General features: G+C 46.2%; 1 protein-coding gene across 1 annotated transcript; it reads right to left on the bottom strand.

Annotated features, from left to right (window-relative positions):
• Window positions 1-17850: 17850 nt before the first annotated feature.
• On the bottom strand, window positions 17851-91507 carry AKR1B1 (aldo-keto reductase family 1 member B). The gene is made up of 10 exons (XM_082256648.1): window positions 91350-91507; window positions 57425-57592; window positions 56373-56489; window positions 46392-46469; window positions 46094-46216; window positions 45446-45552; window positions 42394-42475; window positions 29961-30044; window positions 29772-29854; window positions 17851-18005 (listed from the first exon to the last, which is right to left on the bottom strand). Exons 1-10 carry the CDS (start codon window positions 91419-91421, stop codon window positions 17963-17965), a joined length of 957 nt encoding a protein of 318 aa, XP_082112774.1. The 5' UTR covers window positions 91422-91507; the 3' UTR covers window positions 17851-17962.
• Window positions 91508-122099: the final 30592 nt, after the last annotated feature.

Raw genomic sequence — 122099 nt, 5'->3', positions numbered from 1 at the left:
TGGCATAGATACTGACTGAAAATGGGGCATGTGTAGAGTTGCCACCATAGCTGCAGTGGGGACATGGACGTGTGTGTATGTGTGTATATGTATGTATGTATATATGTATATGTGTATATATATATATATATATATATATATATATATATATATATATGCACATTATATAGTAGTATCTCACAAAAGTGAGTACGCCTCACATTTTTGTAAATATTATCTTTTCATGTGACAATACTGAAGAAATTACACTTTGCTACAATGTATAGTGAGAGTACAGCTTGTATTACAGTGTAAATTTGCTATTCCCTCAAAATAACTCCACACAGCCGTTATTGTCTAAACCGCTGGCAACAAAAGTGAGTACACCCCTAAGTGAAAATGTCCTAACTGGGTCAAAAGTGTCAATTTTTGTGGCCACCTCCTATTTTTCAGCACTGCCTTAACCCTTTTGGGTATGGAGTTCACCAGAGCTTCACAGGTTCCTACTGGAGTCCTCTTCCATGACGACATCACATGGCTGATGGATGTTGAGAGACCTTGCACTCCTCCACCTTCTGTTTGAGGATGCCCCACAGATGCTGAATAGGGTTTAGGTCTGGAGACATGCTTGGCCAGTCCATCACCTTTACCCTCAGCTTCTTTAGCATGGCAGTGGTCGTCTTGGAGGTGTTTTTGGTGTCATCATCATGTTGAAATACTGCCCTGTGGCCCAGTCTCTGAAGGGAGGGGATCATGCTCTGCTTCAGTATGTCACAGTACATGTTGGCATTCATGGTTCCCTCAATTAATTGTAGCTCCCCCGGGCCAGCAGCACTCATACAGGCCCAGACCATGACACTCCCACCACCATGCTTGGGGGGGGGGGGGGGGGGGGCGGTCGCGCAGTGCTGTTTTTTTTTTATTTGGTGTGATGTTTTCTCCATACCAGAAGCAAAGAAATTGTTTTGATTGGTCAAAAGACATGTCGCAATCATCTCAAAGTCAGATCCCTTTCATTGAACTCGTATGGAAATCGAATATGAAGTTGCAGAGCAAAATCAGATCAGAAGTTTCAGACTTCTGTGTCGGAGCAGTGTGAACCTGGCCTAATATATATTATTGTCAAAATGGGTGGTGCGCTTTATCAATAAATGTGAATGCATTAACTGTGCATGAAACTGAATGTGCAAATCAATATACAAACATATATGGCACATATAATGAAATCAAAGTCCCAAAGTTTTCTTGTTGAAAATCCAAATGAATATTCAGTGACTGATGTAAACAGATGGTTCTATCTCTGAAGATAACCAATCGGTGGAAACGCGTTAGACAGGAGGCGTGCCGTCACGACGTCGCTCGGGATCCCAGCTGCAGCCGGACCCGGGCTCATTAGAATTCCTCATCGCTCCTCTACATTTATTCGCTGTGTCTAATCCGCATACTTGTAAGTGTATTTTTCTTTTGATAAAAAGTTTTTAAAAGGTAATGCACTATAGCGGTCATTCTCTTACATGCAATTGTTGGATGATACCATCTTCCTGCTGAGTCCTCCCTACGGTTGCTGGGACATTCTGAGAGACAGCCATTGCGGTCCAGGAGGTTGTGGCAAAGTGCTTTTTCCATACCGATCTGGTAAGGGGCCAAGCAGGCTTATAAGCATGCACTGTGGTGAGCACGGATCGTTTTTTTGGGCTTGAGCACAGACATCATATGTTTATATTTGTATAGAGGAGCACTTATTCTATCCGTCCGGTAAGGAGGAATTCACACAGGTGGAGGGAATCACTGTTGCCTTTGATTTGTCACCATCTGTTTACATCAGTCACTGAATATTCATTTGGATTTTCAACAAGAAAACTTTGGGACTTTGATTTCATTATATGTGCCATATATGTTTGTATATTGATTTGCACATTGTTTCATGCACAGTTAATGCATTCACATTTATTGATAAAGCGCACCACCCATTTTGACATTTCACATTTTTCTGGGAGCAGCTTATCACAGACCTAGCGCACTTTCTTTTTTCACATATTATATTATACTGATCTTACTAGGTTATTTATTTTCTATACCTTTTTTTATTTTACCCTTCAATGAGTTGTTTTCCTGCTGTGTGAATTGACTATTTGTATTGGTAACTCAAGTTTCTCCACCCCAAACCCACGTATCAATGTCTTTATGGACCTTGCTTTGTGCACTGGTGCACAGTCATGTTGGAACAGGAAGGGGACATCCCCAAACTGTTCCCACAAAGTTGGGAGCATGAAATTGTCCAAAGTGTCTTAACATGCTGACGCCTTAAGAGTTCCCTTCATTGGAACTAGAGGCCAAGCCCAAACCCTGAAAAACAACTCCACACTATAACTCCCCCCCCCCCCCCCCCCTCCCAATGATCTGGACCAGGGCACAAAGCAAGGTCCATAAAGACATGGATGAGCAAATTTAAAGTGGAGGAACTTGACTGGCCTGCACAGAGTTCTGACCTCAACCCGATCGAACACCTTTGGGATGAATTAGAGTGGAGACTGCGAGCCAGGCTGTCATGTCTTGCATCAGTGTCTGACCTCACAAATGCACTTCTGGAGGAATGGTTAAACATTCCCATAGACACACTCCTAAACCTTGTAGACAGCCTTCCTAGAAGAGTTGACGCTGTTAAAGCTGCAAAGGGTGGGCCAACTCTATATTGAACCCAAGGACTTGGATTTTACTTTTGGTAATATAGTGTATGTGGCAATACATGGTCCTTAGAAGAAGTGGCTTAGACACTAAGCACAGCAATATCAGATGTGGATTGGGGCAAATGCATGTTTAAGGAAATCTCTACTGTAGGAAATTTGGAGACTGCCTTGTTGACCTCTCTTCTAAACCATACGATTTTTTAATAATTTTGTACAAAACTCAAGATCTTAGTCTTAACCATGGGGTTATGGCAGCTTCCTTCAGGTGATTGGAAGCTAGAGGAAAAAAAAAATACTTTTGGGTATATTTACTATCCACAAATTTTGCTTCATCTTGGCGCACTCTTAGTTGGCACCTGTTTTTCTAAGGTTGTTGCTGGAGCCAGCTCCCTAGAATACCTGGTTGTGATTTTGGACAAGACCCTGTCCAGGATCTTCCAGCCCCAGGACAAACTTCTTTCACTCCATTCACACGCCCAGGCCTCTTAGGCCCAGGGTTAGCCCTAGTTTCGTGCTTGTAGAAGGTTTACTCCTGGGCCTTTCAGTCCCAGTGTTGGCCCTTGATTTGTACTTTTATAAAAGTCAATCCCAGGCCTTTCAGTCTTCAGGTTGGTTGGCCCTCGATTCGTGCTTGCATAGGGGTCTTGGCCCTGATGAGTCTCCTTCGAAGCACAATCATGCACCCAGTTTCACAGCATTGCCAACTAACATTCTGGTAGTGTGACACAAACTGACTTGGTCTTTGGACTATCTCGTTCCTCTGACATTGAAGGACAGACTCTTCATAGTATGGTGGATTTCCAGTTCATTATCCTGCCCAGTCACTAGCTAAAACAGCTTGACTGTTGGGTGCCTGTCCTTTTTAGAATAGGAGCTTTAAGGGATTTGATCATTCCTATCCTCGTGAAGACTAGGAAGTCCAATTGATTGCACCTGGAAAGCTTATTTATCATCCTAGGAAGTACCTTGTGGGATGCATCCTGTCCTTTTCCAGACTGGTCTAGACCAGTATCTGGCTTCAAGTACCATCAAGGGCAAACCTCGACCCTGGATGTTCTGCTTCAAAGACCGTTGAGTTAGTTAAGCACTTTAGCTCCAGGTCTTTTCTGGCACTTTTTGTTTACATGTAACAATCAGTATTTTTTGCAAGAAAATTGGATAGAACCCTCAAACATATTAATTGGTGGGTTTCAAATTTTTTTTATGTCGCATGGTATTTGCGCAGTGGTTTTTCAAGCGCAATTTATTTATTTTAAATACACTTTATTTTAATGCAAAAAAGCACAATACATAACCCAATTTTTTGTAAAATATAAAAGATGTTACGCCGAGTAAATAGTTACCAAACATGTCACGCATTAACCACTTTAGCCCCAGAAGGTTTTGCCTCCTTAATGACAGGCCATTTATTGCAATATGGCACTGCATTAATTTACCTAACAATTGCACGGTTGTGCGACGCTGTACCCAAATAAAATTGATTTTCTTTTTTCTCCACAAATAGAGCTTTCTTTTACTGGTATTTGATCACCTCTGCGGTTTTTATTTTTTGCGCTATAAACAAAAAGAGTGACCATTTAAAAAAAAAAAAAAAAAACCTTTATTTTTTACTTTCTGCTATACTACACGTCCAATAATTAAATGTGAAAAAAAAAATCAGATTTCCTAATCCATTTAGGCCAATATATATTCTGCTACATATTTTTGGTAAAAATCCCAAAAGGTGTATATTGATTGGTTTGCACAACAGTTATGGCATTTGTATTTTTTTTTTTACTAGTAATGGCAATCAGCTATTTTTAGCAGGGCTGTTGCATTGTGGTGGACAAATCAGACAGCTGACACTCTTTTGGGGACCAGTTGCAGTTACTGTACTAATTACACTGGCAGGGTAGGGGGTTAACATCAGGGGCGCTCAAAGGGTTAAATGTGTCCCTAGGGCGTGCTGGCTAACTGTGGGGGGGGGGGGTTGCTCTGACTGGGAGAAGACCGAGATCCATATTCCTGCTTGGCAGGAACACACTATCTTCTCCACTGTCAGAACTGCTATTTGCCTTGTTTACATAGGCAGACCACTGTTCTGCCTCTCTGGGGAATGAATGCCGGTGGCTGGCGGACATTGGGTCTGCCTGACCCACTGATTTGCTCTCCCTCTGTCCAATCGGCGCGCCCTTAGTGGCTATTGCACAAAAGGATGTACAGGACGTAATTTTGCGCATTAGAGCAGACCTGCCGCAGCAAATGTACATTAGGCAGTAACCAAGTGGTTAAAATTGCACATGCCCACACTACAGTGACAGGCAATGTAAATTTTACTATCCATAGGTAAATTATTTACAGGTTACCACTCTAAATTTATAGAGGAGGTCTGGTGCTGGAATTACTGCCCATGATTTGATGTTTGTGGTGATACCTCACTTGTGTGGGACAATCTCTGTCTGCGTGCGTTTGCCTTTGCGTGCAAGCATGGGGGCACTTTAAAAATGGTTACTTACTGTAAATTCTCCTTCTCTGATGTTCATTGACAGACACAGCTCCTGATCATTTTGACCATTGGGTTATACAGCCCCCTACAGGAGTAGGACACTAGACAGAAAAAGAGCTTGACTATGCCTTTGGGCAGTCCCAGAAGGTATACCCCCTCCCCCCCCCCCTCTATGCTATAGGTACTCAGTTTTGTTACAAGCAGTCTCAGAAGTAATCCAACTCCATATAGGGGTGGGTGCTATGTTCGTCAATGAACATCAGAGCAATGGATTTTACAGTAAGTCAAAAATCCCATTTTCGCTTTTGTTCATTGAGCTCCTGATCTTCATATCCATTAGGACGTCCCAATGCAGTGTCAAACATGAGTGGTGGGAACAGCAAGAAAAAATTCCCAAGGCTAAACTGTAGCCAACCAGCTAAATGGAGCTAAACAAAAATAACTGCAGCCCACCTGAAAAAAACACTACACCCCCTAAAGAGCAGCCTGCAAAACCTTCTGGCCAAAAGAGGCATCCGCAGATGTCAACACATCCACTTTATAAAATTTTGTGAAAGTGTGCACCGACAACCAAGTAACCACCTTGCACACCTGCGTCACTGACTCCTGATTACCGAAGGGGCCAAGAAGCACTAAGCGCCCGTGTAGAGTGCGCCTTCACAGGGAAAGGAGAAACCTGTCCCTTAAACGAATAGGCCTGAGTCACCATCTGTCTAATCAATCTAGAAATGGACGCAGATGAAGCAGATAGTCCGTTTCGAAAAAGGGGAGGGGAGGGGGGGGGGGTGGTGTCCATCTTTACCAGGTCTGCGTACCAAGACCGAAAAGGCCGGTCTGGGGCCACCAGAATCCCCGGCACCTGTTCTACCCCAGATGTCCCCCCCCCCCCCCCAGAATCGTGTGAGGATGCCCCTTCATGTAGAAAAGGATTTGTCTGCCGAACCGGACCGGCTAATCTTGGGTTTACCCGACCAAGCCTTCCTGTTTCCTCTTGAGGCTCTGACCGGTTTGCCGTTTGCAGCACAAAAAAAAACGCTTGTGAGCCGTGAAAGAGGGTCCCCTCTTACTGCGAGGTGCCTTGCCTTTGAGGATTGGGGTAGCAGAGAACTCTTGCCCCCATTAGGCCCTTGATTAACTCATCCAAGGAGTCCCCAAACAGGCGTTCACTCAAAAATCAGTGCTTCCACCTTAGCGCGTCCTGCACTGCAACCGAGGAGGACATATCCTCCTGACCATCTGACTGCGAGGACCTTTAAATCGCGATTGTGGTCCGCACTGATATACTGCGCTGTATAAAGGCTGTCAGGAGCAAAAGTGTGCCAGAGGAATACCCAAAGGAACAAAAGCTATTACTTTATCACCTCTGAGAAGTAGCAGCTCTGTAGTGTAATCTCCAGCATGAAAACGTCTGACAGGAAGTGACATATCACCACTAGAGGCCGTACACTGCCTGTTTAGCCTCAGGCTACAATAAAATGGTGCCAGTAGTAAGTATAGGAAGCTTAGGGAAAATGGCCGCTGCCCTTACACAGAGAGAGCCTATGCCCACACTTAAAATGGTCCTACTCCTTAACTAGGCAGCAAGACACTGATTTGAGAGCACAGTGTGTCTGGTGTTGTCGGGAGGGACAGCCCCTATAGGCGTGTCGAGTGAAAAGTTTTCACTGCCTAGTCTACTCCTGTAGCTGGCGTATAACCCAATAGTGAAGAAGCATTGAGAGCTGCGTCTGTCAAAGGACGATGGAGAAAACGGAATTTTTGTAAAATCTTACCTGTAAAATTCCTTTCTCTGAGTCCTCCGACAGTCGCCGCCCACTTCATATTCATCACCAATGGGGGTTATGTCCTTTATTCCGTAGGAGTAGCTAGGCAATAGAATATGTTAGTACAAAGACTTTTAACATATCCCACCCCCAGGGGGTGGTCCCCTCAGTACATAACCCTCCACTTCCTGTATCCAACTCAGTTTCAGTGGAATAGCAGTAGAGAGTACATCAAAACCCCAAAAGAGGGGCGGGGGCGGCGACTGTCGGAGGACTCAGAGAAAGGAATTTTACAGGTAAGATTTTACAAAAATTCCGTTTTCTCTTACGTCCTCCGACAGTCGCCGCCCACTTCATATTCATCACCAATGGGGATGTCCCAAAGCAGTGTAAACATGAGGGGTGGGAAGAACACAGCCGCGCCCAAGGCAATGCCGTCTCCCCATCAGAGAAAGGAACCTTACCAAAGGAAGGAAACCAGTTGGGCATAAGAACAAAACACTCGCTCAACAGGAGCAAGAAAACCCAGGGAAAAAACAAAAATCCCAAAAAGCCAAAGAACCTGTAACAAGGGCTCTAGGAAACTGCCGCACTAAGAACCTTGCGGCCAAAGGAAGCATCAGCCGATGCCTGAACATCTACTCTGTAGAATATTGTGAAAGTGTGTACGGTCGACCAAGTCGCCGCCTCACACACCTGGACCACAGAGGCCCCATGATGACAGGCCCAAGACGTACTCAGAGATCTGGTAGAGTGCGCCTTCACAGGTACAGGGGGAACTTTCCCCCTCAAAGCATAGGCCTGATCAATGGTCCGTCTGATCCATTTGGCGATTGTAGAAGCCGACGCCGCCATGCCCTTCCGAGGACCTCCCGGAAGGACAAACAAGGCATCCGACTTGCGAGAAGACTCAGTCGATGTGAAAGAGACTCTAATCGCCCGGACAACATCCAAGGAGTGAAGCAACACCTCCGTCGGATGCTTCGGCTTCGCGCAAAGCGAAGGTTTGACAATGTCCACATTGAGATGAAAGTCCGAAACCCTTTTTGGAAGAAAAGAAGGGTTAGGTCGCAAGACCACCTTGTCCAAATGCACAACCAGACACGGAGACTTGTAGGACAAGGCTGCCAGCCCCGACACTCGACGAGTCGAGGTGATAGCCACCAAAAAGGCGACCTTCTTGGATAACAAAGACAGCGAGATCTCCCTGAACCTTTCAAAAGGAGCACGCTGCAATACTGATAGAACTAGATTCAAGTCCCAAGGGGTAAGAGGGTCCCTCCTAGGAGGGATCAGATGACGTACCCCCCGCACAAAAGTGCTAACCAAAGAATCAGATGCCACAGGCCGTCGAAAAAGAACGGCCAAAGCAGACACCTGACCCTTGATCGTGGCCAGCGCCAGACGCTGGTCAACACCCGTCTGAAGGAAGGGCAACACCCTAGACACCGAATAAGTGTCAGGAGAGAAACCCCTGGATACGCACCAGGCAAAATACGCCTTCCAAGTACGGTAATAAACCTTCCCCGAGGAAGACTTCCTCGCATTTATTAAGGTGTGAATGAACTCAGGGGAAAGACCCCTGTTCTTCAGGACCTCGGTTTTAACAGCCAGGCCGTCAAGGCCAGCGACTGAAAAGCAGGATGGAAGATCGGTCCTAGCGACAGAAGATCTTCTCGAAGAGACAGACGCCACGGGGCGTCGATTGCCAGATTTACGAGGTCTGCGTCCCAGGACCGGCGAGGCCAGTCCGGTGCCACAAGAATCACCGTGGTCGGTTCCGCGAAGGAACCTGGACAGCAATTGAATCGGCGGGAACGCATACATCAGTTGGTACTGATGCCACGGGGCAACCAACGCGTCCGACGCGTCTGCCCGAGGATCGCACTCCTTGCCACGAACCGTGGTACTTTGTAGTTCAGACGAGACGCGAACAGGTCTACCTCCGGAAGACCCCACCTCGCGCACAACATCTGGAAGACAGCCGGGTGAAGGGACCATTCTCCCTGGTCCAGGGTTCGACGGCTCAGATAATCCGCCTGCCAAATTTTCACCCCCGGAATGTGACCTGCCGATATTGCCGGGACATGCGTCTCGGCCCAAGACAGAATCGCGGCCACTTCTCGAGCCGCCCGGGCACTCCTGGTGCCCCCTTGGTGATTGATGTAAGTCACCGCCGTGGCATTGTCCGTCTGCACCCGAACCGGGTAGCCGTGAAGATTGTCCGTCCAACGACGAAGACAGAGGAGTATCGCTCGCAGTTCCAGAACGTTGATCGGAAGGGAGGATTCCTCCGTCGACCAAACACCCTGGGTGGACAGAACGCCCAGAACACCACCCCAGCCTGACAGGCTGGCGTCCGTGGTGATCACCGTCCACGAAAGGGGACGAAAAGACTTGCCCCCCGATACTGAGGGGGATAGAAGCCACCACAGAAGATCCCTTCTGGTCTGAGAACTCAATGACATCTGGAGATCCAGAGACTGCGGACGCCCGTCCCACGTGGACAATATCTCCGCTTGGAGATCCCGCGTGTGAAACTGGGCGAAGGGAAATCGCCTCGAAAGCCGAGACCATCAATCCCAGACACCGCATGCACGTCCGAATGGACGAAGATGGAACGTCCCTGAGGGACCTGACTGCCTCCTGAAGAGCTGCGAGTTTTTCTTCCGGCAGGAAGACCTACGCCTGGACAGAGTCCAGAATCATACCCAGGTAAGAAATCCGAACCGATGGGCACAATGTCGACTTTGGAAAATTGATCGTCCAACCAAACTCCTGCAGAGTCTGCAACGTGACGGACAGATCCTTCACCAGACTCTGGCTGGTCGCAGACCGAACCAGAATATCGTCCAGATACCCCAGAACCGAAATGCCCTGGGCCCTCAACAAAGCCAGAACCGGTGCCAGCACTTTGGTGAACACCCTTGGAGCAGAGGCGAGACCAAAAGGCAACGCCACAAATCGGTAATGATCTTCCGCTATGGCGAATCGAAGGTACCTCTGGTGACCCTCGAAAATCGGGATGTGAAGATACGCATCTTGCAAGTCGATGGAAGCCATGAACTCCCCCGGAACCAGGGCAGCCACCACCGACCGCAGGGATTCCATGCGGAACTTGCGCACCCGCACAAGGCGGTTCAGCGCCTTCAAGTCCAGAATCGGACGCACCTTGCCCTCCTTCCTGGGCACGGTGAGCAGAGTGGAATAGAACCCCCGAAATCTGTCCCGATGAGACACCGGGACCACCACTCCCTGAGCCCTCAGGTCCTGCACTGCTAGATGCAGGTCCCGAAAACGCTCCGGGGATAACAGAAGACTTGAGGGAAAAAATCTGCTCTCCGGCCGAGAGAGAAACTCGATCTAGTGGCCAGATCGAACGATTTCCTGTGAAGTGGGTGAGGGCGCCCCTTCAGGCCGCACTGTTGTGGGCTGCAGAACCGGATTGGCTGGACTTTTGCTTACCTGCCCACGGCTTCTTGCGGGAGCCTTGACCCTTGGACGGCTTGTCCCAAAATGTGACCGAAAGGCACGAAAGGACCCCTGAGGGGGCCGAAAGAAATCATTCTGTTTTCCAGGAGCCGTCTTAGTCTAGTGGGATTGAGGTAAGAGCGTGCTCCTACCCCCCATGACCCCTTTAATTAGGGCATCCAGGGATTCGCCAAAAAGGCGAGAACCATCAAACGGCAGATTGGCCAAGGTCTTACGTGAAGATTGATCCACAGACCAACACTTCAACCAAACCAGGCGGCGAGATAACACCGCCACACTGTGTACACGTGCAGCCAACGGAACCATATCCAGGTCCGCATCACACAAATACATGACACCCTGGTGGATTTGATCCACCATATCCAAAGTCGCGTGGGGGGCAGAACCAGCCACCAGGACACGCCTAAGCACCTGCGTCCAGTTCACGACCGCCTGGGCCGCCATAAGTGAAGCAATAAAGCTTTCAACATAGAACCCATAATAGAATAGGTACGACGGGCAAAGGACTCCATCCTCTTGTCCGTGGCATCCCGGAACACCGGGGTGTCTGCAGCAGGAATCGCAGTGGACTTGTTCAAAACTGCTAACGCCTGGTCCACCGGAGGTGGGACACACCAACGCCCATCAGTAGCGGGCGTAAAAGGATAGCGCAGCTTAAACCTACGTGGTACAGCAAAAGGTTTGTATATTACGCCATCGTTCTTTCACAGCGCGCTGAAAATCATCAGTGCATGGAAACATCTGCGATGATATGCGCCTTTTCTGCGTCCCATAAGCCGCCAAGGCAGCAGGAGGACATGTTTCCTCCTCCAAACGCAGAGTTTGCTTGATAGAAGCAACCAATTCATCCATGAGCGCAAGCTCTTCAGACGAGCCAGGGGGAGAATTATCAACCCCCTCTACCTCAGCCTCCATTACTGACCCCATAAGGTCCCGGGAGGAACGAGACCCCGATAAGGAGATCTCTGCCCCAGCAGCCCCAGTACCATCACCCTCTTGAAACAGAGGAAATTGAAAACTCTGGGCCTTTTAGAGGATTGAGCACCTGAGTCGCAAGGCTAGCCACAATCGCAGCCAAATCCCCCCCCGGGGGGGGGGGGGGAAACCGCAGTCCCCTGGCTTCCCCCTAAATTGGCAGGAAACTAGTATTCCTGAAAATCCATGCCCTTGTAGCAGCAAAAATAAATGGGTGACCGCCCCTTTAAGAGAGCGCTGCGATCGTAGCCCACTCACACTAAGCATCCCACACAAGGGACCCCCACAGGGACAAGTATACCAAGGCAGGATACAGGGAATAAAAAGAAATGAACCTGGAGAGATCGGTGCTGCTGCTGCTGCCTGCGGTGCTCCTGAAGGAAAGGAAATGCTGGCATACAGGGCGCTCTATGAAAGCCTATGGAGGCTACAAGAAAATGGCCGCCATGCATGTAAAACATGCGGCCGGAGCGATCGCAGTCAAAATGGCGCCGTTTGGCGCCGAAACCGCCGCTCCCACACCCCATGAGGGAGAAGTAAAACACACCATCTGCCCAAAAAAGGAACATGGTAAACCGCCGCAGCGGCGCTGTAATGTGCCCCAAGCATGAGAAACTCAAGCCCCACAGCACACAGCCGTTCACACAAACAGAAAACTGACACAGAGTGCAGCCAGCCCCCCCTCCTGCAGCCCACAGCATGCAATGTGAGAGATAGGGAAAACGTAATAGTGTGAACACAGGGCAAGGTACACAGTCCCAGACTGACACCCCCCAGACAGACAGGTCCCCACATAAATGCACCTACCTCTCACATGGCGTGGGGGACCCGCACAGGCGAACAAACCGCTGCACATGAGGCAGGGAGAGTCGCATCCAGGACGCATCAGAAGGTGGGTTGAGAAACCGCACAGCGTCCAGTGAGGTAGCCACCTCACCTAGCATCCCTGCACGGGACAGGGATGGGTCGTTCAGATAACTCAGGAGCGATACCTGACTGAACGCTCGATGGCGGGCTGAGAAGCCACTGACCCACAGCCTGCTACCAGGGGGGTCAGCCCGAGACGCAGCCCGCATGATCCTCTTCATCAGAAGAACTAACGCTGGTAAAATAACAGCTAACAAGAAAGAGAGAAAAAACTCAAATAAAATCCAAAGAAAGGAAAGAGAGCTGAGACAAGGTGCCCCAGCACAGAAACTTCCAGCTACTCCTGACAGCTAGACAAATGAAACTGAGTTGGATACAGGAAGTGGAGGGTTATGTACTGAGGGGACCACCCCCTGGGGGTGGGATATGTTAAAAGTCTTTGTACTAACATATTCTATTGCCTAGCTACTCCTACGGAATAAAGGACATAACCCCCATTGGTGATGAATATGAAGTGGGCGGCGACTGTCGGAGGACGTAAGAGAAATCCCATTTTCTCTATTTGACGGACACAGTCTTCTTGTTCGCAATAGCAGTAGGGACGTCCCAAAGCAGTGCCATAAAACAGGGGTGGGAACGGCAGAAAAGAATTCCCCAAGGCTGAACCACAGCCAACATAGGACTCATCAGAACAACCAGATGAGACCCACATGAAAAAACATTAAACACCCTTAAGAGAGACTAAAAACACCCTTAAACGGCGGCCTTCAAAACTTTCCAAAGGAAGCATCTGCAGATGCCAGCACATCCACCTTATAAAACTTTGTGACAGTATGAACAGATGACCAGGTAGCCACCTTGCAAACCTGAACCACAGATGCCTGATGGCGAAAAGCCCAGGAAGCACTAAGTGCCCGAGTAGAGTGCGCCTTAACAGGGAAATGTGGAATCTGACCCTTAATTGAATAAGCCTGCACAACCATCTGTCTGATCCATCTGGAAATAGTCGCAGCAGACACAGATAGCACTTTCTTTGGTCTATCTGTGACTGAATCTGACTTTCGAAAAGACTCAGTAGTTGCCAAGTACACCCTGATTGCCCGAACCACATCCAAAGTATGCAATGCAAATTCTTTAGGATGTTTAGGCTTAGGACTGGAACTCCCATTCTGATTCCTATAGAGAGAACCACCGCAAAATGGGCGTGCCTGGTGTACCTAGATGGCCGCCGATCTCCTCAGCACATGAGGCTACTAGAAAATGACGGCCCTGCGCAGCCTGCAGAGCAGCCGGGGACCTCCCAGACTCCAAAACGGGATCAGTTGAAAGGTGGGTCCTGGAGGAACAGGCAGAGACCCCCCCCCCCCACGATTGTTCAACCGACGTCGCACCCCCCACATCCGGCCCGAAGTGTGGTCCCCCGGGAGTAGGCCCAATTGCCTCAGTGTGGGGAGAGGGGCAGGTAGAAGATGGGGTGCGTGACAGGACAGAGGGGAACCTGGGAATGTGAGGGTCTGACCTCCCCAGGGAGGGGCCCGCGTCCACCCCAAAATCCGCCAGGGGAAGAGGGGGGAACATCTACTCACCATACCGGAACAGGCGGGCGCCATCTCCTGACAGAACCCCTCTTGGGGTTGGGGGGCTGTCGGCCAAATAGGAACGCTGCGACTCGGGCCTAGACCTGGCCGTATGCGACTTGGCGAGACATTTAACTCGCAGGGCCAGTCCCCGTCCACTGGAACTATGTCGCGGCCGACCCAGTGCAGAGCTAAGGCCTGCGCGCGTGCACTGGTCAGCTGGGGTCCACACATCTAGCCCATCGCCCAGATCCGGCATAGTTGCTTGTAGATCTCGCAGGAAAAATATCCGGAGAAAAGGCTAACTAAAAAAAATTATCTAGAAAAAAACTTTGCCAGGACCAGAGATCCCAGCAAGGAACTAAGTTGTTACTCCTATCTAGGCAGATTAAAACCCCCTGGGACTGCCCATAGGCGTAGCCAGGACTTTTTTTTCTGCCTAGTGTCAATCCTGTAGGGGGCAGTAAAACCCTACTGATATGCATCAGAAACTGCGTCCATCAATGAACGATAGAGAAGCCTTTTCTTCTTTAAACATCCAATCTTGTTCTTCCCCAATTTTTTTTACCCTCCTTTCACCCGGCCACTGCATATAAACGGCCACATGTATGTTCCTGTACGTCCGAAGCCGTGCGACCCTGTGAAGGCTGTAATCACAGGACATAGCCAAGACTAGATCAGGATATGAGTGCTGTGATTGGTCCTCCTGATCACGTGATGGCTGTGTCCAATCGCAACCTTCACAATGTAAACAGAGACGCTTGTCTCTGTGACAGTTCTCCCCGCTGAGCTCAGTGCAGGGGGTGGAGTGGGGGACTCTGCAAGATCTGTGACAGTTCTGTGTCACAGGATAATTTTACACACAGAGCTGTCACAGATCCCCTACAAACAGTACACTAAGCACCACTGTCACCCCTGTTCACATAAAATATCTGTACCAGTGCACCAAACATCTACAATAGTGCACCATTGTGACATCAACATCTGTCAGTGGACGATCAACGTCTGTCAGTGTACCACCAATAAATAAATAAAACATTTAAAGCGCCCCCATGCTCGCATGTAAAGGCAAATGCACACGTTGGTCCCGTAGACATACGTAAACAGCAATAACACCACGCATGTGAGGTATCGCCGCGAACGTCAGAGAGCAATAATTCTAGCACCAGACCACCTGTGTAACTTTAAACTGGTAACCAATAAAGGCTTATAAAGCGTCGCCTATGGAGATTTTCAAATACCAAAGTGTGGCGTCATTTTACAAGTGTGCGTAATTTTTAAAGTGTGATATGTTTAGTATCTATTTACCCAGTGCAACGCCATATTTTACCGAAAATGTAGGTATTCTATTGTCTCTGTGTGCAATGAAACTTATTAAAATGTATTTATATATTAAAATAAATATCTTCACTTACATTTAAATAAGAGTAAAACAGCAAACAAACAATTGTGTCCCTATACATCACTTCCGGTTCCCAGGTGAGCGCCTTGTGTGTTACGTCACGAGTCACACCCCCTGATGAAGTCACGTGATTTGTGACGTAACACGTAGGGCGTTGACCTGGAAACCGGAAGTGACGTATCGGGACACGAACGGAGTGTCCCTTGGATCATTTGTTCGCTGTTTTACTCTTATTTGAATGTAAGTGAAGATATTTATATTAATAATAAAGTCTGGAATGTACTGCACCACAATGGTCCTTTCTTTTTACAATTCTGAGCCATAAGGACCACGTATCTATGGTATATTGAAAGTTGAATGGTTTCCTATTTTTATTAAATGTAGCACACACAGGAGAAGCCAGCCCACCTGCAATATCCATATTCTTTGTTAAGCATAGCTTGAAAGTATACACTGGAAGATTAGAAGCCAGCCTACTTACAATATCCATATGCTTTGCCAAATACAGCTGGAGGTGAGCAGTTAGTACACACTGAGGTGTTGTCACTGAAGAGCACCCTTGATCACTGAATTAAAGGTGGAGTATTTTAACACAACATTCAAGGGCTTCACTTTTTAAGGAAACATTGTGGAAAATTACCACTATAGTGTTTGGGCAATTAGCACTATTGTTTACACTGTATAGTTTCGAATAACCACAAAATGTATTTATTGTTGGGACACACAGCACCCATTTTTTTGCACTTTATTTGACATTTATTTACCCTGCTATTTGCACCAATTGTGAATTTTGCACTTTTTTCTTAACCGTCTAGTACCTATGCACTTTATTTCATTCCCTAATATTTTAAATTGATGGCACTTTTTTTTGGCACATATGCACTTTTGATAAGAGTGATATCTATATATTGTAGCACATATATTTTGGTTTTGAAATATTGAATTGGATTCATATGTTATTAATTTTGAAGAGTTTCAGTTCCATAGATTTTTATCTCTGTGCTTGTCTTTAACATTTTAAAGAGCTTGTTTACCTTTTAAACCCCAGGAGCGCATTACTAATTTACCCTTTTAATTCACTTTCTAGCAAAAATACAGATTTTTACTTGTAAACAAAAAGTGTCAGAAGAAGGCTTGGTCTTAAAGTGGATTATGGCTGAAGATGCTATTTGGATGTTGCGCTTATCTATATAGCCAGGCTGTGAAAAAGTCTCACGTGTGGTATCGCCATACTCGGGAGGAATAGCAGAATGTGTTTTGGGGTGTATTTGCAAGTATGGCAATGCCGTGTGTGAGAAAAAACTTGTTAATATTACATTTTTGTAAAAAATATTTCTTAATATTCCAAAAAATTGTGGGAAAAAAATTACAACTTCTTCAAAAAACTCGCCATGACTCTTCCTGGACTATCTACTTTCCAAAAAGGGGTAATTTGGGGGATTTGTACTGTCTTCACATGTTAGAGCCTCAATAAATGAGAATGGTCTTCAGTACATCAGGTGCGGTCAATTTTCAGGGATTGGTACCATAGCTTATAGACTCTAAGGCCCCTTTCACACAGGCGGATCTGAACGTTCCCCCAAGCATCCCTATGGGGCATCGGATGTCAGCGGAGACATGTCCGCTGACATCCAATCTGATCTGTCAAATCTGGACTGATGGAAACCCTATTTTCCATCCGTCCAGCGGATCGGATGAGAACGTACCAATGGTCCATTCCCATCCGATTTCCCCCATAGAGATGCATGGGGAACTGACAGCTGTGTCTCCGCACACAGCGCGGACACACAGCTGTCATCCTCCTGCTCAGCGGGGGATCGGCGGATCGATCCCCCGCTGAGAAAAACTGAGTCCGTCCAACGGACTCAGAAAGAGCCCTAACTTTCACCAAATAATATCACCTGATTTGGGTTATTTTTTACCAAAGAAATTCAGCAGTATAAATTTTGGACAAAATTTATGAAGAGGATTTACAATTTGCAAAATTGTATAACCAAAACAAAGAAAAATGCATTTTTTAAAAAAATTTCAGTCTTTTTTTATTTGTAGCGCAAAAAATAAAAACACCAGTGGTGAATAAATAACACCAAAGGAAAGCTCTATTTGTGTGAAAAAAATGATAAATGTAATTTTGGTATAGTGTTGCATGACCGCGTAATTGTAATTCAAGTTGGAAGAGTGATGAAAATTGGCCTGGGAAGGAAGAGGGTCAAAGTGCCCAGGATTGAGGTGGTTAAATAAGCCATCTGTTGCTCACAGAAGATGCTTCTTCCAGTTCAGTGTTGGCAATAGAAATCTAGATAAAACTGCCTGTTCTGCTCTGTACAAGAACATAAGAAGCTACAGACAGTCCAGTAAATGTGTTTTTTTTTTTTTTATTTAAAGAAAATGCAAAATGAAGCAATTTGAGAAGCCAAGTTTATTGTATCTATTTGGAAAAGCAAACCTAAATAACTGCTAAGTGTCACAGGAGTTGCTGGCAAGTGCTTTCCTTACAGGAGGAGTAAACTGGAGTTTGTTAAAGAAATGCTGTTAAGGCGGCCTGCCAACCTGCAATCATATATTCTTGAGTCAGGCACTTTTTTTTTTTTTGGAGAAATGAATCAGTCAGATGGTGCAGTCCCTTCCTTGGCTTCACTCCTTACTGCTGAACTATGCTTTCTACATAACAAAGACTAGACATCAACTAGAAAACGGAGGAACACAACCACGGATTTTACCAGAGACACATCCACTCAATACTCAGCAATGAAAGGGTAATCCTTATGTTTTCTGGCTCTGTAGGGCAAGAAAGAAGGCAAATGTATTTTAGGCAAGAAAGCAACAAATCTTTCAAAATGTATTCTAGGTCAGAGCACCGTGTAACATTAATGAAGGAATAAACCACTTTGTTAAGCTCCTGTTGCTAGGTAAAGAGTAAAAACTGAGTTAACGGAGTTTAAGAAAACCGAATATCAGGAAAAAACTGAATTTTTGTAAAATCTTACCTGTAAAATTCCTTTCTCTGAGTCCTCCGACAGTCGCCGCCTCTTCATATTCGTCACATATGGGGTATTAGACTTTGCTCCGAAGGAGTAGCTAGGCAACAGAATATGTTAACAATAAAGCTTTAACATATCCCACCCTCAAGGGGTGGTCCCCTCAGTCAATACCCTCCTACTTCCTGCAACCATATCTCAGTTTTAGTGGAATAGCAGTAGAGTACACAATCAAACCCCAAAAGAGGGGCGGGGGCGGCGACTGTCGGAGGACTCAGAGAAAGGAATTTTACAGGTAAGATTTTACAAAAATTCAGTTTTCTCTTACGTCCTCCGACAGTCGCCGCCTCTTCATATTCGTCACATATGGGGACGTCCCAAAGCAGTGCAAACATGAGGGGTGGGAAACGCATTCGCGCCGAAAGGCAACGCAGTCTCCGCATCAAAGAAGGAACCTTACCAAAGGAAGGAACCAGCTGGGCAACAGCAAAAAACAAGTGCTCAACAGGAGCAACAACCCAGGAAAAGACAAAAAACCAGGGGACACAAAACTTATCCCAACAGCCAGGAGTCCCCAACAAGGGACCCTAGGGAACAGCCGCACTAAGAACCTTGCGGCCAAAGGAAGCATCCGCCGATGCCTGAACATCTACTTTGTAGAATTTTGTGAAAGTGTGCACGGTCGACCAAGTCGCCGCCTTACACACCTGGGCTACAGAAGCCCCATGACGACAGGCCCAAGACGTACTCAGAGATCTAGTCGAGTGCGCCTTCACAGGCACAGGGGGAACCTTCCCCTGCAAGGCATAGGCCTGTTCAATGGTCTGCCTGATCCATTTGGCGATGGTAGAGGCCGAAGCCGCCATGCCCTTCCGAGGACCCTCTGGAAGAACAAACAAGGAGTCCGTCTTTCGAAAAGACTCAGTCGACTTAAGGTAAACCCTTATCGCCCGAACAACATCCAGAGAGTGCAATCTCACCTCCTTCGGATGTTTAGGCTTCGTGCACAACGAAGGCAAGACAATATCCTCATTAAGATGGAAGTCCGAAACTCGTTTCGGAAGAAAAGAAGGATTAGGTCGCAAGACCACCTTATCCAAATGAATAACCAGGTACGGAGACTTGCAGGACAAAGCCGCCAGCTCCGACACTCTGCGAGCCGAAGTGATCGCCACCAAAAAGGCGACCTTTTTGGACAACATAGACAACGAGATCTCCCTGATCTGTTCAAAAGGAGCACGTTGTAACACAGATAGAACGAGATTCAAGACCCAAGGGGGCAGAGGATCCCGCCTCGGGGGAACCAGATGCCGCACACCCTGAATAAAGGTGCCAACCAATGGGTTGGAAGCCACGGGACGTTGAAACAGAACGGCCAGAGCAGACACCTGACCCTTTATCGTAGCCAGCGCCAAACGCTGATCAACACCCGTTTGAAGGAAAGACAGCACACGGGACACCGAGTACGTGCGGGGTGAAAACCCCCTGGACTCACACCAGGCAAAATAGGCCTTCCAAGTACGGTAATAAACCTTCCCCGAGGAAGATTTCCTCGCATTGATTAAGGTATGGACGACCTCCGGAGAGAGACCCCTCTCCTTCAGGACCTCGGTCTCAACAGCCAGGCCGTCAAAGCCAGCGACTGTAAAGCAGGATGGTATATCGGTCCTTGAGACAGTAGATCGTCTCGAAGAGGCAGACGCCACGGGGCGTCGACCGCCAGATTCACGAGGTCTGCGTACCAGGACCGGCGAGGCCAGTCCGGTGCCACAAGAATCACCGTGCTGCGTTCCGAGTGTAACCTGCGAAGGAACCTGGACAGCAACTGAATCGGTGGAAACGCGTACATCAGCCTGTACTGATGCCACGGGGCCACTAACGCGTCCGACGCGTCTGCCCGAGGGTCGCGCGTCCTTGCCACGAACCTCTTCACCTTGTTGTTGAGGCGAGACGCGAACAGGTCCACATCTGGAAGACCCCACTTCGCGCACAACGTCTGGAAGACAGCCGGATGGAGAGACCATTCCCCCTGATCCAGGGTCTGGCGACTCAGATAGTCCGCCTGCCAGTTCTCCACTCCCGGAATGTGAACCGCCGTTATCGCAGGGACATGAGTCTCTGCCCAAGACAGAATGTCGGCCACTTCTCGAGCCGCTCGGGCACTCTTGGTGCCCCCTTGGTGGTTGATGTAGGCCACCGCCGTGGCATTGTCCGTCTGCACCCGAACCGGGCAACCCTGCAGCCGGTCCGTCCAGCGATGAAGACAGAGACTTATCGCACGCAATTCCAGAATGTTGATCGGAAGGGAAGACTCCCCCTCCGACCAAGTCCCCTGAGCGGACAGAACGCCCAGAACTCCACCCCAGCCCGACAGGCTGGCATCCGTGGTGATTACCGTCCACGAGATCGGACGAAACGACTTGCCCCCGGACACCAACGGGGACTGGAGCCACCACAGAAGGTTTTCCCTGGTGCGAAGACTCAACGAGATCTGAAGATCCAGAGATTGAGGTCGCCCGTCCCACCTGGACAGGATCTCCGCTTGGAGACCCCGCGTGTGAAACTGTGCGAAAGGAATCGCCTCGAAGGCCGAGACCATCAATCCCAGACATCTCATACACGTCCGCAGAGACGAGTTCGGAACGTCCCTGAGGGACCTGACTTCCTCCCGGAGAGTCCTGAGTTTGTCTTCCGGCAGGAAGACCTTCGCCTGCACCGAGTCCAGTATCATTCCCAGATAGGGGAGACGAACCGACGGACTCAGTGTCGACTTTGGAAAATTTATCGTCCAACCAAACTCCGGTAGAGTTTGCATCATGACAGACAGGTCCTCCTCCAGACCCTGGCTGGTCGCAGACCGAACCAGAATGTCGTCCAGATACCCCAGGACAGAAACGCCCTGGGCCCTCAATAATGCCAGAACCGGTGCAAGCACCTTGGTGAAGACCCGCGGAGCCGAGGCGAGACCAAAGGGCAACGCCACGAACTGGTAGTGATCCTCCGCAATGGCAAATCGAAGGTACCTCTGATGACCCTCGAATATGGGGATGTGAAGGTACGCATCCTTCAAATCGATGGAGGCCATGAATTCCCCCGGAGCCAGGGCAGCCACCACCGACCGCAGGGATTCCATGCGGAACTTGCGAACCCGCACAGAGCGGTTCAGAGCCTTCAAGTCCAGAATCGGACGAACTTTGCCCTCCTTTCTGGGCACGGTGAACAGATTGGAATAAAACCCCCGAAACCTGTCCCGATGAGGCACCGGAACCACCACTCCCTGAGCCCTCAGGTCCCGCACCGCCAGGTGCAGGTCCCGCAAGCGCTCTGGAGACAGTTGAAGATTTGAGGGAAAAAATCTGCTCTCCGGCCGAGAGAGAAACTCGATCTTGTAACCAGATCGAACGATTTCCAGAACCCATCTGTCCCGCACACGGGCCAACCAGGGCTGAAGAAAACCGAGCAAGCGTCCCCCCACCCCAAAACTGGGTGAGGGCGCCCCTTCAGGCCGAACTGTTATGGGCTGCAGGTCCGGATTGGCCGGACTTCTGTTTACCAGACCAGGGCTTCTTCTGAGAGCCTTGACCTTTGAACGGTTTGCCCTTGTAGTGCGGCCGAAAGGCACGAAAGGACCCCTGAGGGGGCCGAAAATTAGCATGCTTCTTCCCAGAAGCCCCCTTAGCCTTGGGGAAATGGGGCAAGAGAGTGCTCTTACCCCCCGTGATCCCCTTAATCAACACATCCAAGGACTCCCCAAAAAGGCGAGACCCATCATAAGGCAGATTGGCTAAGGTCTTACGTGAAGATTGGTCCACCGACCAACATTTCAACCAGACCAGGCGGCGAGACAACACCGCCACGCTGTGCACACGTGCAGCCAACGGAATCAGGTCCAGGTCCGCATCACACAGATACATGACACCCTGGTGGATCTGATCCACCATATCCAGGGTCGCCGGCGAGGCCGAGTCGGCCACTAGGACGCGCCTAAGCATCTGCGTCCAACTTGCGATCGCATGGGCCGCCATGAGAGAAGCAAACAGAGCCTTAAGCATAGAACCCGTAACAGAATAAGTATGACGGGCAAGAGACTCCAATCTCCTATCCGTGGCATCATGGAAAACAGGGGAACCCTCTGCAGGAATCGCAGTGGCTTTGTTCAAAACCGCAATTGCATGATCCACTGGTGGAGGCACACACCACCTTTCATCAGTGGCAGGCGAAAAAGGATAACGCAGCTTGAATTTACTCGGTACCGCAAAAGGCTTGCGCAGATCGCGCCATTGATCCTTAACAGCGCGCTGAAAATCAGCATTGCAGGGAAAAACCTGCGGCGTCCTGCGTTTCCTCTGCGTCCCATAAGCCGCCAAGGCAGCGGGGGGACACACTTCGTCCTGCAAACGCAGCGTTTGCTTAATGGAAGCAATCAACTCATCCATGATTGCAAGCTCTTCAGGCGAGCCAGGGGGAGAATTATCAACCCCCTCAACTTCAGCCTCCACCTCAGACCCCACTAGATCAAGAGAGGAGCGGGACCCCGATAAGGAGGCCCCTGCCAGAACAGCCCCATCACCTTCACCCTCAGAATCAGAGGAAAGAGCAACTCTGGGCCTTTTAGTAGATTGAGCAGCCACCAGCATTTGCACCTGAGCAGCAAGGCCAGCCACAATAGTGGCTAAATCCCCCCCCTGGGGGGGAAACAGCGGTCCCCTGGCTTTCCACCAATACTGTAGGAAATTTGCCCTCCTGAGAATCCATTGCCCCTGTAATGCCAGACAACCAAGGGTTAACTGCCCCTTTTAAGCAAGCGCGGCAAGCGCAGCCCACCGCACCACACTCAAGCACAATGAGACCCCCACAGGGAATATGCAAACTGAACACAGGCAATGGATAGCAAGAACAGAAGGATAAAACCTGAGGAGACCCTCGCCGCTGCTGCTGCCTCGATCGGTGTTCCAGGAAAGAGGAAGTGATGCTGCCAGGGCGCTTCTATGTAAGCCTATGGAGGCTACAAGAAAATGGCCGCCATGCATGTAAACCATGCGGCCGGAGCGGGTGTAGGCAAAATGGCGTCGTTTGGCGCCGAAACCGCCGCTCCACAGTGCATTAAAACACACATTACATTCCAATATCAGAATACATGTCAGATCGCCGCAGCGATCGCCGTATAGTGCCCAAACATGCCAAAAAAAACATGCCCCACAGCACACAGCTTCTCACACTGACCAGTCTGACACACACAGTGTCATACAGCTCCCCCCCCCCCCTTGCAGCCCACAGCATGCAGCTGAGAGATAGGGAGACAAGCAGTGTGAATAGAGGCAGGTTACACAGTCCCAGACTGACACCCCCCCAGACAGACAGGTCCCCACATAGATACACTTACCTCACATGGCGTGGGGGACCCGCACAGGCGAACAAGCCGCTGCACATGAGGCAGGGAGAGTCGCAATTCAAGACGCACAAAATGGGGGTTAAGAAACCGCACAGCGTCCAGTGAGGTAGCCACCTCACCAATCATCCCTGCACCGAACAGGGATGGGTCGTTCACTGTGCCAGGAGCGTTACCTGGCTGAACGCTCGATGGCAGACTGGGAAGCCACTGACCCACGACCTGCGACCAGGGGGATCAGCCCGAGACCCAGTCCGCATGATCCTCTTCGTCCGAAGAACTAACTAACGCTGACAAAATAACAGCTAAATAAAGGTAGAGAGAAAAACTCAAACAAAATATTAAAAAGAAGAAAGAGTCTGGGACAGAAAGTCCCAGCACAGAGAGAGCCAGCCACTCCTGACAAGCTAGACATTAAAACTGAGATATGGTTGCAGGAAGTAGGAGGGTATTGACTGAGGGGACCATCCCTTGAGGGTGGGATATGTTAAAGCTTTATTGTTAACATATTCTGTTGCCTAGCTACTCCTTCGGAGCAAAGTCTAATACCCCATATGTGACGAATATGAAGAGGCGGCGACTGTCGGAGGACGTAAGAGAAATGGGATTTTTGACTTACCGTAAAATCCATTTCTCTGATGTTCATTGACGGATACAGCTCATCTTCATGACTATATGGGTTATACTGCCCCCTACAGGAGTAGGACACTAGGCAGACAAAAAACGTAACTATGCCTATGGGGCAGTCCCAGGGGGTATACTCCCACTCTCTGCTATAGGTATTCAGTGTATATAGTTCTGTTACAAGCAGTGTCAGAAGAAAAAAATCACAACTCCATAGAGGGGCGGATGTTGGGTCCGTCAATGATCATCAGAGAAATGGATTTTACGGTAAGTCAAAAATCCCATTTTCTCTTTCGTTCATTGACAGACACAGCTCCTCATCTTTATGACTATATGGGATGTCCCAAAGCAGTGTCAAACATGAGGGGTGGGAACAGTAAGAAAAAACCTTCCCCAAGACTAAAAATAGCCAACCAGGTAACATGAAGCTCAACAATCAACAACTGGAGCTCACCTGAAAAAAATATAAAACACCCTCAAAGAGGTCAAGTCGTCTGAACAGTAGCCTGCAAAACCTTGCGGCCGAAGGAAGCACCTGCAGATGCCAACACATCCACCTTTATAAAACTTTTGCCTTGCAAACCTGCATCACTGACACCTGATGACGGAAGGACCCTAATGGAATAAGCCTGAACCACAGTCTGTCTGATCCATCTGGAAATGGTTGCAGCAAAAGCAGCCAGCCCTTTGCGAGGTCCATCCATGAGGACAAATAGTTAGTCTGACTTTCTAAAAGACTCCGTAGCTGCCAGGTACACTCCTATTGCCCTAACCACATCCAGGGAATGCAAAGCAATTTCCTTAGGATGCTTAGGCTTGGGTCACATGGAAGGCAACACAATGTCTTCATTCAAATGAAAATCAGAGACGACCTTCAGAAGGAACGACAGACATAGACGAAGATCCACCTTATCCTTGTCAACTAACAGGTAAGGTAAACCACAAGACAGCGCCGCCAGATACAACACCCTGCGGGCAGGAGTGTTAACCAGCAAAAAGGCCACCTTCTGGATTAACGTAAGCAAGGAAAACTCCCGAATATTTTCAAAGGTAGGCTTCTAGAGAACCGACAACACCAAATCGAGGTCCCACGACGGCAACGGAGACCGCACTGGAGGAACCAAGTGTCTAACTCCATTGATGTTGAAAGAGAACTGCCAAAGCCGAGACCCGGCCCTTGATGGTACTCAAGGCCAGGCGCTGCTCAACCCAAGATCCGTGTTACCGAAATGGAGCGAAGGAGAACCCTGAGGGATTCACACCACGCAATGTACGACTTCCATGTACAATAATAAATCTTAGAAGTAGATTTTCTAGCTTTTAACAGAGTAACAGAGTAAGGATCACTGATTCAGACAACCCTCTATCCTTCAGAACCTGCTTTCCACAGCCAAGCCGTCATTGGCCCTTGAGACAGCAGATCTTCCCTGAGAGGAAGTCTCCAAGGAGCATCGGCGACCAGCCATACCAGATCTGCATACCAAGACCAGTGAGGCCAGTGTGGAGCCACTAGGATGACCAGAATCCCTTCTGCCTTGATCCTGCGCAGGATCGAGGCAGATCCAGACACCTCTGGATGAAGTGACCATTCCCCCTGGTCCAACGCCTGTCGACTGAGGTAATCTGCCTGCCAATTTTCCACCCCTGTAATGTGTACAGCAGAGAGGGCTGGAACGATGCGTTCTGTCCACCTTAGAATGCCGGCTACTTCCCGAGCCGACGGGACACTTCTTTTGCCCCCTTGGTGATTGACATAGGCTACGGTCTTGGCATTGTCTGACTGAATCGTACCGGACACCCCTGGAGACGACTTGTCCAATGACCCAGACAAAGTCTGATCGCTCAGAGCTCCAGTATATTGATAGGTAGCTTGGACTCTTCTGGAGTCTAGACCCCCCTGAGCACACTCTGTGCCGTGGACGCCTCCCAACCCGGAAGGACTTGCGTTCATGGTGACGACTGTCAAGTACAGGGGAAAAAATAATTTTCCCTGACGAAGTTCCAGAGAATAAAGCCACCAAACCAGGGACTCCAACGTACTCCGGCTCAGCAGGATCAGATTGTCTAGAGACTGAGGATTTCTCCGGAATCTCCTTTTGCAGATGTAGGACATATATTGGAATATGAATGTAAGCATCTTTGAGATCGATAGAAGCCAGCACATCCTCTTGATGAAGGAAATCTACTACCGTCCGGATGGACTCCATCCGAAACTTCTGAATCAGCACAAAGTGGTTCAGAGCCTTGAGGTCCAAGATCAGGCGAACCTTGCCTTCCTTCCTGGCAACTGTAAACGGATTTAAATAAAACCTTTAAAACGTTCCAACTCTGGAACCGGCACAATGACTCCTTGTGCTAACAGGTCCTGCACTGCCCCATAGAGGCCCTGTAGCTGATCAAGTTGGAAGGAAAGAACTTTGCTGGAGGCAAGGACCGAAACTCGATCTTGTAACCAAACTGAATTAATGTGTGTACCCATTTGTCCTGAATGAGCAAGGTCCACGGGTCCGGAAAAGGGCGAAGACGTCCCCCCACCCCAGATGCAGGTAAGGGCGCCCCTTCAGGCTGGGAAAAGCTTGTCTGTGGAACCGGTAGTGCCCGCTTTCGACTTACCATTATTCCAGGGTGGAGCCTCCCGTGAAGTTACGGGTGGATCTCAAACTCTTTTCCTGCAATACAGATGGATGAAAGGGCCGCTTGTGAGCCGAGAAAAAAGGACAACATTTACGATGAGGTTCCTTGCCCCTAGCAACCAGCGGAAGTAATGTACTCTTACCTCCTGTAAGGCCCCTTAATGATCTCTTCCATAGAGGCGCCGAACAAACGGTCACCTACAAAAGGTACATTAGTCGGCCGACCAGTACTTCAACCAAATCATGCGGTGAAGAATCACCGCTGTCACAGATAACCTGCCGCTTAGGGGGCCGCATCCAAAGATGCATCACAAATGTACTGTAGCCCCTGGATCAACTGATCCGCCAGCTCAGGAGGGCATTGACCCCCTTCCAGATCCTGGCGTAAATTTTCCGCCCATTCCGTTAAAGTCTGGGATACCAAGGTGATAGCAAACACCGGCCTCAACCTTGAACCTGCCATGGTGAAAAAGTAACAGACTAGAGCCTAATCTCTCTTGTCCGAAGGATCCTTAAAGGATAGAGAATCCTCCACCGGGCAAAAGTGTGGCGTTATTTAGCCTGGAAACCTGAGAGTCCACCGATGGTGGAACCATTAGTTTCTTTAGGAAAAACTCCTCAAAGGGATATCTCCTAGCGAAACGCTTAGGTATTCCAACCATGCGTTTTGGGGAACCAAATCTAGTGACAATCTCGTCAAAATAGGCAGGAAAAGGGAACACCTTTGTCACCCTGGAAGATTTGCGGGTGCCAAACTGCACCAGCATTGCCGACTCAGCATAAGCTGAGTCCTTCAACTTTAAAGTTTCCTGCACTGACACAATCAAAGCCTCCACCAGCGCTTTTTCATGCGCGGCTGCAGGGGAAGAGGATTCATCCTCACTGTTAGAGCACTCTGAGGGGCATGGACACAGACCCAGTGGGCTGACTCGTCCGCGGCGGCCAAATCCACCTCAGATTCTGAGGAGGCAGAGGATACAGGTGAAAGCAGGGGATACTTTTTGGTAGGTCGCCTTTGCAGGGCCATATCAACCTTTGATACAAGTGATTGCAAGGCCACCCTCATGGCTGCCAGGGCAGATTGAGACCCAGAGGGTCCTGCGGCTTCAAGGAGTGGGTCAGGTGCTGATACACGCTCCAGAGGCTCCATGGTTTATCGGAGCCGCACTGTCCACAAAAAGAAAGTTTAAAAAAAAAAGAACCCACCTCCGCACACTACTTGGAGCACAAGAATTAGCGCACCCGCGGCACTGTATATAGCAGAGGAAGGATTGTACATCCACAAGAACTCACCACACCAGAGCTGGAGAGCGCCAAACCGCCTGCCACACTGCGATCAAAGAGGAAGAGCCGACACTGACGCTAGAGGCCCCTGCAGCACATTACCGCACCGGTCTACAAGCAAATGGTCGCCGCTATCTTCAATGGGAAACATGGGCACTGGACTAAACAAACATGGCTGCCGAAGCCAGAGAACACCATCCATGGCAAAATAGCGGCGCCATTAGGCGCTGCGCGGGACCCCATGGAAATAAGAATCCACCAGGAGGGAACCCCCCGCAGCACCAAAGGTACAGGCACCCCCAAAGGGGGGCCGTCAGCGACATACACCCCCCACCCTTCCGGCCCAGCACCAGTGAAGCCCCCCCCCCACCCAAAAAAAACACCCCTGCCCCTCAAAGGGGGGGGGGCAGGTGAGGGCAACCAACACAGGGAAACCCTGCTAGGGAGAGGGAGGAAACCACTGTGACTCTGATCGTGACTGCTGTCATGACCAGGGCTATGCGACCTTGCAAGGTATTTCACTCGCCAGCCAGCCCCCGTCCACTGGGGCTATGTCGTGGCCAACCTAGCGCAGAGCTAATAGTTGGGTCGCACTTGCAGGCCAGACTGGGAGGACCATAAGGATCTAGGATATCCAGTGCATTGCCCAGTCCGGCTGTTGATTGTAGTTCACACAGGAACAGGTTGATTGTAGTTCACACAGGAACAAAAAAAATAAAGAAAAAGGAAAAAAATTCCATTTAAAAACGAAAAAATGCCAGGACCGCAGATCCCAGCAAACAGCCAAGTCCTTTTATACTGACTAGGCAGAAAAAACCTATAGTCCTATAGCAGGAATGGATGGTATACCCCCTGAGACTGCCTCAGGGGCGTAGCCAAAATTTTTTCTCCCTAGTCCTACTCCTGAAGACAGAGCAGCATTAGCCCCAGGGTCTAGAAGACATGGAGCTGTGTCCGTCAGCGAACGAAAGAGAAATTCCATTTAAAAAGAAAAAATTGCCAGGACCAGAGATCCCAGCAAGGAACTAGGTCCTTACTCTTGACTAGGCAGAAAAAAAAATGAATACCTATAGCAGAGAGTGGGAGTATACCCCCTGGGACTACTCCATAGGTGTAGTCAAGTTTTTGTCCCAGTGTCCTACTCCTGTAAGGAGCAGTATAACCCCTATAGTCATGAAAATGAGGAGCTGTGTCCGTCAATGAACGAAAGAGAAACAGAAAAAAATCAACATTTAATCTAGTTAGATATTCATTATAAACAATTAAAATGCATTTTAAATATAGCTAGTGTAAGTACCGGAATGCTATCTGCTTCAGGAACTTCTGAGCTTAGGGTTATTTGCTGACAAAGGTGCATGCAAGCATAAGCGGGCAGGTATTTTTTTCTTAAATGCAATTCCCTTAAAGGGGTTGATGTCTCTTTACCAGCCTCTGCCTGAACTTCTCAGGGTGTATAAGAAAAGCCTTTATAATGCCAAGGTTGAAGACTCCTATGATATCTGTAGCCATGTGATTACCATATGTTGCAAGGATAAAATCAACTTTGCCTCATCCTTCTTCCAATCAATTTTTTTTGTTCACAATAAGATCCTTCATCAAAGTAAAAATGACAAGTAAAAGCAAAATGAATACTTACGTAGACAATGCACAGACCCTCCAGCCCCGATCAAAGCTCATGATCTCTTTCATTTCTTCCTTAGACAGTTCAAAATCAAACACCTGCAGATGACAGATAATATTATGAGGGTTAATAAAAACTGAAATTGCACAGGCAGCGGGACAGTTCCCTTACTACCCCAAAAATACAAACATTGAGTTTCCATACCTGAAAATTCTCCACAATGCGCTGAGGAGTTACAGATTTTGGGATAACAACCAAGTTCCTCTGAATTGGGAAGCGGAGCAGAACCTGAAATGTTAATCATATTAGCTAATATGTCTTCATAATCTTAAAAAGACAGATATCTTGTCATGCCTAGCATCAATCTTTAATTTTGGTATAAATCCCTGGTGCCCAACTTGCAGCCCTTAGTCACTTATTGTGCAGGTCCCAGGAGCCCTGAAGACAATAATCTGTTTTCCTTTGCCTAGGTGCTTATTTAAAAGCAGAGATGGAAAAATGATCTTTAGACTAGGCTCTAGTTAAATAATTGGATTTTTGTCTTAACGTAAAATCTTTTTCTCTGATGTTCATTGACGGGCACAGCTCCAGAATCTTCATGACCATTAAGTTATGCTGCCATCTACAGGAGTAGGACACTAGGCAGGAAAAAACTTTACCACGCCTATAGGGCAGTCCAAGGGGATATACTCCCATTCTCTGCTATAGGCCTCCAGTTGTGTTGCAAGCAGTGTCAGAAGGAAAAAACAGGCCAACTCAATAGAGGGGTGGGTGCTGTGTCCGTCAACGAACATCAGAGAAAAGGATTTTATGGTAAGACAAAAATCCAATATTCTCTTTCTTTCTTTGACGGACACAGCTCCAGAATCTTTCATGACCATTGGGACATCCCAAAGCAGAGGGGTGGGAAAAACACAGCAGAAAAAAAATTCCCAAAGGCTAAACCTAGCCAACCAGGTAACATGGAGCTCAACCAGGAACAACTGGAACACACCTGAAAAAACAATACACCCTCAAAGAGGACCAGGTCTTCTTAAACAGCGGCCTTCAAAACCTTGCGGCCAAAAGCAGCATCCGCAGATGCCAACACATCCACCTTATAAAACTTTGTGAAAGTGTGCAGCGACGACCAGGTAGCCGTCTGCAAACCTGCATCACTGATGCCTGATGACGGAAGGCCCAAGAGGCACTAAGCACTCGAGCAGAATGCGCCTTAACCGGGAAAGGAGGAACCAAACCCTTGATTGAATAGGCCTGCACCACCATCTGTCTGCTCTATCTGGAAATGGTCATGGCAGACCATTTCCGAGGTCCATCTGTAAGGACAAATAGTGAATCTGATTACCTAAATGACTCGGTTACCGCAAGGTACACCCTGATCGCCCAAACCACATCCAGAGAATGCAAGGCAATCTCTTTAGGATGTTTAGGCTTAGGATACAGTGAAGGCAACACAATGTTTTCATTCAGATGGAAACCAGAAACAACCTTAGGAAGGAACGACTGACAAGGCCGAAGCACCACTTTATATCTGTGAACCACCAGATAAGATGAACAACAAGATGCTGCCGCCAGCTGCGACACCTTGCGTGCAGAAGTAAGAGCCACCAAGAAGGCCACCTTCTGGGACAATGTAAGCAGAGGAATCTCCTGAATATTTTCAAAAGGCGGTTTCTTGAAAACCAGCACCAAATTGAATCCTGGCTACTTCCCGAACCGCCAGGACACTTCTTGTGCCCCCTTGGTGATTGACATAAGCCACGGCCGTGGCTTTGTTCGATTGAATCCTTACCGGACACACCTGAAGGCAATTTGTCCAATGAACCAGGCAAAGTCTGATCGCTGGAAGTTCCAGTATATTGATCGGTAGTTTGGACTCTTCTAGAGTCCAGACCTCCTGAGTATAATCCGTGCTGAGAATTCCTCCCTACCCGGAGAGGCTGGCATCCGTGGTGACCGCCGTCCATTACAGGGGAAGGAAGGATTTGCCCTGTTGACGCGCCGGAGAGCGAAGCCACCAGATCAGGGACCCTCTTGTACTGAAGCTACACAGAATCAGAGTGTCTAGAGACTGTGGATTCTTGTCCCACTTGGCAAGAATCTATCTTTGCAGCGATCTCATTTGGAACTGTGCAAACGGAACCGCCTCGAAGATAGACACCATCGGGCCTAGCACCCGCAAGCAAGTCCCGAGAGATTACCGACTGCTGGACAACTGGAGCTGAAATGTATTCTGCAGCTTTTGGGGCTTGTCCCTTGGGAGAAACACCCTGGCTAAGGCCAAGTCCAGAGTCAGACCCAGATAGTCCAACTTGGTGGACGGAACCAGAGCAGATTTCTGGAAATTCAACTTTTAAACAAACTCCTGCAGGGTCCGCACAGTAATTTCCAGGTTGTCCGTTAGAGCAGTCGGAGATTGCTCGCAGAAGAAGATCGTCCAGGTACCCCAGAACCACAATCCCCCACTGGTGCAAAAATGCTAACACTGGGGACAACACTTTTGTGAAGACCCGAGGCGAGACCAAGGGGTAATGCCACGAATTGATAATGCTCCTCGCCCACGGCAAAGCGGAGGAAGCGTTGATGACCGACATAATGGAATATGAAGGAAAGGGTCCTTGATATCGATAGAGGCCAGAAGATCCCCTTGATGTAGTGATGCCACTACTGTACGAATGGACTCCATTTGGAACTTTTGTATCCGCATAAAGTGGTTCAGAGCCTTGAGGTCCAGGATGTGACGTACCTTGCCTTCCTTCCTAGAGACTGTTAACAGGTTAGTATAAAAAACCTTGAAAACGTACCGATTTTGGAACGGTACAATAACCCCTTGTAGTAGCAAGTCTTGCACCGCCCTGAGGAAACTCCGCAGGCGGTCTGGCGACAAATGTAGGTTGGAAGAAAATAACCTCTCTGGAGGATAAACTCGATCTTGTAGCCAGACCAAATCAGCCTGTTTTTAATCAGGGAGGTCCCGGGTTCAGGAAAGAAGCAAAGATGTCCCCCCACCCCAGATACGGGTGAGGGCGCCCCTTCAAGCAGAAGAGGGCTTGTCTGCAAGTCTGGAAGGACCCGCTCTTGGAACCTCCGGAGGAGGTCCTGACAGACTTAGATTCCTTGTCTTGAGATCCTGAGGAACGAAAAGGCCGCTTATGAGTCGAGAAAAAAGGCCCACTTCTGCAACGAGACTCCTTGCCCCTGGCAGCTTTTTGAAAAAAAGTACTCTCCCCCCCGTAAGACCCTTAATAATATCATCCAGGGAAGATCCGAACAGGCGATCCCTCACAAAGGGGAGATCAGATAGGGCGTTCTTGGAAGTCTGGTCCGCAGACCAGCATTTCAGCCATATCATGCGCCGAAGGACCACTGCTGTCACGGAAAGCCTAGAGAGGCATCACAGACAAACCTCAACCCCTGGACCAACTGGTTCACCAGCTCCGCAAAGGCAAGGGGAAGCTGTTCCCCCCTCCAGATCCTGGCGCAAAATCCTCGCCCACTCCGTCAGAGTCTGGGACACCAAGGCTACGAATGAACACCGACCTAAGGACCGAACCATACACAGTAAACATGTGGCGGACCAAAGTCTCGGCTCTCCTGTCAGGGATCTTTAAAAGCCGGAGACTCCTACACCCGAGTTAGAGTGGATTTATTCAGCATAGAAACCTGAGAATCTACCACAAGTGGGACTTGTCCACTTTTTCAACATGGACTCTTCAAAGGGATAATATCTAGCGAAACGCTTAGGCACTGCCATATTGCGTTTAGGGCAACCCCACTGACTCGCAACAATTTTGTCAAAGTAGACAGGAAAAGGGAATGCCTTTTACCGCTTTTGAGGATTTGCGGGTACCAAAAGGGACTTGCAGCTGCATCCTCCATCTTTTCATGCGAGGCTGCAGTAGAAGAGGAATCATCCTCACCATCAGAGTACTCAGGGTGCGAGGATGCAGACCCAGCAGGGTGATTCGCGTCCGCGGTGGCCAGATCAGTCTCTGATGAGACGGGCAGGTGAAGGCAGGAAATGCTTTTTGCTAGTCCGTTTATGCAAAACCAAATCAACTTTGGACACTTAAGTACTCCAGGACTGCCATCAGAGCAGACAGAAATGACTGGGACCCAGAGGGCCCCGCAGCCTTTGAGAGGGGATCAGGTGCCGAAATGTGCTCCAGGGACTCCATGAGTTAACCAGGGGAACCACACAGGCAAAATGAGAAGCACTGCTATGTGACCCCCCACGGCCACGTCCTCGATATCTATGGAGGCTAGGAAGTCTCCCTGGTGCAGCAACGCCACCACCGTGCAAATGGATTCAATCCGAAACTTCTGTACCCGCATGAAGTGGTTCAGGGCCTTGAGATCCACGATGGGACGCACCTTGCTTTCCTTCCTGGGCACGGTGAAGCAGTTTGAATAAAAACCTTGCAAACGTTCCTGAAAAGGAACCGGTACAATCACCCTCTGCGACAGCAAATCGTGTACTGCCCCCCTCGCAAGTTCCTTAACTGGACTGGGGATAATCGAAGATTGGACGGGAAGAACCTGTCGTACGGGCGAGACCGGAATTTGATCTTATACCCAGATTGGATCAGTTTGTGAACCCATTTGTCCTGAATCAAGGAGGTCCAGGGTTCCAGAATCGGGAGAGGGTGCCCCTTTATGCAGACGAGGACTTGTCTGCAGGTCCAGATTGGCCGGTCTATGCTTTCCCCGACTATGGCTTCTTGGAACCCCCAGAAGATCTGTGATGATTTGCCGACCTAGAGGCACGAAAAACAGAATTTTTGTAAAATATTACCGTAAAATTCCTTTCTCGGAGTCCTCCGACAGTCGCCGCCCACTCACACAGTCTTCACCAATGGGTATTGACCTTTGCTCCGCAGGAGTAGCTAGGCACAAGACTTGTTAGTAACAAAAGCTTTAAGCATAGACACACCCCTAGGGGCTGTCCCACTAGTCAATACCTCCCTGCACCAGCATTCCCAACTCAGTTTGGTAGCATAGCAGTAAGAGTACACAAAAACCCCAAAAGAGGGGCGGGGGGCGGCGACTGTCGGAGAACTCAGAGAAAGGAATTTTACGGTAAGATTTTACAAAAATTCAGTTTTCTCTTACGTCCTCCGACAGTCGCCGCCCACTCACACAGTCTTCACCAATGGGATGTCCCAAAGCAGTGTAGACATGAGGGGTGGGAGACGCAGCCGCAGAAAAGCAACGCAGTACCCACAACAGAGAAAGGAACCTTACATACCGTAAGAGAACCAGCTGGGCAATAGGAAAAAGGCGCTCAACAGGAGCAACAACCCAGGAAAACAAGTAACCCAGGGGTAAAACACCCCAAACAGCCAAAGACCCAAAAACAAGGGTCCCTATGGCACTGCCGCACTGAGAACTTTACGGCCAAAGGAGGCATTGGCCGTTGCCTGAACTTCCACCTTATAGAACTTGGAGAAAGTGTGTACGGACGACCAAGTTGCCGCCTTACACACCTGGGCCACCAAAGCCTGAAGCCGGAAAGCCCAAGACGCACTCAAAGACCTGGTAGAGTGCGCTTTCACAGGGAAAGGCGGAACCCTTTCCTTCAAAGCATAAGCCTGGACAATGGTTTGTCTGATCCATTTGGCGATGGTCACAGCCGACGCCGCCATGCCCTTCCGAGGTCCCTCAGGAAGGACAAAGAGGGAATCCGACTTGCGAAAGGATTTAGTAGACGACAGGTAAACCCTGATCGCCCGAACAACATCCAAAGAATGTAAGGCAACCTCCTTAGGATGTTTTGGCTTCGCGCAGAGCGAAGGCAGGACAATGTCTTCATTAATGTGAAAATCCGAGATCACCTTCGGAAGAAAGGACGGGTTAGGTCGCAAGACCACCTTATCCTTGTGAAGAATCAAATAAGGAGAGCTACAGGACAAGGCCGCTAGCTCCGACACCCTGCGAGCCGAAGTGATCGCCACCAAAAAGACAACCTTCTTAGGCAGCAGAGGCAACGAGATCTCCCAGATCTTTTCAAAGGGAGCATGCTGTAAGACAGACAGAACTAAGTTCAAGTCCCACGGAGGCAAGGGCTCCCTCCGAGGAGGGGCCAAATGACGCACCCCTTGAACAAAGGTGCGAATCAAAGAATTTGACGCCACAGGGCGCTGAAACAGAACAGCCAGAGCAGAAATCTGGCCTTTTATCGTGGCCAGCGCCAGACGCTGATCCACACCAGTTTGGAGGAAAGCCAGCACTCTCGACACCGAGTATGAGCGAGGGGAGTACCCCCTGGACTCACACCAGGCAAAATACGCTTTCCAAGTACGATAATAAATCTTTCCCGAAGAGGCTTTTCTAGCCTTGATCAGAGTAGGAATGACCTCCGGGGAAAGACCCTTGTCCTTCAGGACCTGGCTTTCAACAGCCAGGCCGCTAAAGCCAGCGACTGTAAAGCAGGATGGAAGATCGGCCCTTGAGACAAGAGGTCTTCCTGCACCGGCAGTCGCCACGGAGGCCCGACTGCCAGCTGAACGAGGTCTGCGTACCAAGACCGGCGAGGCCAGTCTGGAGCCACCAGAATCACCGTGTGCGGTTCCGAGGCCAACCGGCGAAGGAACCTGGACAGGAGCTGAATCGGAGGAAAGGCATACATCAGGCGATACTGATGCCAGGGCGCCACCAACACGTCCGAGGCGTCCGCCCGAGGATCTCGCGTCCTTGCCACGAATCTTTCCACCTTGTTGTTCAGACGAGACGCGAACAGGTCCACATCCGGGAAACCCCACTTCGCGCACAACATCTGGAACACATCCAGGTGTAAGGACCATTCCCCCTGATCCAGGGTCTGGCGGCTCAGATAATCCGCCTGCCAGTTGTCCACCCCCGGAATGTGCACTGCCGACATCGCCGGAACGTGTGTCTCGGCCCAGGACAGAATTTCTGACACTTCCCGAGCTGCTCGGGCACTCTTGGTGCCCCCTTGGTGATTGATGTAGGCCACCGCGGTGGCATTGTCCGTCTGAACCCGAACCGGACGGCCCTGAAGCCATTCCGACCACTGTAGAAGACAAAGCTTTATTGCTCTCAATTCCAGAACGTTGATCGGAGGGGAGGATTCTTCCCTTGACCAAGTTCCCTGGGCGGACAAGTTGCCCAGGACCCCACCCCAGCCCCACAGACTGGCATCCGTGGTGACCACCGTCCAGAACAACGGACGAAAAGACTTGCCCCCCGACACCGCCGGGGACTGGAGCCACCACAGAAGACTCCTTCTGGTGCGGTGGCTCAGTGAGACCCGCAGATCCAGAGACTGAGGTCGCCCGTCCCACTTGGCAAGAATCTCCGCTTGGAGATCCCGCGTGTGAAACTGGGCAAAGGGGATCACCTCGAAAGACGAGACCATCAGACCCAGACACCTCATGCATGTCCTTAACAACGACGATCGGTTGTCCCTGAGGGACCTGACCTCGTCCCGAAGCGTCCCGAGCTTGTCCTCCGGAAGGAAGACCTTCGCCTGAACAGAGTCCAGAACCATCCCCAGATAGGGAAGGCGAACCGAAGGGCACAACGTCGACTTCGGAACGTTTATGGTCCACCCGAACTCCTGGAGCAACTGCACCGTAGTGGACAGATCGGCCAATAGGCTCTGGCTGGCACTCGATCTTAACAGGAGATCGTCCAGATACCCCAAGACCGCAATGCCCTGGGCTCTCAACAGAGCCAGAACAGGCGCCAGGACCTTGGTAAAAACCCGCGGAGCCGAAGCGAGACCGAAAGGTAACGCCACGAACTGATAGTGGTCTTCCGCGATGGCGAATCGAAGGTACCTCTGGTGACCCTCGAAAATGGGGATGTGTAGATACGCATCCTTTAAATCGATAGAGGCCAGAAATTCCCCCGGGCCCAGGGCAGCCACCACTGAGCGCAGGGATTCCATGCAAAACTTCCGAACACGCACAAAGCGGTTCAGAGCTTTTAAGTCCAGGATCGGACGCACCTTGCCCTCCTTCCTGGGCACAGTGAACAGATTGGAGTAAAACCCCCGAAACCTGTCCCGATGAGGCACCGGGACCACCACCCCCGTGGCCCGCAAGTCCCGCACCGCCAGGTGCAGATCTCGCAAACGCTCCGGGGGCAGGTGAAGATTTGAGGGTAAAAATCTGCCCGCCGGCCGAGAAAGGAATTCGATCTTGTAACCTGATCAAACGATTTCCTGAACCCACCTGTCCTGGATCAGCCAAGGTTGGAGGAAACCGCGCAAACGTCCCCCCACCCCAGAAACGGGTGAGGGCGTCCCTTCAGGTGGACGCAGAGTGGGTCGCAGAACCCACTTGGCCGGACTTCTGCTTACCTGCCCACGGCTTCTTCTGGGTGCCCTGGCCTTTGAAGGGCTTGCCCTTAGACTGTGACCGAAAGGCACGAAAGGACCCCTGAGAGGGCCTAAAGGAGGAGTTCCGCTTGCCACGAGAGGACTTGTTTTTCGGATTCTGGGGTAAGAGAGTGCTCTTACCCCCGGTAACTCCTTTCACCAGAGTATCCAAAGCCTCGCCGAAAAGGCGAGAACCCGCGTAGGGAAAATCCGCTATCGTCTTGCGAGAAGATTGGTCGGCCGACCAACTTTTCAGCCAGATCAGTCGACGGTTAAGCACCGTGACACTAGACAGGCGTGCAGCCAAAGGGGCCTCATTCAAGGCCGCATCTCAAAAGTACATGACCCCCTGATGGATCTGGTCCACCATAGCCAGCGTGGTCGGCGGAGCTGAATCAGCTACCAGGGTGCGCCTGAGCACCTTCGTCCAATCCGCCACCGCCTGGGCTGCCATAACTGAAGCAAAAATAGGCTTGAGCATAGAGCCAGCCACCATATATGCATGACGGGCAAGAGACTCCAACCTCCTGTCCGTAGGGTCCCGGAAAACCGGGGTATCCTCCGTAGGAACCAGGGTAGCCTTGTTTAAAACGGCTACAGCGTGATCCACTTGGGGCGCTACACAACAACGCTTGTCGGTGGAAGGCGCAAAGGGATAAAGCAGTTTAAACCTACTGGGCACTGTAAAGGGCTTCTTTAAAGTGCGCCATTGCTCATTGACCGTGTGATGAAATTCCGCGGGACAGGGGAAAACCTGCGCCGATTTGTGGGTTCTATGTGTCCCAAAAGAGGACACCCTAGCTGGAGGAGAAGGCTCATCCTCCAGATGCAGCGTGTCTTTGATAGAACCAATTAACTCATCCATGAGTGCAAGCTCTTCAGGCGAGCCAGGAGGAGAAGTATCAACCCCTTCCACCTCCGCCTCCCCCTCAGACCCCATAAGGTCCAGAGATGAGCGAGACCCCGAAAAGGGCACGCCAGCCACAGCAGCCACATCGCCCTCTGAATCAGAGGAAATGGATAACCTGGCCCTCTTAGCAGAACGTTCAGCCATCAGCACCTGCATCTGTGACACCAGGGGAGCCACTACAGTGGCCAGATCAGACCCCTCGGGGGGTGCAGCAGTCCCCTGGTCCCCCACCAGGGCCGGGGGGAACTTGCTATCCTGGGAATCCATGCCAAAAACGGTATGGGATAGAAAAGGTACTGACCCTTTAAACACCACGGCGAGCGCAGCCCACCGCACACTAACTGTATGCACCGACCCCCACAGGGATAGAAACACTGAGTTAGGAAGGATAGCACAGAGAAAAAACCTGGAGAGAGCACTGCAGACTGCTGCCACCGATCGCTGTCCGGAGGAAGAGGAAGTGATGCAAGAGAGGGTGAACTATATAACACGAGGCTCAGGGAAAATGGCCGCCGGGCGGGAGAGGATGGAGGCTACAGGAAAATGGCCGCCAATGCGATCCAGAACAATCTCGCATGTCACCCCCAAAATGGCGCCGACTGGCGCCAAAAGCATTCCGCACTGCGCTCTGCATAAGGCCCAGGAACAGGCCGCAACCACAGTACACAGGAAGAAAATGGTGGGCCGTGCGGCGCACCGGCCGCACATGTCTGCACCCACATCCCCACAGGGACACAGCGGAGCGAGAGGGATCCCCCAGCCGCACAAATAAAGGCATACAACCCCCGCAGGGATCACAGTAGGGAGCCCGCACACAACAGACATGGGAGGGGGGGGGACACACAGCCACAGACTGACACCCCCAAAACAGATGGTCCCCACACAGAAGGTTCTTACCGTACCGGATGGAGTGGGGAGCCGTCTCAAAAAACGACAAACCGCTGTCCTTCATGACAGGGAGTGCCGCAGCCGGGAAGCAGGAGAACGCAGCACATGACCGCAGAAAGCGTCCGGTGAGGTAGCCACCTCACAGGTAGCCACCTCACAGGCAGCATCCCTGCAGTCGTTCATGGCGCCAGGGCGAACCGTAGCTGAACGCTCGATGGCAGGCTGGGGATCCATCTGGCCCTCAGCCCTGGGATCCAGGGCGGCCAGTCCGATACCCAGCTCCGCATGATGCATCTTCATCCGAAGATCCTAACTAAGAGCTGACAAAATAACAGCTAGTAAAGTAAAGAGAAAAAACACTTGAAATAAAATCAAAAAAGGGTAGAAGGCTGAGACTGAAGCCCCAGCACAGGAAAGCCTGCTACTCCTAAGCTAGGCAAGATCAAACTGAGTTGGGAATGCTGGTGCAGGGAGGTATTGACTAGTGGGACAGCCCCTAGGGGTGTGTCTATGCTAAAAGCTTTTGTTACTAACAAGTCTTGTGCCTAGCTACTCCTGCGGAGCAAAGGTCAATACCCATTGGTGAAGACTGTGTGAGTGGGCGGCGACTGTCGGAGGACGTAAGAGAAAAGACGTTTATGAGCATTAAAGGAAGGCCCCCGCCTAGGACATGGCGCCTTGCCCTTAAGAGGATTAGGGAAGATGAGAGCTCTTACCCCCCCCCCCCCCCCCCCCCCGTGATACCTTTGATCAACTCGTCCAGAGAGGATGCAAACAGCCTCTCCCCTAAGAAGGGAATATCAGTCAAGGTCTTTTTAGAAGCCTGGTCCGCTTCCCAGCTTTTCAGCCACACCATGCGCCTAATATTAATCCCCACTGCCGATGCCCTGGCTACCAACGGGGCTGAATCCAGGGACGTATCACACATGAACACCAGGGCTTGAGCCAATTTGTCCAGTAGTTCAAAACACCGCAGTGGGGAGCCGTTCAGTTTCCAACTTACTTTTAAGTAACTTCACCCATTCCGTAGCAGTCTGTGCTACCAAAACATTCACAAAGGTAGTCTTTAATATGTGACCTGCTTCCACACGTAAATGGCGGGACAAGGATTCCACCAATCTATCCACGGGGTCCGCAAAAGTTGGAGACTCTTCCACCGGTACCAGAGTTGCTTTATTCAACCTGGACACTGGGGGATCCACTTTTGGTGGTACAGTCCACTTGGTGGACACTGCCTCCGCAAAGGGGTAACGGTGTGCAAAACGATTAGGCACCACTAATGTGTTTAATGCACCGCCATTGTTCATCCACAACAGCATGAAACAATTCTGGGCAAGGGAACACCTTGCCCGATTTACGGGATTTGCAGGAGCCAAAAGACACCTGCGTACCCGGCGCTGTGGGTTCATCAGCTAATTTTAAAGTTTCCCACATTGAAACTATCAGAGATTCCACCAAAGCGCGTTACCACGCAGCGGCTGATGAGGACAGGTCAGAATGCGACGACACCGACCCCTCAGGGTGGTCTGCGTCTGTGGCGGCCATGTCTATCTCAGAGTCTGAAGACCCTGCCGATGGAAGTGAGGGCGTTTGCGGCTGGCAGCACTAGCAATGACAAAATCTACCTTAGACATCAAATTTTGCAATCCAACCGTCGGCGCACTGTCGTGGCAAGGCCTAGCTCTGGACTATAACCTGTTCACACTCTCTGGCCAGGCTGGGAGACCTTAAGGATCTAGATTATCCAGTGCGTAACCTCAGCCGGCTGTTGCTTGTAGTTCCCCTGGATCTTGGTCCTCAGGAACTAACTAGTGAAAATAGAAAATCACAAACTAACAAACTTTCCTTATAATACCTAAGACCAAAGTTACAGCAGGAAGCTAGGTCCTAGTCCTTAAACTAGGCAGAAAAAAACTGTTTGATGATAGCAGGGTGTGTGGGGTTATGTCTGCAGGGACAGCCCCCATAGGTGTGTTTTTTTTCCTGCCTAGTGCCTATTCCTGTTAGGAAGAGCATAACCCTATAGTCTCTGACTAGATGGAGCTGCGTCTGTCCATGAACGATAGAGAAATTTAGTTTGGTTACAGTGTTGCATGACAATGACTGTAATTCAAAATGTGGCAGCGCTGAAAGCTGAAAATTTGCTTGGGCAGGAAGGGGGAAAAGGTGCTGGTATTGAATTGGTTAAAGGGGCTGTAGGAAGCAAAATTGTGTGGAAGCCCTGATTTGTAACGGTGTAAATTTGTAGAGCTGTGATGTTTGGCAGTCTCATATAATGTGTCTCCAGTGACTGGTCTCCGGAAGCATGTCCCCAACTATAGCAAGTCTTCAACAGCTGTAGCATTTTTGTAGTCTCTCACCATCACTTGTAGCATACCTGTAGTATTTCTTTACCTAGTATTGAACATTATATGTGACCCTTTGTTGTTGTCAAGAGCTGTACTTGAAGCCACCTATATGAACAAAGGTACCACCACTAATCAAAACATTCTTACCTGGGCAGATGTCTTGTTATGTTTAGCAGCAATCGCTTTGATTTTTGGTTCATCTAAAAGGGATGGATCTTCTGGCTTGGCCCTTTAAAAACAAGATATGGTTAATTTAGCAATCACTGTGCTTACTGAAAGAAAATGTAAAGCAGACAATTTTATGACTACAAACCTAAGATGTCAAATGTATAGCAACTGTAATCACAAAAAAAGTGATAGCAGCAGGGAAAGGTGTTGATCTACAGGAGGCTAAAGGCACACAGCCCAGAGCATAAAGGCTACTGTAGAGATATGTGACTGCACCATCAATCTGAACAGTATCTAATTCAAGATTTAGAAACTCAGGGAAGATGAAAGTAAGATGGAAGTATTGTTGCAATAAATTAAACTCATACAAGAATTACACTTTATGCATTACTTAGAATAAAGCTAAAGCTTAATCAGCTAAAATTCCACTTGGAATTAGACCATACCCCCCCCCCCCCTCCGCACACCTAAATAAAACCTGTTTTAATTACCTTATTTAAACCCAGTAATTCTATTACTAGGACCCAGTTCTTCCCTATGCAATGCAGACAGATCATAGCTGGTTGGAAGATCTGCACATAGCTTCTTGAAAACAGCAGACCATTCTCTAGGTAGTGCCCACATGTGATGCTGAGCCACAATCAGCAATACTAAATCTTCATTTTTTTTTTTTTTTTATTAAATAAAAGAGATGTTATACTTACCTGCTCTGTGCAGGGATATTGCAGAGTGGTGGCTTCCCTCCTCTATTTCTGTCCCCTGCCAGCTCTATCTTCTCCACCTTCTTGTGGCTGCCCCCTCAGAAAGGCTGTTTGCTGAGGGGCACCCCTATGAGGACGCTCCTGAGGTAGGCTGTGTTGCCCATAGACACCCACAGCATGGCTCTGCCACGCTCCCCCCCTCAAGGTTTGACTAAGCCTATAGCTCCTACTGCTCTGAGTTTCTTGTGAGACCACGAAGATAGGACCCTAATAAGTGGGGTGGGGGGCACAACAAGTGGTGGAACGTATTTACCTTAATGCAGGGAATGCATTAAAGTGATACTAAAGTCTCATTTTTTTTCTTTAAAAATAACAAACCTGTTATACGTACCTGCTCTGTGCAGCAGTTTTTCACAGAGCATCCCTGATCCTCCTCTTCTAGGGTCCCTCTCCAGCTCTCCTGGCCACTCCCTCCAATTGAATGCCCCCAGAGAAAGCAGCTTGCTATAGAGGCACCCAAACCAAGCCACATCTCTGTCCAAACAGACATGGAGCTACACTTTAGCCCTGCCCCCCTCTCTCTTCTCATTGGCTAACTGACTTTCATTGACAGCAGCGGGAGCCAGACAGCCAAGACAGCCATGGCACTTGTGCAACATTGCTGAATCTAGCTGGACCCCAGGTAAGTATTATGGGGGGCTTCTGCACACAGAACGTTTTTTATATTAATGCAAAGAATGCAATAAGTTAAAAAACCTTCTGACTTTACAACCACTTTAAGGTAAAAAAACATTTTAAAATTAGAACCACTTGAAATCCAATAAATGAAAAGGGTGGGCTGAAGAGAGTGAGGCTGAGGAGGAAAGAGCTAAATGATGCTAAAATGTTCTTTGGTCAGGAAAAGAGGAAGTCTCTGACTTGCTGCAGTGTACAGTGAAATCAGAGTAAGCAATTACAATACAGAAGAGGAGCCTGTACAGCTGTGAAAGACTGGAGATCACCTTTAAACATTACCTAAGGCTATGTCTGCTTTATGAACATTATTTTAGAGGAAAACAAGTCTACACTATTACACTATGAAAAGACAAACATTCCTTATGTAAAGCCAAGAAGCTGATGGCTAACTTTGACAATTCACCCAAACGGTGCAGTGAAATGGAAAATAAGGAGGGGGGGTATGCAAACACACTGAAGTAAAAGTATTGAGGGAAAAAATGTCAGCCCCAAACAGCCAACTAAGGGGCCCAGACCGTTAAAATACCCCCAAGTTGTGCTTGTAAAAGTGTTGCATACTACAGTAAAACCTTGGATTGAGAGTAACTTGGTTTGAGAGCGTTTTGCAAGACATGCAAAATTTTTTTAACTCATTTTGACTTGATAAACAGGCGATGTGTTGATATACAATATTGAGAGAAGAGAAGTGCTTCTAAGTGTAGAAATATGGTTACATTTAATGAAGGTTCAATATTTAGCAACTCACATGGTTGATGAAAAAAACAGGCACATCTAAGTATGCAGGCATCCGGGGTAAAGCTGTCCACATTAGACCATTATCCGCACCACCATAGACGCCATTCCTTCCATGCTGCACTCCATGCCTCACTTTCAGAACGCTCTACTGCAGGGTAGTCTTCTTGGTCATGATTGCAGATTGACAGTGGTGAGAAAAGGCAGTGCAGAGGACGGTCTATGTGGATAGCTTTACCCCAGATGCCTCCATACTTAGATGTTCCTGTTTTAATGATCAACCTTGTGAGTTACTAAATGTTGAACCTTCATTAAATGTAACCATATTGCTACACTTAGAGGCGCCTCTCTTTTCTTTTATACTCTGTAGCTCCTGCTGAATTTTGCTTCTAATCCCCGTGTGGAGGCTGCAATTTGTGAATGGACATTTTATGGTTACACAACCAATCACATTGCTATAATCTTTTTATATGGGCTATAAATGGAAGGACTTATGAAGAAATGGCGGTGGAACCAGTTTCCATTATTTCTTATAGGGAAATTCACTTTGATATAAGAGTTCTTTGGATTACAAGCAGGTTTGGGGAACGAATTATGCTTGCAATCCAATGTATAGTGATATTAAAAAACTGAATTTACTGAAGATGTTGGTACCCTACTGGGCTCTGATATACCAGACCCCACAGCACGGTAAGGATTGATGCTTGTGGCCCTGTTCAGCTCACACCCACGGCCTGATCCATGCATGGAAAAAGCAGTGAAAAATGACAGTTTATAAAATAACTATTAAATAGAATGGATGTATTTTACAATCTACAAAATGAAGAGAGAAAGCATACAACAATCACAAGAATCTGTCTTACCAGGGCCGGTCTGGGGATCCCAAGGGGCTGTAAGCGGTCACTGCGATGCCTTTGGAATGGCAGTAATCAACGAGCTTCTGCTGGGTTAGGTAAGGATGGCATTCAAACTATTGGAAGACAAAAACCGTGAGTTATCCATGTAGACAAACAAAAAAAGTACCGCTCTAATGCTCCTATCACTGATATCAGCCAACATGGCATGTAAAGAACAGGTGCAGAACATATAAAACAGCTTGTTAGGCTACAATATGTTACAGAAAAAATGCCAACCGATTGCATACAGGATGCCAACTCACTGTGACTGAAACTAAACCAGGTAATGTAAGATGGCTTTAGCTCTGCTCTCCACCCACAGGAGAGGTTCCTCAGACACATTTCACCCCCTAGTGGGCCTAATCACCTCAACGATTAAGCCCACTAGGGGTGAAATGTGTCTGAGAGACCTCTCCTGTGGGTGGAGAGCAGAGCTGAAGGCATCTTGAATTACCTGATTTAGTTTTGGTCATAGTGAGTCGGCATCCTGTGTGTGATCAGTTGGCATTTTTCTTTAGCATGATTTATCCATGTTTTGTTTTCACAGGAGAATTTTGCTTTTAGACAGCAAGACAACTCAAATTCTCAGAAAAACACATGAAAATCACTGAGTACCTGGTTGACCGCTGGTTTGTGTTTTAAGTTTGGCTTATTCAACAACCGCTCAATTTGTTCATGGTTGAAGTTAGAGATTCCAATGGCTTTCACCAGCCCAGCATCCACAAGCTCCTCCATTGCCTGAGGAGGGAGATAGGGAAAAGTTCAGAAAAGCAAGTAGTTCTCAGCTCTTTACTTATTTTAGGTAACACTTTTACTTTCAGCCCACTTTTGAAGAACCCAAAAGGACCATAAAGTATCCATTCATCCATAAGCTGAAAATTTACAATTTGATGAGATAGAAGCATACACCTACCTCCCATGTGTCCAAGAAGTCTGTGTCACTTTGTACCACTAGTCCTTGCTCATCAGTGGGAAATAATGCATCTCCAGCCTGCAAAAGGCATATAAAATACAGACTTTTGTCTTGAATAATGATCTATTTCACTTTAATAATGCAACCATATAAGTTTAGCCCCTTCCACAAATGCATTGTGCGGTCCATTTAACTGGTTCCCAACCGTGCTATGGCCAAAAGATGGCTACAGCGCGGCACTCCACTTCTGGGAGGATATCCTCCAACATGTGCGCCTCCTGTGCCCCCCTGGGATGCACACTGGGCACACTCTATGGCCACTGTGTCCTTTGGACACAGCTGATTACAGATGTCAGTAAAGGGCCAATCACAATGCCCCTTTTACATGTGCTCAGCTGTGTCTAATCATAGCTGGTCACATGTAAACAGACTTTCCGGTTATCGGCATTCCCTTCCTCACAAGCTGTCACTGTCTGAGGAAAAGAGAGCAGATAACCAGCAAATCTGATAGGGCACAGTGAGTACATCGTTTACACTGATAATCAGGGAAATGATCATCGGTGCAGCCTCAACAGTGCCTAGCAGTGTCATCTCATCAGTGACCTTCAGTGCAGCCTCAACAGCACACATAAGTGAAGAAGAAAAATTACTTATTTTGTAACAGAATCTAAGAAAAACTTTTTTTTTCCTTCAAAATTTTCTTTTTTCAAAGTATTTTTTTTTGTTTGTTTAGCAAAAAATAAGAAACCCAATGGTGATTAAATACCACCAAATGAAAGCTCTATCTCTCAAAAAAAATTGATAATAATTTCATATGGGTACAGCATTGCATGACCACGCAATTGTCATTAAAAATGTGACAGCACTGAAAAATGGCCTGGACAGGAAGGGGGTAAAAGTGCCGGGTATTGAAGCGGTTAACAGGGCATCTTTAAACAGATCCCCTGCTGAATTGGGCCAGAACAGGACAGATTTTTAACTTCTTTAAAAACCCGGGGGGGGGGGGGGCAGATAACAACAGTCACATCTTTTTACATTGGACTACCTCTGATATGTCATGTTTAGGTCTGAAAAAAAAAGAAGAGAAAAGACAGTGGACCCTATCCATTCTTTTTTCAGACCTGAAAAATCTTGAAGATAAGTAAATGGACAAATGTCACTTTAAATCCGCCTTCCTAACGACTAACAATTAGGTTCACCTGAAAGAGGCCTTTAACCCACTTTATGACAAAGAATAAAACAACTCGAATGCCCAAACGCAGTTTGGCAACTATACATATCATCGCAACTACCTAATCCAAGTGGCTTATACTGTGTTTTTTTCCAGAACAATTAGGGCTTTCATTTGATGGTAAATGGTAATGGATATTTCCTGATTTCTTTTTTTTATTATCAAAGGAAAAATGGCCAAAAAAATAAAATAAAAAAATGGATTTTTGTCCTACCATAAAATCCTTTCCTCTGATGTTCATCTGATGTTCATTGACAGACACCGCTTCATATATTCTTTGACCCTTGCGTTATGCTGCTCTCCATAAGAGTAGGACTAGGCGGAAAAAAGTTTGACTATGCCCCTAGGGCAGTCCTATGGGGTATACTTCCCACTTCCTGCTATAGGACTTCAGTTTGTAGAAAGCAGTGTCAGAAGAATATATAAACCAACTCAACAGAGGGGTGGTTGCTGTGTTCGTCAATGAACATCAGAGAAAAGGATTTTACGGTAAGTCAAAAATCCAGTCAAAAATCTCTTTCGTTCATTGACGGACACAGCTTCATATCTTCTTTGAACCTTGGGACGTCCCAAAGCAGTGTCAACATGAGGGGTGGTAAAACACAGCAGTGGATATATTCCCAAAAGAGGCTAAACATAGCCAACCAGTTAAACTAGGATCTCACAACTGGAGCTCACCAACCAGGAAAAAATACACCCTCAAGAGGCAGGAGCCTCTGCAGCGGTAGCCTGCAAAACGTTGCCACTGAACGCAGCATCCGCAGATTCGAGCATGTGGCCACCTTGCACACCTGAACCACCGACGCCTGATGATGGAAGTCCCAGGAGGCCCCTTACGAGATTCCTTCATAAGGACAAACAAGGAATCCGATTTCTGAATCGACTCAGTCGCCGCCAGGTACACCCTGATTGCCCGAACCACACCCAGGGAGTGTAAAGCAATTTCTTTAGGATGTTTTGGCTTAGGGCACAGAAAGGCAACACAATATCTTCATTCAAGTTGAACCCGAGACCACCTTAAGAAGGAACGACTGACAGGGACGGAGCACCACTTTGTCCCTGTGAACCTCAAGGTAAGGTGACCGACAGGACAACGCAGCCAGCTGCGACACCCTTCGTAATAGCCACCAGGAAGGCCACCATCTGTACTGTACAGAGTAAGCAGAGGAAGGTCACAAATATTTTCAAAAGGCGGTTTTTGAAGACCCAACAGTACCAGATTGAGGTCCCACGGACCTTACCGGAGAACCCCCTGGACGAAAGTGTGAACCAAAGAATTTGCAGCCAGCGGCCGTTGGAAAATAATTGCCAAGGCAGAAATCTGGTCCTCGATGGTGCCCAGAGCCAAACTGTTCTACACCCTGTTGTAAGAATTCCAGCAGATGGGACACCGAAAAGGAACGGGTAGAAACCCCCCGAGACTAACACCAAGAAATGTACGCCCTCCAAACTCAATAATAAATCTTCCTAAAAGTAGATTTTCTAGCTTTTAACAGTGTAGGAATCACCAAATCCGACAACCCTATATCCTTCAGTATCTGGCTTTCTATAGCCAGTGACCGTAAAGCAGGATGGAAGATCGGCCCTTGAGACAAAAGATCCTCTCTGAGAGGGAGTCCCCAAGGAGTATCGGCTACCAACCTTACGAGGCCTGCGCACCAAGACCGGCGAGGCCAGTCTGGAGCCACCAGAATGACTGGAATCTCTTCTGCCTTGATTTTGCGCAGAAGTCTTCGCAGAAGCCGTAGTGGAGGAAAAGCGTAAATTAAATGATACTGACCCCAGGGGAGCCACCAGAGCGTTGGCGGCGTTGGCCAAAGGATTCCGAGATCTTGCCACAAACCTCTGAACCTTCCGGTTGAGACGAGAGGCCAATAGGTCTACATCGGGAGTCCGCCCCTGGAGACACAGTTGTTGAAAACACTTCTGGGTGAAGAGACAATTCGCCCGGCTCCAACGCCTGTCGACCAAGGTAGTCCGCCTGCCAATTTTCCACCATATCATTCTGCCCACCTTAGAATGCCAGCTACTTCTCTGGCCGCTAGGGCACTATTGGTGCCCCCCTGATGATTGACATATGCCACAGCTGTGGCATTGTCCGACTGAATCCTTATAGGGCACCCCTGCAGATGATCTGTCCACAGGGACAGGCAAAGCCTGATAGCCCCAATCTCCAGGATATTGATCAGCAGACTGGACTCCTCCAGAGTCCAAACCTCTAGAGAATATGTGCCCAAAACAAATCCCCATCCAGACAGGCTGGTGTCCGTGGAAACCACTGCCCAGTACAGGGGGAGAAAGGACTTTTTCCCTGTCGAGGCGCCGGGGAAGAGAGCCACCAAATCAAAGATCCGCTCGCACCCCGGCTTAACAGGATTAGATTGTCCAGAAATTGAGGATTCTTGTCCCATTTGGCAAGAATCTCCTTTTGCAGAGGCCTGGTATGGAACTGAGCAAACATAATCGCCTCGAAGGTAGAGACCATCAAGCCCAGTACCTGCAAGCACGTCGTGAGAGACGATTGACGGTTGGACAACAGGAGCAGAATTGTAAGCTGCAACTTCAGCAGTTCCGCCTCCGGAAAAAATACCCTGGCTGAGGCTGAATCCAAAGTCAGGCCCAGGTAGTTGCTGGACAGAGTCAGAGCTAATTTCTGAAAATTCAGTTTATAGCCGAACTCTTGCAGAGTATACACAGTGATGTCCAGATCGTCTTTACGGAGACTCTGCTTGCAGAAGGAGATCGTACAGGTACCCTAGTACTGCGATCCCCCTCTGCCTGAGCAAGGCACACACCGGGAACAACACTTTTGTGAACACCTGAGAAGCTGAGGCGAGACCAAAGGGTAATGCCACAAATTGATAATGCTCCTCTCCCACAGCAAAGTGAAGAAAACGCTGGTGCCTGACATATATTGGGACATGAAGGTAAGCATCCTTGACATCGATGGAGGCCAGAAAGTCCCCTTGATGAAGGGATGCCACCACCGTGCGAATGGACTCCATACTAAATTTATGAACCCACGCAAAGCGATTCAGGGCCTTGAGGTCCAAGATTGGATGGACCTTGTCTTCCTTCCTGGGAACCAGTAAACTTCCGCGGGACGAAAGGGTCGTTTGTGAGCCGAGAAGAAAGGACCACTTTTACGACAAGGCTCTTTGCTCTTGGCAACCTGTGGAAGCAGAGTACTCTTACCTCCCATAAGACCTTTTTTTTTTTTTTTTGAAAATCTTTTTTATTGAATTTGCAAGAAAAAACAACAACTACAAACATTGGTGCTCAGGCTCAGACCAGATACGAGCTAGCAGCAATACATACATAATGAAACACGGCACCCGCGCAGGGGTCCAAAGGGAAAGGCAAGTGTAGTACAAACCAAGTGAGAGGTATACACAGCAGCCCTGAGAGACACAGCAGATATTGTTAAACAACAGGAGATCCTCACCAAAACTCATCAGCAGGGCCCATGCTCAATACAGGACAGCCCCAAACATCACAGAATCCCATAACACCCCAAGGCGAGGGGCGCCATCCGCCTAAGACGGAAGGCGAGACCCGCCTCCCCCACCCGGTCCCATAAGACCTTTAAATTATCTCTTCCATAGAAGCTTTGAACAGGCGGTCTCCTACACAAGGGAGATCAGTCAACACCTTTTTTGGAAGCCTGGTCTGCAGCCAAATCAGGCGTCGAAGGATCACAGCTGTCACAGACACTCTGTAGGCTTTAGTGACAACATCCAGAGAGGCATCACAGATATACTGTAACCCCTGTATCAACTGATTCGCCAGCTCTGGAGGATGTTGACCCCCTTTCAAATCCTGGTCCAGAAGCTTTGCCCATTTCGTTAGGGTCTGGGAGACCAAGGTTATGGCAAACACTGGCCTCAAAATTTAACCTGCCACGGTAAAAAGGTATCGGACCACAAGGTATCCACAGGGTCTTTAAAAGATGGGGAATCCTCCATTGGAAGAAGCGTGGCTTTATTCAATCTGGAAACCTGAGAGTCCACCTCCGGTGGAACTATCACGTTTTTTCAAAAAGAGCTCTTCAAAAGGATACCCCCTAGCGAAACGTTTTGGTATCCCAACCATGCGTTTTGGGGATCCCCACTGGCGTTGCAAAAATCTTGTCTAAATGGGCAGGAAAGGGGAACACCTTAGTCACCTTAAATAGTCTGTGGGTACCAAATTCCACCGACGCAGCATTAGCCGTGTCCTTTAATTTTTAAGTTTCCTGCACTGATACAATCAGTGTCTCCATAAGCGCCTTTTCATGCGTGGCTGTAGTGGAACAGGATTCTTTCTAACTGTCAGAGCACTTAGGGTGCGTGGAAGCAGACAGGGTGGGTTGACTCCTGTCTGTGACGGCCAGATCCACCTCAGAATCTGAGGAGGCAGAGGATACAGGTAAAGGCGGGGGGCGCTTATTGCTAGGCCACTTTTGAAGGGCCATATCAACTTAGGACACTAGTGACTGCAGGACCATTGTCAGGGCAGATTGAGACCCAGAGGGTCCCGCAGCTTCTGAGAATGGGTCAGGTGGTGACACATGCTCCAGGGACTCCATGGTTAACCCGGAAGCCACCCGCAATATGTTAAAAAAGTTAAGTCAATGATAGTAAATATATAATCCAACTAGTTCCTTTATTCAGCACGCAACCTAAGTCTCATCTGACCAGCTGCTATCACTATTCACACTTTTATTTTTTGGAGCACATGACAGCGGATGTGGACTGTTTAGTGCTTTGTTTGATCTCACCACACTAGGAGTGATTTACACAGACAGCGGATGTGGACTGTTTTGATTTATTTCACTACACTTTGGAGCTTATTTGTGGTGCACTATTTTATGTTTTGTGCATGTATTTTGTCACATTACAGAATTCTTAGTATATATGCGTGGCTAGTTGGATTATATATTCACTATCATTGACTTAATTTATTATTTAAGCCGCAGCATTATGTCATGAATGTTTCATGTATAGATTTTTAAATTTCACATATCTATTTGAAGAAGGACTTGTGTGATTAGCGCGAGAGCCTGCCTTATTTAAATGTGAAAAAAATTGCAATACCCACCCCCCCCCCCCCCGCAGCGGTAGTACTATAAGTTCTAGTGCATCTGCAGTGCTGCTATAGAAGTAAGAGGGAGCTGTACACCCATAGGGACTCAACACCACCAACTTAGGAAGGATAGAGAGAGCCAAGCTGCTTGCCATGTGGCAATCAGAGAGAAGGAGGAAGCGCCATCACTGCCACTATAGGCCCACCACCGCATCACCGTTCGACAGGCTACAAGAAAATGTCTGGCGCATTGATTTCAACGGGAAATTCCGAAAACATGGCCGCTGGACTACACAAACATGGCCGCTGAAGCTTCAGAACAGCCATCCACAATAAAATGGCGGCGCGGCACCCGGGAAACCCACTGGCCCCTGTAGTCCGCCAGGGGGGCCCTAACAGGGACCCCCACCCTGACATTGCCACATAAAATTTTATTGTGAGCCGGCGGTGGCACCTTTCCTCCCCCTCCAGCCCAACACCGCATGATCCCGTACCTGAAAGTAGCTAGGCCACCCCAGGGAGGGGTGGTAGGTGAGGGTGACATGTGCAGGGGAACCCCGCTAGTGAGGGGGGGGGGGGGCACCAGGAGGGAAGGAAGGACACATAGAGGGTCTTCCAAACCGAGGAAAGGGCCTGCGTCCACCCCAACATTTTCCCAGAGGAGATGGGGGACACTACTCACTACACCTGGGAAACGAGAGGGAAAACTTGGGGCAGTCCGCCGCACCATCTTAGAATGGGGTTGCTGCGGACCAGAGGTACGCTGTGACTCAGGACGTGACCAGTGTTGTGACCATGGCTATGCGTCCTCGTGAGGTGTTTTACTCACTGGCCAGCCCCCGTCCAGAGGGGCTACATCGCGGCCAACCTAGCGCAGGGCTAAAGTTGGGTTGCGCTCGCTGGCCACACTGGGAAGATCGTAAGGATCTAGGTCAGGGGTATTGAATTAAAATTCATGAAGGTCCAGTAGGTGAAATTTTCTTCCAACCGAGGTCCGAATCATATGTTTGGCTCTCAATGGCACCTCTGCACAATGCGCAAACATGGCGCGTCTTTATGAGTGTCACATCACATGGTGCCACAGTACCATGCAGCTTGGTACGGCGCAATTAAAAAAAAAAAAAAAAGGCCAGGGACTTATTTTTCAGCGTTTCTGCTTATAAGGTAGCCCACTGAAATAAATGGGCCACCTACACGCGTTACGCAATAATGTGAACCTAGTCTACGATCCTTCAAATCACAATCCTTTTTATTACATCAGTGTTCTCAGTCCCCCTGCACATCATCCCCCCTTCACATTACAGTCCTCAGCCCTTCACATTTTTGTCTGCGGCCCCCCTTAATATCACCCTCTACTTTAAATTGCAATTCCCAGCCCCTTTCATATCACCCACCCTTCACATTCCTGTTCTCACCCCCTTTATAGAACCCCTCCTTCACATTGCAGTCCCCAGCTCCCCTTCACATTCCTGTCCTCACCCCCTGTACAGCACCCCCCTGCACATTCCTGTCCTCACCCTCTTTATAGCACCCCCCTTCACATAACTGTCCTCCCCCCTTTATAGCACCCCCTTCACATAACTGCCCCAACTTTATAGCACCCCTCTTCACATAACTGTCCTCACCCCCTTTATAGCACCCCCCTTCACATAACTGTCCTCACCCTCTTTATAGAATCCCCCCTCCACATAACTGTCCTCACCCCCTTCATAGCACCCCCCTCATATAACTGTGCTCAACCCTTTATAGCACCCCCTTCACATAACTGTCTTCACCCCCTTTATAGCACCCCGCTTCACATAACTGTCCTTTCCCCTTTATAGCACCCCCTTCACATAATTGTCCTCACCCCCTTTACAGCAACCCGCTTCACATAACTGTCCTCCCCCTTTACAGCACCCCTTCACATAACTGTCCCCCCCCCTTTACAGCACCCCCCTTCACATAACTGTCCTCACCCCCTTTATAGCATCCCGCTTCACATAACTGTTCTCCCCCCCTTTACAGGGGGGGAGGACAGTTTAAGCCCGAGAGGGGGAAGTGACGTCAGACGTCGCTCTGGTCCACCGGGGGGAATAGAGCCAAGTGGGGGCTATCTTACCCTCACTTAGCTTCCTGTCCAGGCATAACAGGAATCAGATCACCTCCGGGCTAACTAATGACTCTGGTAAGCTCGGAGACGACCAGCAAGCGGCGGGAGGGGGGGCACCTATAAAAGTGAACTTGCGGCGGATCTGCTGTTGGGACCACTTTTATATGAAAGCCAGCTACCTGACTGAAAAAAGATACCGGGGTTATGGAAGCAGCCAGCTAGGTATTTAACCACTTTGCGTCTGCTCACAGTAATACTACTGCGGCAGAGTGGCTCGTTATCGTCTGACGACGTAGTATTAACGTCGTCAGACACTACCCCTTCTGGGCGGCGCTTGCGCGCCGCCGGAGGCTCGCTCCCGCTGTTTTCATTCACAGCGGGAGTCGGGCCAGGGGAGGAGCAGCGGCGATCGCCGCTGCTCTTACCCGATCGTCGGGGATCGAGTCTGGAGACCTGCCCGCTGTGTGTAAACACAGCGGGCGGATCTCCATAGTGACAGGGAGTGACAGATCGGACTGTTCAGCATAGCTGGACATCCGATCTGTCCATGACTCACACAGTCACCTCCCCCCCTACACGTCAGTAAGCACCAGGCATACATTAACCCCTCCCTCTCCAATAAAATTAACCCCTTCCCTGCCAGTGTCATTTTTACAGTAACAGTGCATATATATAGCACTGATTACTGCAGTAATGTCACTGGTACCCCCAAAAGTGTCAAAAATGTCAGTCAAGGGTCCGATCTGTCCGCCGCAATGTCGCAGTCCCGCAAAAAAAAAAATCGCAGATCGCCGCCATTACGCGTTAAAATAAAAAACACCAAAAATGACAGAAATCTTTCCCTTTGTTAGTAAACACAATAACTTTTGCGCAAACCAATCAAAATACGCTTATTGCGATTTTTTTTACCAAACATAGGTAGCAGAAAACAAATTGGCCAAAAATGTTTTAAAAAATTGGTTTTTACATCTTTTTTGGGGGGAATTTCATATAAAAAAATGTTAAAAATATTGTTATTTTTTCAAAATAAACGCTCTTTTTTTGTTTATAGCGCAAAAAGTAAAAATCGCACAGGTGATCAAATACCACCAAAAGAAAGCTCTGTTTGTGGGAAAAAAAGGACGTAAATTTCGTTTGGGTACGGCGTCGCACGACCGCGCAATTGTCAGTTGAAGTCGCACAGCGCCGAATCGCAAAAAGTGGCCTGGACGGAAGACAGCAAAATCCTCCGGTGGTAAAGTGGTTAATGTAAAAGTAAAGACGTATATTTACAGTTAGGCGGTGTCAAATGGTTAATATACATACCAAAAAAATAATTTAAGCATAACTATTTACTAATGATTTCCTTTCATGTGATGACTTATAAGCTCTGAATTACAAATCTCGGGAAAAAAAAGTTTCCAGTAGCTAAACCAGGTTATAATGCACGAAACAGATGTGTATAGAAAACCTGATTGCAAAAAAAAAAAAAAATTCTCGCTAGGTCTGCTAAGGATCCTTCATCCTCTTTGCACTCTGCATCATCTATCTTATGAGAGCATGTGTAAAGGTTTATTTATGCTTTAGTTCCTCCATACATTACATATGCAAATACCTTAAATCCTGTTGGCCAGTGGATCAGATACAGGTCCAGGTAATCAAGCTTCAAATCAGCAAGTGTTTTCTGACAGGCTCCTTTCACCAAAGACTTTCCATGGAAAGTGGACCACAGCTACAAATAAATGACAATGGCATTCAATTGTGGAAGAAAACCTTTCATAGGAGTAACAACCAAGGCTGCCACTGCTGAACCCTCTTTTTGAAATTCCTAGCTGCAAAGCTGTCAGTTGAAACTCCTCCATATCTTTAGATCACTGACCCAAAACACAGAAGGGCTTCCACCTTTGCTCTGACCTTCCTGATGGGTATAGTTGCTCTAGGTCAGTGTTTCTCAACTCCGGTCCTCAGGGCACACTAACAGGCCAGGTTTGCAAGATATCTGAAATACATCACAGGTGATATAATTTGCTGCTCAGTGATAACAGTATTCTAGTCTGCATCTCCCCAAGGTAATACTTAAAATCTGGCCTGTTAGTGTGCCTTGAGGACCAGAGTTGAGAAACACTGCTCTAGGTAATGGACTCAAAGGTACAAACGTCAGATAGGCAGCTGGCATTTTTTAGTAAGTCAGCAAACATTCATTATTTGCTTGCTAATGTTTTGGTGAGATGAGTGGAATCAGGTGCCAGCCTTTTATTTTTGAAATTCCACCTCACAATATAAAGAATCATTCAGGAGAGCATTTGTTGGAGATGACCCAGAACCTGGATGAACAGGAAATTCTGGAATTCTCTCCCAGCTTGCATCCCAAAGCAATAAAGATTTGATTAAACTTGCCATCAACCTTTCAAAATGGATACTTTAGGTTTGGATTGTGTTGGCGTTTCACGTATCAGCAAGTTTGTATTCCACTCTAAAGATTAGTACTTGTTGCTCCTTGTTTAAACCATCCTCGATATTCAATTGCCACATTTCGCCACTTTGTAATTGGAACTGTGCTTGCCCAAGTGGTTTTGAGTACCCTAACTCCCAGAAGTCCAGGGAAACCGTCTATAGAGATACATTCAAGCAGCTAGGCAAATATTTGTATAGATCTAAAAGTTTTACCTTGCTGGTGATGAAAATGTCTTCCCTTTTCACAACACCCTCTTTGATCTTCTTCTGAATGCCCTCTCCAACTTCATTCTCATTCTGATACACATAGGCGCAGTCCAAATTCCTGTACCCAGCATCTAAAGCTGCCTCCACAGCCGCTGTCACTTTGCCTGGTTCGGACTACAAGAAGAAGAAAAAAAAAACGTATTTTTTTAATTCACGTTTTACCTTTAAGCTGAATTTTATTTAGCTGGTTCTTCAAAGGAATTCTATAATTATTAAAAAACATCAATGGATGGATGTCAGTATGGAAGAATGGGCATTCCTAGGCAGGCATCATTTGAATACAGACCACTCTAGATAATGCCTACTTGTGAAGATGAGCCTTCATGATCGAAAAAACTGAAAATGTCAGCCAGGGACAGTAATGTTGGGAAGAAAAGGACTAGATACTGCACGACATCCTCCAGCCAGCAAATGTGGCAGGCTCTATCTGGCTTGCTGCGCTGCATCTTCTATTACATATTGTGAGAAGCTCACGGTGTGCGGTGATATAATAGTCAGCAACAACTGCTACTCTGGGTACAGGCAAAATAAAATAAAAACAAAAAACACCACTAGGCTTGTGTGCACATAGGGAAATGATGTTGTTCAGTGCAGGGTACTCACAGGGTTGTAAACATTGCTCTAAACCAGTGATCTTCAAACTACGGCCCTCCAGATGTTGCGGAACTACACATCCCATGGGGCATTGTAAAACACTGACATTTACAGACATGACTAGGCATGATGGGAATTGTAGTTCCTGAACCACTGGGCCATAGTTTGAAGACCCCTGCTCTAAACAATAAAACCTATTGAGGGCTGACAAAAGGGTCTGCGGTCTCACTGGTTTTGTAACCAACAGTGGCGGCCTGGTCCATTGGGGGTACAGGGGCGCCGCCCCCCCCTATCCATGCGTCCGGTCCCCTAATCTACATTTAGGGCGCTGGACGCATGGATTCCAATGGGTTTTTTTTTTTTTAAGCACCTGATTAGAGCCAGAGGCTCTAATAGGCTTCAAAAAAGGGTGGGCTCGGGGCGCAGAATATTTGCTATTATCACACTGATTCTCCTCCCAGCCAATCAGGAAGCGGGTCCTGAGACCGTTTCCCCGATTGTTTGAAAGGAGAGGCCATGCTACTGGCCAAGGGGGAGGAGGAGGGAGGAGACGCAGGGGAAGCTACCGCCACTGGGGGAAGCCACCACCTGTCCAAATTGGGCCCAAAGTATCAATATTTTGTGTGACCACCATTATTTTCCAGCACTGCCTGAACCCTCTTGTGCATGGAGTTAACCAGAGCTTCACAGGTTGCCACTGGAGTCCTCCTCCACGATGACATCACGGAGTTGGTGGATGTTAGAGACCTTGCACTCCTCCACCTTCCGTTTGAGGATGCCCCACAGATGCTCAATAGGGTTTAGGTCTGGAGACATGCTTGGCCAGTCCATCACCTTTACCCTCAGCTTCTTTAGCAAGGCAGCGATGGTCTTGGAGGTGTGTTTGGGGTCGTTTATTATGTGGAATACTGCCCTGCGTCCCAGTCTCCGAAGGAAGAGGGTCATGCTCTGCCTCAGTATGTCACAGTACATGTTGGCATTTATGGTACCCTCAATGAACTGTGCTGGCAGCACTCATGCATGTCTTTGTAATTCTCACCTGGTTGTTGCTACACAAGCTTGACACCATCAGAACCAAATAAGTTTATCTTGGTCTCATCAGACCACAGGACATGGTTCCAGTAATCCATGTTTTTAGTCTGCTTGTATTCAGCAAACTGTTTGCGGGCTTTCTTGTGCATCATCTTTAGAAGAGGCTTCCTTCTGGGACGACAGCCATGCAGATCAATTTGTTGCAGTGTGTGGCGTATGGTCTGAGCACTGACAGGTTGACCCCCCACCCCTTAAACCTCTGCAGCAATGCTGGCAGCTCTCATACGTTTATTTCCCAAAGACCTCTGGATATGACGCTGAGCATGTGCACTCAACATTTTTGGTCAACCATGGTGAGGCCTGTTCGGAGTGGAACCGGTCCTGTTAAACAGCTGAATGGTCTTGGCCACCGTCCTGCAGCTCAGTTTCAGGGTCTTGGCAATCTTCTTATATCCCAGGCCATCTTGATGTAGAGCAACAATTCTTTTTTTAGATCCTCAGAGTTCTTTGCCATGAGATAACATCAAATTTAACACACCTGCTCCCCATTCACACCTGAGACCTTGTAACACAAACGAGTTACATGACATCGGGGAGAGAAAATGGCTAATTGGGCCCAATTTGGACATTTTCACTTAGGGGTGTACTCACTTTTGTTGCCAGCAGTTTAGACATTAATGGCTGTGTGTTGAGTTATTTTTAGGGGGCAGCAAAGTTACACTGTTTTACAAGCTGTACACTCACTACTTTACATTGTAGCAAAGTATAATTTCTTCATTGTAGCAAAGTTGTCACATGAAAAGGTATAAAATATTTACAAAAATGTGAGGGGTGTACTCATTTTTGTGAGATACTGTACATATAGTTGAAGATAGAAATAAATGAACTTTTTACTGCAGTTCAGCTATAAACGTTAGGCTTTAGGTTACTCTTAACTGCAACTGACGGTTATATGACTATATGATGTTCACTAATGCAATAATCACTTGTGTATGCACGTGTAAATATACATCATACACTAAAGTCTTTATTCTCCCATTACCATTGCTTTACATCCCATTCACACCTCTCGTATCTGGAATCTTGGGCACAATTCTGCCTGTAACTCTAGAGATTGCGAAAATCGCAGCAAAACACACAACACACGTTTGGGTGCCATTCATTCCTAATGGCATCCCAAACATGGTTAGCAGACTCGCGCAATAGGCAAAAGTGTGTGGAAAAACTGCATGGCACGCCATGCCTATTTTGGCGTGTTTGTCGCACATAGGTCAGACCATTAAAATGAATAGTCTGCCCTATGCGTGACATGCGGAAACATGGCAAAAACGCACAAAAAAGCGAGAAGGAACCCATATGTTCCTTCTATGCAAAGTGTGAATGAGGCCTTACTTTCATGCTATGCCTCTAAACTATGCTCCAAAGATTACAAAATCTATCAAAAAGTAGGTCACTAGGTTATAACACATGACAGTGCATCCATGCGTCCGGCCCCCTAATCTACATGCAGGGCGCCGGACGCATGGAGTTCAATGTTTTTTTTTTTAATCACCTGATTAGAGCCAGAGGCTCTAATAGGCTTCAGAAAAGGGTGGACCCGGGGCACAGAGCACTGCGCCCTAGCCCACCCATTTGTTTGACAATAGGGAATAGCGGGAGGACTCGAGGAGACACGGGGGACTGAGGAGAAGCCGCCACTGCAGGTAAGTGCACTGGTCTCTCTGCATTGAAGGGGGCACGGCAGGCTGGTTACTCTGCATTGAAAGGGGGCACGCTGGTCACTCTGCATTGAAAGGGGGCACGTTGGTCACTCTGCATTGAAAGGGGGCACATTGGTCACTCTACATTGAAAGGGGCACGCTGGTCACTCTGCATTGAAAGGGGGCACGCTGGTCACTCTGCATTGAAAGGGGGCATGCTGGTCACTCTGCATTGAAAGAGGGCACGCTGGTCACTCTGCATTGAAAGGGGGCACGCTGGTCACTCTGTATTGAAAGAGGGCACGCTGGTCACTCTGCTTTGAAAGGGGGCACGCTGTGGTCACTCTGCATTGAAAGGGGGCACGCTGGTCACTCTGCATTGAAAGGGGGCACGCTGGTCACTCTGCATTGAAGGGGGCACACTGGTCACTGCATTGAAGGGGGCACGCTGGTCACTCTGCATTGAAAGGGGGCACGCTAGTCACTCTGCATTGAAAGGGGGCACGATGGTCACTCTGCATTGAAGGGGGCACTCTATACCTTGATTACTGAAGGCCCCTTTCACACTTTTGTGACCTCAAAGTCACGCAATGTTTTACAGTGGTTTTGCCGCAAAGCAATGCCTATTACATTTTTCTGTTTGCGCCCCCTCCCCCCCCAAAAAAAATTTTGAGCACCAGCCGCCACTGGCATAGAGCATTCAGTTATTATGGGCAGGACAAGGGAAGGAATCTCAAGGACCTTCCTAAAGAGGCTGTGAGTCAGCAAAAAAGGTGAACTAATCCCCAGGTAAATAGGTACCAAGAAATTCTATACACATACTCTGTCCCCAGGGGAGAGTCCCTGCAGCCCTCTAGTGATGTAGAATCTGAATCTCACCATGTAGAATCTGAGGTGGACAAACCACTTGTCTCATTGCAGAGGTTACTGCTTGAGGACAGCCAGTTTGCAAGGCATTTTACTTGGAAAAGACAGTGCAAGCGAGGCCAATATTCTCATCATCCAGCATAAGAACCCGGCTACTTTCCCTGTTGCAGAAGACTCTCACTCATTTCTGGAAGCAAAGGCACTGCAACACCCAGATGGGCATCCAACAGAGTTCAAAGAACAGTGGGAATTGACAACTTTTTAACAAATTCCTTCTCAAACTGGAACATTCCCAGTACATTCAGCAGGGGCCCAGGATCATTCAGGGTGCTTCAAACTCGCAACGAGAAATACAACAAATAGTGTGTGTGACGGGAAGGTGTCTACCGCTGCTGGAGTTTGCAGGCCTAAGGTTGGAGACAGCAGGCTAATCCTCTAAAATACATGTTAGAATGCACTGCATCAATAAGGTCCGACACGACCCTGTGAAATTCTGAAATAAAGGCAGAAGACTATGACGCCTTAAAAACAGTTTGTTTTGGAGACCAACTATTGTGATTCAGAATAAATCAGAGATGGTCACAGAAACTAGTGGCTTGGCCTGATCTAAGGGTTCAGGAGGGTTATATAGAATCTGCAGAGGATGGTGCTGGAGCTTAAGATCCTCTCTGGTCAGTGTCTGAGAAGAGTTGTGTGTATGTGGCAAATCAGTCCTGAGAGGATATAGATGTCTCTGACAATAGGGGAAGGCACTTGGCTGAGACGAGGAAGACTTTGATGCAGTGGACCCTAAAAAAACTAAAGGAGCACCAGGTTCCAGATTGCTTGTGGTGGTTAGCTCAGACTCAGAGGATACTGAATAGACACCCCGAGAACCAAAAAGGGAGTACAGGCTGGGGTCACCAGTAGCAGCGAGACTGTCCCCTCTTTGTAAAATACCTGTTGCACTCATGTAGCGGTAATGCAACTAAGCCTAAAGTGTGAGGCAAGGCCTCAGGTACTCAAACTAAGGCAGGTGGTGGTAATGAGAAAAACAAGTTTTAAGGTGCAAAGCACCAGTTCCCTGCGCTCAGAGAGGTATAGCTTCTAGTCCACCTCATTAAGGTCTTTCCACTGTTTCTGGAGCTGTGGATGCGACAACCCAGGAAAAAATGCTGGGGCCTTGCTGCCCTTTACACGACCAGGGAAGTCTGGAAATACTGTAAACAACAAACAAACACAGGGGCGCACAGGCCTAGTGCATTATCCTTTGGTTGGTTTATTAAAAGTAAGAAGATTAAAAATACTCACAAACGAGTTTCTTGGTTAAAAGCATATCATGTAAGGAACGCAGTCCTCAGTAGTATGATCCGAGGGTAAGTTATCCCTTGAGTTAGTAGTGGCTAACGCGTTTCGAGGGTTAGCCTCTTCCTCAGAGGCTCTGAGGAAGAGGCTAACCCTCGAAACGCGTTAGCCACTACTAACTCAAGGGATAACTTACCCTCGGATCATACTACTGAGGACTGCGTTCCTTACATGATATGCTTTTAACCAAGAAACTCGTTTGTGAGTATTTTTAATCTTCTTACTTTTAATAAACCAACCAAAGGATAATGCACTAGGCCTGTGCGCCCCTGTGTTTGTTTGGTGGTAATGAGGGCTGGGCTGCCAGAGGTGACCTGATAACTGTAAGCGGGTAGTGGGGACGGGGTAGAGTTTTAAGTGCTGCATGCAAGCAGGAGGCTTCCTCTACACCGAATGTTGAGAAAACGAGCAGAATGTGTACTCGACACTACACCCAGCAGACGACAACCGCGCAAAATCCTTCCCCAATAACCCTGTGGTGAAAGCTACGTTGGCAGAAAAGACATGCAATTGATGTCCAGTGATACAAATAGTGAGGTAACTTTTGGAGCTTTAGCACCAGAAGCCCTTAGCCTTAATGACAAAGTGAGGCTAATCATAACCCCTGAGGTATTCTCAGAGGTTATGCTCAGAGGTTATGCTTGGGGGCTATGCCTCGGACGTGGACCTGGAAAGGGTACTGCACCAAGTCTGGAAAACATCACAATGTAGAGCCCGGTGCCCTATATGTCACACTCCAGGCTAGCTCCAGAAGTCCAGTGGAGTCTGTGTACGACATTCCAAAGTCTGAGAGTGATTAGGATAGTTGCTATGCTATGTAGAAACCAATTCAAGACATGATGTAGCAAGTCAAAGGAAGAATTCCACGAACAAAACCATCCAGTGTCCATCCTCCTAAGCTACTAGAAAAAAAACAAAGGCATGCTGGGTGGAGGAGGGGTTATACTGGGGGCTGGGTTACTATTATTCTGTTTGCCAATAATCCAATCCTCCTGTAGGCATACCATAAATTCCTGTGTCTTTCAATGGACAAGAAAGAAAAAGTTTTCCCATGGGCTTTGCGACAGATAAAATGAAAAACAATCTAGTATGCCAAAAGCAATAATAAAGCAGCAAAACGCATGATGTACATGATTCATACCTTATCAAAGGAAAGTGATGCTTCCTTCCTAAACACCCATACAGGGAAAACTGCTCATTTTTGATAGTGAGGAATGGTTTCCTTTTCTCTTTTTTCCCCCACTTCCTCTTTTACTTTCTCTTTCACCTTTTCGTCTCTACTTATTTCTTTATTCTACAACATATAAGCACTATGTGCAATGTGATCTTCATTTTATAGTTAGAATTTTAATTAGCAGGTCTGCTGCAGTATTGAATGTATTGTTTTACCAGTCTACAAAAAAAAAACTTGTGAATTCTCAAAGCCATGTTTGGCTTTCTCTATTCTCTTATTTTGTTATCTATGCATAGATATTGTTATGTCATTTTGTGCTTTGTTATGCTACTTTTTAATAACAAACAATTGAAGGAAAAGTGAGAGACAGAGAGAGAGACAGTGAAAAAAGAGAAAGATAGAGAGAAAGAAAAATTGACACCTATTAATTCCAATAACCTTGGAATACAGTAAAGGCCACATTCCTTTTATTTTAAAGGATAAGTACACCTTTCTGAACATGTTACACCCATGTTTACGGTGTATCATGTAACATGTTCAGCATTTGCTTGCTCTTCCCCCGACCCCCCCCCCCCCCTCTCTGTGACAGCGGGCCAGGGATCTACTCCCTGCACCCGCTGTTACAATTCAAAAAGAGTGTGGCAATGTGAGGCTCAGCGCACATGGCCGCCGCATCGTTCATTCACAGATCCCTGTGAATCAATACCGACAGCCTTTGCGGCTGACTGCTTGTAGTTCTCAATGAACTACCAGGGCACTAAGCACTCTCTAGGTAATACATTGAGCTTCCTGTCATTTAGAAACTGTCTGCCCATATGGAAGGTATGGACAGACAGCTACACTTATGGCACTTTTCCACTGCAAGTACCGGCTCGGCTCCACTCGGCCCTGCTTGGCTTGGTTTGGTTTTCCACTGCATGGTACCGCATGGTACGTTGTTGGAACGGTTCAGTACGGTTTGCTTTTCCACTAATAGTAAGTGGGTGGGATAACAACGATTCTCTGACCAATCAGTGGCTAGTAGTGACAAAGAGTCAAGGCTGCATGCAAAGGATTGTGGGATATGGTACCGGTACGCCCCTCTTGGAACCACAACCAAGGTGGTACTGTTTAAGCGAGCCGTACCGTTCGGTTCCATGTAGTGGAAAAGCGCCGCCGTACCATACCGAACCGTTCCAACACTGTACCATGCAGTGGAAAAGCGCAAAAGCGAGCCGAACCGTTCGGTTCCATGCAGTGGAAAAGCGCCAATACAGACTGCAGGAGCCTAGGATTATACCCATGGTCAGCTGATCACTGGTTCAATGCTTTACAGGCTCCTAAAAATAAATATATAAATACATAAATAAATAAAGACAGGCATATTTTTTACCTGCAACAAAAATTTGCATTTATAATTTTTTTGCTAAGGTGAACTTATCATTTAATTGTACAGAACAAACCACAGGCTTGACATTCATAGATCCTGGAATATCTCCAAGCAATAAATGAGAGGAGTGGGCAACAAGGAAGAAAGCACAACTATGCCAAAAGGCCAACCAATTACAAGGGTCAACAGGCCCAACATATACTATATTACCAAAGTATTGGAACACCTGCCTTTACACACACATGAACTTTAATGGCATCCCAGTCTTAGTCCGTAGGGTTCAATATTGAGTTGGCCCACCCTTTGCAGCTATAACAGCTTCAACTCTTCTGGGGAGGCTGTAAACAAGGTTTAGGAATGTGTCTATGGAAATGTTTGACCATTCTTCCAGAAGCACATTTGTGAGGCCAGGCACTGATGTGGACAAGAATGCCTGGCTCCCAGTCTCTGCTCTAATTCATCCCAAAGGTGTTCTAATGGGTTGAGGTCTGGCCAGTCAAGTTCCTCCACCCCAAACTCGCTCATCTATGTGTTTATGGACCTTGCTTTGTGCACTGGTCCAAATCATTTGGTGGAGGGGGGATTATGGTGTGGGGTTGTTTTTCAGGGGTTGGGTTTGGTCCCTTAGTTCCAGTAAAAGAAAAGCTTAAGGTGTCAGCATACCAAGACATTTTGGACAATTTACTGCTCCCAACTTTGTGGGAACAGTTTGGGGATGGCCCCTTCCTGTTCCAACATGACTGCACACCAGTGCACAAAGCAAGGTCTATAAAGACATGGGTGAGCGAGTTTCGGGTGGAGGAACTTGACTGGCCTGCACAGAGTACTGGCTTCAACCTGATATAACACCTTTGGGATGAATTAGAGCGGAGACTGTGAGCCAGGCCTTCTCGTCCACATCAGTGCCTAATATCACAAATGCCCTTCTGGAAGAATGGTCAAAGATTCCCATAGACACACTCCTAAACCTTGTAGATAGCCTTCCCAGAAGTTAGAGTTGCAAAGGGTGGGCCAACTCAAAATTGAACCCTATGATCCAAGATTGGGATGTCATTAAAGTTCATGTGCGTGTAAAGGCAGACGTCCCAATACATTTGGTAATATAGTGTAGATTGCTGCTGCAAGAACCTTGCAGTCAAAAGCTGCATCTGCAAAAGTTTGGACGTCCACCTGGAAGAACTTTAAAATGGTGTGATCAGAAGACCAGGTGGCTGGCCTTACAAATCTGAACAACAAAGGTTTGATGTTAGAATTCCCAGGAAACTCCTTTCCTCCTGGTGGAGTAAGTACATAGTAGTGCAGGAGGTGCAAGCACTTTTATGGCGTAAGTACTTGAGATGAGTTGTGTTATCCACCCAGCAATAATGGATCCTGAAGTAGGATGTAAATTACAAGGTCTTGTGAATAATCAAATGTGCTTTCAGAAAATGTATAGCTTGTTCCAATATAAACCTCCAAACTGTATGTGAAAAATAGTGAACAGTTACAGAAAGTGAAACACAGCAAAAACAGCGTGAGCAGTGAGCACATAAGTTAAAAAATGTAGGGCACGACCCAGCAATGAAGGGTTTGACACAAGGACATATGACTTAATAGTGTGAATTTATAATTGTCGCCTTAATTAGCCACTAGATCACTTCTGCACGTGGTGGAAGGGAGTCCCTCCCCCCTGTCGCCTCTCCCGGGTTCTCTGGTTCTATCGCAGGGGTTGGGAGCGATGCGGCTGGTGGCGATGGCTGCCTGGGACAGAGAGAGAAGAACTGACATCGTTCCCCTCTCTCTGTAACCCTGGAAACCGGGAGCAACGAGTATTCCTCACTTCTGTTTCCACCCCTTTGTTTACTTGGCCATCAGTGGCCAGAAAAGCAGCCAATCAGAATGATCTTGGTCCGATCGGCTGCATGGGGAGTCAGAAGAGCCATAAAGAGGACCTGTCATGGCCCATGCTAACACAAGGGATGTTGTTCATCCCTTGTGATAGCAATAAAGTTTGTCAAAAAAATATATATATAAAAAAAGTGTAAAAAAATGTTTTTTTTTGTATAAAATAAATAAAAATGTAATACGCCACCGACCCACTGTGCTTACGTGCACATGCAAACGCATACGTTACTCCCACACGCATGTGTCAGAATAGGCTTGGAAAGGAGGTGGTTAAAGCATAAAATTTTTGATGGTCAGGTTTATCTTCTACAGTCAACAAACATCTGACTACAAATCTATGTTCCCTGCAGCACTACAGATCCAAGTCACACAACCTCTCGAAAGTTTAAGTACAAAGAAATATGCAACTACTACATTTTCCAAACACTTTAAAATGTGAATGTCACAACTCGTTTACACTTGTGGTCGGGGAGGGGGTAAAAACATGCAGCTGAGCCCTCTTTGTGCAGAGGCAGAGGCCAGTGGCTTACACATGCTGTGGTCATAATGCTTTGCAGGTGGATATATATATACCCCCTGCCCTACCACCTGTCAAACGAGACCCAATAAAATGAATAGGGCTGCACTGTATGTGGTTGCAGCGTGGTAGTGCGGAATTCAGGAGGATATCAAATGGTCAGGCGTCATTTTGCCTCACTGCCTGTCAAGCACTTCCGAAAAACTATTTGAAGGCGGATCACTTTTCATAAGAACAGCAGTCCTTGCGGAAAGTGTAAACACGGTCATACGGGAAAGTATAGTTTCTTTTCAAGAGGAAGTAAACTCACTTAAACAAACGAGAAAAAAAAAAACCCTGTAAAGAGAAAGGCATAATGAGCTAGCATGCATCGCATACTAGCTCATTATGAAGTACTTACCTTGAAACAAAGCCCCCGCCATGCCGCCCCCTCAGCGACAGGACGGCCGACATGTCCAGCCGTCCTGCTTCCGGGTTCGCGTCCTCCGGCCATCTGATTGGCCGGAGGCGCGATTACATCACTCCCGCGCGTGCGTAGGACTCTGAGCGCATGCGCCGATGACGTCATCGGCAGTATGCACTCTAAATATCTCCTAAACGGTGCAAGTTTAGGAGATATTTATAGCACTTATAGATAAGCCTTAATATAGGCTTACCTATAGGTAAGCGTTTGTGAAGTGGGTTTACAACCTCTTTCAGTTAGCACACACTACCTTGTTGCATTGTTTATCTAAAAATATCTTCTCATATGACCTCTGTTTTCATGCCTGCTTTCCATATTGTAGTAAAGGTAAACAGTTATAAATTAACCCTGTAGGCAGCGAAGAAGACCCAATAAAGTGATGCTGCCAAACACTGTTGAGACCAGCAGGCTGATTTACTAAAGAAGTTGCCAATCTTCTTCAAATAATTGAAATTAAAGTGGTTGTAAACCCTAACATATACCCAGTGAAGTAACAGGCCTCAAGTGATGCAAAGATGAAACAAATCCGCCTACATAAACTGTACCTGTTTATCTGTAGCCATCTCTTCTCTAAAGTCTTGCAAAGTGCAGAAATTATAAAATTATACAGCTTGTCAGAGCTTTCAGTAAGTGAGGGGCAAGAACTTACACTCTGCAGAGCTCAGTAAGGAGAGCTGATTGAAAAGAAGGGACACCAAAGTGATTTAGGCAGATAGAAGAGGATTGAGGCAGCAGACAAGTAAAATCTATAGAGGGATATGCTTTGTTTGTATTTCATACCTTAGGATTTATGTACTCACTGTAAAATACTTTTCTTGGCGCTCAATAAGAAACATTGGAAGTTTTAAACCTTCAGGTTATATTGTCATGAAGTACTGGACACTGTAAAAAAAAATCATAAGCCAGCCCTGGAATACCACTCCTTTGACCAACATGCCTCACTTTAGTAGCAAAGCAGTACCAAGAGCATGATTATAAACATAGAGTGGGCTCCAAGAAAATGATGTTACAATGAGCACAAATGTCCCCATTATTCTAAAGCCTAACACACACGGGCCAAATGTCAGACAACATAGGGCCTGTGTACGGTAACTGGTCCGACAGAAGCCGGTCAGCCAGCTTATGTCGAAGTCTCATGACCCTAAACGGTCTGCTGACCTGGCTCTCCATCAGTGGTCTCAGCGAATGGCTGAGAGCGCTGACCAGAGTGTTCGGGGGGGCATCCCCCTGTCAGAACACAATAGCTCAGCAGGAGAGATCCCTGTACTAACATCAGATTGTTATTACAGCGGTTTTGACTGGAGCTGTCAGGTTTTTTTTTTCTTCACTTATCCTGCTGAACAATGGCTGTGGGTGTGACTGAAAATTATGTCATTCTAGTCTGCAGGGAGTGATGTACTTCACTTCCAAACTGAGGCTTGGATTGCATGCCCACCGCACCGCCATCTGGGCCATTGTTAAAATAGACCTGGATCTGATGGCCTGTCAAAAGGTTGGTCAGACGCTAAAGACACATCAAAAATGCCCAAAGTTCTAAGATGTTGATGAGGAGATTTCACCAGCAATCAAGTCGTTATCTCTGACAGAGTACCCAGAACTCTCTAGAAAGCTTTACAGGTCATTAGAATTTTCTAAAACATGAGAATGATGTTCGGGCTTGATCCTGAATTCACCAAGAAAGACAGTCTGGTCCCTGATATTAGGTAAATCAGTCTTTCCAAAGACCAGAACAATTTTTCTCATGATGATAGAAAACCACATTGTAGACTCCTGGAGTGGAACTGAGTAAATAGAAATGCCTAAAAATGAGGCAAATATCAGTAAAAAAGACTCAAGCAGAATCTATGTCTGATCAGTGTAAAGTTTCCCATGGGGAAAGAACAAACTGGCATGGTAAATGTATGGGACCAGCTGCAGATATTCCTAGTGTGCAGTTGGAACTAATAACTGTAGGTTCAGGATTTATCCATCTAGGGTGGTAAATGGGTTCTCACTACCAAGGTCCACACTGTGAGCACAGATCGAACAATACCCCCCCCCAGTGGCTCTGACTGCTGGTTTCCTGGGTACCAGCTAAACATTACAGATCTTTAAAATCGACATCACACTATAGGAGACATGATAGCAGTCATCTAACAAACTTTTGCACATAAGAGGTTGTCCCCTGCCCTTCCCAAATGACGTCAGTGATACAAAACTGAGAGTTTTCTATGGGAATTGACAATAAACAATTTTTAGGTCTAACAGAATCTGACTGAACCAGATGTGTCCACTTTACAACTCAATGCAACAAGAGACCTTGTGTATTCTTGTACAACCTCCTTTGAGCCCTTGGGTAGCACCATGGTCTTATGTACCCCCATACACAAGAAAGTGGGGGTGTGAGTTACAAGTATCCCTCAGAAAAGAACAAATTGATAGAGTAATTCGGCTGGGCCACAAGTCTGCGATTGACAATTGCTTTTAATAGCAGGGATATAAGTTGCTGTCAAGGTGGTTTAGAGTTTCGGTGCTGCTCAACCAATTATATCACCAAGTCTCCAAGATGTGCTGGAGATTTCAAAAGGAGCCTGGCTCTCTTCTGTATTTTTTTCTGATACTGGCCTTCCCTGACACAGTTCTAGATGGGAGTCAAGGGGGTAGTTTTCAAAATGACATAGGTGGACTTAGGTGCAGAACCTACTTGTTACATAACAATAAGGTTCCACTGCATCTCTATAAGATTTCAATTGCTGTTAATTTGCTGATTGCAGAAAGGGCTTGCATTCCATGCCTTTGGAAGCAAAGTTCCCCTTAGACCCAAAGGATTCATGTACACTACAGCTCCTAAGCTTGAGTTTAGGAGCTTTTGGCGCATTTTTTTTTTTTGCCAAAGTTCCTAAATTTTACTCTTTAATCAGAGTTTAGGAGCTCCTGCAGTTAGGGGGGCTTCAACCTCCCTCTCCTGAGCACGAATCACATTCCGGATAGAAAAGATTTGACTCCTGGCCACAAAATGCGCCCTGTTTTGTGTTTTGCCGTGGCTGGCAGTCAAAGTAGGTTAGGTACATGAAGCCTAAGACACTGGTCTGCCAGATTGGATAAAATAAGATCTACGAAGAGCTTGAGGGCCATATTGTATAATAGGAAAGGCAAATTTAGAGATACCTGGCCCCCATGGATGAATTTTTTTTTTTATATTTATTACTTTATTTTAATTTCCAGGAAAGTCATTACAAAACATAATATATAAAACAAGATAAGGTTAATATATTACAAAGACATTATCCACTTCAATTTTTCTTATCTCAGAGGTCTGTTACGATCCTCTAAAGATTTCCAACCTACTCATATTCAGTCATTTATCAAATATTCGACCGAGGCAAGGTATTGTTAAGACAGCAAGTCTCCTTCTCTATCCCTACTCATTCAATCCCTACCTCTCTTTCCTTCATTATACTTTGATTCAAATGACCCTTAGCCTCTAAATTTGTCTTTGTTTTCCCCTCATCTTCCTGTCCATTCATTCCCTTCCTTCTTTCCTCTTCTCCTCTACATTACCCCCTCCCTCCCCACATTCATACCCCCTAATCAATCACTCTCATACACACAGAAATCAACAAAAAAAAAAAAAAAAAAAAAAAGGAAAATCCCCTCCCTTCCTCCTCCTTCCCCCTTCCTCTCTCCCTTAAAAGGATAATTAGTAATTCCCATCTCACAAAACTTCAACATTCTGAGATGATGGGAGTAACAGTTGTTTTCCCTCATCCGAGGATGCAAATAGATTCCATTTTCTCCATGTCAATTTATATTGTTCCTGTTTATGTTGTGAAGAGAGCACTAGTTCTTCCATTTTATTAATGTGTTCTAATTTTCTTACCCATTCAAACACCGATGGAGATTGTCTCTTTCTCCAGTGTTGGGGTATACATGCTCTTGCGGCATTCATCATATGGAGCAATACTGATCTTTCATATTTCCTTCCTGACAACTCTGATATCTGTAATAGGCAGAAGGCAGCATCTCCCTCGATTTTATAATCTGTTACTTTTTGAACTATATTTCCGATCTCTGACCAGAATTTCTTTATCTCTGGACAATTCCAAAAGATGTGATATAATGTGCCTTCTCCTTCTCCGCATCTCCAACACCTATCTGATTCTTGAGTGTACCATCTATGTAATTTATCTGGTGTATTATACCATCTGGTTAAGATCTTATAATTTATTTCCTGAATTTTAGTGCATTTTGTTGGTCTGAATATTGCCCTAAACATCCTCTGTTTCTGTATTTCCGTTATATCCATGTTTAGTTCCAGTTTCCATTTTTCCAGCCATTTTAATCTTGGCTGGTCCAATGGGGTATTCAGCATTTTATATAGAATAGATAATGGACGATCTACGCTCCCTATTTTCTCACATAATTTTTCAAAGTGTGTCAATGGCTTCTTAAATTTTTCAGGCTCAGGTAACGACTCCAAAAAATGCCGTAGTTGGAGTGTCTCCCACAGGCAGAGCCCATACGGTCCCTCCTCTTCTGTTAACCTAGAGATTGGGGGCCACATCCGCTGGCTCACAAAAGTTTTAATGCCATCTTGTCCCGTTTCCCTTCGTTTTTTAAAATGCTGTCTATCTGGGCCAGGAATGAACTTGGGATTTCCTAAAATAGGATATAGCGGAGATTCTGTTGTAGTTAAACTTTGTCTCAAGGACTGCTGGTAACCTATTCTTATTGTATTTCCCATTAGAGGGTGTATCTTCAAAGTTTTGGGAAGTGTCTTATAACACCAAATCGCTCTCTTTAAAGATACCACAGTCTGTGCTTGTTCTATTTGGACCCATCTTTTCGTTTCTACATGGTGCCACCAGTCTAATATTCGGTTTAGATGAATAGCATGATAGTATCTATGAAGATCAGGTACTGCTAGTCCGCCCATGTTTTTAGGAAGTGTTAGACTATTACGAGCTATACGTGGTTTTTTACCAGCCCAAATATATCTATTAAACAGCCCATGTATAATTTTAAAGAAGTTATTAGGTATTTTGACTGGGAGTGCTCTCATAATATATAAATATTTTGGTAAAATATTCATTTTTATTAGATTTCCTCTGCCAAACCATGACTGGAGGCCCCCTCTCCATTGCTCCAAAATTTTCTTTGTCTCTCCAATCAAGGGAATTAGATTTAGTTCACATATTTGGGCCAGATTTGCGGTTATATAAGTCCCTAAATATTTCACTGCTTTCTCTACCCATGCAAATCCAAAATTGCTCTTTAATCTATCCTTATTTACCTCTGCTACTCCTACTCCCATCGCTTCTGATTTCCCATAATTTATTTTAAAATTTGATATGTCTCCATACTGTTTGAATTCCTCTAGGAGTACTGGTAGCGATATTTCTGGTTCTGTCAATGTAAACAATAGATCATCCACATATTTATATTGTTCTTTACCCACAGTAACTCCTTTTATATCTGGGTTTAGTCGGACTTTGTTCAAAAAAGGCTCTAATGAAAGTGCGAAGAGCAGGGGGGATAATGGGCATCCCTGTCTTGTACCGTTTTTTATACTCAGAGGTTCTGACAGCACCCCATTCGCCTTTACCCTTGCTGTCGGATTAGAGTATACCCTAGTTGTTCTTTCCCGCATTATTTCTCCTACTCCTATATACTTGAGCACCGACTGCATAAAGTCCCACTCGACTCTGTCAAAAGCCTTTTCTGCGTCGGTGCTCAGTATAACACAAGGTATTTCTGCTTTAGTAACTATATGAATCAAATTGAGAACTCTTGTAGTGCTGTCTTTTGCTTCTCTCGCTGCCATGAAACCGACTTGGTCCAGGTGTATTATTTTTGGTAGTGCCTTTGCCATTCTTGCCGCTAAAATTTTTGTGAAAAATTTTAAATCTGTATTCAGGAGCGATATGGGCCTGTAGCTTCCGCAGCTTGATGGATCTTTGCCCTCTTTCAGTATTAGCGTTAAATAAGCCGTTAGTGTGTCCCTAGATAGCATCCCCTCCGGACCTCTCTCATTAAACAGTCTTTCCATGTATGGTCCCAGAATGGGGGCCAATACATGGAAGTACTGTGGTGTCAGTCCATCTGGACCTGGTGCCTTAATATTTTTCATATTTTTTATGGTCTGTTCTATTTCCTCCTGTGAGATATATCTTTCCAGATCATCTCTCTCTTCCTCAGTGAGTTTTGATATTCCTGATTGTGCTGTGTTTTTCCTACTTCCGGTAGATTATTAAGTAATGAATAAAAATTCCTAAACTCTTCCGTTATTTGTTCTGGCATTACTTTCTTAATTCCTTCTGGTGATATAATCTGTGGGATATAAGATCTTGTTTTTTGGCTCTGAATAGATCTTGCTAGGACTTTTCCGCATTTGTTCCCTGACTCATAAGAAACTCTCCTTGATATTTGTGTTGCGGCTTTAGCTCTATATTGCATTAAATCTAATATTTGCTTTCTTACTATGCTCAGTTCCCCCAGTGCTGTGTTTACCTTTTTTTTTTTATGCTCTGTTTCTAATGTTTTGAGTTTATCTAATAATGTTAGCAGTTGCTTATTCCTTTCCCTTTTTATTCTTGCGCCATGCTTAATTAATATTCCTCTTATCACTGATTTGTGTGCCTCCCACAGTGTGCCTATGGCACATCCAGGTTGGTCATTAAGATCAAAATAATCCTTAAGTTCCTTTTGTACCTCTATCCTTACTTCCTCTACCTGTAACAGGCTTTCATTTAATTTCCAAAATCTTTGTTTTATTGAATTAACTGTGGATATACTATACATCATAGAAATCATTGCATGGTCTGACCATGAAATGTTATCTATGTCGGTATGTCTAACCGCCGAGATGAACATGGGGCACCAAGAAGAAATCTATTCTCGAGTAACTCCCATGCGGGTTCGAATAGAATGTAAACTATTTTTCAGTTGGATGCTGGAGACGCCACATATCTATCAGTTGTTCCTTGTGTAGGTTCTTCATCATCCGTCTACCTATCATTACAGAGGAAGTAGGTTTAGTTCTGGAGGCATCAACTATGGGGGACAGCGGTGTATTGAAATCTCCTCCCAGTATCAATTGCCCTTGAGCAAAATCTCTAAGTGCATTCAATGTTTTGGCAACAAACCTATCCTGTTGCTTGTTGGGAGCATATAGGGTTGCTAGTGTCATCTGGGTTTCCCCTATTTTCCCTTTTAAAAAGAGAAATCTACCGCTGTTGTCACCTAGCTTCTCCTCCAGCTGCCATGGTGTTTTGCTATCTATTAATATCGACTCCCCTCTTGATTTTGACTGCATATAAGTTGAATGATAGATATATGGAAATGCATTATTTTTCAAATATGGTAATTTATCCGATTTAAAATGCGTCTCTTGTATGAACGCTATATTTGCCTTCACACGTTTGAGTTCTGATAGTAATATCCGCCTTTTTTCGGGTTTATTTAAGCCCTTTACGTTAATGGAGACAATCTTTATATTCTCCATTTAAAGCTATCGAGTATGAAGCGGAGAATAGAGGAAGGAAGGAAAGAGAAAAAAAAAAAAAAAAAACCCACAACACTTATCACTAATCACCCGCTCAAGCTAGTTATACAATCACCCCTCTCTATCTCATTCACTCCTATCCCCTTCCCCATGGATCCCGCCCTGCTGGGGAAAGCTCAGAGCTCGCCCCAGTCAGGGTCCACAGGTCGGATTTTTAAATCCTTCCAACACACAGCATTTTACTGCCACCGGTGTGTTCTCAACTTTTTAGGGGGAAAATACCCAGGGCGGCCACCCATGTCCTCGCTCCTCCCTCCCTATTCTATTTATTCGCTTTTATTTCTTTATCTCCAATACCCATCCCTTTCTTTCTCTCTTTCTTCCTTTTTTCCCTTCAAGCAGGCCTGCTCATCACTCTCTTTCCCCTCCATAGACCTTCTCCCTTACTTTCTATAACCCTAATTCCCTCTCCTCCTTCATCTCCATTGGAGTCCTCCCCCTCCCTCTCCCTCAAATATCTTGGAGCCTTAATATCTAAACATACCTTCCCCTTAAGTTTTAAATAATAAAAAAAAAAAAAAAAGTGTAAAAAGTGAATCCAACATTCCCCTCAAAACTTAAGTGTCTTAACTCCGTGGGGGGTATCATACCCCTCATTTCACCGTGAAAAAAAATAATAATTTTAAGGCGGGGGACATCATGACCCTCAACATTTGTGTGTCAAACCTAATGGGGGTAATATACCCCTATATTGCATCGTGAGAAAAAAAAAAAACCCAAAATTAAAAAAATTAATAATTGGGGGGGGGCGATGGGGGAGAGGGAGAGCATATCACACACTATACGAGGTTTTAGCAAAAAGCCTAATTAATCCATATTTACTTTCCATTTATAATGCTGCATATCCCTACCTCCCCGACCCTCCTGAATTCCAAAGAGCTACTAATGTGGGGAGGTGACTGAGGGCACAGAGCAACCAGAACTCACACAGATCCTTATCAATATAACCTATATTCAATTCCACCATCTACTTTCTTAAAAACTATCACAGACAAAAATAAAACAGTAAAACGTGAATCCCACATACCCTTCAGAGCTTGAGTGTCTTGACTCAGTGGGGGGTATCATACCCCTAAGATCCACCGTGTCAAAAAAAAAAAAAAAAAGCGAAAAGTGAATCCAACATTCCCATCAAAGCTTAGGTGTCTTAACTCAGTGGGGGGTATTATACCCCTTAATTCCACCGTGCAAAAAAAGAAAAGAAAGACTTTTTCCTCCTTTTTTCCTTTTAAGGAGGGGGACATCATAACCCTCAACATGTGTCAAGCCTAGTGGGGGTAATATACCCCTAAGTTCCACCGTGCAAAAAGAAAAAAAAAAAAGTGAATCCAGCATTCCCATCAAAATTTAAGTGTCTTAACTCGGTGAGGGGTATTATACCCCTAAATTTCCCCGTGCAAGGAAAAAAAAAAAAGGAAAGGTGGGTAGAGAAAGGCCCAGGGGAAGAGGCTTTTTCCCTTCACCCTCAGCCCTTCCCTCCCACGTACCAGTAAAATAGCTTTTTCCTTTTGTAAGTTCCCTTAGTGAATTTAATAACTTATTCCCATAATATAATATCCCTGAGCTCTAGTCCCTCCCCTTCCCCCTGTCTACCGAGGTTGTGTATAGTCTCTAGGCGCGTTTCCACTTATCCTTCCCAGCCAGTTTGGGATCTCTATAGGTGGGGTCCCTAAAAAATCAAAGAGAGCTACTCTATCTTGGAAGCTACGTAGAGTGAAAAAACACCCATCCTTGTTAAATGTTACTGTAAACGGGAAACCCCATCTATAGGTACATCCTTTTCTTCTAGCCAGCTCCAGGATAGGTTTCAATATGGCTCTTCTTTGTAGAGTCCCTTTAGAAATATCAGAGAAAACCTGTATAGTCATCCCCTCCAGTTTCCATTCTCTAGTGTCCCGAGCCATTTTCAGTATCAGTTCTTTCTGGGAATAATAGTGCAATTTGCAGATTACATCTCTTGGTCTTTCCTGGTCTCTTTTCATTGGGCCCGGTATTCTGTGTATTCTGTCAAGCTCTATTTTACCCGGATAGTTTGTCCCCAAGATATCTTTAAATAGTCTATTGACTGATTCTTCCAATTGCGTGCTTTTTAATGACTCCGTTAATCCTCAGATTCTTAAATTGTTGCGACGGCTTCGATTTTCCATATCTTCGATCTGTAACTGTAACCTGGCATCTCTTTCCCCCTGTTGTTCTGTCTTTTTCTCCAACACTTTAAGCCGTTCCTTTATTGCAACAATTTCTGCATCCTCCTTCCTTTGTCTGGTGGACAGTGCCTGAATCTCATTTTTAATAAGCTGAATTTCCTTTTCATGAGTCTCCTCTACTCGACCCACTAGTTGTTCCATGTCAGTTTTGGTTGGAAGCGAGCTAATCATGGCTCTAAATTCAGCCATTTGCGCCGCCCACTGGGCACTCGGGAAGGGCATACTCTCTTCTGTCTGGATTTTGGGATTGGACCCAGAGTCTCTTTCCTCCAGGGGTGACGTAGCCCTAGAATCTGTGATGTCACTAGAGTCCCAGTCTGTGTGTGTGTCTCCCATCTCCGCCATTTTACTTGCTGTTGTAGGTCTCTGGCTGGTAGAAAGGAATTTCCTTATCTCTCCTTCTGGTTTCCCTGGGTTTTTCACAGTGTTCTTTTTAACGGGTCATACTAATTCTTAATCTTACGGAGTATAGGCCAGTGATGTAAAGCTAAGGGACCCACCGATCTCTTCCCACTTTCTGGGATGCTATATCGGACCGTGTGTGCCTCTTTCTTCTCTTAGCTTATGTGCCCCTCGCCACAAACTCATCACATTGCTGCTTTCTCCTAAATTTCAGGCTCTCCCCTACTTTAATGTTATATTTCAGTGTCTCTATGTCCCTATATACTGGCTTTTCCCGTCAGCTCCCTCTCAGTCTTTGGGTAAGAAATAGGTTAGCTTTATTACCAGTTTTACAGGTCACATCCTCTTCTTTTCCCTTCCAGGCTTGTCCCCCATGTGTCCATATGCCTGTGTTATACCAGAGTATTCTCTATCAATTTTATTTACTGGCACATAGAAATTTAAAAGATAACAAGGGGTTCCACTCACGGTTTTCAGTAGTTTGTCCCCATACTTCCACTACTTCCACGTCCTCTCCAGGTTACATGTTTCAGACCATGCAGCAAGGTAGGCTAAGTGGGGAAGACAGGATGATGCAGCAGTTTCTCTCCACTATAGTGTCTTCTCCAGCTCACATCCAGCTCTCACCGGAGTCTTGCTGTGTGTTCCCTCCAAACTTACTGCCCGTAGCGGTGATTAATATGGTGGGCTCTGCTGTCTCCCCCTCAGCCAGTTAACAGCCCGAGTCCGCGGGGAGTAAATGACCTCAGATCACCAAGTCTGGCGCCGCAATGTTCGGCCGCCAAGGCAACAGATCGAGGAGTGCCAATAGAGACCGCCGCCGCCTCCGTACTAGCCCGAGCGCCGGCTCTCTCCCCCCTCCTTGCACCGATCTACAGGTGAGCGGCGTCTAGCGGCAGGCGTCCTCTGTCTACTGCTTCTGCAGCATGCATGTGATGATCAAGGGAATACTTCCGGGTTTCCAGGTCCGCCGCAGTATTCAATTACCGCCGACATCCAGCGGAGGAAGGCAAGAGAAGGTCCGTGAGGTTCACCATCTCCACCCCGCATAGTGCGGACCTCTCGGCTAATTTCGGATGGGTTCCTGGGTAGGGAGGGAGTCTCACACGAGGCTCACGGAGCGCGTCCACACATGACCGCTTCCGGGCACGCCCCCCCCCCATGGATGAATTTTACACGTTTCTCACAATACTTAGATGTCATGTCTCTGTCCTCAACTGTCAATGATTGTAACGCCTGCCCTTAGTTATTCTTCTACATGGTGGGTATCGTTGAGGAGGGGTGGTTAAAAATGGTGCAGGAGGCAGATTTCCTCTCCCTGCCCCTTTCACCCCCTTTTTTCTGCTCTTTTTCTCCCTCCTTTAGATAGCGGCAGGGCGGCCCTACTATGGGTCCCGCTGGGTCCATTGGACACAGGCAGAACATGGAGGGGCTGAAAATTGACTCCTAAGATTTTTTTTCCAGAAGTTGTGTGTCATCAGTTGGCGGCACGTTCATTACGGGCAGCATTTCCCCATCTCATACTGCTGTCTGTAGTATAAAAATGATGAATATGAGGAGGCAGAGCGTCTCCTTCGGGGAACGTCCCTCACTGGGATCGTGGTGTGCGCAATGACATCAGGGCAGGCTGAATCTTATAGGGGGGTGGCTGTGGCAGACACAGGAGTGACAGGAGGACAGACAGTGAATGTTTGGTGGACTGGTCCGTTGGTGAGTTATGGAAAAAGATAACAGTATATATAAAAAAAATTAAATTTTATACAGGATTAGTTTAAACCCCTACAGGTGCTGAGACCCCTGCTACCTGATTTTTCAAGTACTTTCTTCCGGGTTCCCTGTATATCGGGGAAATATGAAAAATTTGTACATTGTGTAGTAGATTTCATTATTTTGTACTTGCTCCAAAAGTGAAATTGATACTAAGGATATAGCTACTGATTTCTTGTATACCTAAATAGGCACAGATGGTCTGCAACTTGACCTAGACTAGGAGTACAGTATATATCAAAAATGGTGATTACCCTCTTTCTATCATATACATTCCAACTCTCTTTGTATGGTTCTATTGGTTTTCTACCTACATAATTGACCAGTATCTGTTGTATATGTTTATGGTGAAGGTCCAAAGATGTCAGTATTACTGTAATGGACTGTTTTGTATATACACAATGTCCTAAATAAATAAAGAATAAACAAAACAAAAGATTCAGCCCTTTAGATTTCAGCAGGGTTTGGCGCAACTCATGGGTTTTCCCAAGTTCACCAAGCCTAAAAAATAATTTTGCCCAGTGCGCTCGTGACCAATAGTGACAGGTCACAAATGTATTCATGAAGAGTTGTAAAGGTGCCAAATAGTTAAACAAAGTGGTTCTAAAGTCAAAAAGTTTTTAATCCTAAAGCATTCTATGCATTAAGGTGAAAAAAAAAAAAACCTTCAAGGATCTGTGCTCTTTGCTCAGAGCGGAGGGGAGAACTGAGCAATGAGCGATCTATGATCGCTCAGTTCTCACTACAAAGCCAGCGGCGGACAGATGCAACATCGAATCGATGCTGCATCCACCTAGGTGAGTATAAATGTTTTTTTTTTTTTTTTCAAATCTCCAACTTCTCTTTCAAGCGCAACACTCACCCCATGTGGACGTGATCACATTTTTGTGTCCTAAATATATAGCAACCTCCTGATTTTAAAGCAGACGTTTATACCTAAACACTGTTTGGGGGGTAAGCTCCTGTTTGTTTGGATTGAGCTTTTTTTGTCGCCCAGTTGGCTACGTTTTTTAGCCTTGGATGTACGTTAACAGTTGGTTGCGTTTTCCCACCCCTCATGCCTACACTGCTTTGGGAGGACTCAATATTGAAGAAGCATTGAGAGCTGCGTCTGTCAAAGGGCGATAGAGAAAATTGGATTTTTGTAAGAACTTACTGTAAAATCCTTTTCTCTGAGTCCTTTGACAGACGCAGCTCCCGCCCCTCTAAAATGGGGTTGGTTCTGTCTTCTTTCACTGCTTGCTATGAAACTGATTTGAGAGCACAGTGTGTCTGGGGTTATGTCGTGAGGGACAGCCCCTATAGGCATGTCAAGTGAAACATTTTCACTGCCTAGTCTACTCCTGTAGATGGCGCATAACCCAATAGTGAAGAAGCATTGAGAGCTGCCTCTGTCAAAGGACGATAGAAATTAACTTTTTTTTTTACTTAATTTTTTTTAACACTGCAATATCTTCCTTTAAGCCAACCCCCCATCCCCAAAGCAATAAAACAAAGGTGCACATGTAAAAATGTTCTAGTGCAATGCTGAACATTATTAGAGTATATTTACATTTACATCTATCTCGCACACTTCCTGCTTTTCTGAGGAACAGCTGATATATCCAAGGCTTCCTTAGCTACCCCTTGGGAAGGCCACACCACCAGTCAGGAAGATCTGATGGGCAAAGTGCGAAATCCCAGGAAAATACTTTATTTTTGCAAAGATAACACAGCATCTCACAAAAGTGAGTACACCCCTTGCATTTTTGTAAATATTTTACTATATCTTTTCATGTCACAACACTGAAGAAATGACACTTTGCTACAATGTAAAGTAGTGAGTGTACAGCTTGTATAACAGTCTAAATTTGCTGTCCCCTCAAAATAACTCAACACACAGCCATTAATGACTAAACTGCTGGCAACAAAAATGAGTACAACCCTAAGTGAAAATATCCAAATTTGGCCAAATTAGCCATTTTCCCTCCCCGATTTCATGTGACTCATTAGTGTTACAAGGTCCCAGGTGTGAATGGGGAGCAGGTGTGTTAAATTTGGTGTTATCGCTTTCACTCCCTCATACTGGTCTCTGGAAGTTCAACATGGCACCTCATGACAAAGAACTCTCTGAGGATCTAAAAAAAAGAATTGAAGATGGCCTACGGCCCTAGGCTATAAGAAGTTTGCCAAGACCCTGAAACTGAGCTGCAGCACGGTGGCCAAAACGAATACGCCAATATGTTGGTGATCAGTGGGAACAATGATCCTCTTTGGGGTCAGTGGGAAGCATGCTCCTTACACTGATGTCTGTATGAAGCATGACTATATATTGGAGTCAGCAAGAAGAATGATCCTTATATTAGTGTAAGTGGCAAGAATACTCCTTACACTGGTGGTCATCAGGAAGAATGCTCCTTACACTGGTTGTCAGTGGGAGTAATTCTCTTTACATTTGTGTCAGTGAGGAGAATGCTCCTTACATTGGTGTCAGTGGGAAGATCGATTTATATTGGTGTCAGTGGGTAGAATGCCAATTAGAGCAGTGGTCATTGGGAAGAGTGACTCTTAGGGCCCATTCACAATGGAATGCAGTGCAGGAGAGGCGCATTTCTGTGCGGCTTCCCACACCGCATTCCAACCGCAATGCCCTTGCAATCTGCTGCGGGGGTCAATTCAAGTTAACGCCACACCAAACGCAGGCCGCAAACACATTGCGTTTGCCCACACTCAATCGCATGGTACAAAAGTACCATGTAATGCCGCCGGTTCCCACAGGTTTCAAAAAGTAGCTCATGCATTACCTTTGGTGCAGTGCGGTGCGATTTCAGCCCATTCAAAATGACACAGCTGTTCGGTTCCTGTGCAATTTACATACAGTTCTAGTGTGAATGGCCCCTTAAATTGGTGTCAGTGGGAAGAATTACTTATATTGGTATCAGTGGGAAGGGCCACTCTTACAGTTTATTGGTGTTAGTGGGAACAAAGCTAATTAGATTGGTGGTCAATGGGAAAAATAACTTTTATACACGTGTCAGCGGGAAGAATGACTCTCAGCGGACTGACAACTCATGGGGCCCCCGGACAATAGGAGATCATGGGGCCTCCCTGTGTCCTGGCCACACTCAAGACACAATGCCCACATTACTTGCTGTACATTGGTCCCTACCCCCTTTTAGCTGCAGAGGCAGCAGCTGAGGATGTACAGTTGCTGTGGCAGGAATTATACTCCGTGTTGCTTATGGTGGGTGATTGCGATCCATTCAAGTGAATAGGGGCACTCTGCAAACACCCTGCAACCATGTGCAGTTGCAGCATGCTAGAGTGGGATCCAAGAGGTTAAAGCAGGTGATGAGGAAGCAATACAACGCCTCCTTATCACCTACTTTAACCACTTGGTCGCTGTACTGCTCAAGGTTGCACGACCTTTGCAGTGCAGCCCCATGCCAAGCATGACAGGGTGTAAAATTCCTGCTGCAGCTGCAATATGTGTACACCCCTGGCCACGGCTGGTAAAGGGGGTGTGGTTGGAGTGGGGATAAAAACAGGGTTAAACTATGACCTGAGCTCCCTATCACAGTTGGATTTCAAGGAACCCCTGGGATGAGGACAGTGTGTGACCCCTGAGATAAGGACAGAGAAGGTCATTGGGATGAAGACAAAGAGGGGCCCCCTGGGATGAGAGAAGAGAGGGACTCCTGGGATGAGAGCAGAGAGGGACCCTTGGGATGAGGACAGAGGAACCCCTGGGATGAGGACAGAGAGGGACCCAAGGGATGAGGAGAGAGAGGGACCCAAGAGTTGAGGACAGAGGGAGGGGGGCCTGGAATAAGGACAGAGAGGGACGCCTGGGGTGAGGACAGAGAGGGACCCTGGCATTAGAGCAGAGAGGGACCCCTGGGATGAGGACAGAGAGAGACCCCTGGGATGAGAGCATAGAGGGACCCCTGGGATGAGAGCAGAGAGGGACCCTGGGATGAGAGCAGAGAGGGGGCCCTGGGATGAGACCAAAGTGGGGGGTCCTGGGATGAGAGCAGAGAGGGGGTCCTGTGAAGAGAGCAGAGAGGGACCCCTGGGATGAGGACAGAGAGGGACAACTGGGATAAGGACAGAGAGGGACCCCTGGGATAAGGACAGAGAAGGACACCTGAGATGAGGACAGAGAGGGACACCTGAGATGAGGACAGAGAGGGACACCTGAGATGAGGACAGAGAGGGACCCCTGGGATTAGAGCAGAGAGGGACCCCTGGGATTAGAGCAGAGAGGGACCCCTGGAATGAGAGCATAGAGGGACCCCTGGGATGAGAGCAGAGAGGGGGCCCTGGGATGAGAGCAGAGAGGGGGCCCTGGGATGAGAGCAGAGAGGGGGTCCTGGGATAAGGACAGAAAGGGGGTCTTGGGATAAGGACAGAAAGGGGGTCTTGGGATGAGGACAGAGAGTAGATGGTGGCATCTCTTTGATTTGGGGAGAGGGGGTCAAGAGGATATGTGCTGGGGGGGGGTGCTTTTGGAGTAGAGAGGACTTGTGCTAGTAGGGGGGGGGGGTTGGTTTTAAATCCTTCCACACAACCCCCATCCCTGTACTAGCACAAGTCCTCGCCCCTCCAAAAGCACCCCCCTAGCACATATCCTCTTGCACCTCTCCCATCACTTCTGCATGTGTGCATCCTGGTTACCTGCCCACACCACCCTTCCTGCTTACTGTGTCCCCCTCCTCTATGATGCACATACCTTAGATAATCAGCATGGCTCTTGCAGTTTATTGCCCCTCCTTCCCGGCTCCTCCTCCTCCTGTCTGTGTACATCGGAGCCAAGGAGGAGGATCTTCAGTAAGCTCTCTGTATGGTGTGCAGGCTCAGGAGGGAGAGATACTGGTGTCGGCTGATACAGAGGGGCGATCGCTGTGTGAGGGAGCCATGGGCACCCCTCAAGAGATGCGGGGAAGGTGTCCTGAGTGCCCGACACTAGCGAGCCCCTGGCAGGCCAGTTACCGGAGCTCAGTGCTGGAACTTGTTCCGGCTCTGGGATTACCACAGATTCTCTGGCACAGAGGTACTCTTATAGGGCCCCCTACTGGCCCCCGGGCAGTGCCTGAGTGCACTAATGGTCAGTCCGCCCCTGATGACTCTTATATTGGTGTCAATGGAAAGACTGACTCTTATATCACTGTCAGTGGGAAGAATGACTTATATTAGTGTCAGTGGGTATAATGGCTCTTATATTGGTGTCAATGGGAAGAATGCTAATTAGATTGGTGGTCAGTGGGAAGAATGCTCTTTACATTTGTATCAGTGGGAAGAATGACTTATATTGATGTCAGTAGGAGAACATCCGGTGGATTACTGCGACGACCCAACCAGCAGGAGCAGGTACCTGACAAAGCCAAGTACCTGCCGCAACCCACCCCCCCCCCCAAAAAAGGGCCAAAAATAGAAGAGGAGGGAGAGAGGAGAGCATAAAGCAGAACTTCCCCTTAGGGTGAAGTCCCTCTAACATATGTGACAGTGGCAAGAATGCTCCTCACCTTGGTGGTCAGTAAAAAGAATGATCCTTATATTGGTGATCTGTGGAAAAAGTGCTTCTTGCAATTGTGACAGTGAGAGGATTGCTCCTTATATTGGTGGTCAGTGGGAAAAATGCTCCTTACACTGGGGGCTATTGGGTAAGTGCTCCTTACATTGGTGGTTAGCGGGAAGAATGCTCCTTACATTGGTGTCAGTGGAAAGAATGCATCCTCCTTTGGTGGTCAGTGGGAAGAATGTTCCCTACATTGATGGCCAGTTTCAAGTATGACCCCCTTGCAGACAGCTAAAAAGACCATTGGTGTCATTTTACTGACTCTGCCCAGCGATGTAAGTTCTGGAACCTACAGGTCAATCCCCTACCAACTTCTGGAAGAACTCCACAGAATTATGATCAGAAATAGAGAGTATATACAGGGGATAGGGATTGGTGGCAATGGATTGACAGATTGTACTTTATAGAGAGAATACACAAGCTAAAGCTGGCCATACATGGAACAGTTTTGTTAAACAGATAGAGGGTTGAAAAAAAAAAAAAAAATAATACAAATAATGTAGCTGCTGACTTTTAATACATAGACACTTACCTGTTCAGGGAGCCTGCAATGTCAATACCCCAGCCGATTTTAGAATCGGCTGCCGGGTGCTGCCGCCACCATTCTTCTAAGGGAAACCAGCAATGAAGCCTTTCTGCTTCACAGTCGGTTCCCTACTGTGCATGCGCAAAGCGCGCTGCGCATTCTCAAAGGCTCGCGGCGGGGGGAGGAGAAGGACAAAACTTCCGGTGGACGGCGCTGCGGCGATGTCACCCAGAAATGGTGAAGGGTACCTGTCAAAAACAGGTACCTGTTCCCCCTCCCTCCTGAAAGGTGCCAAATGTGCCACCGGAGGGGGGGGGAAGCAAATGAGCGGAAGTTCCTCTTTTAGGTGGAACTCCGCTTTAATTGACAGCATTTATTTCACACCTGCCTAAATTTTTTGCAAAGTACTGTATATTGTGTATAACACATAAGGAATAATGAAAAAAAAATAAAAAATTAGACACTCACAAAAACAATATATAATATATATATATATACATCTTTATAGTACAAAGTCCAGGGGATTGCTGCACATAAAATCCTTTATCTAGAAAAAAAGTCAGAATCAGAGAAACATGTCAGAAGTATTCCTCTGATATGCTTCTCTGATTTTTACTTTTTTCTAAATAAAAGATTTTATGTGCAGCAATCCCATGGACTTTGTACTATATATGGCCCGTGGGTGGCGTGATTGCTTTGCACTTAAAAAAATTGCTGTACACCTCATTTAGTTTTGAAATATATATATATATATATATATATATATATATATATATATATACACACATACATATACAATACAGAGAAAGAGAGAGAGAGAGAGATTTGATATATAAGAGAGAAGGCACACTGGCTAATCCATAGAGGATACAGTGGAGACCGTAGATATAGTGTGTAGAGAACACACAGATATAGAACACTATGGGGTGGATTTACTAAAGGCAAATAGACAGGAGCAACTATACTTGCAGAGTGCACAGAGCTTAGTATATAAGTAAAAGCTTAATTTGCAAAGAATACCCAATCACATGCAAAGAAAGAAAACCCCAAAAAACAGCATTTTTGCTTGCACATGATTGGATGATGGAAGTTAGAAGTTTCCTCTCATTTACTAAGCCCTGGAGCAACGACTCATGCAGATTTCACAATCAATGAGGTTGATTCATTAACAGTAAACATACCAGAGCTTAGTAAATGAGGGGAAGCTCTGCTCTCTTCCATCATCCAATCATGGAAAAGCAAAAAATGCTGTTTTTTTCTTTTTTTTTTTTATTCATTTTCCTTGCATGTGATTGGGTATTCTTTACAAAGTGAAGCTTTACCTCACTTACTAAGCTCTGGAGCAATTACACTTACACGTCAACACATGCACAGTCTATTTGCCTTTATTAAATCCCCCCCATGGATAAAAAACACAGACATAGAACACAGATATAGGAATGAGTGCAGATCATGTACATGGAGTATATATAGGAATGAGTGCAGACCATGTACATGGAGTATATATAGGAATGAGTGCAGATCATATACATGGAGTATATATAGGAATGAGTGCAGATCATATACATGGAGTATATATAGGAATGAGTGCAGATCATATACATGGAGTATAAGTCATTAGTCAATCATTAGCAACAGGAGTCGTCCCGGAAGATTGGAAATTGGCAAATGTCGTGCCCATTCACAAGAAAGGTAGTAGGGAGGAATCGAGCAACTATAGACCAGTGAGTCTGACATTAATAGTAGGCAAATTAATGGAAACCCTATTAAAGGATAGGATTGTGGAACATCTTAAATCCCATGGATTGCAAGATGAAAAACAACATGGGTTTACTTCAGGGAGATCATGTCAAACAAATCTTATAGACTTTTTTGACTGGGTGACTAAAATAATAGACGGTGGAGGTGCAGTAGACATTGCATATCTAGATTTTAGTAAGGCTTTTGACACTGTCCCACATAGAAGACTTATCAATAAACTGCAGTCATTGAGCATGGACTCCCATATTGTTGAGTGGATTAGGCAGTGGCTGAGTGACAGACAACAGAGGGTTGTAGTCAATGGAGAACATTCAGAACAAGGTCATGTTACCAGTGGGGTACCTCAGGGATCTGTACTGGGACCAATTTTGTTTAATATCTTCATAAGTGATATTGCAAAAGGCCTCGATGGTAAGGTTTGTCTTTTTGCTGATGACACAAAGATATGTAACAGGGTTGATGTTCCTGGAGGGAAAAGCCAAATGGAAAAGGATTTAGGAAAACTAGAAAAATGGTCAGAACTCTGGCAACTGAAATTTAATGTGGATAAGTGCAAGATAATGCACCTGGGACGTAAAAACCCAAGGGCAGAATATAGAATATTTGACACAGTCCTGACCTCAGTATCTGAGGAAAGGGATTTAGGAGTAATTATTTCAGAAGACTTAAAGGTGGGAAGACAATGTAATAGAGCAGCACGAAATGCCAGCAGAATGCTTGGATGTATAGGGAGAGGTATAAGCAGTAGAAAGAGAGAAGTGCTTATGCCGCTGTACAGAACACTGGTGAGACCTCACTTGGAGTATTGTGCGCAGTACTGGAGGCCATATCTCCAGAAGGATATAGATACTCTAGAGAGAGTTCAGAGAAGAGCTACTAAACTAGTACATGGATTGCAGGAAAAAACTTACCAGGAAAGGTTAAAGGACCTTAACATGTATAGCTTGGAAGAAAGAAGAGACAGAGGGGATATGATAGAAACTTTTAAATACATAAAGGGAATCCACTCGGTAAAGGAGGAGAGCATATTTAAAAGAAGAAAAACTACCACAAGAGGACACAGTTTTAAATTAGAGGGGCAAAGGTTTAAAAGTAATATGAGGAAGTATTACTTTACTGAGAGAGTAGTGGATGCATGGAATAACCTTCCTGCAGAAGTGGTAGCTGCAAATACAGTGAAGGAGTTTAAGCATGCATGGGATAGGCATAAGGCTATCCTTCATATAAGATAGGGCCAGGGACTATTCATAGGATTCAGATATATTGGGCAGACTAGATGGGCCAAAGGGTTCTTATCTGCCGACACATTCTATATGTTTCTATATCATATACATGGAGTATATATAGGAATGGGTGCAGATCATATACATGGAGTATATATAGGAATGAGTGCAGATCATATACATGGAGTATATATAGGAATGAGTGCAGGTCATGTACATGGAGTATATATAGGAATGAGTGCAGACCATATACATGGAGTATATATAGGAATGAGTGCAGATCATATACATGGAGTATATATAGGAATGAGTGCAGATCATATACATGGAGTATATATAGGAATGAGTGCAGATCATATACATGGAGTATATATAGGAATGAGTGCAGATCATATACATGGAGTATATATAGGAATGAGTGCAGATCATATACATGGAGTATATATAGGAATGAGTGCAGATCATATACATGGAGTATATATAGGAATGAGTGCAGATCATGTACATGGAGTATATATAGGAATGAGTGCAGATCATATACATGGAGTATATATAGGAATGAGTGCAGATCATATACATGGAGTATATATAGGAATGAGTGCAGATCATGTACATGGAGTATATATAGGAATGAGTGCAGATCATATACATGGAGTGTATATAGGAATGAGTGCAGATCATATACATGGAGTATATATAGGAATGAGTGCAGATCATATACATGGAGTATATATAGGAATGAGTGCAGATCATATACATGGAGTATATATAGGAATGAGTGCAGATCATGTACATGGAGTATATATAGGAATGAGTGCAGATCATATACATGGAGTATATATAGGAATGAGTGCAGATCATGTACATGGAGTATATATAGGAATGAGTGCAGATCATATACATGGAGTGTATATAGGAATGAGTGCAGATCATATACATGGAGTATATATAGGAATGAGTGCAGATCATATACATGGAGTATATATAGGAATGAGTGCAGATCATATACATGGAGTATATATAGGAATGAGTGCAGATCATATACATGGAGTATATATAGGAATGAGTGCAGATCATATACATGGAGTATATATAGGAATGAGTGCAGACCATATACATGGAGTATATATAGGAATGAGTGCAGATCATGTACATGGAGTATATATAGGAATGAGTGCAGATCATATACATGGAGTGTATATAGGAATGAGTGCAGATCATATACATGGAGTATATATAGGAATGAGTGCAGACCATATACATGGAGTATATATAGGAATGAGTGCAGATCATATACATGGAGTATATATAGGAATGAGTGCAGATCATATACATGGAGTGTATATAGGAATGAGTGCAGATCATATACATGGAGTATATATAGGAATGAGTGCAGACCATATACATGGAGTATATATAGGAATGAGTGCAGATCATATACATGGAGTATATATAGGAATGAGTGCAGATCATATACATGGAGTATATATAGGAATGAGTGCAGATCATATACATGGAGTATATATAGGAATGAGTGCAGATCATGTACATGGAGTATATATAGGAATGAGTGCAGATCATATACATGGAGTATATATAGGAATGAGTGCAGATCATATACATGGAGTATATATAGGAATGAGTGCAGATCATATACATGGAGTATATATAGGAAGTGAAGTATGAAGGGCAGGCAGGGCAGACATTGCAGAATTTGGGCCCAGCAATGCCATGCTTCACAGGAATTTATTCAACTAACAATAGTATTAAAAACAAAAAAAGTTTTTCTGAGCCCATTGAGAGATGTGTGTGTGATATGGGGGCACTCATTCATTTTAAATAGGAGTTATAGAGGCGGGGGGCCCTATGAAACACAGGCAGGGGGAGGGGGGACAGGACAGGGTGGCACACAAGCCCAGAATAGCCCGGGGCGGCCCTCACCTTCCACGTGCCCAGGCCCAGAATGGGCATCTTGGCCCCGGTGTACAGCTCTACAAACAGCGGTCCCTTCATTTCTTCTGCAGCTCTCGCCGATGACTGACTGCTCAAGCTGCCTCCGCTCTCTGCTAAAACCAGCCGCTGGAAAGATTCCTATTGGCGGAGGATGAGAGGGAGCTGACGCTGATTGGAGGCAGTGTGAGGTGGGAGGGAACATGGCCTTTCCTTCAGGCGGGATGGTTGTGACTGCCTCACACGACTTTAACCCGTGCTGTGCCAGCTGTGTGCACACTGTGCAGCGTGTGACTTCCCTGTAGCTGCCATTACGCAAAGCCTGTTGTCCCCACAATTTTTTTGTCTTGGGGACAACTTTTCCGGGGAGAAAAAAGCCTGCTCAGGCTTTCAGCAGCGCCCTGATAGGCTGAGCCCGGCATCTGGATGGATGTTGTCGGCATCTCTCCAGAGTCTGGAGCCAGCAGACAGGATTTAGCTTGCTTTCGGCTGAATCTGGGTCACAGAAATAAATGCACTCCTGTGAGCCAGAAGAGAAGTATGACCAAAAAAGCTTTGCCCATAATTTTCTTTCAAACACTTAACCTCTGGAAGATTTTCCCCCCTTCCTGACCAGGCCATTATTTTGCAATATGGCACCACGGTAATTTAACTGACAATTGCGCAGTTGTGCGACACTGTACTCAAATAAAATGCATGTCCTTTATTACCCCACAAATAGAGCTTTCTTTTGGTGGTATTTGATCAGATACACACTGCCCAAAAAAATAAAGGAACACTTTGAAAACACATCAGATCTCAATGGGGAAAAATCTCATGCTGGATATCTATACTGATATGGACTGGGTAATGTTAGGAAGGAAAGGATGCCACATCGTTTGATGGAAATGAAAATGATCAATCTACAGAGGGCTGAATCCAAAGATACCCCAAAAATCAAAGTGAAAAAATGACGCAGCAGGCTAGTCCATATTGCTGAAATTTCATTGCAGAAACTCAAAATGGTACTCAGTAGTTTGTATGGCCCCACGTGCTTGTATGCATGGCTGACAACGTCGGGGCATGCTCCTAATGAGATGATGGATGGTGTCCTGGGGTATTTCCTCCCAGATCTGGACCAGGGTATCACTGAGCTCCTGAACAGACTGAGGTGCAACCTGGCGGCATCGGATGTACCCAAACATAATGTCCCATAGGTATTCTATTGGATTTAGGTCAGTTGAGTGTGGGGGCCATTTAATGGTATCAATTCCTTCATCCACCAGGAACTGGCTGCATACTCTCCCCACATAATGCTGGGCAATATCGTACACCAGGAGGAACCCACTGCACCAGCGTAGGGTTTGACAATGGGTCCAAGGATTTTGTCCTGATTCCTAATATCAGTCAGAATACCATTGTCTAGGCTGAGGAGGTCCATGCATCCCTCCATGGATATGCCTCCTCCGGCCATCACTGACCCACCACCAAACCAGTCAAGCTGAAAGATGAAACTGGCAGCATGATGTTCTCCACGGCTTTTCCAGACCCTTTCATCTCTGTCACATGTGCTCAGGGTGAACCTGCTCTCATCTGTGAAAAGCACAGGGCGCCAGTGGCGAACCTGCCAATTCTGGTGTTCAAGGGCAAATGCCAATCAAACTCCACAGTATGGAGCACTGAGCACAGGGCCCACTAGAGGACATCAGGCCACCCTCATGAAGTCTGTTTCTGATTGTTTGGTCAGAGACATTTACACCAGTGGCCTGCTGGAGGTCATTTTGTAGGGCTCTGGCAGTGCTTATCCGGTTCCTCCTTGCACAAAGGAACAGATACTGATCATACTGATGGATTAAGGACCTTCTATGTCCATGTCTAGGTCTCCTAGAGTAACTGCCTGTCTCCTCGAATCTCCTCCACGCTCTTGAGACTGTGCTGGGAGACACAACAAACCTTTTACAATGGCACATATTAATGTGCATCTTGGTCACCATCCATGTGCCATCCTGGAGGAGTTGGACTGCATGTGCAACCTCTATAGCAGGGTTTCTCAACCAGGGTTCCATGGAATCCTGGGGTTCCTCCAAAGGTTACTAAGGGTTCCTTAACCTTCCTAGCGGTATTCCCGAGCGCGGCTCGGGGTTAAATTTCAGAGCCAAAAGCGGTAACCCCGAGCCACACTCGGGGTACGGCCAGAAGCATAGCTGGATCCTGTAAAAGAGGTTTCTTACCTTGTCACCGGGATCCAGCGATGTGTCCGGCGGTGTCTAGCGGCGGTTCTTCCTCCCGATCGTCTCCGTGCCCCGGCTTCCGTCTCCTGCGACGTGACGTTCGCAGGGGGGTGGAACCGGCGGCAAATTCAAATGTAAAAACACACCAAACACACTGATACCATTCAAAATAAAAAAAGATCACATTAGTTTGCCCCCCGTGCCCTTTCCTGCAGTTTTACTGTACTTTTTATGTAAATATATATATATATATACGTAATTCGTGTGAATGAGCAGCCCAAACCAACTGTATACATTATATATATATATATATGTATATATATATATATATACGTATATATATATATATATATATATATATATATATATATATATATATATATGTATACATAATATATGTATACATACATATATATATATATATATATATATAATATATATAATAAATGTATACAGTTGGTTTGGGCTGCTCATTCACAAGAATTACATGCAAAATAATGGTACCGCTTTCAGCACCTAAAATCCAAAAGAATCATACCGCCAGGGAGGTTAAGTAATGAGCAGTTTCTGCCTCTCAAATATGTTCTCACTGACACCATAATCTTTTTAGCTATCTGTAAGAAGGTTATGGGAATGGCAGGCAGGATGTGACTATTTAACAGAATAATTTAACCCTTATAATAACTTAATAATAATTAAATAAATAAATAAATAAAGAAACACCAGACAATGCTTGGACATAAGTCCCCGTTCACACTGGGTCGCCGTAGGTCGCCTTCCATAGGGAAGCTGCGGACCCGTTCTAATAGGAGCGACACAAGTCGCTCCGACTTAGAAAAAGGGTCCGGAGCTTCTTTGGGGCGACCCGGAGCGACCGTCATAGACTTCAATGTTATGAAGTCCGTGCCGGCCGCTCCGAGGTCGCGGGGCGAGCAGCGCGCCGCGACCTCGGAGGTCGCCCCGGGAAGTAGCGTCGCTGCTATGTGAACGGGGCCTAAGGCTGCTTTAATTATTGGCTTTTAAACATACATAAATAAAAACTTCAGGTTTTATTTATATTTACATCTTCAGGTCACATAAACACAACCTAGCCACTACGGCTCAGGTTGACAAATACAACTTAGGGCTCTTTCACACGGCCACTCCGTGTGTCCGCAAATCATCCTATTTTTTTGCGGATGATTTACGGACATAATGTAAGTCTATGGCATTGCGGATGTCAGCGGAATACCATCCGCTGACATCCCATTTTCTTTCTTTCAGTTCTGTTCCGTTTTTTGGAACGGAACAGAACCCTATTTTTTCGTCCATTCAAAAAACGGAAAGGAAGGAAAATCGGATGTCAGCGGTGTCACCCGCTGGCATCCGCAATGCCATAGACTTACATTATGTCCGCATATCATCCGCAAACGGATGGGATGATATGCGGACTTACGGAGCGGATGACACAAATGTCATCCGCTCCATGAAAAAAAAAAAAAAAGTCCCGCAGCGGAGCTTTCACACGGAGCGGCCGTGTCAAAGAGCCCTTAAACTTTCATAGCCATTATCCAACTTCCTTAAACAAGGAAACACACTTGAAATTGCGTCCCCCCTAGCACCAGAGCTGGGGCGACAGTATTAGCCAATAACTAATAACTGTCCGCGACGACCAAAGAAAAGGGGTGGGAGGGGGAACAAAGTTGATGAGTTCTTGAGAAGAAGTGACCCGGAGCTCCACGGCCACTTGTTTAAATAGCCCTTCTGGAGCCAGCCAGAACCAGTTTACTTGGAAAGAGTGGGATATTTGAGCAGGAGCGACGCTCCATGCGCTAAACTGCCCAGAAACAGCTGATAAAAGAGCGGGAACAGCTGATTCATACTAAAATCTGCCCAGATACCGCATCATTTTTAGGCGGGAAGCTCAAAATCCTGACCTGGGTCAAAAGTTCAGCTGCTTACCTGATAAAATCTAGTTACCTAAGCCTAACTAACTGACTATTACCCATTAAGACTTCCATTAGATCCCCCCTTACCGCCATCCCATAAAGAAATGGGGGCTAGTAGAGCACCCCTTTCTTTTCATTCTTCCCAATGACCACAAGTGTAAGGAGCATTCTTTCAACTGACCATCACACTAATGTACCGTGAGTTGTATATATAGTCATTTTTAGCAGAGTTCCCTGAGACTGGAAAGTTAGTTCAAGGATTCCTCTGTGTCGAAAAGGAAAGGCTGCTCTATAGGGTCCAGGTATCGCCTCATGCTATGAGTAGTGTCACTAACCCTAGGCAAATGTAAAACTAGTGAAAAACAGTCAGAAAAAATGAGTAGGGGGAAAACATTTCAGTGGCCTCCACCTGTAAAACCATTCCTGTTTTTTTTTTTTTTTTGGGGGGGGGGGGTCTCATCGTTGCCCATCTAGTGCACCTGTTGGTAATTTCATTAACACCAAAGTAGCTGAAACTGATTAACAACCCCCTCAGCTACTTAAAGCGGTAGTATCATCGATTTTACAACTTTGCAGTATCCTAATGACATGTGTCAGTATTTTATTACGCACCTTTTAGCATGCTTGTCACTGCAGCCATTCTCCTTCGATTTAGATCGGTGCTGTCATCTACGTCACTCGCGCATGCTCATTGTTATATTTTTTTCCGGCAAAATAATTAGCTTGCCGGAATATTTCACTGTCTATTGCGGGTCTGCGTCATTTCCTCTCCTAGACGTCAGCCCCATGCTCCCGCGAGACTACGACTTTCCCCCATTATTAGATCGCGGAGAAGGGGGGGGGGGAGCAATTGTGCATAAGGAATATGTTGGACAGCCTCCTATTGGCTGTCCAAATCGTGAATGAAACCAAAACGAGGCTTGGTTTCGGCGTTTACTGCACATGCGCGGGATTTCGGGAATAATACTCGTACTGTGGGCGGAAAGACAGCAGCGTTCCGCAGGAAAAAATCACAGTAAGGATGGCGGCGCTGTACTATGAAGAAATCCGAACATATAATATAAAATAATACAGGTTAGCAAAACGAGCAATTGATTGCTTTCACTAAATTGGATTGAAAATGACATGTTACTGGTGTTGATGTTTTTAAATGCTATACTATGAATGAGTTTACTACCGCTTTAACTGACCACATCAGTATCCCAGGAGTTTAATTGACTTGATGTTGTACTCTGAATAAAAAGCGTTCCTTTAATTTTTTTGAGAAGTGTATTTATTTGATCACTATAAACAAAAAAAAGACAGACAATTAAAAAAACAAAAAAAAAAAAAAAACAACATTTTATACTTTCTGCTCTGAAACACATCCAATAAAAAAATTGAAAAAAAAAAATCAAATTTCTTCATGAATTTATGCTAATATGAATTTAGCTACATATTCTTTAGAAGAAAAATCCCAATAAGCGTTTATTGATTGGTTTGTGCAAAAGTTATAGGGGGTTATTTACTAAGACTGGAGAGTGCACAATCTGGTGAAATTCTGCATAGAAACCAATCATCAGCTTCCAGGTTTTATTGCCAAAGCCTAATTGAACAAGCTGAAGTTAGAAGCGTATTTATTACTACGGTATACACAGCTGCACCAGATTCTGAGTGCACCAGTTTTAGTAAATCTCCGTCATAGAGTCTACAAACTATAGGATTTTTTTTTTATTTATTTTCTACTTGTAATGGCAGCGATAAGCAACTTATAATGGGATTGCGATATTGCGGTGGACATTCTGACACTGACACTTTTTGGGAACCAGTGACACCAATACAATGATCAGTGCTAAAAATAAGCACTGTCACTGTACTAATGACACTGGCTGGAAAGGGGTTAACATAAGGGGCGATCAAAGGGTTAACTGTGTGCCTGACCAGTGTTTTTTTTAATCTGCGGGAGGTGCTTTTACTAGGGGAAGACATGGATCCTCGTCCCTGCTTTGCAGAGATACAGGATCCATGCCTTTTCCCTCCTGTCAGAACTGCGATCTGCCTTGTTTACATAGACAAATTGCAGTTCTGTCTCTGTGGCTGGTGATCAGCGGGTGCTGGTGGACATCGAGTCCGGAGTACCTACTGATCGATCCCCTGCTGTGTGTAATCACATCGAGAGCGAGCCAGCAGCGGCGAGCATTAGCGCCCCCTAGACCCGGAAGTGCAGGATTGCGTATATATACGTGATCCTGCGCCAGGGCCGGAGTGGGACTTATTTTCAGCCCTGGAGATTCATGCCTTAGACCGGCTCACTTTATTTCACGACTGACTATATTAAAATAATGTAATTAAAACCTCAGAATATAAGTTTGCAATGGCGCACTGTTTATGCTTATTGCGATTTTTTTTTACCAAAAATATGTAGCAGAAAACAAATTGGCCTAAAATGTTAAAAAAATTTAGATTTTTTTTAATTTTTTTTTTTGAGAATATTATATAGCAGAATGTGAAAAATATTGTTTTTTTTTCTTTAAAAAATGTCGCTTATTTTTTGTTTATAGCGCAAAAAATAAAAATCGCACAGGTGATCAAATACCACCAAAAGAAAGCTCTATTTGTGGGAAAAAAAGGACATCAATTTTATTTGGGTACAGCGTTCGCACGACTGCACAATTGTCCATTAAAGTAACGCAGTGCCGAATCGCAAAATATGGCCTGGTCATTAAGGGGGGAAATCTTCTGGTCCAGATGTGGTTAACTGATGTCGTTTTAATAAAATGGCGCATTATAAAGATGGGTCTTATTACACTTATAAGCCGTGCTGCGCCTGTTTTTATATATGGCTCAACGACAATTGAAAAAAGCCTCTATTTGAAATAAAGCTCCACTCAATGGTCTCTCCTCTGAGGAATAATGTGTACATTTGCATTATCCCACAAAATTTTTATAAAAATATATGAATCATATATTTTTCATATATTTTTATTAAAATTTTGTGGGATAATGCAAACGTACACATTATTCCTCAGAGGAGAGACCATTGAGTGGAGCTTTTTTTCACATAGAGGGCGAGGCTATATGAATATGACTACTCACAAGAAACAGGGCATCTGAAGAGGGGAGAAAGGAACAAATAGGAACTCGTCTCCGGTGCGGTGAGGACTGTCTGTTACCGTTACCCGTGGCGTGTGGAGGCGGGGCACGTCGACGTCCCGTCAGTATGCGACGCCGACACGCCCCCGCTCACAGGACACTATAGAAAGAAACCCATTGCTGGGCCCCTCCTCCCACCTATGCATTGCCGCCACTAATCGCCGGCTACAGGGCCCCGCTCCCCTCCTCCCACCTAGGCAGCTCCGGCCGCCGGGCCCTGCTCCCCTCCTCCCACCTACATATCGCCAGCCCAGACAGCACCCATATTTCAACCCAGTGCCATGACAACGGCCTTCACGGCCACCAGCCCACTTTCCCCGTTGCCCCCGATAAGACAATCCGGGCCTGTCCTATGCACAGCAGCCACCCTGTAGCAATAAAACTGCTATAGGGCGGTCAGCAAGTGGTTGAAGACAAAGTTCACTTTTACAAAAAAACTGCCTATGCAGATAAGGGGCATCTGTAGATAAAAGTATAGTGTGCAGCTTTAAGCAAAGTTGAATAATGTCCTTATAGGTGTAGGCCATTTGCGTACCTTATAAGACCTTACTGGAAAACTTCTAGGACATTGCTAAGAGACACCTAGCTCTAGTGTTCACCATTATAGGAGCGAGCTCTTTCTTCGATTCCAACTCCCTCACATGCGCTCTCTCTCCCCTGTTGCAGTAACTCTGAGCTCGGTGTTTGGGAGATCACTCCTGTGATGGTGAAGGTGAACAGTTAGGCATCTATTAGCAACGTCCTTAGTGCTGTCCTAGAAGTTTTCCAGTCAGGCGTTATAAAGTACATAAAGAGCCCAGTGCTGTATTCTGGCCTAGGCCAAGAAGGCCCAGGCCTAGGGCGGCTCTTTGCAGGGGGGCAGCAAAAAAATATTTCATTATTTGTATAATGACTATGGGCTTTCTATTTAATATACAAATAAGTGAAATAATCCTATAATTTCAATCAGTGGCAGCAACACAAGTCCAAATATCTTAAAAGAGTAATCTTACTAATCCCATGACATAAGGCTGTACTAATGGTCATTGATAAGGCTGCACTGGTGGCCACTGATTGGGCTGCACTGGTGACCACTGATGAGGCCACACTGATATGCTGCACTGATGGGCAGTAAACAGGTGGCACTGATAAGGCTGCACTGATGAGGCTGAACTTATGGGAACTGATGAAGCTACACTGATGGGCACTGATAGACTGTGGTTATGGTCTGTGGTTTACAGATGACAGGATGGGTCATAATCGGGAAGGGTTGTGGACTTTACAGGAAGAGGTGGGTCATATTTAAATTAGGGGGTGAACAAGTTTAGTCAGGCCTACGGCAGCATAAAACCTTAATACACCACTGAAAGAGCCTACACCTATAGCAAAGGCATTATTGAACTTTGGTCAAAGCTGCATAGTTTGATTTTATCTACAGACACTCCTTATCTGCATAGGAAGTTCAACTAACCCTTTAGCCTGGGTTCACATACACTATATTACCAAAAGTATTGGGACGCCTGCCTTTACACATACATGAACTTTAATGGCATCCCAGTCTTAGTCCGTAGGGTTTAGTATTGAGTTGGCCCACCCTTTGCAGCTCTAACAGCTTCAACTATTCTGGGAAGGCCATCCACAAGATTTAGGAATGTGTCTATGGGAATGTTTGACCATTTTTCCAGAAGCGCATTTGTGAGGTCAGTCACTGATGTGGACAAGAAGACCTGGCTTGCAGTCTCTGCTCTAATTCATCCCAAAAGTGTTATATCGGGCCGGTTGAGGTCAGGACTCTGTGCGGGCCAATCAAGTTCCTCCACCCCAAACTCGCTCATCCCTGTCTTTATGGTCCTTGCTTTGTGCACTGGTGTGCAGTCATGTTGGAACAGGAAGGGGAGATCCCCAAACTGTTCCAACAAAGTTTGGACCATGAAATTGTCCAAAATGTCTTGGTATGCTGACGCCTTAAAAGATCCCTTCACTGGAACTAAGGGGCCAAGCCCAACACTTGAAAAACAACCCCAACACAACAATCCCCCCTCCACATAATGATTTAGACCAGTGCACAAAGCAAGGTCCATAAAGACATGAATGAGCGAGTTTGGGGTGGAGAAACCTGACTGGCTTGTACAGTGTCCTGACCTCATCTCGATAGAACACTTTTGGGATGAATTAGAGCAGAAACTGCGAGTCAGGCCTTCTCGTCCAACATCAGCGCCTGACCTCACAAATGTGCTTCTGGAAGAATGGTCAAATATCCCCATAGCACACTCTTAAACCTTGTGGACAGCCTTTCCAGAAGAGTTGAAGCTGTTATAGCTGCAAAGGGTGGGCCAACTCAATATTGAACCCTACAGACTAAGACTGGGATCCCATTAAAGTTCATGTGCGTGTAAAGGCAAGTGTCCCAATACTTTTGGTAATATAATGCATATGCAGTGCGATTTTCTTGTCAGTTTTTAGTACATTTGTCAGAGATAGCTGTTCAGCAGTTCAGATGTGATTCTAATACGATTTAGGGAATGCGATTGTGAATACCCTTTCGTTCAATGCGAATTTAGTACTGCTGCGATTTTCAATCTGCCTTCATATGCTAGATCTATCCTCTTCTCTACAAAACTGCCATCCATCCACTTCTAAGAAAATCTGTCTTCTAGCCACTTCTATGCAAATCTGTCTTTTAGCTACTTCTTTGCAAAACCAGCTATTAATTTCATTCTATGTGAACAGTTATATCAGAATGCCACTATATTCTATGTTGTGCGAGTTTGGAACGCTTTGCTCCAAACACGCACAGGACCCTTTATTTAACTAGAATAAAATTGCACCTCATAGATGTGAATGTCCTTCATTGAATATAATGAATTTTTAAATGACATGCAAATCTAGGCCTTTCAGATCGCAATTTGATCCGCATCTGATTGACATCAGTGTGAACCGGGACTCAAAGTAGAAGAAAAGTCTAAGGGCTCTTTCACATGGTCCGCCTCCGTAGGCAGATCCGTGCTGCTCAGCGGCGGATCGTAAACACAGATCCCCGCTGAGCAGGCAGGTGACAGCTCCCTCTCCGCTCTGTGTGCGGAGAGGGAGGTGTCAGAGCCCCATGCACCTCTATGGGGGAATCGAATGAGAGCGGACCGCCTGTCACCTTTCTTCCAATCCCATCCGATCCGATCCCCTGGACGGATGGAAAATAGGGTTTCCATCCATCCGGATTTCACGGACAGGATCGGATGCGGATGGCAGCGGGTGTCAGCGGACATGTCTCCACTGACATCCGCTGCCCCATAGGGATGCATGGGGGATCCGATCAGATCTGCCTAAAAAACTGACAGGCGGATCTGATCGGATCACTCGTGTGAAAGGGGCCTTACACTAACTGTTTTTAAAAATGTTCTTTCCCCTAAGGTACATACTCATTCATCTGGCAATAATAATCAGGCAGGCAATCAAAAGGAACAATAGTAAACAAACCAGAATAGATGACCACATCTATCGGTTTTCTTCCCAACTGGGAAAGCCATAATAGACACCGGAAATTTCCAGCAAAGTCCTGAGTGCCCAAAAAATGTCTTGAATATTGTCACTCATACAATCTCCATTAAATTCATGAAGTGTTATTTACCAAAAGCAGCAGCAAATCATTGGTATTGTGTAATTCCAACCAGTGTCCCCTCTAGCCTCATACATTTACTTACAGTGGGGATCGAAAGTTTGGGCACCCCAGGTAAAAATTTGTATTAATGTGCATAAAGAAGCCAAGGAAAGATGGAAAAATCTCCAAAAGGCATCAAATTACAGATTAGACATTCTTATAATATGTCAACAAAAGTTAGATTTTTTTCCATCATTTACACTTTCAAAATAACAGAAAACAAAGAAATGGCGTCTGCAAAAGATTGGGCACTCTGCAGAGTTAATATCTTGTACTGCCCCCTTTGGCAAGTATCACAGCTTGTAAATGCTTTTTGTAGCCAGCCAAGTGTCTTTCAATTCTTGTTTGAGGTATCTTTGCCCATTCTTCCTTACAAAAGTCTTCCAGTTCTTTGAGATTTCTGGGCTGTCTGTCACGCACTGCTCTTTTAAGGTCTATCCATAGATTTTCAATTATGTTGAGGTTAGGAGATTGTGAAGGCCATGGCAAAACCTTTAGTTTAGGCCTCTTGATGTAATCCCCTGTGGATTTTGAGGTGTGTTTAGGATCATTATCCATTTGTAGAAGCCATCCTCTCTTTAACTTCAGCTTTTTCACAGATGGCATCAAGTTACCATCCACAATTTGCTGAAATTTTATTGAATCCATTTTTCCTTTTCCATGTTCCCTGTGCCACTGGCTGCAATACAACCCCAAAGCATGATTGATCCACCCCCATTCTTAACAGTTGGACAGAGGTACTTTTCATTAAATTCTGTGCCCCTTCTTCTCCAAACGTACCTTTGCTCATTCCGGTTTGATTTTAACCTCATTGGTCCACAGAACTTGTTTCCAAAATGCATCAGGCTTGTCTATATGTTCATTTGCAAAGTTCAAACGCTGATTTTTGTGGTGAGGACGTAGAAGAGGTTTTCTTCTAAAGACTCTTCCATGAAGACCATATTTGTACAAGTATCTCTTTATAGTGGAATGGTGTACCACAACTCCAGTGTCTGCCAGATCTTTCTGGAGGGTTTGTGCAGTCAAACATGGGTTTTGAATTGTTTTTCTCACAATCCTGCGAGCTGTTCTGTCTGATATTTTTCTTGGTCTTCCAGATCTTGCTTTAACTTCCACTGTTCCTGATGATTGCCATTTCTTAATTACATTCCGAACAGAGGATATTGACATCTGAAAACACTTTGCTATCTTCTTATAGCCTTCTCCAGCTTTGTGAGCGTCAACTATTTCCAGTTTCAGTTCTCTAGACAACTGCTTAGAAGATCCCATGGTGATGATTGTTGGGGCAAGGTCAGATGAGTCTGGGCATTTAAAACCTTTGAGATTGACATCACCTGGTCTTCCCAGACAATGATTTAGAACAATCCATGACACTGGCAGGTCTCAGCCTTGCAAAGGGGGCAGTGCATGCTATAAATTCTGCCGGATGCCCAAACTTTTGCAGACGCCATTTTTTTGTTTTCTGTAATTTTGAAAGTGTCAATGATGGAAATAAAATCTAACTTTTGTTGACATATTATAAGAATGTCTAATCTGTAATTTGATGATTTTTCCATCTTTCCTTGGCTTCTTAATGCACATTAATACAAAATTTTACCTGGGGTGCCCAAACTTTCGATCCCCACTGTATGTAGTGGGAGCTTTTGATTAACTAGGTGTTTCCATAAGTCAATATGTAGGGGTTCTGGCCTAGTCCAGTACAATACAACTGCCTTTCTGACATAGTAAAGCAGTAGGTGTAGGAACACCTTAGTTTTGTTAGAAAATCCAACATCCTCAAATACACCCAGAAGGCACCATTTAGGAGTAAAAATATTAGGGAGCTCAAAGGCTTCAGAGATGAAGGCAGTCACTGCTGACCAGAAGGGTCTGACCATATTACATGACCATACCTTATGTATGAAGTCTCTATGTTCCCTGTTGCATTAATGACATATGTGGGGGGACCCTCCTAAGCATCAAGGAAAGTATTTTGGGAGTAAATGAGTGTGATGTAGATCCCTTAACCGGTTGCCGACTGCGCACAGTATATTTACTGCGGCAGTCAGCCCCGGCCAGGCAGAGTGACGTAGGTCTACGTCGCTCGCCTGTCACTCCTTTTAGAGCCAATAGCGGGCGAGCGCGCGCCCGCTGAGGCGCGCGCCCGCTGAGGCTCGTTCACAGAGGAGTGCGGGCGTGTGACCAGCGGACCCAATGTCCGCCGGTCACACTACGATCGCCGGTACAGCGGGAGAAAGACAGAGCGGCTTATGTAAACAAGCCGCCTGTCATTCTCCCCTGTGTAAAAATGAAGATCAGACGGTTCTACTATGTAGAACCGTTGATCTTTGTTTTTACACTAGGAGACCTGTCCCCCTACAGTTAGAATCACGCCCCTAGGACACACTTAACCCCTCCCTGTCCAATACAGTTAACCCCTTCCCTGCCAGTGTCATTTTTGCAGTAACAGTGCATATATATAGCACTGATTACTGCAGTAATGTCACTGGTACCCCCAAAAGTGTCAAAAATGTCAGTCAAGGGTCCGATCTGTCCGCCGCAATGTCGCAGTACCGCAAAAAAAATCGCAGATCGCCGCCATTACTCGTTAAAAAAAAAAACACCAAAAATGACAAAAATCTTTCCCTTTGTTAGTAAACGCGATAACTTTTGCGCAAACCAATCAAAATACGCTTTTTGCGATTTTTTTTACCAAACATATGTAGCGTAAAACAATTTGGCCGAAAATGTTAAAAAATTTTGATTTTTACATTTTTTTGGGGGGGAATTTCATATAAAAAAAAGTGAAAAATATTGTTATTTGTGCAAAAATTACGCTCTTTTTTTGTTTATAGCGCATGATCAAAAAATCGCACAGGTGATCAAATACCACCAAAAGAAAGCTCTGTTTGTGGGAAAAAAAGGACGTGAAATTCGTTTAGGTACAGCGTCGCACGACCGCGCAATTGTCCGTCAAAGTCACGCAGTAAAAAATCGCAAAAAACCCCCTGGTCAGGAAGGGGGTAAAATCTTCCGGGGCTTAAGTGGTTAACTTAATCAATTTATCTCTGGCAGAAATGACTGTGTCTGGAAAGGAGATACGCACTTCTTTCCAGTCCTCCTTGGTGAGGTCATGGATATCCGCTATCCATTTGTCATGGACCTTCTCTAACTGTGGTGGGGGTTTATCCAGGAGCAGAGAGAGATAAGTTTAGAGCAGTCAGGCGAAAGTAGTGCACGCTCAAACTTAGAGTCGGTTAATTGCACTTCACGCAAATCCAGCTGAATCTCCCCAACATGGCAAGGTGTAAATATCTAAAATGCCATGTCAGAGGTACCCCAAAATCATGCTGAAATTAGGCGCAAGTTTTCAATATCCCCTGGTTATATAACTGATGTAGGTACTTTAACCACTTCTGGACCGGAACGATCTACCCCCTTAATGACCAGGCCATTTTTCGCGATTCGGCACTGCGTTACTTTAAAGGACAATTGCACGGTGGTGTGACACTGTACCCAAATAAAATTGATGTCCTTTTTTTCCCACAAATAGAGCTTTCTTTTGGTGGTATTTGATCACCTGTGTGATTTTTTTTTTTTTTTTTGCGCTATAAACAAAAAAGAGTGACAATTCTGAAAAAAAAAAAAAAAAACAATATTTTTCACTTTCTGCTATATAACATTCCCAAAACAAAAACCATTTAACCACTTAAGCCCCGGAGGATTTGGCTGCTAAAGGACCAGGGGTTTTTTTGCGATTTTTTACTGCGTGACTTTAACGGACAATTGCGCGGTCGTGCGACGCTGTACCTAAACGAATTTGACGTCCTTTTTTTCCCACAAACAGAGCTTTCTTTTGGTGGTATTTGATCACCTGTGCGATTTTTTGATCACGCGCTATAAACAAAAAAAGAGCGTAAATTTTGCAAAAATAACAATATTTTTCACATTTTTTTATATGAAATTCCCCAAAAAAAAAAGTAAAAATCAAAATTTTTTAACATTTTTCGGCCAATTTGTTTTATGCTACCTATGTTTGGTAAAAAAAATCGCAAAAAGCGTATTTTGATTGGTTTGCGCAAAAGTTATCGCGTTTACTAACAAAGAGAAAGATTTTTGTCATTTTTGGTGTTTTTTTTTTTAACGCATAATGGCGGCGATCTGCGATTTTTTTTTCGGTACTGCGACATTGCGGCGGACAGATCGGACCCTTGACTGACATTTTTGACACTTTTGGGGTTACCAGTGACATTACTGCAGTAATCAGTGCTATACATATGCACTGTTACTGCAAAAATGACACTGGCAGGGAAGGGGTTAACTTTATTGGACAGGGAGGGGTTAAGTGTGTCCTAGGGGCGTGCTTTCTACTGTGTAGGGACATGGCTATTGGTGTAAAAGCAAAGATCAACCGTTCTACATAGTAGAACGGTCAGATCTTCACTTTTACACAGGGAGAACTGACAGGCAGCTTGTTTACACAAGCTGCTCTGTCTTTCTCCCTTCACAGGAGCGATCGTAGTGTGGCCGGCGGACATCGAGTCCGCCGGTCACACGCACTGACTTGCCTGTGAACGAGCCGCGGCGGGCGCGCGCCTCGGCGGGCGCGCGCCCGCCCGCGATAGGCTCGCAAGTCAGTGACAGGCGAGTGACGTACCGATACGTCACTCTGCCTGGCCGGGGCTGACCGCCGCAGTATATAGTCGTGCGGCGGTCGGCAACCGGTTAATAATCAAATTTTTTTTAAATTTTAGGCCAATTTGTTTTCTGCTACATATTTTTGGTAAAAAAAAAATCGCAAATGTTATTGCGACTACTAACTACAGGAAAGATTTATGTAATTTTTATTGTTTTTTTTTTTTACTAGTAATGGGGGCGATCTGCGATTTTTAGCGGGACTGCGACATTGCGGTGGACAGATCAGACCTCTAACTGAGATTTTTGACACTTTTGGGGGAACCAATGACATTACAACAGTAATCAGAGCTAAAAATATGCACTGTTACTGTAATAATTTCACTGGCAGGGAAGGGGTTAACACAGTGGGTTATTAAGGGGTTAAATGTGAGCCTAGGGGAGTGATTCTAACTGTGGGGGGGCGGGGCTTGTGAAATGATCACAGAGACCTGTAATCCTACCTAGAAGGATCACAGGCACGCTGTGATCATTTCAGAGAGAAGAATGGTCAGCTGTGTTTACAACAGCTGACCGATTTCTCGCTCAGCGGGAGCGATCACCGGTGTCAGGCGGCAATCAGAGCCGCCTGGCCCGTGCATCGGAGTCCCCGCTGCCGAGTGGGGACTCGGCGGGCGGTCCTTAGGTGGTTAAAGCGGTTGTATCCCCCCCAAAAAAAAACCTGCAGGACAATGGCATAATGTGCTAATATGCATCACATACTAGCACATTATGAAATACTTATGTTAGAACGAAGCCCCCATACTGTCACCCGGACACCGCTGAGGGAGCTGACATGTTCCCTCTGCGTCTCCTCCGGGTTCGGCAGCTCCGACTCTGTGAGTGGCTGGAGCCGCCATGACGTCACTCGGGAGTTCTCTTTCCGGCAAGGAGCCGGCAAAGAGCTCTGAAAGTCCAGCAAGATACGCCAGACCTTCAGAGCGCATGCGCCGCTGGTGTCAGCAGCTGCATGCAGGGTGAATATCTCCTAAACCGTGCAGGTATAGGAGATTTTAATTTTACCTACAGGTAAGCCTTATTATAGGCTTACCTGTAGGTAGAAATTAAAAAGCGGAGCATACTACTGCTTAAAGCCTTGTTCTGCCCAATGCAACGCATACACTAGGGTGTAAAAATGCGGTAGGCGAGGGTTAAACCACAATGGCTGGTTGAGAGATGCTATATGATTGGCTGTAATAAGGATGTTCAAACAGTGGTTGTAGATTTGTATGGAAGTTCATCAATAAATAAGATTACCTAGAGTTTTATAGGATGAGACATCTGTAGCCGCAATATTCATCTGAAGGAAAAGCCACCAATGCAGATATACTAACTGAGCGGCAAAATAATAAAGTCGCCAATTCGGGAGCGCCAAACCTCTCCTAGACATTGGGAATTTCGGGGTCTCTAAGAAAACTAGGGATGTTCCTGGGTGCCACAAAAATGAGGACAGGTGTGCCTCTATTTTTTGAAAGTTATGTTTTTGAATTTAGATCAGAGTGTTTCGGTAAAAAGTTTAGGTAAAAACACCATTTTAAAAAGGTTTACTCGCCCTGCTCATGAAATTTGCATCAAATCCACTTATGTGTATCTGATCTAAAATACACTAACTCTGACCTTTGAGACTGACTGATTTAGACCCTGTTCACACTGGGGCGACCTGTCAGGCGACCTGGTCGCCTGACAGGTCGCCGTAGGTCGCCTGCCATAGAGAAGCTGTGGACCCGTTCTAATAGGAGCGACACAAGTCGCTCCGACTTAGAAAAAGGGTCCGGAGCTTCTTTGGGGCGACCCGGAGCGACCTGCATTGACTTCAATGTTATAAAGTCCGTGCCGGTCGCTCCGAGGTCGCGGTGCGAGCTGCGCACCGCGACCTGTGAGGTCGCCCGGCAAGTAGCGTCGCCCCAGTGTGAACGGGGTCTTAGCTATTTCATCTATCTTTATTTATTTAATTATCTATTTATTTTACACACACTTTTTTTGTTTACAATTTTCTCCTCTAGCAAGGAGACACGATAAAGTGTATCTTTTTCTCCATTCAAGAAGAGAAAACAATAAAAGGGCAACGCTATTCCCTAAGGCTACGTTCACATGTGGATCGCTGGCATAATCGCGGTGATTCTGTCCGCGATCCGGAAATCATTGCAAATCGCCTGACGCCTGTGCGTTGGACGTGATTTACAATGGCACCCCCAAAGCTCTTGTACCTTTTTTGGGCGTCATGCGTTCCGCGATTTTGTTTGCACGATGTTACCGCGATTGAGCAGGCGGAAATCGTGGCAACATCGCACAGCGTTTGGGGTGCCATTGCAAATCACGGGCAATGCACAGGCGTCCTGCGATTTGCAATGACTTCCGGATCGCGGCAGAATCGCTGTGATTCTGCCCGCGATCCGCTACACATACATGTGAACGTAGCCTTAAGGCCTGTACACACGTACCGATCGTCAGCGAACGATCGGCCGTCTTTTGTCCCTGGGCTGTCGGTGTCTGTTGAAAAGTGCAAAGACAGCACAAGAATTTTGTCCGCCGACTACAGCCGACTGCAGAAGTGATGTCATGTAATGGTTAACTTTCCCTGTGTTTTTTCTTTTCTGAGCATGCCCAGTCTTGCAAATCTGCGGTCTGTCGTCCGAATTCTGTACTGACTGGCGAACAATCGGCCGCTCTGGTGTCGGCATACAAAAATTTTAATGCTTGCAAGACAGACTCTTGTCGGCAGAATGTGCGCTGACGGCTGTCGGAGGCACCATACTAACAAGCGTACAATTGGCAGATCTTTCGTCCGCCGACGTTTGTATGCCGACGATCGGTACGTGTGTACGGGCCTTTAGTGATCACTGTGATAAAAAAAAAAAAAAAAAAAAAAATACCCTTGCAGTAAGGAGCTATATACACAAATGGATACATTAAAACAGTATTAAATCCCAGAACAAAAATCAAAAATGTACTATAGTGTATCTTATCAATCCTTAGATGTGGTGGCTGTGTTTTTTCTTTTTTTTTTTTTTTTTTTACAATGCAACATTTTTTTAACATGGGAATTTTTAAAGCGGTAGTAAAGCTTCTAAAAAAAAAAAAAAAAGTTTCCATGGGTACAGTCTGTTAGAGAGGAATCCCGGATCCCTTGTGTGAGCCTCATACGACCCATATGCTATATGGTATTGTGGGTCCATGACATCTGGTGAGCGCTTATTTATATTTCTCTCCATTGGCTTACCTGTAGGTAAAAATGGCACACAAGAGTTTACTTCCCCAATAAGCACTACACACTTTTACAATAAAAATACGTTTTATTTGTAGCACAAGCATTATACAATAAGCTACCATAAAATCAATGGCTGACACAGTGTTGCACTATATAACCAAATCTTTTTACATTGTTTCTCCATGATCCCACATATGAATACATCAGCATCTTCAACATGTTTCAGCCGTCAACATCAGGGATTGGCTCAGATGTGTTTGGACGTGTTAGGAGTCTGAACCCACCTAAGCTATTCCACCAGGAAGCTCTTACTATGGACAGCCAATCTTAACCACTTAAGCCCCGGAAGATTTACCCCCTTCCTGACCAGGGGTATTTTTGCGATTTTTTACTGCGTGAATTTAACGGACAATTGCACAGTCGGTTTTTTTCCCCACAAACAAAGCTTTCTTTTGGTGGTATTTGATCACCTGTGCGATTTTTTGATCATGCGCTATAAACAAAAAAAGAGCATACATTTTGCAAAAATAACAATATTTTTCACATTTTTTTTATATGAAATTCCCAAAAAATATGTAAAAATAAATTTTTTTCTACATTTTCGGCCAATTTGTTTTACGCTACATATGTTTGGTAAAAAAAATTGCAAAAAGCGTATTTTGATTGGTTTGCGCAAAAGTTATCGCTCTTACTAACAAAGGGAAAGATTTTTGTCATTTTTGGTGTTTTTTTTTTAACGAGTAATGGCGGCGATCTGCGATTTTTTTTGCGGTACTGCGACATTGCTGCGGACAGATCGGACCCTTGACTGACATTTTTGACACTTTTGGGGTTACCAGTGACATTACTGCAGTAATCAGTGCTATACATATGCACTGTTACTGTAAAAATGACACTGGCAGGGAAGGGGTTAACTGTATTGGAGAGGGAGGGGTTAAGTGTGTCCTAGGGGCATGTTTCTAACTATGATGGGACATGGCTACTAGTGTAAAAACAGAGATGAATGGTCCTACATAGTAGAACCGTCTGATCTCCATTTTTACACAGGGGAGAATGACAGGCGGCTTGTTTACATTAGCCGCCTGCCTTTCTCCCTTCCCGGCGAACGATCGCGTGTGACCGGCGGACATCGGGTCCGCCGGTCACACGCACTGACTTGTTAGGGAACGAGCCGGGGCGGGCGGGCGCACGCTCGCCCGCTATTGGCTCACAAGTCAGTGACAGGCTAGTGACGTACTGGTACGTCACTTTGCCTGGCCGGAGCTGACCGCCGCAGTATATGTACTTGCGGCGGTCGGCAAGTGGTTAAGGTACCTTTTTTAAATCAGTGAGATCATCGCTTTCATTCATGCAGCTTTAAAATGCCCAGGCACTAGAGAATGAAGCACTTAAAAGGTTTTTAAAAAATTTGAATTCCCATCATGTGATGGAAATTGTAGTTCGCAGTGAGAGGGAATGTGAGTAATCTGTTGGGTCCACCCTCTATCCATTAATGGTGAGGAAAAACAGACCAGGAGTCTCCTGGTCTGTGGTCTGTCAAGCAAAGAACACAAAGTAAGAGGGCAGGTCAACTGGGCATTTGAGACTCCTGGGTCCTTCCACTAGCAGTGACGTAATTACATTGCCACTGCCTTGTGAATGAGCTACACAGGGGTGTTACAAGAGGGACAGCAGGAATAGCGCTAAAGGTCCAAGGAAGTGGAAATAAAGGGAAATGACCCTCTTACTATGCAGGAGTCAACATGTGAATTCTTAACATGTGCACTGAAATACCTGAACAAATTGTGTTAAGGTAGGCCATGACTCCTTTAAATAGTAAGAGTTAAGCTTTAACATCTGTGGGTGGATGTAATCACCATGCTTTAAAAAGATCTTTTATGCAAACTGTTTTCTGAAAATTATGTAGTGTTGAATTGATTAACTCACTAACATTAACACTACCAACTGTTAAATGCACAGTGAGCCACAAAAATGTTTCGGTAGAAAACAATGGCTGCATTGTGCTTTGCTTTTCACCACATGAACAGTTGAACTTTATAGCAACAAAGATAATTGCATTAACCCCATATAGAAAACATGTCTATGTTACATGGCAACATTTACATAACATTAGAATATTTGGTACCAAATACTTAGGAATGTAATACACTGATAGTAGTTCAACCCTTAGGCAGTGGCGGCTGGTGCTCAAATTTTTTTTTGGGGGGGGGGGGGGGGCGCAAACAGAAAAATGTAATAAGCATTGCGGCAAAAAACACTGTAAAAAATTGCGTGACTTTGAGGTCACAAAAGTCTGAAAGGGGCCTTCAGTAATCAAGGTATAGTGTGCCCTCTTCAATGCAGAGATCATTGTGCCCCCTTTCAATGCAGAGATGCCAGCGTGCCCCCTTTCAATGCAAAGTGTCCAGTGTGCCCCCTTTCAATGCAGAGATACCAGCCTGCCCCCTTTCAATGCAGAGAGACCAGTGTGCCCCCTTTCAATGCAGAGATGCCAGCGTGCCCCCTTTCAATGCACAGAGATCATCGTGCCCCTTTCAATGCAGAGAGACCAGCGTGCCCCCTTTCAATGCAGAGAGACCAGCGTGCCCCCTTTCAATGCAGTGACCAGCATGCCCCCCTTTCAATGCACAGTGACCAGCGCTGCGTGCCCCTCTTTCAATGCAGAGATACCAGCGTGCCCCCTTTCAATCCAGAGACCAGCGTGCCCCCTTTCAATGCAGAGATGCCAGCGTGCCGCCTTTCAATTCACAGTGACCAGCGTGCCCCCTTTCAATGTACAGAGACCAGCGCTGCGTGCCCCTTTCAATGCAGAGATACCAACGTACCCCCTTTCAATGCAGAGACCAGCGTGCCCCCTTTCAATGCAGAGTTGCCAGCGTGCCCCCTTTCAATGCACAGTGACCAGCGTGCCCCCTTTCAATGTACAGAGACCAGCGTGCCCCCTTTCAATCCAGAGACCAGCGTGCCCCCTTTCAATGCAGAGATGCCAGCGTGCCGCCTTTCAATTCACAGTGACCAGCGTGCCCCCTTTCAATGTACAGAGACCAGCGCTGCGTGCCCCTTTCAATGCAGAGATACCAACGTGCCCCCTTTCAATGCAGAGACCAGCGTGCCCCCTTTCAATGCAGAGTTGCCAGCGTGCCCCCTTTCAATGCACAGTGACCAGCGTGCCCCCTTTCAATGTACAGAGACCAGCGTGCCCCCTTTCAATCCAGAGACCAGCGTGCCCCCTTTCAATGCAGAGATGCCAGCGTGCCGCCTTTCAATTCACAGTGACCAGCGTGCCCCCTTTCAATGTACAGAGACCAGCGCTGCGTGCCCCTTTCAATGCAGAGATACCAACGTGCCCCCTTTCAATGCAGAGACCAGCGTGCCCCCTTTCAATGCAGAGTTGCCAGCGTGCCCCCTTTCAATGCACAGTGACCAGCGTGCCCCCTTTCAATGTACAGAGACCAGCGTGCCCCCTTTCAATGCAGTGACCAGCGTGCCCCCTTTCAATGCACAGTGACCAGTGTGGTCCTCTCTGCAGGTTCCGCTATAACCTTAGACTCTTCTATATACAATGATAGCACAGATGGATCAGGAATACAGTGATGAAGAGAAGTACAGGCATACTCCTAATTGAATGTGGGAATGAGATCAGCACACTTTGAATGAGCAGATTAATCCCCTGTCAGAGCAGGGGTCACATTTCAGCTTGACTGAGCCTAACAAGCCTGTGTGAGCAGAGTACATTCCTCACTCTGCAACGTGGGGCAGGGGAGGACTTCACTTCATTTCGGATCGGTAATAAGAACAGCTGACATGTGCAGATTGGATATGACTTATATTTTAAACACTGAATGGAGCTCATCCTGTTGGCAACCTTGAGCATACGAAACGAGATCCTAATCAAATGGTCACAGACAGCATACCTGCCAACTGTCCCATTTTTCCCGGGACAATCCCGGCAAATAGGAGCCTGTCCCGGGTAATTTACATTGTCCCTGTTAATCAGGGACAATGTAAATCATAAAAAAAAAATTTTTTTTTTTTTTTTTTTTTAAATTTTGTTCCACACAGTGTCACTTTCACCCCAGCTATGTGTTGTAGTTCTGGCAGCAGGTTGTCTCTCTCTCGGTGCCCGCTCACTCTTCCCGCCTGTCGCAAATTTAACGTGTCACCGGAGGCAGGGTGTCAGCATGGGGCACTTTCCGAAATCCGCCAGCAGGGGGAGGCAGAGCACCTTCCGACAAGCTGACACTTTAGAATTGCAGGGAATTGTGATGAGAATTTTAGACTTCAGGCAGAAGTAGTGCAGCTGAATGGGAGAATATTTCCAACTCTGCTACTTTGGCCTCAAGTTTTCAATTCCCTTTTCAAATTCCTGTAATTCTCTCTTTATGAAGTAGACCCTATAATCTGATAAGTAGGCGGAGATTAATTATGTAGAGTGGGCGGAGCTTCGGTGAAGTGGGTGTGGTAAGTAATTGATAGCTGTGCTGCAAAGTGTCCCTGGAAATTTTTTTCAAATGTTGGCAACTATGACAGACAGTAGAAGAAAGGTTGGTTGCAACAAGCTAATCGTCCTGATAGCTGTGCATCCCTCCCTCCCCCCGCAGGCAGAGTGGCAGCAGGCTTCCAGAGAGGGGAATACGGAAGTGAGAAATGACAGCTCGCTGACTGAGAGGCATGAAGGAGACACTGGCACACAGCGATCAACCAACAGGTAAACACATACCTTCCACTCTGCTTGCTCTTTAGCGGTGGCTCTTGGCTTCTGTTCCATCGGCGGCGGGCGGCTTCTTCTGAGGTGACCGGCGGCGCGTCTCCTTCCGCTCCCGCCTCCTCCTCGGCCAATGGCAAGGGGTTTGCCTTGCGGCCAATCAGGAAGCGTGTATCGGACGCGCTTCCTGATTGGCCAGGAGGAGGATCGGTGTGACAATAGCGAATTTTCATTCGCTATTGTCACACAATGGGTGGGCTCAGGGCGCACTGCTCTGCGCCCCGGGTCCACCCTTTGCATCGCCCTATTAGAGCCTCTGGCTCTAATCAGGTGATGAAAAAAAAAAATCCCATTGAACTCCATGCATCCGGCGCCCCTGCATGTAGATCAGGGGGCCAGATGCATGGATGGGGAGGCGGCGCCCCTACGCCCTTTATACACCAGCCGCCACTGCCCTTAGGCCTCATGCACACAGGGCGTTTGAAAAAACGAGCTGCAAATCCAGTTCTGATGCAGGAAAAATCAGCTGTAAAAACGTACTTTAAGAAGCGTTTTGTATTGATGTTAATGCACGTTTTAGCCACGTTTAGCATCGTTAGTGTTTAGCAGCCTTTCTCTGCCCTCTTCTATTTTCCAACCTCAAATCCAACTACTACAGCAAGCGTCTAACGTGGCCTAATGCTGCATGCAGCCTTTAGCAGCGTCAGGCATTTTTACAGCTTCACGCTGCTGCTCCAGATCGCACTGGCCCTGTTTTTTTTTACAGCTTTTTTACAGCCACTTGCAGCTCCTAAAAACCTGTGTGTGCATGAGGCCAAAGAATAGCATGGAGGGGACTTTTTAAGCTGCAAAAAAAAAAACGCCTGATGCTCCTAAAAGCAGCTGTAAAAAACGCCCTGTGTGCATGAGGCCTCAAAATCAAAATGCACTGTTTAGTTGAGCAACTATGTGACAGATGAGGTTTAACCACTTCAATACAGGGCACTTTCACCCCCTTCCTGCCCAGGCCAATTTTCCCCTTTTAGCGCTGTTGCATTTTGAATGACAATTGCGCGGTCATACAACACTGTACCTACACCAAATTTATGTCATTTTCCCCCCACAAATAGAGATTTCTTTTGGTGGTATTTGATCACCTCTGGGTTTTTTCCTTTTTGCTAAACAAATAAAAAAAGACCGAAAAGTTTGGAAAAAAAAAAAAAGTTTTATTTTGTTTATGTTATACAATTTTGTAAATAAATACGTTTTTTCCTGCACTAATGAGCACTGATGAGACTGCACTGACAGGCACTGATGAGGAGGCACTGATGGGGTGGCACTGATGGGGTGGGTGGCACTGATGGGGTGGCACTGATAGGCGGCACTGATAGGCGGGGGGCGCGCAGAGCGTATTATCCTGCCGCCGTCATATGACGTCCGGTCAGGATAATACAACCACATTCCCGCCGTCAATCTGCTATAGGGCGGGCGGGATGTGGTTAATGTTGATAAATGTAAAGTTATGCACTAGGGGGCCAAGAATATGCATGCATCATACATACTTGGGGGAGTACAACTGGGGGAATCCATAGCGGAGAAGGATCTGGGTGTTTTAGTAGATAATAAGCTTAAAAATAGCATGCAATACCAAGCTGCGATTTCCAAAGTGAGCAAATTCCTTTCTTGTATTAAGAGAGGTATGGACTCCAGAGAGAAAGATATCATTTTTCCCCTGTACAAATCATTAATAAGCATAGGTGTGCGCACAAGGTGTGCCAGGTGTGCCCAGGCACACCCTAATCACCCTGTGCAGCACAGATTCCCCCTACTGCCCTGGCTCCCCTCCCCCTTACCCCCACAGCTCTTCCGGCTTCCCTCTTCTCCTCTCCAGCCGGCTGTTGCTGTGGGGATGTTTTAGGATGAGTGGGGAATGGGGCTGGTATATATATAATTTGCCGGCCCCCTCCCTTTCTTAATGAACATCATGAGTGATCGGTAGTGTGTGTTTGATCTTTGGTGTGCACACCCTAATGCATTAGGCTGCGCACACCTATGTTAATAAGACCTCATCTGGAATATGCAGTTCAGTTTCGAGCACCAGTTCTCAAAAAGGATATCGGGGAACTGGAGAAAATGCAGAGAAGGGCAACCAAACTGATAAGAAGCATGGAGGAGCTCAGCTATGAGGAAAGATTACAGGAACTGAATTTATTCTGTCTTATGAGTAGGAGATTAGGGGGGATATGATCAACATGTATAAATACATAAGGGGTCCATATAGTGAACTTGGTGGTAACTTGGTATTAAGAGAGGTATGGACTCCAGAGAGAAAGATATAATTTTTCCCCTGTACAAATCATTAATAAGACCTCATCTGGAATATGCAGTTCAGTTTCTGGCACCAGTTCTCAAAAAGGATATTAAGGAACTGGATAAAGTGCAGAAAAGAGCAATCAAACTGATAAGAAGCATGGAGGAGCTCAGCTATGAGGAAAGATTACAGGAACTGAATTTATTCTCTCTTGTGAGTAGGAGATTAGGGGGGATATGATCAACATGTATAACTTCCTGCCATCCGCGCTACAGCCTATATACGGCTGCAGCGCGGACTTGAATTTTCGGGAGGCCGTTTTTAAACGGCCTCCCAGTGACACACCCATCAGTGTCGGCCGTGTCCCTTGGACACAGCCGATCACAGATCGTGGTGAATGGCCAATCACAGCGGCCATTCACCACGTGATCAAGCCGTCCAATGAGAGATGATCTCATATGTAAACATATGAGATCATCTCTCAGCGCTGGCGCTCCTTCCTCACACGGAGCCTGCAGTGTGAGGAAGGAGGGGGAGCCTCACAGCGCCGGGGACACAGAAGAATGTAATCAGGGCACTGATCACCAGTGCCCTGATTACTAAAGGTAAAAACATACACACAGTGCCCCCCCATCAGTGCCCACAGTGCCCGCCATCAGTGCCCCCATCAATGCCCACAATCAGTGCCCATAGTGCTGTCAGTCAGTGCCCATCAGTGCTTGCTCATCTAGGCACTGATGAGCACTGACTGGCAGCACTATGGGCACTGACTGTGGGCACTGATGGTGCTGCCCATCAGTGCTCATCAGTGCCGCCCATCAGTGCTCAGCAGTGCCACCCGTCAGTGTCCATCAGTGCCATCCGCCAGTGCCCATCAGTGCCCATCAGTGCCGCCCGTCAGTGCCGCCTCTCAGTGCCCAGCAGTGCCACCTCTCAGTGCCACCTCTCAGTGCCCAGCAGTGCCGCCTATCTGTGCTCATCAGTGCCGCCTATCAGTGCCGCCTATCAGTGCCGCCTATCAGTGCGGCATATTAGTACCTCCTCATCAGTGCCCATAAGTGCCACCTCATCAGTGCCCATAAGTGCCACCTCATCAGTGCCCATCAGTGCAGCCTATCAGTGCCCATCAGTGCCGCCTCATCAGCGCACATCAGTGAAGGAGAAAAATTTATTTTCAAAATTTACTCGCAGAAAATAAGAAAAACTTTTTTTTTTTTTCAAAATTTTCTGTCTTTATTCTTTTTTTTTGTAAAAAATAAAAAACCCAGAGATGATTAAATACCACCAAAAGAAAGCTCTATTTGTGTGAAAAAAATGATAAAAATTTCATATGGGTACAGTGTAGCATGACCGCGCAATTGTCAGTCAAAGTGTGACAGCACTGAAAGCTGAAAATTGGCCTGGATGGGAAGGGTGTTTAAGTGCACAGAAGGCGAGTGGATAAATACATAAGGGGTCCATATAGTGAACTTGGTGGTAAGTTATTCACTTTAAGGTCATAACAGAGGACAAGGGGGGGCTCTTTTAATCTCCAAATATGGAAAGGTTTCTTCACAGTAAGAGCTGTGAAAATGTGGAATAGACTCCCTCAAGAGCTGGTTCTGGCCTAGATTGCTTTAACCACTTTACCACTAGAGCATTTTGCTGTCTTACGTCTGGGCCACTTTTTGCGATTTGGCGCTGTGCGACTTTAACTGACAATTGCGCGGTCAAGCAACGCTGTACCCAAACGAAATTTACGTCCTTTTTTCCCCACAAACAGAGCTTTCTTTTGGTGGTGTTTGATCACCTGTGCGATTTTTACTTTTTGCGCTATGAACAAAAAAAGAGCGTTTATTTTGAAAAAATAACAATATTTTTAACATTTTTTTATATGAAATTCCCCCCAAAAAAAGATGTAAAAACCAATTTTTTTTTAACATTTTTGGCCAATTTGTTTTCTGCTACCCATGTTTGGTAAAAAAAATCGCAATAAGCGTATTTTGATTGGTTTGCGCAAAAGTTATTGCGTTTACTAACTAAGGGAAAGATTTATGTCATTTTTGGTGTTTTTTTTTTTTAACGAGTAATGGCGGCGATCTGCGATTTTTTTTGCGGGACTGCGACATTGCAGCGGACAGATCGGACCCTTGACTGACATTTTTGACACTTTTGGGGGTACCAGTGACATTACTGCAGTAATCAGTGCTATAAATATGCACTGTTACTGTAAAAATGCCTGGTGCTTACTAAAGTGTGGGGGGGGGGGAGGTGACTGAGTGAGCCAGGGACAGATCGGATGTTCAGCTATGCTGAACACTCCGATCTGTCACTCCCTGTCACTTAGGAGATCCGCCCGCTCTGTTTACACAGGCGGGCGGATCTCCAAACTGGATTCCCCAACGATCGGGGCAGAGCAGCGGCGATCGCCGCCGCTCCTCCCCTGGCCCGACTCCCGCTGTGAATGAAAACAGCGGGAGCGCGCCTCCGGCGGCGCGCGAGCGCCGCCTACAGGGGGAGGAGTCTAGCAACGTAGGTCTACATCGCTAGACGATAACGAGCCACTGTGCCGCAGTAGCAGCACAGTGGCTAGTGTTAAAGTGGTTAACCAGTTGCCAACCACATGCCGCAGATATACTGCGGCAAATTGGCTCAGCTGCGCAAACTGACGTACCCATACGTCAGTCAAGCGCAGGGCTAGGGGAGAAGGGGCGTGCCCCCACCGTCCCTGCGATGTCCTGATTCGGTTCAGAACCGATCAGTCGTCAGGTATAGGCCAATGATTTTTGGCCTGGACCTGGTGATCTGTTCTGGCAAATTGCAGAACGTCCTGTGTCTGTGTAATGTAAACACAGGCACAGGATATAATGCAATCTTCTCACCTGGAGCCCTTTTGTGTTCCAGCGTGAGAACAGAGAACATCTACTGTGAGTACACAAGCACTACACTGACACCAGTACACATAGGCACACATTTAACCCCCTGATCACCCCCCAGTTAACCCTTTCACTCACTGTCACAGTATACAGCAAATTTACTGATCACTGTATTAGTTAATAGATAATGGGAAAAGCTGCGCTAAGTGACATAGACCATAGATGATATGATCAAAGATTATAAAAAGTCCCAGAAAAATACACAAAAGTCCCAAAATTATTCAAATGATGAATAAACAGCTGAAGTCCAGTCCACCAAAGCCCAAATAAATTCAGTATGTATAGGTACTGCTTACCGGATGTAGCAGCAAGATGAGCATTGATATACACAGAAGCCAGGCCAAATGGAATTCTGCAGGGGACTCCTCACAGATGGTATCCACTCAGGGATGTAGATCCGTGAATAATGTAATAAAACATAAGACAAACATAGCATGATACTGTATAGATATTAAATCTCCCGAGTAGTCACTTGTGACTTCAGTTAGTGTGAGAGGCCGTTAGTGGTAGTTAGAGGGAGTCCCAGATAGGTGTAGGGTACCTGCCATATATCCCCTAATAATCCCCTGTTAGCCCTTTCACTCCCTGTCACAGCGTACACTATATACAGGATACAGATACATTTACTGATCACTGTATTAGGGTCACTTATGACTTCAGTTAGTGTGAGAGACTGTTAGTGGTAGTTAGAGGGAGTCCCAGATAGGTGTAGGGTACCGGCAATATATCCCCTAATAAAGATTTATCCCCCTGATCACCCCCAGTTAACCCCTTCATTGCCCTGTCACAGTGTCACTATTATAGTGTACAGATCTTTTTTCTTATTACTGTATTAGTGTCACCGGTTACATCAGTTAGCGTTACCATTAGTTAGCATCAATACAGTACAGCGTCAGATTGCCCGCCATATATTTAGTAATACATTTTAACCCTTTGAATGTCAGTGACACACACACACACACACACACACACACACACACTAAACACCTCTATTACTAGTATAGTGTCTGAACGGATCAATATCTTTGACCTGAACAGAACTATACTATAGTGTAGTGTTCCCAAAACGCAGTGTTAGCAGGATCTGCTCGACACCTGCCAGCACCTGCGTTTAGTCCCTCCGCCCCCCCAAGAAGTGCAAAATCAGCAGATTACTGTCACTTCCAATACACAGCACACTAAACCACAGCGTTAGCAGATTTAGGCCTGATCTCTGCTAGCACTAGCAGTTAAATTTTTTGGTAGTGGTTCAAACAATCCTTGACAACCAAGTGCTTTTTTACCTGTGAGTCACACTATGTACCTTTAAATTTATTGGCCAAAATGTCCAAACAGAGGTACACTAGTGAAGAGACCTACACAATGCTTAGCATGACAGATAAGAGCAATGGGGAAGCCCCGCTGTCAGAATCAGGCTCAGTATTCAAACCTGTAGAGAGCAGCAGCACCCTTACAGATAGCTCTAACGATGGATTAGTGGTCCCTGCTAAGGTCAGACGTACCCGACCCTGTTCTTCTGTTGCTGAGGTGCAACAATTGCAGGGCTCTCGTATGCAGCAAAGTGTCAGTACTAGTGCCGCTCAACCTTCTGGGGAACTGGCAAGCACCAGCGGCCTAGTACATCCTGGTCATAGTCAAGCCAGCACTGTAGTAACACTAAGTGCACTAAGTGCAGTTCAAACTGGTGCGGTGGCTAGCACAAGTAGTGTCCCACAGCCTCCAATAATTTGAAGAAAGGGCCATAGAGCCCATAGTATCCTTCCTGATGCGCTTGTAAATCCTGATTGGGAGCCCTCTACTTCTGGAGCTACTTCCCCCATTCACTGGCAAACCCAGAATTCAGGTGGAAACAGCCGATTTTAGTCCCCTTGATTTTTATGTTTTTTTGTTTTTTTTTTACACAAAGTTGTAATTTAAATTATATATTGCTCAAACATGCCATGGCTATATGTGAAATGACATCCCAAAATACATTCCGCTGTACGGGGATACCACATGCGTGAGACTTTTTGGCAGTCTAGCCACGTATAGGACCCCAAAAACCAATCACTGCCTTCAGGCTTTCT

The sequence above is a fragment of the Pelophylax lessonae genome (assembly GCF_965119305.1).
Source record: "Pelophylax lessonae genome assembly, chromosome: 4".
NCBI classification, from domain to species: Eukaryota; Metazoa; Chordata; class Amphibia; order Anura; family Ranidae; genus Pelophylax; species Pelophylax lessonae.
Note: the sequence above shows the minus strand (reverse complement) of the source record. Positions and strands in the feature narration are given on the sequence as shown.

Coding starts and splice junctions, on each gene's coding strand:
- AKR1B1 (XM_082256648.1), bottom strand. CDS start 91,421: ATGAAGGGACCGCTGTTTGTAGAGCTGTACACCGGGGCCAAGATGCCC. Junction 56,490..57,424: donor ACATTTTCATCACCAGCAAG/GTAAAACTTTTA, acceptor ATTTATTTGTAG/CTGTGGTCCACTTTCCATGG. Junction 42,476..45,445: donor GGATCCCCAGACCGGCCCTG/GTAAGACAGATT, acceptor TTGTTTTTAAAG/GGCCAAGCCAGAAGATCCAT.